Raw genomic sequence first — 144,179 nt, 5'->3', positions numbered from 1 at the left:
CTCAAAAACTTCCTAAAAATCAATACCCATTTTAGATAAATAAAAACACATAGATGAATAAAAAGTAAAAAAGTAAAGATCATTCATTATCCTTCTACCCAAAGATAACTACTGTTTCTATCTGGATATCTATAACTCCAGTTTTTAGTGTCCTTTTAAACATATGTTTTATTAGTCTTAAAAAATGGAATTATACTTCAAATACTTCTATCTACCCATTTTTTCTTTCTCACTTCACAATGCATAATGAATAGCTTTTCCTGGCAATATAGATTTCCATCAGCATACTTATCCTACTGTGTAAACATTCCTTACTTTATAACCAATCCAATGTGCTAGATACTTAAATTGTTTCCAATTTTTACTAGCTTAGACAGTGCTGGGATGAACAGCCTTGTACATATAATCTTTGGGCAATTATTCAATTACTTCCTCAGGACAAAAGGTTTACATAGTTTAAGGCTTATGATCTGTATTAACAAATGGCCACCACTAGGGTGTGAAAGGCTCCATTTTGCCACACCCTCACTGACACTATACAGTAACAGATAGAGACTTTCATATGGACCCCAATTATTTTCTAGTAAAAAAAGATTTAGTGGGTCTGGGTGTTCAGTGGGATAATATTCAAACAACTCTCCACAACTGGCTTCACCCAGCTTTCCAAAATTATCTACTCCCACTCTCCACACTATCCACTCTAAGCAGAAGGATCTCCTGACTGTCATAGGAAGAGGGTTCCTACTTCCATGCCTTTCTCACACCATGCCCCCCTCGTCTTGTCTCATGGAATTCCCTAACCACCCTACCCCATGCAGGACTCATTTTCAATTGCCACCTCCTCCATGAAGCTTTAGCTGACTAGCACATCCCACAGAAGCTTTTGCCTCCTTTGTGCTCTCAGAGGGAACATATGACAATGAGTACATGCTTCAGATATTCTGTTATCTTTTGGTTTGTACGTTTCTTATCTCTCCAACTTGATTATAAACTGAAGGACAGGGATGGTTTCTTTCTTTCTTCTTTTTTTTCTTTCCAGCATTAATATACAACTTTATTGATGATACACAAATTAAATCAATGAAAATGACAGAAGGGAGCTTACTTATGATGAATTGGTTCACTGTCACTTATGCAGAAGAAAAGCAAAATATTTCAATCTAGGCAGCGAGATAAAAAGCAACAAACATGTTTTCAGAACAAGTAGTGATATTCGTTCATCCATCTTAAACCTAAAGACCAACTCGGTTAAATATCAGCATTGATGATACAATATGATATTCATTATTCAAAACTGGTAGCTGAAAGGATTCCTTTACCATATAAACAAGGTGGAGAAAATGAATAGTTTACAATGTGTGTTGCTTCCAAATTACAAAATCAAGGTGTTATTCCTGGCTCTTTGGGAACATATGTTCAGCCAGTTTGGCCATGAATTTTCCAACTTTTACTTTCACCAAAAAATCATGGTGGCTTTCTATTCCCAGAACCTTATCAGCACACACTTGAAATTCTTTTAAAAAGAAAAAAAGTGAACCTTCACCGAATTGATTCTGAGTAGGTTCATTTTCTTCCCATTTGAAATTATCATTTATATTCTCAAATATGACCAGAAGTTTAAGAATAACTTCTTTGTTCTCCTTCTTATTAAAGAGGGAGCCCAGTGAAGATGGTACTTGGGCCCTGAGCAGTTCCCTAGTCATGGCTGGATTTTCAGCCAAATTCAAAAGGAGTTTCAGAACCTGAAGTTTGGTTTCTTCATTTCCCGCTGAAAATAAACGAAAAAAGTCAGAAATGGAATTAGCAAGCATGTGCTGATACTCATTAGTAACAGTCATATTTGTAAGCAATCTCAGTCCAGCAAGCTGCACAGATGAGTTCAATCGAGAAGTGATTGTGTCATCACACACTTGATTCATGTATACCTTAAGCCTGCGCTGATTTTCAGCATTCACACTCAAGTTATTCAGGACAATTAAAGCCTTTTCCTTAACTATGGGATCCCGCGTATTGAGAATCTTTGCGACAATTGGGAGACCACCGAGATCACGAATAATATCTCTGTTAAATGCATAAGCAGCATTGTTACCCAGAGCAATTAAAGCTGCTTCAAGAATATAAGGCTTTTCAGACATCTCAACCAAGCAAAGAACCTTTTGCAGCTCTTGAGGGGACAAAATGGTATCATCTGAATTGGGGGAAGCCCGTTTCTGGACAGCCCGACGTGCCCGGGTAGCCCTGGCCCTTGCCCTGGCCCTGGCTCTGGTTCCAGCTTCAGTCCCAATCCGGGCCCAAGGTGGGTACCATACTATACTCTTGCTCTCATTGCTGTCATCATCATCATCAGACCAGTCATTATACCTGGCCCCAGAACAGTCCCCAGCATCATCCACATCCCCAGATCCACCCTCAGCCATTTTTTCCTTGTTCTGTTTTCTTCCCCTAGTCAGTTTATAAATGCAATAGCAGGCGCCAGCCCCAATCACCAGGCCTGCAGTCACCCAGCCTACTTTCCTGGCGTAGCCCATGCAATCGTCCCTGACAATAGCAGGGACCAAGGAATAGAGTAGTCACTCAGGCTGGGGGAGGAAGGCTGTGGGACTGGGCTCAAGCCTGTGGAGGGTGATCGTCTTCAGCCACTTCAAGGCCACAATAGCTGATTCCGGAGGTTGACCTAGGAGTGGAAGAATAAAATCGGGTTTGAGTTTCTCTTCTGCTTGTGTTGTCCCATGCAGGGAGTTGTGCAGAGGGACAAGATAATAATAATTGAATGCTAGGTAGGAAATGTAGATTGTTGACAAAATCTCTATGCCTCTCATTTCAGCCTTTCCCTCCCCACCCCAGGTCACCCCGCCCAAAGCCTAGATAATGCCAGTGGAATCCACAGATTCTGCTGGGGTCTCAGTCACCACAACCTCAGATGTCCCCAGGGACCTGACTAGAACCCTTGCACTAACCTCCTCAAGACAAGCAGTTCGCCCCTTCTGTTTCCTGGTGGTGTGCCACGCCCAACAACCTTTCCAATCTGCAGAGAGACCAGAGCCAGTGAGAACGGAGCACTTGATGGATTGACTGTTGATTTGTTGCTTTCCTGATTCACCATTCCGGCTATCAGGTTTGTTTTTAACCTCTTTATGCCATCCCAAACATGCACAGGTCTGCCCCCTCCCTAGCCTGAAATGGGAGGGAGGTAAGGAAAATAAAGCAGGATTGGAAGAGCCTGTCCAAAGTGCGAGCGATTTCTAACCCCTCCCCCATTCCAGGCAGCCCCCACGCCCACACCGACCTCTACTGATCGGAGGAAACTTCCTCCCTCGCTTCAAGCGGAGCCACCTGCTATAGCAGACCTGCAGGATGACAGATCGAAAACATGGGGAGTAAGTGCTGTTGAGAGAGGAGGATTATGAACAAACTATCCGATAGGTTTCCCTGCTGTCATTTCCCCCACTTCCCCCCCACCACACACACACAAAGCACGCCATTTCGCCACAGTCCGGGGAGTGCAACAAACACATTCGGACTCAAACCTGTACCTAGATTATTACCTTCTCTGCCTTCTCCCCACCCCCGCGGCCAACCCCGTCCCTCCTAGAGTCCCCAGATGGTCTTACCCTCAAATCGACCTTCACCGATTAGGATTAATTTCCTTCCTCTTCTTTTGCCTGGCGTTGTGCCGCAACCTACAGAAAGACTGGCCACCCGGGAGAGGCTTGGACCCACTAGACACAGAGCCATGGTCAGGAAGACACAGCCACAGGCAGAAAGACGGGAAACTGCCGCCACTGCGTGCTTGGTGGACGGACTAGTCCCCAGAACACAAAACTCTTTTCTAATTCGGAGGCCTGGTTGTCAGAGGTTTCCCACCCTTATTACCTCTCTTGGGGTTCTGCTGACATATCACGTTGCATCTCACCACCCCCGCCCCCATATCCAGCCATTCCCCTCCGGCACTGTCCTGGTGGACTAGGGGCCAACACCCAGGCCACAGCTCCCTTTCCGGATTGCGGGCCTAGGCTCCCAGCAGATTCCCATCTCCCGATCTCTGAGCTTTTCCCCAAACACTCCCCAGCTCACCGTTTCGCAGCATCGAAATGGGGTGCAGGCGGGACATATGTCTTGGAAAGCGGGCGGCGAGTGGGAGAGACGACGGAGGCGCCTCAGTACCCGCGACGGTCTCGGCCCTACACCCTCTAGCACCCTGACTTTATGGAATCTCCCAGGCACTGACCTGCAGGGATCCGGGACAATTTTCTTCTCCTCTTCCTTTTTCCCTCCGCCGCAGGCCCGCCCGCCCTCAGGGCAATGGGGAGCTGGTACTCAGACGGGAACAACGACCAGGACAAGAAGGACTTCTGCACACGTCAGCTCTTGGTCACGTGAGAGCTACGTCATCCACCAACTCGGGTCCCCAATTTCCCCTCCCACCAGCAGTGCGGCAGAAGAGGGCCCGCCCCCCTCCTTTCCCTCCCCCACACCAGGCCTTGTTACTCTTTCTTCTTCGATAATCTCATCACCTTGTAGTTGTGTTTCCCTTCCACCGATTACCAGAAAGGGACGACATCTTCCCCTGGGGCTACGGGCCACTTGTACTTTTTATGAAAAATTGCCTCTTCCTTCCCTAGGCTCCTGGGACAGCAGCCTCTCCCTCCACCTTCCCTCCCCCGAGCTATTAAAGTCTACCATTTCCTCTGAAATCTAGTCCCAGATCTGAAAGGAACAAGCGATCGGAAAAGAAAATCTGGAATGAGAGTGTGGCTTTTACTTTCTTAATACTTTGTTATTTTTGTTCCGTCCTCCCCCGCCCCCAGCCTGCATTCTTTTTACGAGAAAAAAAAAATACTATAAAGCTATTTCCATTTTAGAAAAAAATGAGTGGAAGCTGGAGAATGATGTTGGGTGATGGCCTCCAAAAGTCCCACATTTTCTCACTTGGTGGAGAGTGTTACACACTTCACTCAAAGCAATCTTAATGTCTTCTGGGGCCTAGCACACAGCACAGCCCTGAATGAGCTAATCAGTGTGTCTGGCAATATGTAAATCCTCTGACTAGACCAGTCTTCTAAATAGGAGAGCTACAGACTTTCACCTGCACCCATTAGCAAGGTGGAGGCATTGAAGCCACAAAAGCCAGAACGCAGGAAAAAAAAAAAAAAAAAAAAAAAAACCTGAGGAGAAAACGTAAGTGCACAGTAGGTATCTGTGAGATAAAGCATGCACACTGAAAAAATGAGTGTGCATAAAAAGAACATTACAAAATATACTTGGTCAAAATAGATAGTATCATCTATAAACGAAATAAGTATTAGAGGAACACAGACCAAGACAAAATTGGCTGAAACCGGAAACTAGCAATTAGTATGAAACTATTTCACTCACTGGTTTGATAAGCTGAATAATTCACCCATCATCAATGATTTAACTTTTTTAAAGTAGGAAAAGGAATAAAATAATTACATCCCCTCATTATTTAAGTTAACCAGATTTGATTTCAGTGGCTTGCAACTAAACAATCTTAACTAAAGCACAATACAAAAACAGGTAACAATACAAAAAGTAATATAGCTTTTCAGAACATAGGGTCTTCAGTGAGATATTCCTTAATAGTTTGAATAAAAGGTTATTATTTGAGTATAACTTTTAAAATACCCAGACAATATGGGAGTAAATCAAGAGACTGAGGAGGTTGAGAACAGGCAAACCCCCAGGAAAATTCATATCTATGTAACTTCTGGGAGGCAGTACTAGAATGTGATTGAAATTTATTTAGTAAACAGGAACCAAATCAACTGTATGATCCTGTGTTTAGAGAAAGATCATGTGTAGCAAAGGGGCTCATTCAAGCATAGGAACATATGAAAGGGACAGTCAGAAGAAAGTGTTGGTATTTCCCACCCAAGCACTGTCTGGAGGAGAAAAAGTGTTGGCTAAGGAGAATGGAACATTTCACTTTCTCTGGCAGAGTCATGCCCATGATGTGTAATAGTACTTCATGCTTCCTCAGCTGAAACTCCCTTCTTAAGATGAACAAATACCCTCGCTTTGATTGCAGGCTCACCAAACAACCTTTGAAGGTTGTGTTTTCCGAAGTAGTAGCTTGTCTACAAGGAAAGAATGGGCAGGTAAGACTGACTGAAACCTCCAGTACCCCCTGACAGTTGTATTTCTCAGGGCAAATTATTCAGTTGTCACTCCTGTTGAAACAGCCTCCCTTGTGGTCTACTTATGGGGAGAGAATGCAGAGATCCCTAGGTTTGAGCATTCAGATCGATTTATATATAAGTCTCTATGAATGGGAGACTTTCCTTGAGGCATCCAGAGGCAACTCTTCTCAGCATACAAACAAAATCAGGATTTGGTCATGCAATACTGAGGAAGAGACCCTGAACTACAGACGCAACCTTGTGGGAATCCTGTGGGAGAAGCCAAGTGGCCTTGGCTCAAAGGACAACCTTGTGCATCACCATTTCATAACCATACCTTTCTAATGTTTAGTTAATGGTGGAAATTACAACTAAGATACTCTGTGGCATATTATGCCCCCAGCACTTCCGTTATAGATAAACAAAGGGTTAATTTCCAAAGTGGTTAAAGGGCTCCTGCAAATCAACAACAACATCTGAAACAGTTTAAATTTCTCCCTGGGAAAAGAAAGGAAGTGCATTTTACATTTTACATACCCTATTGTTTTCCTCAGCCAAAGGGTGGGTATTGTGCCCAAAACAGACCAACCAAAAGCTGTCTTACTAAAATTTCAATCTTCATCAGAGAAATAAAAACCTGAAAACCGGTGGACTTGTGACATCCTGAAAAGACATCTATCAATTTCTCCTACCTAAACCCCTCGGAAATGAGCCTGGTCTTCAACATTTCCTCCTTAAGCTAACCAGGCTTGTTCTATGTCGCTTGCAACCACACAACCTTAAGTAAGACACAATACCAAAATTACACAATACAAAAAGTAGTATCTTTTCAAGATAACATCCTTCTATAATTTATTTTTTTCACCCTCCACAATTCCATTAGTGTCACCATTTGCTGATCGTTTTTTTGTTTCTGGGTACTTTATAAGTTACATATCACACGTGAACTGATTTAAGCCAAAAGTTTTGTTTTGGCAGTGGTTTCACAGTAGTTTTTTGCGGGCTGAGGAACTTTTAACTGTCCTGTCTGAGGACTTCTTTAAGCATTTTCCTTTCTCACTTTTGAACGGTATGTGAGCCTTATAACATGTCCTTAAGTAAATATTTGTTGGTAGATGTATAATGGAGAGCAAAGTAGTTTTTTCTTTCTTTCTTTCTTTCTTTGTTTTTAATGCTAGTCTCCAGGTAGGAATTGGTAGAATCATGGATCAGAAGAACAAAGAGGTAAGAGAATCGAAAGGGTTTTTATAACCATGGGATTTTAGGAAGTTTTAGACAGGGAGTGGATTCAAACCAGGAAAGGTCTGGCATACTGGGAGAATGGTAGTGAGAAGTTATACATTGGACTAACTGGAGAATATACCAAAAGGGTGGAGATAGGTTATACTAGTGAGGAGAGGGTAGGAGTAAAGTTTTTGTCCTTGAAGCCTGACTAAGTGTTGTGAAAGTAAGTTCTTATTGTAAATCCATGTCTGTGACACCAAGTCATCTGTCTTTATTAAGCTTTACATACTCCTTAGTTTTTTTAATGTATATATTCAAAACAAACAAAAGCCACTTATACAACTACCTAGCAGCCAAACACTGAATGATGGACTGTTGAATCTGAGAATTCTGTTAGTAAGCCTTCATAAGTATAATTCACTTGTCTAGGGGAAGTAAATAAAGGGTCATAAAAAAAAAATGAGGTAAAGATTTAGAGAGATTAAGATGTGATATTGGTGAGTTTGGACTATAAAAGGGGAAGACCAGAAAGTTGTGACATATTGACTTCTGAATATTCACCAGCAAGGCACTAGGACTCCCTGGCTTGCCTCCTGAAAGGGCCTCCTCCACACAGGGGCCCCTCACTGGGGAGCCCCTCCCTCTGAGGTGTCATATTTCAGTGTTCTAAGAGGTTGCCTGGAGTGTCTATATTTAGAGTGTGACTCCTCAGCAGGGACAGGTGGATGCTTGAGAACTAACTTCTGCATACTTGGTCCCTGAATTTTGGGATTATTCTGAGGGGCTTGTACTGGTGGCTTGGTGAAATTGTAACAGAAGGCAGGAAGCGTAAAGCCCTCTTTTTTCTGGCAACTGCTTGAGATCCTGTGCATTGCCCTTCCACTTGTGAGGGAAAAAAATGACACAGACATGAGGGGTGTTGCAGTGATTCCCAGTCACCCACAGACCCTCACCACCATCTCCACTGGAAAATGCCGAACACTCACCACTGCTAGGGTAGCATACAATACATGAATGGCAGACAGCAGCAAGATCACCAACAGTGTCATGATGGAAAGAAAATTACCTCAAGTCTCATTTTCATCAATAGGATAACAAGAAATTATCTAATTTCTGGATGATTTATGGGTTGCACCACAAACTTCAGAATAGATTTTAAATAAAACCCTGTGAATTAAAGGCAGGCTTATCTGTGGAGTCACTAATCTGTAAAGTTCATCTGAAGATGTAAGATTCCTCTGAAGTTGGGGTTTGCAAAAAAATCTGTCTTTTGAAGCCAGAGTGAAAGTCACCCAGCAATCTTCTATGAAGATGTCAGTCATATTACACCTAATACTATGAGTTCAGCCAGGAGAAGGAAAGGGACAATAGTTCACATACTTAAAATGGTCAAAATTAGAACACTGACCTTCTCAGTATAGATTCATTTGTCCATCAATTTATAAATCATGTTGAAAGCACAACTGGTTTTGTTTGTAAGGGTATGTTTTTCATTTTAATATGTTGTTTGAAAGCTGCTATTTCCTGTGCAGTCAGAAGAAAATATTTTCAACTTAACACAAACTAACTTCACCAAATCAATGAGGCCTCCCTCTTAACTGGGAAATCTTGCTTATGTTATATAAATTTTTGTAAAAAAAAAAAAAAAAAAAAAGGTTTGAATTATTTCTTCTCCAAGTGGGAAAAGCTTTATTTTTTTTTCCGATTACAAAATAGTGTAGTTCAAGTCAATAAAAAAGAAAGGACAAAATATAACTTAAATGTTATTAAAATACTAATTAAAATCTCACCACTGCCTGGACTTCCGTTTCTGCCCCTTCCCCCAATGTTGATGCAGACAGAGACTGAACATGGAAAAGGGTAGAAATTTAAGAAAGGGGCTGCAGGAGTTCCAGAGCCAAGGAAAGGATGAGACAATTCCCCAAGAAGTGTAAGTGAAGGGCAGACCCAGGAAAAGATGCTGCCCCTTCCTGGAATTAGAGAAACACAAATTGAAACACCAGAAAGACAGGGCCATTTCTGGTTTCTGGTATTGTTACAGAGGAAAAAAGTGACAGGGCCCACTGTGGGAGTTGAGGGGGAGATACAAGGCAGGCTGGCGCCTGCCGCACTGCTTGTGGGAGTGGAAATTGGGGGCCAGAACGCACCGGTGACGTGGCTGTCACGTGACCAAGAGCCGCCTAGAGCACAAGTCCTGCTAGTCGCCTCCGTCTGGGTACCAGCCCCCTATTACTCTGCAGGCGTGTGAAGAAAGAAGGAAACTAGCTCGGACTGTGCAGGTCGGTGCGAGGATGGGCGCTGCTTCAGAGGAGGTATGGGTGGAAGAGGGCCAAGAACGCCACAGATCCGAGTTCAGGCCGATCACAGCTGGGTCCTTTCTCGCCTACTTTCTAAATACTGCCACCAACCCCCACCCCACCCCGTGCTCATTTTAGTAGAGAGAAGTGGCGGGTTTCGGGTGGGGGTGAGGGGAGTGAAAGGCGTTTCCAGAGATTCCGAGAAAAGAAAGGTTCCAGTGTCCCGGGTGCTGGTCCGTCCACCAAGCACTCCGTCCCCTCGGTCCCTTGTCTGTTTGCAGGTTTGTAGGTCTGTTGGCCTGTAGGTTTCGGCACAAGTCTCAGCAAGAGAAGGAGAAAACTGCCTTGGTTGGAACCTTGCAGGTCAGTGTGAAGGTGGGATTAGCCCAGGACCACGGGTGGGGGTGGCGGAGGAGAGGGGCTGGGATATGAGAGGGCCGGGTCCGAGTCGCCCTCTCCTGGCCCCTTCTTTCTCCACACCCCCTCCCATTTCAGTGCAGGGAAAGGGGTGTGGCGGCCTTTGCTGGGGAAATGGCGGACGACAAGTGGGGCGGGGGAGGCCTGCGTCGGGAAAGTCAGTAGAGTATGAGAAATCTTTTAAACTCAAGTGCCTAAAATTCACAAAAGCAGAAATTGGGACATGTGTCCTCAGTCCATCCACTACACTTTCATTTCTCCATTTCCGCCTACCTGTCTTTGCATTTACCCTTCTGCCAGACTCTATCCTCTATCACTGTGGAGGGACCACTGACAACAGAAGACAAGGGAAAACCAAGGAATTTACCTGACTTTGGTAGAGGTTAGTGAGAGAAACTGCCTTAATCTTTGGAAGTGGAGGTCTGGTGAAGGAGACTACCTGAGAGGTACTCACACTGTCACCCTCCTAGCTATCATAGCACAGACCCGTCTACTGCCCTTCCCTGTGGACCCAGAAAGAGAAATGGGGGCTCCTGAGGTCCATAGAGGAAGACAGAAAAGAACAAAGAAATTATATCCTGTTAATCTGCCTTTCTCACCAACTCAAAATCCACCTGTCTGTGAGGCACAAAGCCAAACATAGTCCCGAGCCCTAATATTCTGTTTCACCCATAGATTCATCACAAGAGAGCTACAAGAGCCTAGAAGAAGCTAAAGACTGCTACCCTCCATCCTTACTCACCCTGGACCTGAGAGACCTCTTCAATCAGGTGGAGCAAGGCCCTCTCCTGTCCTGCCCCAAGGCTGGCACGGACTTGAGCATGGGCCGGGCTCGGGAAGTGGGTTGGATGGCGGCAGGACTGATGATTGGGGCTGGTGCCTGCTACTGCGTTTACAAACTGACCATAGGAAGAGATGACAGTGAGAAGCTGGAGGAGGAGGAGGAAGAGGAGTGGGACGATGACCAGGAGCTGGATGAGGAGGAGCCTGATATTTGGTTTGATATTGAAACTATGGCTCGGCCCTGGAGTGAGGATGGGGATTGGACTGAACCTGGGGCACCAGGTGGCACTGAAGACAGGCCCTCAGGGGGAGGCAAGGCCAACCGAGCACACCCAATAAAACAGCGGCCATTCCCCTATGAACATAAAAATACTTGGAGTGCTCAAAATTGTAAAAATGGCAGTTGTGTTCTGGACCTCTCCAAGTGTCTTTTCATTCAGGGAAAACTGTTGTTTGCTGAGCCCAAGGATGCGGGCTTTCCATTTAGCCAGGATATCAATAGCCATTTGGCCAGTCTCTCAATGGTTAGAAACACGGGCCCCACACCAGACCCCACTGTTAGAGAGGCTTTGTGCGCCACGGATAACTTAAATGCCAGCATTGAAAGTGAGGGCCAGATTAAGATGTACATCAATGAAGTGTGTCAGGAGACTGTGTCACATTGCTGCAACTCATTTCTGCAGCAGGCCGGATTAAATTTGTTAATAAGCATGACAGTTATTAATAACATGCTTGCCAAGTCCGTTTCAGACTTGAAGTTTCCTTTGATATCAGAGGGAAGTGGATGTGCTAAGGTTCAGGTTTTGAAACCACTGATGGGTTTGTCTGAAAAGCCAGTCTTGGCGGGGGAGTTAGTCGGTGCCCAGATGCTCTTCTCATTCATGTCCCTCTTTATCAGAAAAGGAAACAGAGAGATTCTCCTGGAAACCCCTGCCCCATAAACGGCCCTCTGGAACACAATGGGACGGAATCCACCCACAACGCGCTTGGTTTGCAGATGTCAAAGAATCTGCAGAGGGTGCTACTGAAGATCCAGCCTTAGCCAATCACCACCTCATTGGGTGAAAGTTCCAGGGCTCAATCCAGGACCACACTCTTATTGGCCAGGCAGGGGCTCCCACAGAGCTTTGAGTAACTTGTTGGTTGTGCAGTCTGCAGGCAATGTTGGCACTGTAAATTCCTCCCTTGCAGCCTCCTTCATGTGGTGAGGGGATCACTTCAGCTGCCTGCTGTGGACAAAGAACATCAAATTACAGCTATTGTTGCCTGTGGTGGTCTCCCTGTCCAAGCAGAACCGCTTTGCAGAGACCAGACGCATATCGCAGCTTGAGCTGAAAATGCATTTGTTGCAGCTTAGGTTGAATTATTTTTCGTTTACTCTTTCTTCTACACGCGCCTGATGGATAGTGAACCTATTCATCAAAAAAGTGCACTGCTCTTCTGTCTATTGTACCGACTTAACCTCTTCCACCCAAGTCCGCATCTGTGTGTATCATCAATAAAGTTGTGTGCTTTGATTGGCAGAAAAGAGTCATGGTCCTTGTCCTTGAGTTTACAGTCTGCACTGAGAGAAGGACAAAAAAAGCACGATAAACGCCAGCTGACTGGGACTTCTGTTCCCTGACAAATGCCGGCTTATCGGTGCTCACAGGAGGCAGGGATAGAGAGGGGCTGCAGTGCTCAGAATAAACTTCAAGAAGGGGCTGGGGGCGGGGGTGGGAGGAAGGGAGGGGCACAGCGGGGGAGTTCGTGGAATTAGGATGGAATGTTGAGAGGACTGAAAGAGACAACACCCGTGGAGCAGGCAGCACCGTGCCCGGCACAGAGAAATCCCTTCTTAATGTCTTTTCCTTGACTGCCAGCCTGGAAAGAAAGGTCAGTAACCCTGGCCTTTTCGTTTGTCTGCGCATCCCGACGTGGGGATGGGGACCGGGGTGGAGCAGGTGGGGGAGCTCTACCACGCATCGGGGCGCATTTATTGCACAAAGGTTGCCGCTTGCCCAGCACCTACCCTGTGTAGTTCTGTCCCTCCTGCGAAGCCACGGGGAAATCTGCTTCCAGCCCTCCTTCTCTCTTCCTTGGGATCCCCGGCGCTACTTCCTGACAGAGTGAGAGGGTTGGCCGCTGCTCCCTTTGGAGCAACCTCCTTTCTTCCATATCCCCACTACCTTTGGTGGGACCCTGGAAGGGGACAGTGGAGCCTTCCATCAACTACCCGCGGGGGTGATAGGGCAAATGCTGAGGGCACTTGGCACGACCGAGGTCACTCCATCCATCCGGAGACACCTCCACACTCTCCATCTGAGGTCCCTGCACTTTGCCAGGAAAGGAAGAGCCCGTGGGCACAGAAGCACTCCATGGGTCAGGGCAGCTCGTTCTGCCCCTGACCCGCCCCCATCTCCAACATTACCAGATCCTGCCCAGCAGGTTTAGCCCCTGAATCAGCAAAGCCAGGTTCCCTGTATGTTTGTGTTGTGTGTGTCAAGAAGTGGTCCCCTTCCCTAAAGCCATGGCAAACCCAGTAAACACATCTGCTTCCTTTGGGCAAGGCTGCTGCCGTGCCGGTACCCTCTCGGTCTCCCAGGGCTGCTGCTGTGGGTCACTGTGTCCTGGGCGGCCGCCATCTCTGTGGTGCTGGGCATTCGGCTTGTTCTCTTCCACACAGAACAAAGCTTTCTTTTCTTGTCTTATTCTCCCTTCCCCGCGCAGCTTGGGTTCCAGGTGGGTTACAACTTTCCTGCTTGTACCATCTGCCCCACAGTCCATGCTGGCCAGAGGGCCTGAGTGCCTGCCAGGTCCCCTGACCAACTCTGGGAAACCCTCCCACCTGGAATGGGGACCAGGCCTCTTCCCAGGCCCTGGTGTCTGGGATGGCCAACAAACGACTTGCAGTTATTGTGACACCACACCCCCCATCAAGGCTCACACTGCTGGGGCTTCCTTGGCTGGCTCTGGGAGCCCTGTCTCAGTTCCTAAGGGTTCCTAAGAGCTGTCAGAAGGACCACCCTTTCTCCCAAGCCAACCACAGTTTGGCTGGGCAATCTGATTTCAAAGGGGATTTCCCTGCAGACAGCTCCGCAACCACTTTTCCCAGTGGAGCCTGCTTCACCAACACTGTCTTCAGTGGCACCTCATTGCTCAGTCTCTTTGAGCACAAAGGCATCCTCCTAGCCTGTGGTCCGGAATTACCATGCACGTCCCTACTTCCCTGCATGCTACCAAATTTCCCTTTGCGTACACTTGTCCACCATCTCTGAGGCACTTGACACAGTGAGGCCGCAGCTGAGTCCTAACTCAGGGAGCGCCCCAGAGGCTTTCTGCCCATCTCCTGAGCAAACTCTGTTACAGAAAAGCCCATCAGCGTCCAAGCGTCTCCACGGCATTGTCTTGGCCCAAGTCAAAACCCTCCTGTCCATTTGCTGGCACTGCCCTCCCAAAAGCACTCACGCACAGCCCTTCTGTCCTGCCCCCTCATCCCCTGACTGGTTGCAGTGCCTGGGTACGAGCCCAGTTCCCGTGGATTCTGCCTCCCTGGGATGCGTAGGGGAGTCGGGAGCATGCCTGCCTCCCAGGGCCTGATCAAGACACTGAGAGGTTCTCAGCACTGGCAAGAGCACCGGTGCCCCCATTCCATATGTAACGCAAACATAAAAACAGCCCCGAGCCATCAATCACAATACATACCTGCCTGCTGCAACCAAAAGACAGTCTTTCTGGGCTTCCCCGTGGCAAAAATTGGGAAAGGTCATCAATCCTGAGCTTGCCACATTCTGTGGGGAGTGCTCTGCCTTGATGGTGCCACCCCAGCCTGAGCCTGTCTCTTGTGTCAATCTGGAACTGCTGCCACAGGCTGTCTTCCATCTCCAGAAAGGGCCCCCTGGGTTTTGCTTCTCATCTATCTCATGAGCTCGTTTCCATTTGGTGTCTGTAGGCACTGACTGACTTCCAGACCAACTTCAGGTGCCCTCCCCAGCCTGCGGCCTCTCCTAGGGATTTTGTGGTTTGCCACCCCCACCCCGCCCCCCTCCAGGTGAGTGCACACAAGGTTGCAGACATCCAGCTTCCCGGCAGGCGCGTCCTGTCTCAGACACTGGATCCTCACCGGGGTACTGTGCCACTCTCAAAGCAGTGTCCACCACAATCCCCTTACTTTTAAGTGCCACCCTGAACCAACATAGCCCTCACCCAGTCTGTCCCTCTGACGATGCACCACTTGGCAAAGAGTTGGGTAGCTGTGGCGAGGGGTTGCTCTTGCCTCTCTTCTGAGGGACACTGGCTGCTCTATGATGCAGATGGGCACTACACCAGAGTCCAGCAGAGTGCTGCAGAGGGCCGGCCTTTGCCCCATCTGTTACAAATGCCAGATGTGTCTTCTCACTGGCTGCCACTTCCCTACTCTCTGTGATCATGGCCTCCTTTCCATCCTGGAGGTCCATTTTCCCTTACTGCCTCTTGTTTTGGTGTGAAGTTTAGGACAGGCTTTCCCACTTTCCCATGAACACAGTCTCCTTGGCAGTTTTCTCGTTCTTTCACACCTTTCTATTCAGAGTTTTGTCTCATCGATCTGTCTGGAATTTACTTTTGTGCAAGGTGAGAGACAGTGATGTGACTTGACTTCTTTTCCCTCATGATTAGCCGATGAGCCCAGCACCACTGGTTGAGCACTCCGTTCTAGTGCTGTCTGTGGCACGTTCTGGGATCCTCATGTGCCCAGCTGCGCACCCACTCTGTGGTTTCCAAGCATTAAAGTTTCTCCTGAGGCACATCCCTTTCCCTCAGGAACCTCTTATTGACTTGGAGTCCCTCAGCTCACTAGGTGGCCTAAGGCAGGTGGGGTGTGTGTGTGTGTGTGTGTGTGTGTTGGTGGGGAGAGCTGTGTTGGTGCTTGTGAGCAGGCCTCTGCTCCAGGTATGTTCTCAGGACATATTCTGGCCCACAGGAAGCTTAGGAACTCTCATCCTGCCGACCTTTGCACCATGGCAAACTGGGCACTGGTCTCTCTCCTCTCCCAAATTACTATATCTGTACAAGAAAAGTTTCAGAACAGTGTACTGTGTATATAATTGTAAATATTGTATATCCTGTAACACTATATACTGTTTTATGTAATTATGCTTTTCCTAAATATAGTGTGGAGTATCTCTGGAATGATGCACAAAGAAATGATTGCTGTGTTTTTTGTTTTTTTGTTTTTTTTGGCTCCTAGCATGTATTATATATTAGATCTGCAAGGAGAAGATCCATAACTCATTTAATTGTCTTTTTCTGTCCTTTGTGCCTCTTGAATTTTGTACTTATTTATCCATGTCCCATTGGTAAATAAATTTACTAAAAGACAATTATTGCAGGTTTCTGTAAAAGCTGTTGATGTAGCATTATCATTCTACAGTCAGACTCTTTTGGTGAACTCTCTTATTAATTTTATTACATTGTCTGTTTTTTTTCTTTCTGACTTCTTAAGTAGATAAATGCACTGTACAAATTATGACAGTTTTATCTCTTCCTATTCAATAGTTTTTAGTTCATTTCTTTTACTTATCTCATTGCATTGTCAGGGACCTCCAGAAAAACAGTATTGATGATACAGCACATATTTGTCTTGTTTCTGATTTTAATGGTCGATGTTTCAGTGTAAGGTTGGTGTTTGCTGGAGGTTTCTGAATAAATAGTATGTCATGTATTTATATAATAGGATTTATAAAGCATTAAAAATGAGTGAACGGCTGGGCGTGGTTGCTCACGCCTGTAATCCCAGCACTTTGGGAGGCCTAGGTGGGCGGATCACCTGAGGTCGGGAGATTGAGACCAGCCAACCAACATGGAGAAAATCCCATCTCTACTAAAAATATAGAATTAGCCGGGTGTGGTGGTGCATGCCTGTAATCTCATCTACTCAGGAGGCTGAGGCAGGAGAGTCACTTGAATCCAGGAAGCAGAGGTTGCAGTGAGCCAAGATCGTGCCACTGCACTGCAGCCTGGGCAACAAGAGCAAAACTCCGTCTCAAAAAAAAAAGAAAAGAAAGAGTGAACTAGATCTCTATGTATCAGGCTTGACAATTTTCACAAACCTAATGTTGAATGAAATAATCAATTTGCAGAAAGACTTCGTATAATGCCATTTATATAATTTTAAACATATGAAACTATGTGTTATATTGATACATATATTTATAGCAGTATTTAAAATGGACACTGACAGATATACATCAGTTTTGCAATATCAATTGCCTCTGGGAATGGCTGGAGGAAAATGTGACTCCAACAATATATATAATTTAATTTTATCTATTAAGAAAAAGATTATAAACAAATATAAACATTAACATTGCTAATTATGGATGATGTATACATAGATCCTCATTGTTTTTTCTCTATATATCTTTTTTTTAAATTAAAACTAAAGATGTATTGTGTACCCAATACAATTAATTTTAAAAATTCCATCACCTAGACATATTCTCAAGAAATTTTAGGATAATAAGGACTGAAAGGAGACCTAAAAGCTTCCCAGGATAAGGGGAATGCCACCTACAAATCAAACTGGCATCAGACTTCCTAGTCATAATACTTGATGATAAATGTTGATGTATAAATGCCTTGAAATCCTTAGAGAATATACTTTTCTCTAGTATTCTATTCCTAAACATACTATCAAGCAGGTATATAGTGACAGTAAAGATGTCTTCAGGACTGTAATTACTTAGAAAGTTTACCTCCTGTAGAGTTTTCCTTAGAAAATTGTTTGAACATGACTCCCACAAAATGAGGTAGTAATCAATTGAAAAGTACACATGGAATCCAGGAAATAGTGATCCCAACTTGGAAAAGTAATAAATGTTACTTTTAAGGTGATGGTCAAATAACAGGTCCTGATTAGGCCAAAGTGGAGCAATATGATAGAAGATTTAGGGTAGTGGATGAACTAATGAATAAAAGGAGACTTGGTAAAAGGAATTGAGAGGTTAGAAAATGAGAGGTTAGAAAAACTAGAGGGTGTGATAAAAGCAAGTAAGGGAAGAAAAACAATTAGATGATCATCTAAGAAAATATTACAGTAATGACCCTCAATAAACCATGCCTCCCTGTATCCATGCCATTGTATAGTCCCCTCCCACATTGACTCTGGGCCTGGGCACGTGATTTGCTTTGACCAGTTTAAATGTTAGGAAACATGACAAAAGAGTAGGCCTGGACAGAGCATTTTCAGTGAGGCTTGCACTCTTTCTGCTCTGAAACCACCATGTGTGGAGCTGCCCAGGCTAACCTGTGTAGGGTGAGACTACATAGAACAGAGATGAAATGTTTCAACTGAGGAATCCTAGAAAGAATTGTCAGATAAAATATAGGAATACCAGTTAAATGTGAATTTCAGCTGAACATCTAATAAATTTTTTGTGTATGTGTTTTCCAAATATTGTATGAGACATACTTTAAAAATATTAATTGTTCATCTTGAATTCAAATTAATCTGGGCATACTGTATTTTAATTTTCTGGATATAGCAGTCCTAGCTACAGGACTGCTAATCTGCCAGGTGACTCCAGCAACACGAATAACCTCAGGCAAGACTAGCAGAAGAACCAACCAGATATGCCCAATAGGAACTACCAATCCACAAAATAACCAGCAAATAAGATGGCTATTTAAAGTCACTGAGTTTTGGAGTGTTTTTTTTTTAATGCAACAATAGACAACAGATGAACAAAACAAAACAAAAATGTGTATTTGCTCCAAAAGTGCAGCAAATTAAGATACAGAATGAATTCAGCATTTTGATGGAATATAAGGAAAAATAATCTATTACGTCTCGAATGTAAGAATAGTCCCCCTTACGTGACTCAAGGGCCTTGAGGTGGAATATTTCTAAACTATAGTGGCCTCGATTAAATCATAACCTAATCCCAGGTGTCTGTTGAGTCTGACCTGGGCACATAAGATGGGGCAGGCTTGAACTAGCTCCCAAGTTACTAAGAGTGATGCAGGTAAATATTCCTGGGGTAAGATGCATTCATAATGTGATATAGTTTTTTTCTACCTTGCACCTAGCTGTACTACCCCAGAAGATAGTACATAAGTAGACGATGGTTACATGGCTCCCAGAGAAGTCTGAAGTGACCAAATAGATATAAAGGCAACCCTTCTACATCCCAAGAAAGGCTTAGGTTGAACTTGTGAAAGTATCTGAGATATCTGAACACTAGTCACGTGATATTATCCTCAAAAAGGTACCTTCATGGGATCATAAAATCAAAGGGAGCTTGCCTTTCTAATGGAGAGAATGCAGTTGAGCTTCTGGCTTTATATAACCATCTGCATGCAGCTAAGTTCCAGTTTACTTTTATATTCTATTCTGTAACAACCAGGTGTTTCTCCCATTAAAACTTTCTGCTTTCAACTCTAGACATTGAGAACAATGAAGTGTGTTTAGATTATTATGACTACGTAAATGCTGCTCATTGCTGAGCCAAGTAGTGTCCTAGCACTTGAACCCATCTTCTATAGTTTTAGAAACTGATTCACATATCACCTGTGGGGATGAGATTATAAGTAGACATGAGATTCAGTGTAGCTAACAGAATGTGTCATAGAAGGTGATAAAAGGCAGAAGAAAGAATAGTGGAATGGATATCCTCATTTTACAAAGTGCAAAGTAAAGAAATACTAGCGGAAGTTTATGAAATAAAATAAAGTTTTATGTATATTATTTAAAGTTAAATTTAGCTACTTTATATGTTTTATTTTTATTGCCTACTTCTTTCACAGAAAAGCAAGCTTAATAAAGGCTACCTCTGCTCACTACCAAATTTCAAATGTTTTGAATAGTGCATGGCACACAATGGTGCTCAAGAAGTATCTATGGACTGCATGATTAAACTAAAATAATAATAATGCTATAAAAAATGGGAATAAGAGGGGGGAGAAAGTATGATAATATAAATGAGCTAAAGTGTCTTATTTTCATATCAAAAATTTGTTAGGAATACAAGTGTATTTTAAGAGTCTTGAAGATAACCACAAGAACAGGGTTTCCCAGGCACTATTAACATTTTAAGCCAGGGACTGTCCTGTGCATTGTAGGATCCCTGGTCTCTGCTTTCAAGACACCAGTAGCACTCTTTCCCCCAGTTGTGACAACAAAAAATGTCTTTGAACAGTGACAAATGTCCCCTAGGGAGCAATATCACTCCTATTGAGAACCACTGCATCATAAGGAGTTAAAAATCAGAAAAGTTGAGAAAAGTTTGGCATTCTAGAAAGTGATACTGAGTCTAGGCAAATACAAAAGGAAAAACCGTTTTTATTATAAATTCTGTACTATAGAGTTTTTGTCAAGTGTATGTATTGTTTTGATACATATTAATATTTATTCAAAAACATTAATGAGGTAGAATCAACAGGGCTTTGTGACAAGCTGGCAATATAGAGTGAAAAAGATGGAAGAGTCAACAATGATTAGGGTTCTGGCATGTGCAACTGGGTGGATGATGGTTGTTTTCATGGAGACAGGGAATACGGGTGGGGGAATAGTTTTGTTGTACGAGCAGGGAATAATGGCTCCAATTTCAAATATGTTGAGCATGAAATATCTGTGAGATATGTAATCTGTAGGCATCAAATAAATTAATCCTGAACTCAAGATATATAGACTTGTGAGTCATTAATATATAGATGATAATTGAAACGATGGCAGTGGATGAGATTCCTGGAAGGAGAAGAGACTTGAGAACAGGACCCAAAGGAACAGCAATATACTGAGTGTGTAATATTTTAGTCTTTTTTATGCATCTTAATGCTTAAATTAGTTAGGACCATACAGTAAATATGGTTTTAGATTTTTTAAAAACAAATTGTATCTTTGCAAAAATAATGCACATTTATTGAAGCCATTTGAAAAACATGTAGATAAGCACAAACTACTCTCCAGAACCAGAACTGCAGCTTCAGGCCTCGATGATCAAATAGAGTAGGCATTGAGCACTAATTATGTGCCAGGCAGATGGAGATTCAATAGTAAACAAAACAGACACCATTCTTGTGTTAATACAGCTTATTATCTAGTAGAAAATATAGTCAAAGAAAACAGGAATTTACAATGGAGTTTGATGAATGGTATAAAAATTAATAATGGAAATCTACTTCACCTACAGATGCAGTGGGATGTGATTAAAGTATCTTCAATGTCCTCCATTTTCCTCTTATTTGGCATGAGCTTAGTTGCAAGAACAGGAAGAAACTGTTTTGAGTTCCTTTGCTCCCTGTACTGTGTAGTAAGAACGTTCAGGAAGGATGGCAGAGAACATGGAGTTGTTTGCCATTGTGGGCCTTACTAGAGGCTCTGTCCAAACCAAGCTTCTCAGTATACTGGGTTCTGATTCCTTCACAGAGAGTGTCTCCTTGGATTTGTAAATTGGTTTTATACTTTATAATCTGTTCAGTTAATTTTCCAGAAACTCCCTAGCTGCACTCTCGAGTCAGTCACTCGGCAACACCAAATTCCAAAAAGAGAGAGACTGTATATTTCTCAAAAATAAGAAGCATGCACAAGTTGACAGCACCTCAATGGGCCCTATGGGTTATAAGAAGCAGAAAGAGATTGAGATGAAGAAATCACAGAGACAGGTCATGTTTGCAGGAAGCAACCTGTTCGCTTGGTAACATTATAGTTGACCCTGCCCCTGAGTAGCAGGAGAGAGCCCCAACTGTCTTGCAAAGCCCCAGCTACCTCTTTGTAATGGCTTGGGCCACAAGGAAAATTGTTGACATTACGGAAGACAACGCTGGCCCTAATCTTAGAAGAACTATCTGCAAATAACTGATTTGAGAAAACCTGATATTTCCTAAATATGGTGAATTAAAATGAAACTGGCATACAAGGTAAACACAAATTATACATGAAAAAGAGAGAAAAGGGACATGAAAACTAAATGGCAGATGATGAAAACTCATCTGAAAAATGTTACCATAAAGTAGATGAAAATTTTCACCAAATATTTCATATGAATTTGAAAGTTTTAATAAAGCAAGTAAGCAAGACCTCAATAAAGGAATGGGGAAATAAGAATGAGAAGAAATGTGATCTGTGAGGCTTCTGTGAAGAATGTGAAAAAAGAAATTTAACAGTCACAGAGATGAAAGCAAAAATGGCAGAAGCACAAGGAAGAGAGAAACTATGGCAAAAGCATAGTAATTAGTGTCAAATCTATGTACATTTAGGACTAAGACCAAAACAAATGTGGTGATTATGTTTACAGAATGAATGTAATGGTGATACACTCAGATGGAGAAGCAATTATACAATGAACAACAATTGGAAGAGGAAAGAAAAACAAGGTGGGAGGTAATGTAAATATGTTGATTTTCTTATCCTTAATGACTGAGGTCAAAAGATACCACCTAAACCAGACAAATATGGTGATACAGGTATAAGTACATTGAATAGTATAAACACTAAGAAATATAATCTAATCAACTAAAAGTGCATGAAAAGAGGAAAGGGAGCAGGGCAGAGGACTAAATGTGTATAAAGTTAATCCTTAAAGCATTATTCATAATAGCAAGAAAAATGAAAAACACACAAAATATTCACGACTAAGTAATTATGACACATTAATGCAATAAAATACTATTCAGTTATAAAGTGAAAAGCGAATTTTTAATCCAGTGATAACCAATGATTGACAAGGTCATTTACATATTGCTCTGTGTGTGTGTGTGTGTTTATTTGTATGTTTATGTGTGTCTGTATAATATCTCTAGAATAATGCATTAGAAACTGCTTCTGGTGGGAGAGAAGCAAGTAGTTGGTAAGAGAGGGGGTTAAAGATTTTTAAATGTATACCCTTTGTTATCTTTTGAATTTTGAACCACTAGGATGTGTTACCAGTTTTTAAAAACAAATTAAGTTTAAAAATAAGATAAAATGCAGGCAGGCACGGTGGCTCATGCCTGTAATCCTAGCACTTTGCAAGGCCGAGGTGGGCGGATCACCTGAGGTCAGGAGTTTGAGACCAGCCTGGCCAACATGGCGAAACCCCATGTCTACTAAAAATAGAAAAATTAGCTGGATGTGGTGGCATGCGCCTGTAATCCCAGCTACTCAGGAGGCTGAGGTAGGAGAACACTTGAACCCTGGAGGCGAAGGTTGCAGTGAGCCGAGATTGCGCCACTGCACTCCGGCCTGGGAGACAGAGCGAGGCTCTGTCTCAATAATAATACTAATAATAATGTAAAATATAAAGAGTTGGCTGACTGATCTTTGCCCAGCCTTGTAGATATCATGTGAGATCCCTAATATATGTTTTGTAGAGTTTCCTCATTCCATGTACATCTGTCTTTGTTCTATCCTCCTGAAAACTGAGGCAAAGGGTACAGGGCAATGTCCTCATTGCCAACTTGGCCCCTGTGTCCCTGTCCATTTTCATTATTCACCATCAAGAGTAAGTACTTAGAATATTTCTCTGTTTGTATATTTCTCAAAAATAAGAAGCATGTGCAAGTTGACAGCACCTCAATGGACCCTATGGTTTATAAGCAGAAAGGTACTGCTAGTACCTTGTTCAAGAAACTTTGAGTTCTCAAAGCTAATTTTAAAAATTCATAGCCATCAATTTCAAGTTTTCCTAAATTCCAAAAGCTGCCATTACATATTGGTAACCAGGCCTGGGAGATTCTGACCAAAGATCTTTAATAGAAACCAAAAGTAGTGAGAACTCAGGACCTAAAGGAAATGTTTATCAGAAAGAAACTTTGTGGAAAGGAGAGAGGAGACATGAAGGAAAAACAGCTAATCTCTTGTGTCCTGGTCCAAATCAGTTCCCAAATTGAAACCCTAGAGAGTGGTGGGTATCAGGTATGACCAGATAAGTTACTGGGAAATTTAAGAGTATTGGGGTTAGTTTCTTCACTTCCATAGGAACAAGCTGAAAAAATGCTGAGTCTAACATGGGACAGCTCAAGTGGAAGGCTAGAAAAGGCTGTGAGAGAAGGCTGGTGATAACATCTCCCAAGACTTCCCTTACCTCCATGCCCCATCCCCAGCTGAGAGGGGAGGTTGCCAACTTCATCTATGACCCAATTCAAAGGACTGGATAATTAAAAATACAGAACTCTGGATATAGATCTATGCATTGACAATTGGTCTTTGTGAGATGCAAATATTTATTCAGAAGAGGGTTGTGTAACACGGTTATCTGGAGTCTTAATTGTGGTGATAGCTTGAGCCATCAAATTGCCTTTCCTTCCTTCAAAATTATCCCATATCCAGCTAGTTGAAAACAAAGAACAATAGAATACTGATGGCTAGACTTAATAAAGACCTTGCCAGGGTCGAAAGAAACATGATTGAATAAACCAGAAGAACTAGTTTGGACTACTCCACTGCCAGGGGAGTGGGGGAGAAAGAAAACATAAAAATAAAATGAAGGCAGGGAAAGGGTCTTTAGAAAGATTTCTGGGAAAAGAACATTTGTAGAACACTAGGTCCAAATGCTTTGTTTATTCCTCCTTCCCTCCTCTTTGAGAGTAGCAATGGTGAGGCACTTGACCGTCCAATTTTTTCATTGCTATTCTCAAAGCAGTAGAAGCCAAAGACACGGCCTGTGTGCTGGCACGTAGGATGAGGACAGCAGAGTCAAAAGAGCATAGTATTATAGGACAAGGTAAAGATCGTGTTCACATAGATAAACAGATAAATCCTTAGGAATAACCCCAAAAAGAAATGTGAATGATCTTTATAAAGAAAATATCACAAGTGACAACAAGGTCTAAATAGTTGTACATAGATAAAATTCTAAGATGCCAATCCTTGCCAATTTGATCCATAAAGTTAATATAATTTCAATCAAAACATAAACCGTGTGTTCTACAATAAATGACATTAGCATAATTAATAATATAGAGAAAATTAAGATAGAAAATCTACCTCAAACTGTCTGTACAGACAGACAGACACACACACACTACTAGTAGGTTAACAGTGAAGCTAACTGTAAAAAAGATATTGTGTTTGTATTCCTTCTAAGGAAATAGGCAAAGGCTTTTCTTATAACTTTGAGAAGGAAAGGCTGTCATGGAAAAGAAAAAGAAGAAGGAAGGGAGGAAGGAAGGAAGGAAGGAAGGAAAGAAGGAAGGAAAGAAGAAGCAAGAAAACAGTACATATAGAAGTCCTAAAAGAAAAATATTGACAGAAGCAGAAAATTCAATTTCCTGAGTGATGAAATAAATCACACATACACAAAGATATCAAGAGATGGGGTGAGTGAAAACATTGGCAATGGTTGCAACATGTCATAAGGATCTCATTTCAAGTGTAGCTAATGACTACCATACAGGTCAGTACAGCAAGTCTATACTCAGAAAAGGAGATTGCTTTTGTCTTACACAGATATAGTAATTTGGGAGAGGAGAGAGACCAGTGCCCAGTTTGCCATGGTGCAAAGGTCGGCAGGATGAGAGTTCCTAAGCTTCCTGTGGGCCAGAATATGTCCTGAGAACATACCTGGAGCAGAGGCCTGCTCACAAGCACCAACACAGCTCTCCCCACCAACACACACACACACACACACACACACACCCCACCTGCCTTAGGCCACCTAGTGAGCTGAGGGACTCCAAGTCAATAAGAGGTTCCTGAGGGAAAGGGATGTGCCTCAGGAGAAACTTTAATGCTTGGAAACCACAGAGTGGGTGCGCAGCTGGGCACATGAGGATCCCAGAACGTGCCACAGACAGCACTAGAACGGAGTGCTCAACCAGTGGTGCTGGGCTCATCGGCTAATCATGAGGGAAAAGAAGTCAAGTCACATCACTGTCTCTCACCTTGCACAAAAGTAAATTCCAGACAGATCGATGAGACAAAACTCTGAATAGAAAGGTGTGAAAGAACGAGAAAACTGCCAAGGAGACTGTGTTCATGGGAAAGTGGGAAAGCCTGTCCTAAACTTCACACCAAAACAAGAGGCAGTAAGGGAAAATGGACCTCCAGGATGGAAAGGAGGCCATGATCACAGAGAGTAGGGAAGTGGCAGCCAGTGAGAAGACACATCTGGCATTTGTAACAGATGGGGCAAAGGCCGGCCCTCTGCAGCACTCTGCTGGACTCTGGTGTAGTGCCCATCTGCATCATAGAGCAGCCAGTGTCCCTCAGAAGAGAGGCAAGAGCAACCCCTCGCCACAGCTACCCAACTCTTTGCCAAGTGGTGCATCGTCAGAGGGACAGACTGGGTGAGGGCTATGTTGGTTCAGGGTGGCACTTAAAAGTAAGGGGATTGTGGTGGACACTGCTTTGAGAGTGGCACAGTACCCCGGTGAGGATCCAGTGTCTGAGACAGGACGCGCCTGCCGGGAAGCTGGATGTCTGCAACCTTGTGTGCACTCACCTGGAGGGGGGCGGGGTGGGGGTGGCAAACCACAAAATCCCTAGGAGAGGCCGCAGGCTGGGGAGGGCACCTGAAGTTGGTCTGGAAGTCAGTCAGTGCCTACAGACACCAAATGGAAACGAGCTCATGAGATAGATGAGAAGCAAAACCCAGGGGGCCCTTTCTGGAGATGGAAGACAGCCTGTGGCAGCAGTTCCAGATTGACACAAGAGACAGGCTCAGGCTGGGGTGGCACCATCAAGGCAGAGCACTCCCCACAGAATGTGGCAAGCTCAGGATTGATGACCTTTCCCAATTTTTGCCACGGGGAAGCCCAGAAAGACTGTCTTTTGGTTGCAGCAGGCAGGTATGTATTGTGATTGATGGCTCGGGGCTGTTTTTATGTTTGCGTTACATATGGAATGGGGGCACCGGTGCTCTTGCCAGTGCTGAGAACCTCTCAGTGTCTTGATCAGGCCCTGGGAGGCAGGCATGCTCCCGACTCCCCTACGCATCCCAGGGAGGCAGAATCCACGGGAACTGGGCTCGTACCCAGGCACTGCAACCAGTCAGGGGATGAGGGGGCAGGACAGAAGGGCTGTGCGTGAGTGCTTTTGGGAGGGCAGTGCCAGCAAATGGACAGGAGGGTTTTGACTTGGGCCAAGACAATGCCGTGGAGACGCTTGGACGCTGATGGGCTTTTCTGTAACAGAGTTTGCTCAGGAGATGGGCAGAAAGCCTCTGGGGCGCTCCCTGAGTTAGGACTCAGCTGCGGCCTCACTGTGTCAAGTGCCTCAGAGATGGTGGACAAGTGTACGCAAAGGGAAATTTGGTAGCATGCAGGGAAGTAGGGACGTGCATGGTAATTCCGGACCACAGGCTAGGAGGATGCCTTTGTGCTCAAAGAGACTGAGCAATGAGGTGCCACTGAAGACAGTGTTGGTGAAGCAGGCTCCACTGGGAAAAGTGGTTGCGGAGCTGTCTGCAGGGAAATCCCCTTTGAAATCAGATTGCCCAGCCAAACTGTGGTTGGCTTGGGAGAAAGGGTGGTCCTTCTGACAGCTCTTAGGAACCCTTAGGAACTGAGACAGGGCTCCCAGAGCCAGCCAAGGAAGCCCCAGCAGTGTGAGCCTTGATGGGGGGTGTGGTGTCACAATAACTGCAAGTCGTTTGTTGGCCATCCCAGACACCAGGGCCTGGGAAGAGGCCTGGTCCCCATTCCAGGTGGGAGGGTTTCCCAGAGTTGGTCAGGGGACCTGGCAGGCACTCAGGCCCTCTGGCCAGCATGGACTGTGGGGCAGATGGTACAAGCAGGAAAGTTGTAACCCACCTGGAACCCAAGCTGCGCGGGGAAGGGAGAATAAGACAAGAAAAGAAAGCTTTGTTCTGTGTGGAAGAGAACAAGCCGAATGCCCAGCACCACAGAGATGGCGGCCGCCCAGGACACAGTGACCCACAGCAGCAGCCCTGGGAGACCGAGAGGGTACCGGCACGGCAGCAGCCTTGCCCAAAGGAAGCAGATGTGTTTACTGGGTTTGCCATGGCTTTAGGGAAGGGGACCACTTCTTGACACACACAACACAAACATACAGGGAACCTGGCTTTGCTGATTCAGGGGCTAAACCTGCTGGGCAGGATCTGGTAATGTTGGAGATGGGGGCGGGTCAGGGGCAGAACGAGCTGCCCTGACCCATGGAGTGCTTCTGTGCCCACGGGCTCTTCCTTTCCTGGCAAAGTGCAGGGACCTCAGATGGAGAGTGTGGAGGTGTCTCCGGATGGATGGAGTGACCTCGGTCGTGCCAAGTGCCCTCAGCATTTGCCCTATCACCCCCGCGGGTAGTTGATGGAAGGCTCCACTGTCCCCTTCCAGGGTCCCACCAAAGGTAGTGGGGATATGGAAGAAAGGAGGTTGCTCCAAAGGGAGCAGCGGCCAACCCTCTCACTCTGTCAGGAAGTAGCGCCGGGGATCCCAAGGAAGAGAGAAGGAGGGCTGGAAGCAGATTTCCCCGTGGCTTCGCAGGAGGGACAGAACTACACAGGGTAGGTGCTGGGCAAGCGGCAACCTTTGTGCAATAAATGCGCCCCGATGCGTGGTAGAGCTCCCCCACCTGCTCCACCCCGGTCCCCATCCCCACGTCGGGATGCGCAGACAAACGAAAAGGCCAGGGTTACTGACCTTTCTTTCCAGGCTGGCAGTCAAGGAAAAGACATTAAGAAGGGATTTCTCTGTGCCGGGCACGGTGCTGCCTGCTCCACGGGTGTTGTCTCTTTCAGTCCTCTCAACATTCCATCCTAATTCCACGAACTCCCCCGCTGTGCCCCTCCCTTCCTCCCACCCCCGCCCCCAGCCCCTTCTTGAAGTTTATTCTGAGCACTGCAGCCCCTCTCTATCCCTGCCTCCTGTGAGCACCGATAAGCCGGCATTTGTCAGGGAACAGAAGTCCCAGTCAGCTGGCGTTTATCGTGCTTTTTTTGTCCTTCTCTCAGTGCAGACTGTAAACTCAAGGACAAGGACCATGACTCTTTTCTGCCAATCAAAGCACACAACTTTATTGATGATACACACAGATGCGGACTTGGGTGGAAGAGGTTAAGTCGGTACAATAGACAGAAGAGCAGTGCACTTTTTTGATGAATAGGTTCACTATCCATCAGGCGCGTGTAGAAGAAAGAGTAAACGAAAAATAATTCAACCTAAGCTGCAACAAATGCATTTTCAGCTCAAGCTGCGATATGCGTCTGGTCTCTGCAAAGCGGTTCTGCTTGGACAGGGAGACCACCACAGGCAACAATAGCTGTAATTTGATGTTCTTTGTCCACAGCAGGCAGCTGAAGTGATCCCCTCACCACATGAAGGAGGCTGCAAGGGAGGAATTTACAGTGCCAACATTGCCTGCAGACTGCACAACCAACAAGTTACTCAAAGCTCTGTGGGAGCCCCTGCCTGGCCAATAAGAGTGTGGTCCTGGATTGAGCCCTGGAACTTTCACCCAATGAGGTGGTGATTGGCTAAGGCTGGATCTTCAGTAGCACCCTCTGCAGATTCTTTGACATCTGCAAACCAAGCGCGTTGTGGGTGGATTCCGTCCCATTGTGTTCCAGAGGGCCGTTTATGGGGCAGGGGTTTCCAGGAGAATCTCTCTGTTTCCTTTTCTGATAAAGAGGGACATGAATGAGAAGAGCATCTGGGCACCGACTAACTCCCCCGCCAAGACTGGCTTTTCAGACAAACCCATCAGTGGTTTCAAAACCTGAACCTTAGCACATCCACTTCCCTCTGATATCAAAGGAAACTTCAAGTCTGAAACGGACTTGGCAAGCATGTTATTAATAACTGTCATGCTTATTAACAAATTTAATCCGGCCTGCTGCAGAAATGAGTTGCAGCAATGTGACACAGTCTCCTGACACACTTCATTGATGTACATCTTAATCTGGCCCTCACTTTCAATGCTGGCATTTAAGTTATCCGTGGCGCACAAAGCCTCTCTAACAGTGGGGTCTGGTGTGGGGCCCGTGTTTCTAACCATTGAGAGACTGGCCAAATGGCTATTGATATCCTGGCTAAATGGAAAGCCCGCATCCTTGGGCTCAGCAAACAACAGTTTTCCCTGAATGAAAAGACACTTGGAGAGGTCCAGAACACAACTACCTTTTTTAAAGTTTTGAGCATATCCAGCATTTTAAAAATTTTCATTGGGGAATAGGTGATTCATTTTTATTTGTATGGTTTGCTTTTGGAGAGGCTGTGAGTTCTTACTGCCCATGATTTTGTCAGACTAATCCCCAGGGCTTGGCTCATCCTCAACTCTTGACTGCAGATCATGGACCTTACCTTTCTTCCCCACTGTCTGCAGCTCCCCCGCAATTTTCATCTTTTCTTGTTTGGATGTGCCTTCTTCTGATAAGTGGATGAACAGTGTGTCAACTTCTAGACCAGATTTCCATATCATCTTTCACATATTCGTCAGTCAGTGTATATCCCACATCTAATGCAAGTCACAGATGGGCCTCACTCTTTAAAAGGTGATCTAGTTGTGGCATTTTAGGAAGGAGATTGTTACACAATCTTTTCCTGGACACACTCAATCTAATTGCCATCCAACATGGACCTAGCAGCCATGCAAACACATGGAGCTTTTAGATGAGTCTCCCCAAAGAGACATGTCAATGCACAGGTTACAAGGATATCAGTATCTCTATTTCCGGATTTAAGGTCTTAATTTTCAAATATTCCTCCTCTGGGGTTTTACCTCCCTCAAGCTCAGAGGTGCAGCATTTATCTTTTTCCAGCACCAATGTAAGAGGAGAAAAGAACAAAGGCTGTGAGAGGGAGAAGCTAAATTGCCTCTGGACTCTGTAGTCTGCCTCAGACACCTCGTTTCTACCCCTTATCTCCAGCATATCACACTGTGTGGGGCAATTTCTTTCCTCCCTTACTTAGATTATTGTCTACAGCTAGACAGAGAAAAGAGAATAGAGATTGGCAAATGCACTCACATGTAAGTTTCAGGTGCATCCACTCCAGAGTGAGGAATGTAACCTTCCAAAGTCTCCCATTTAGGTCTCAGGCACACCCATCTTCCCCACCCTGGCTTCCTGCCACTTTATCCCTTGCCCTTCTCCCATGAATGCCCACTTTCCTGCTCTACCTCACCTCACTCCCCTTTCTGCCCTATAGATTTTGACACTGCTTTCCCAGAGCCATAAAGGATTGGGATTAAGGGTTTTCTGAAAACAAGACAGGAGTAGAAGGGCAAGTTCCAGTTTAGCACTTGTGTGTACCACCCTCTTGTGACTGGTTCTGGCTCCACATTTCCTTGAAGGAATACACTCTTGCTTCAGTCTCTACCAAATAACCTGTAATTTTCTTCTTCCTTTTTCTTGGGTTGCACTGCCCCCTACAGACAGACAAACAAACCAGTATCTATCAGTAGGGTCGGCGAACACAGCACTGGGTGATAGGCCACAGTTCCTACCTTTTACTGATTCTGGACTCTATCTGTCAAACATTTCTCATCTCTCACTCTCAGGTCCCCAACACCAACTCTCCCCCGGATCCTATGCACCATTTAGAGAACTAAAATAAGCTGGTGGGTGGGGCGAGAGTATAGGGGAAGATGACTCTGTCCCAATCCTGACCCTAAGACTTCCTAGGCAATCCTCATTCTCACACCAACCTGCACATAACCAGAGCAGTTTCTTCTTTCTTCACTCATCTACAAAGATGCCTCTCTGAGGTCAACAGCAGAGAGCTGATGGCTGGATCAAAAAGACTTGACTTTACCACAGATCTTGGTCACCTGAGATATATGTCACTAATGAGCCATGGTTGTCACCAGTAGTGATGCAAGAGTGTGCCTCCCTCTCTCTCTTCCCCCCAGCACACCAGACCTGTCACTCATTTTTTTCTTCGCCAATCCTGGAATCCAAAAGAAAATGCATTACCTTTTTGTGGGAATTTGTTTTTCTCTGATTTCCAGAGACAAAACTTATTCTGATACTTTCTTATCTTCTCCTGGAGCAACTGTCTCTTTGTATTTATACTTCTTTATCTTCATCCTAGAATACTGGGCAATAGCCCATCTCTTTACTTCCCCTCCCCTCAGCAACTAATATCTATCATCTTGCTTAGATCCATGAAAAAGCAGATTTCATAAAACAAGAATGGAGAACTAAATATTTTTAATTATATTTTTCTTGCCTCTGCTCACTCTTCTTGGAAATAATGACCTTTTAAAAATACTTTTACACCTTTTTATGTATAAGGAGTTTTCTGGAGTGATACTTGCTAGAATGACACCACTGGTTATTTCAGAGAATAGTATTTAAGGCAATACCCACTCTAGCTGAAATGTCAAGTGTTAAGGTCAGTGGGACATGGAAATTAACAGAGCTGTCTCTTGGACAAGACCACCTAGTTTTCCCAACAGAGCCCCATAAGATAGCATTTGCCTTGCTGAGTTCACTATACTCCAGGCTCTACCCCCTAATTTTGTTTTCAGAGTAAAAATATGCACAATTTATGACATTACACCCAAGAGAAATGCATGCATATATTTACCAAACGACATGTATAAGAATGCTCATAGCAGCACTATTCATAATAGTCCCAAGTTGGAAACAATCTAAATATCTATCATCAACAGAATGGATGCATAAAATACAGTACATACATAAATGGCAATGAATACTCTACATGCAACAGTATGGATTATTCTCACAGACAATGTTAGCAAAAAAATAGACACAAAATAATATATACTGTATGATTCTGCTTACCTAAAGTTTTTTTAAAATTCAAAACGATCTATATTTTTACAAGTCAGAATAGTGGTTACCCTTGGGATGCATTAGTGAGTAGATGGGGGCTTAGAGCGAGCTTCCAGTGTGTGGTTCATGTTTATTTCTTGCTCCCTTTGTGATAATGTACTGAGCTGATCACTTGTGCGCTTTTCTGTATATACAGTATACTTCAACAAAAGTTTACTTAAAGATCTCAATAGTGAGTTAGACAAATGAAAGGTGGAGTGGCCAAGATGGCCAATTAGAAGCAGCTAGGGTGGATGGTTCTCATCGAGAGGAATGGAAGGGGTGAGTAAACATAGCACCTTCAACTGAAATATCCAGGTACTTGCATTGAGACTAATCAAGGAAACAACTTGACCCACAAAGGTCAAGAAAAGCAAAGTGGGATGATGGCCCACCCAGGAGCGACACGAAGCCAAGGGAAGCTCCCCCTCCTAGGAAAGCAGTGAGTAAATGTACAGCCCCGGAAACCCATGCCTCTCCCACTGATCTTTGCAACCCTTGGGTCAGAAGATCCCCTCATGAACCCACTCCACCAAGGCCTTCAGTCTGACACACAGAGCTATGCAGAGTCTTGAAAGAGCAGCCATTCAGACACATGTGGAGACCAGGGAGCTTTAAATACTCTGGCTCTGGGCTTCCCAGCAAAAGTAACTGCAACTCCAGCAAAGTAGGAGATTAGAACTCCTACTACCCCTAGGAAAGAGGCTGAAACCAGGGGGCTGAGCAGGGAAGGTCTGCAGGTTCCATGTCCATGGCACTTCACAGGATAAAACCCACTGGCTTGGAATTCCAGCCAGTCACCAGTAGCAGTGTGGCGCCTACCTGGGATGGAGCACCCACGGGGAAGGGCATGCCTCCATCTTTGTTGTTTGGGTGACTTAGCCATTCCAGCCTGTGGGCTTTGGAGAGTCCAAACTGACCAGGGGCAGAAGGGATCCCCCAGCACAGCACAGCTGCTCTACCAAAACATGGCCAGACTGTTTCCTTCCCCCAATCCGTTCCTCCTCAATGGTGGGGGACCTCCCAACTGGGCCTTCAGCAACCCCTGCTGGTGTTCTCTGGCCAACAAAGATTTGAAAACTCCCTGGGACAAAACTCCCAAAGGGAGGAGTGGGCCACCATCTTTGTTGTTGGACATCTCAGCAGTTCTAGTCTTCAAGCTTTGGTGTGTCTGAGGCTACCAGGGGCAGAAGTGGTACACCAGCACAGCACAGCAGCCTCCGAAAACATGGCCAGACTGCTTTCTTAAGTCAGTCCCCAAACTTGCTCTTTATCACCAGGTAGAGCCACCCAACCAGGGTCTTCAGCTACCCCCACCAGTGTTCTCTGACAGAGGTTTCAGGCCTCCCTGGGACAGAGCTTCCAGGACAAAAGGAAGGCCACCATCTTTGCTGTTCAGGTGACTCAGCCATTCCAGCCTTCAGCCTTCAGAGATGACCAGGGGCTAAAGTGTGCCCCTAGCCCAGCACAGCTACTCAACAAAAACATGGCCAGACTACATTTTTAAGCAGGTCCCCAATCCTGTTCCTCCTGAATGGAAGGGACCTCCCATCCAGGGTCACCAGTCACCTCCCACAGGTGCATTTGGGCCAGCAACAGGTCTGTACCTCCCTAGGATGGAGCTCTCTGATATAGGAGCAGGCTTCCACTTTTGCTGTTTCACAACCTTCACTGGTGACAGCTTCAGGTACTGGAAAATCTGAGGTGAATAGGGACTGGAGTGGGCCCCCAGCATACTGCAGCAGGCCTACAGAAAAGTGGCCAGACTGTTAAAAGAAAAAAATCCAAAAGTCAGAAATCTAAAAGACTGAAGGCAGATAAGCCCACAAAGACAAGAAGTAATCAATGCAAGAAGGCCGAAAACTCAAAAAGCTAGCATGCCTTCTTTCCTCCAAATGACCACATCACCTATCCAGCAAGGGTGAGGAAACAGGTTGAGGCTGAGATGGCTGAAATGACAGAAGTAGAATTCAGAATATGGATAGGAATGAAGTTCGCTGAGCTAAAAGTGTGTGTCATAACCCAATGCAAGGAAGCTAAAAATCATGGTAGAACATTGCAGGAGATGACTGGGTGCAGTGGCTCATGCCTGTGATCTCAGCACTTTGGGAGGCCAAGACAGGTGGATGACTTGAGGTCAGGAGTTAAGACCAGCCTGGCCAACATAGCAAAACCCTGTCTCTACTAAAAACACAAAAATTAGCTGGGCATGGTGGTGTGCACCTGTAGTCCCAGCTATTCAAGAGGCTGAGGCAGGAGAATTGCTTGAATCCAGGAGGTGGAGGTTGCAGTGAGCTGAGACCATGCCACTGCACTCCAGCCTTGGCAACAGAGCAAGACACTGTCTCAAAAAATAAAAAATGGGCCAGACACTGTGGCTCACGCCTGTAATCCCAGCACTTTGGCAGGCAGAGGCAGGTGGATCACCTGAGGTCAGGAGTTCGTAACTAGCCTGACCAACATGGTGAAACCCTGTCTCTACTAAATACCAAAAATTAGCTGGGCATGGTGGCACATGCCTGTAATTCCAGCTACTTGGGAGGCTGAGGCAGGAGAATCTCTTGAACCTGGGAGGTGGAGGTTGCAATGAGCTGAGATTTCACCATTGCCCTCCAGCCTGGGCAACAAGAGTGAAACTTCATCAAAAAACAAAACAAAACAAAAAAAAAAACCAGAACTTGACAGAATAAAAAAACATATATAGGCAATATAGGAAAGAACATAATCAACTTGGTAGTGCTGAAAAACATACTACAAGAATTTCATAATCCAATCACAAGTATTAACAGCAGAATAGATCAAGCAGAGGAAAGAATCTCAGAGCTTGAAGACTGCCTTGCAGAAATAAGACAGGCAGACAAGAATAGAGGGAAAAAAAGAATGAAAACAAATTAACAAAACCTCTGAGAAATGTGGGATTATGTAAAGAGACTGAATCTGCAACTGATTGGTGTGCCTGAAAGAGATAGGGAGAATAGAACCAACTTGGAAAAGACATTTCAGGATATCATCCATGAGAACATCCTCAACCTAGCTAGAAAGGCCAAAATTCAAATTCAGGAAATGCACAGAACCCCAGTAAGATACTCCATGAGAAGATCATCTGCAAGACACATAATCATCTGATTCTCCAAGGTTGAAATGAAAGAAAAAAAGTTAAAGGCAACAAGTGAGAAAGGCCAGGTCACCTACAAAGAGAAGCACATCATATTAACAGCAGACCTCTCAGCCAAAACTCTACAAGCCAGAAGAGATTGGGGGCCAATAATTAGCATTCTTAAAGAAAAGAAATTCCAACCCAAAATTTAACATCCATCCAAACTAAGCTTCATAAGCAAAGGAGAAATAAGATCCTTTTCAGACAAGCAAATGCTGAGGAAATTTGTTACAACCAGACCTGCCTTACAAGAGCTCCTGAAGGAAGTATTAAATATGGAAAGGAAAGACTGTTACTAGTGACTACAAAAACACAATGAAGCACACAGACTAGTGACACTATAAAGCAACCACATAAATAAGTCTGCAAAATAACCATATAATAGCACAATGACAGGATCAAATCCATACATATCACTACTAACTTTGAATGGAAATGGGCTGAATGCCCCACTTGAAAGGCACAGAGTGGCGAGCTGGATAAAAAAGCAAGACCCAACGGTATGCTGTCTTCAAGAGTCCCATCTCACATGTAATGGCACTCATAAGCTCAAAATAAAGGAATGGAGGAAAATATACTAAGCAAATGGAAAACAGAAAAAGGCAGGGGTTTCAATTCTAGTTTCTGACAAAACAGATTTTAAACCAACAAAGGTTAAAAAAAAAGACAAAGAAGGGCAATACATAATGGTACAAGGTTGAAGTCAACAAGAGGATCTAACTAACATAAATATATATGCATCCAACACTGGAGCACTCAGATTCATAAAGCAAGTTCTTAGAGAACTTCAAAGAGACTTAGACTCCCACACAATAATAATGGGAGATTCTAACACCCCACTGACAATATTAGATCATTGGGACAGAAAATTAACAAAGAGGAAGGGGGCGGAGCAAGATGGCCGAATAGGAGCAGCTCCAGTCTCCAACTCCCAGCGCCAGCGACACAGAAGACCGGTGATTTCTGCATTTTCAACTGAGGTACTGGGTTCATCTCACTGGGGAGTGCCAGACGATCGGAGCTGGTCAGCTGCTGCAGCCCGACCAGCGAGAGCTGAAGCAGGGCGAGGCATTGCCTCACCTGGGAAGCGCAAGGGGGAAGGGAGTCCCTTTTCCTAGCCAGGGGAACTGAGACACACAACACCTGGAAAATCGGGTAACTCCCACCCCAATACTGCGCTTTAGGAAACAGGCACACCAGGAGATCATATCCCACACCTGGCCGGGAGGGTCCCACACCCACGGAGCCTCCCTCGTTGCTAGCGCAGCAGTCTGTGATCTACCGGCAAGGCAGCAGCGAGGCTGGGGGAGGGGCGCCCGCCATTGCTGAGGCTTAAGTAGGTAAACAAAGCTGCTGGGAAGCTCGAACTGGGTGGAGCTCACAGCAGCTCAAGGAAACCTGCCGGTCTCTGTAGACTCCACCTCTGGGGACAGGGCACAGTAAACTAAGACACACAGACACCTCTGTACAGACGCAAACGACTCTGTCTGACAGCTTTGAAGAGAGCAGTGGATCTCCCAACACGGAGGTTGAGATCTGAGAAGGGACAGACTCCCTGCTCAAGCGGGTCCCTGACCCCTGAGTAGCCTAACTGGGAGACATCCCCCACTAGGGGCAGTCTGACACCCCACACCTCACAGGGAGGAGTACACCCCTGAGAGGAAGCTTCCAAAGCAAGAATCAGACAGGTACACTCGCTGTTCAGAAATATTCTATCTTCTGCAGCCTCTGCTGCTGATACCCAGGCAAACAGGGTCTGGAGTGGACCTCAAGCAATCTCCAACAGACCTACAGCTGAGGGTCCTGACTGTTAGAAGGAAAACTATCAAACAGGAAGGACACCTACACCAAAACCCCATCAGTACATCACCATCATCAAAGACCAGAGGCAGATAAAACCACAAAGATGGGGAAAAAGCAGGGCAGAAAAGCTGGAAATTCAAAAAATAAGAGCGCATCTCCCCCGGCAAAGGAGCGCAGCTCATCGCCAGCAACGGATCAAAGCTGGACAGAGAATGACTTTGACGAGATGAGAGAAGAAGGCTTCAGTCCATCAAATTTCTCAGAGCTAAAGGAGGAATTACGTACCCAGCGCAAAGAAACTAAAAATCTTGAAAAAAAAGTGGAAGAATTGATGGCTAGAGTAATTAATGCAGAGAAGGTCCTAAACGAAATGAAAGAGATGAAAACCATGACACGAGAAATACGTGACAAATGCACAAGCTTCAGTAACCGACTCGATCAACTGGAAGAAAGAGTATCAGCGATTGAGGATCAAATGAATGAAATGAAGCGAGAAGAGAAACCAAAAGAAAAAAGAAGAAAAAGAAACGAACAAAGCCTGCAAGAAGTATGGGATTATGTAAAAAGACCAAATCTACGTCTGATTGGGGTGCCTGAAAGTGAGGGGGAAAATGGAACCAAGTTGGAAAACACTCTTCAGGATATCATCCAGGAGAACTTCCCCAACCTAGTAGGGCAGGCCAACATTCAAATCCAGGAAATACAGAGAACGCCACAAAGATACTCCTCGAGAAGAGCAACTCCAAGACATATAATTGCCAGATTCACCAAAGTTGAAATGAAGGAAAAAATCTTAAGGGCAGCCAGAGAGAAAGGTCGGGTTACCCACAAAGGGAAGCCCATCAGACTAACAGCAGATCTCTCAGCAGAAACTCTACAAGCCAGAAGAGAGTGGGGGCCAATATTCAACATTCTTAAAGAAAAGAATTTTAAACCCAGAATTTCATATCCAGCCAAACTAAGTTTCATAAGTGAAGGAGAAATAAAATCCTTTACAGATAAGCAAATGCTTAGAGATTTTGTCACCACTAGGCCTGCCTTACAAGAGATCCTGAAGGAAGCACTAAACATGGAAAGGAACAACCGGTACCAGCCATTGCAAAAACATGCCAAAATGTAAAGACCATCGAGGCTAGGAAGAAACTGCATCAACTAATGAGCAAAATAACCAGTTAATATCATAATGGCAGGATCAAGTTCACACATAACAATCTTAACCTTAAATGTAAATGGACTAAATGCTCCAATTAAAAGACACAGACTGGCAAACTGGATAAAGAGTCAAGACCCATCAGTCTGCTGTATTCAGGAGACCCATCTCACACGCAGAGACATACATAGGCTCAAAATAAAGGGATGGAGGAAGATTTACCAAGCAAATGGAGAACAAAAAAAAGCAGGGGTTGCAATACTAGTCTCTGATAAAACAGACTTTCAACCATCAAAGATCAAAAGAGACAAAGAAGGCCATTACATAATGGTAAAGGGATCAATTCAACAGGAAGAGCTAACTATCCTAAATATATATGCACCCAATACAGGAGCACCCAGATTCATAAAGCAAGTCCTTAGAGACTTACAAAGAGACTTAGACTCCCATACAATAATAATGGGAGACTTCAACACTCCACTGTCAACATTAGACAGATCAACGAGACAGAAAGTTAACAAGGATATCCAGGAATTGAACTCATCTCTGCAGCAAGCAGACCTAATAGACATCTATAGAACTCTCCACCCCAAATCAACAGAATATACATTCTTCTCAGCACCACATCATACTTACTCCAAAATTGACCACATAATTGGAAGTAAAGCACTCCTCAGCAAATGTACAAGAACAGAAATTATAACAAACTGTCTCTCAGACCACAGTGCAATCAAACTAGAACTCAGGACTAAGAAACTCAATCAAAACCGCTCAACTACATGGAAACTGAACAACCTGCTCCTGAATGACTACTGGGTACATAACGAAATGAAGGCAGAAATAAAGATGTTCTTTGAAACCAATGAGAACAAAGATACAACATACCAGAATCTCTGGGACACATTTAAAGCAGTGTGTAGAGGGAAATTTATAGCACTAAATGCCCACAAGAGAAAGCTGGAAAGATGTAAAATTGACACTCTAACATCGCAATTAAAAGAACTAGAGAAGCAAGAGCAAACACATTCGAAAGCTAGCAGAAGGCAAGAAATAACTAAGATCAGAGCAGAACTGAAGGAGATAGAAACACAAAAAACTCTCCAAAAAATCAATGAATCCAGGAGTTGGTTTTTTGAAAAGATCAACAAAATTGACAGACCACTAGCCAGACTAATAAAGAAGAAAAGAGAGAAGAATCAAATCGATGCAATTAAAAATGATCAAGGGGATATCACCACCGACCCCACAGAAATACAAACTACCATCAGAGAATACTATAAACACCTCTACGCAAATAAACTGGAAAATCTAGAAGAAATGGATAATTTCCTGGACACTTACACTCTTCCAAGACTAAACCAGGAAGAAGTTGAATCCCTGAATAGACCAATAGCAGGCTCTGAAATTGAGGCAACAATTAATAGCCTACCAACCAAAAAAAGTCCAGGACCAGATGGATTCACAGCTGAATTCTACCAGAGGTACAAAGAGGAGTTGGTACCATTCCTTCTGAAACTATTCCAATCAATAGAAAAAGAGGGAATCCTCCCTAACTCATTTTATGAGGCCAACATCATCCTGATACCAAAGCCTGGCAGAGACACAACAAAAAAAGAGAATTTTAGACCAATATCCCTGATGAACATCGATGCAAAAATCCTCAATAAAATACTGGCAAACCGGATTCAGCAACACATCAAAAAGCTTATCCACCATGATCAAGTGGGCTTCATCCCTGGGATGCAAGGCTGGTTCAACATTCGCAAATCAATAAACATAATCCAGCATATAAACAGAACCAAAGACAAGAACCACATGATTATCTCAATTGATGCAGAAAAGGCTTTTGACAAAATTCAACAGCCCTTCATGCTAAAAACGCTCAATAAATTCGGTATTGATGGAACGTACCTCAAAATAATAAGAGCTATTTATGACAAACCCACAGCCAATATCATACTGAATGGGCAAAAACTGGAAAAATTCCCTTTGAAAACTGGCACAAGACAGGGATGCCCTCTCTCACCACTCCTATTCAACATAGTGTTGGAAGTTCTGGCTAGGGCAATCAGGCAAGAGAAAGAAATCAAGGGTATTCAGTTAGGAAAAGAAGAAGTCAAATTGTCCCTGTTTGCAGATGACATGATTGTATATTTAGAAAACCCCATTGTCTCAGCCCAAAATCTCCTTAAGCTGATAAGCAACTTCAGCAAAGTCTCAGGATACAAAATTAATGTGCAAAAATCACAAGCATTCTTATACACCAGTAACAGACAAACAGAGAGCCAAATCAGGAATGAACTTCCATTCACAATTGCTTCAAAGAGAATCAAATACCTAGGAATCCAACTTACAAGGGATGTAAAGGACCTCTTCAAGGAGAACTACAAACCACTGCTCAGTGAAATAAAAGAGGACACAAACAAATGGAAGAACATACCATGCTCATGGATAGGAAGAATCAATATTGTGAAAATGGCCATACTGCCCAAGGTAATTTATAGATTCAATGCCATCCCCATCAAGCTACCAATGAGTTTCTTCACAGAATTGGAAAAAACTGCTTTAAAGTTCATATGGAACCAAAAAAGAGCCCGCATCTCCAAGACAATCCTAAGTCAAAAGAACAAAGCTGGAGGCATCACGCTACCTGACTTCAAACTATACTACAAGGCTACAGTAACCAAAACAGCATGGTACTGGTACCAAAACAGAGATATAGACCAATGGAACAGAACAGAGTCCTCAGAAATAATACCACACATCTACAGCCATTTGATCTTTGACAAACCTGAGAGAAACAAGAAATGGGGAAAGGATTCCCTATTTAATAAATGGTGCTGGGAAAATTGGCTAGCCATAAGTAGAAAGCTGAAACTGGATCCTTTCCTTACTCCTTATACGAAAATTAATTCAAGATGGATTAGAGACTTAAATGTTAGACCTAATACCATAAAAATCCTAGAGGAAAACCTAGGTAGTACCATTCAGGACATAGGCATGGGCAAAGATTTCATGTCTAAAACACCAAAAGCAATGGCAGCAAAAGCCAAAATTGACAAATGGGATCTCATTAAACTAAAGAGCTTCTGCACAGCAAAAGACACTACCATCAGAGTGAACAGGCAACCTACAGAATGGGAGAAAATTTTTGCAATCTACTCATCTGACAAAGGGCTAATATCCAGAACCTACAAAGAACTCAAACAAATTTACAAGAAAAAAACAAACAACCCCATCAAAAAGTGGGCAAAGGACATGAACAGACATTTCTCAAAAGAAGACATTCATACAGCCAACAGACACATGAAAAAATGCTCATCATCACTGGCCATCAGAGAAATGCAAATCAAAACCACCATGAGATACCATCTCACACCAGTTAGAATGGCAATCATTAAAAAGTCAGGAAACAACAGGTGCTGGAGAGGATGTGGAGAAATAGGAACACTTTTACACTGTTGGTGGGATTGTAAACTAGTCCAACCATTATGGAAAACAGTATGGCGATTCCTCAAGGATCTAGAACTAGATGTACCATATGACCCAGCCATCCCATTACTGGGTATATACCCAAAGGATTATAAATTATGCTGCTATAAAGACACATGCACACGTATGTTTATTGCAGCACTATTCACAATAGCAAAGACTTGGAATCAACCCAAATGTCCATCAGTGACAGATTGGATTAAGAAAATGTGGCACATATACACCATGGAATACTATGCAGCCATAAAAAAGGATGAGTTTGAGTCCTTTGTAGGGACTTGGATGCAGCTGGAATCCATCATTCTTAGCAAACTATCACAAGAACAGAAAACCAAACACCGCATGTTCTCACTCATAGGTGGGAACTGAACAATGAGATCATTCGGACTCAGGAAGGGGAACATCACACACCGGGGCCTATCATGGGGAGGGGGGAGGGGGGAGGGATTGCATTGGGAGTTATACCTGATGTAAATGACGAGTTGATGGGTGCAGCACAGCAACATGGCACAAGTATACATATGTAACAAACCTGCACGTTATGCACATGTACCCTACAACTTAAAGTATAATAATAATAAATAAATTAAAAAAAAAAAAAAAAAAAAAAAAAAAAAAAAAAAAGAAAATTAACAAAGATATTCAGCACCTGAACTCAGCACCAGATCAAATGGACCTGATAGATATCTACAGAATGCTCTACCCAGAAACAATAAAATATACATTTTTCTCATCACCACATGGCACTTACTCTAAGATTGATCACATAGTTTTAAGTAAAACACTCCTCAACAAATGCAAAAGAACTGAAATTGTAACAAACAGCCTCTTGGACCACAGCACAATCAAATTAGAAATCAAGACTAAGAAATTCATTCAAAACTATATGATTACATGGAAATTGAATAACCTGCTCTTGAGTGACTTTTGGGTAAATCATGAAATTAAGGCAGAAATCAAGAAGTTCTTTGAAACTAATGAGAACAAAAAGACAATGTGCCAGAATCTCTGGGACACAGCTAAGGCAGTGTTAAGAAGGAAATTTATAGCACTAAATGCCCACATCAAAAAGATAGGAAGATCTCAAATTAACAACCTAACTTAACAACTAAAAGAACTAGAGAACCAAGAGCAAACAAATCCCAAACCCAGCAAAAGACAAGAAATAACCAAAATCAGAGCTGAACTGAAGGACATAGAGACACACACACACACACACACACACACACACACACAAACACACACACACAAAACATTCAAAAGATCAACAAATCCAGGAGCTGTTTTTTTTAAAAAAAAAAAACATAATAAAATACATAGACTGCTAGCTAGACTAATAAAGAAGAAAAGAGAGACGATTCAAATAAACATAATCAGAAACAACAAAGAAGATATTACCATTGACCCCACAGAAATACAAATAATTGTCAGAGAATATTATGAACACCTCTATGCACATAAACTAGAAAATATGGAAGAAATGGAAACATTTCTGACACATACACCTTTCCAAGACTGAACCAGGAAGAAATTGAATCCCTAAACAGATCAGTAATGAGTCTACCACACCAAAAAATCCAGGACCAGATGGATTCACAGCTGAATTCTACAGTAGGTACAAAGAAGAGCTAGTGCCATTCCTACTAAAACTATTCCAAAAATTAAGGAGGAGAGACTTCTCCCTAATTCATTCTGGGAGGCCACCATCATCCTGATGCTGAAACCTGGCAGACACACACACACACACACAAAAACACACTTTTGCATTTTTTTCTTTTTGGATATTCCCGCCGATATCCTTGATAAACATTGAATCAAAACTCCTCAACAAAATACTGGCAAACTGAATCCAGCAGCACATCAAAAAGCTTACCCACCACAATCAAGTACGCTTTATTCCTGGGATGTAATGTGGGTTCAATATACACAAATTAATAAATGTGATGTATCACATAAATAGAACTAAAGACAAGAAACAAATGATTATCTCAATACAAGCAGAAAAGCCTTTCTATAAAATCCAACATCCATTCATGTTAAAAACTCTCAATAAACTAGGTATTGAAGGAACATACCTCAAAATAATTAGAGCCATCTATGACAAACCTATAGCCAACATCATACTTAATGGACAAAAGCTGGAAGCGTTCCCCTTGAAAACTGGCACAAGACCAGGATGCCCTCTCTCGCCACTCCTATTCAACATAGTATTGAAAGCCCCGGCCAGAGCAACCAGGCAAGGGAAAGAAATAAAGGACACACAAATAGGAAGAGAGGAAGTCAAACTATCCCTGTTTGTGGATGACATGATTCTATATCTAGAAAACCCTATAGCTTCAGCCCAAAATCTCCTTGATCTGATAAACAACTTCAGCAAAATTTTAGGATAGAAAATCAATGTGCAAAAATCAATAGCATTCGTATACACCAACAGCAGTCAAACCAACAGCCAAATCACGAATGAACTCCCATTCACAATTGCCATGAAAAGAATAAAATACCCAGGAATACAACTAACTAGGAAGGTAAAAGATCTCTACAAGGAGAATGGAGAACTACAAACCACTGCTCAAAGAAATCAGAGATGACACAAACAAGTGGAAAACATTCCATGCTCATGAATAGGAAAAATCAATATTGTTAAAATGGCCACACTGCCCAAAGCAATTTATAGATTCAATGCTATTCCTGTTAAACTACCATTGACATTCTTCACAGAACTAGAGAAAACTATTTAAAAATTCATACGGAACCAAAAACCTGAATAGTCAAGGCAATCCTAAGCAAAAAGAACAAAGCTACAGGCATCACGCTACCTGACTTCAAACTATACTACAAGGCTATAGTAACCAAAACAGCATGGTGCTGGTACAAAAACAGACACATAGACCAATGGAATAGAGTAGAGAACCCATAAATAAGACTACACACCTACAACCATCTGATCTTGACAAACCTGACAAGCAATGAAGAAAGGATTCCCTATCTGATAAGTGATGTTGGAATAACTGGCTAGCCATATGCAGAAGATTGAAATTGGATCCCTTCTTTACACCATATACAAAAGTTAATGCAGGATGCATTAAAGACTTAAATGTAAGACTCAAAACTACTAAAAATCCTGAAATACAACCTAGGCAATACCATTCAGGACATAGGCACGGGCAGAGATTTCATGACAAAGACGCCAAAAGCAATGACAACAAAAGCAAAAATTGACAAATGGGATCTAATTAAACTAAAGAGCTTCTGCACAGGAAAAGAAACTATCAACAGAGTAAACAGACAACCTACAGGATGGGAGAAAATTTTTGTAATCTATCCATCTGACAAAGTTCTAATAAACAGAGGCTACGAGGAACTTAAACAAATTTACAACAACAACAACAACAACAAAATAACCCTGTAAAAAGTGGGCAAAGGGCATGAACAGACACTTCTTAAAAGAAGACATACATGAAGACAACAAGCATATGAAAAAAACCTCAACATCACTGATCATTAGAGAAATGCAAATTAAAACCACAATGAGATGCCATCTCACACCAGTCAGAATGGCTGTTATTAAAAAGTCAAAAAATAACAGATACTGGCAATGTTGTGGAGAAAAACGAACACTTATACACTGTTGGTGGGAGTGTAAATTAGTTCAGCCATTGTGGAAAACAGTGTGGTGATTTCTCAAAGACCTGAAGACAAAAATACCAGCAATTCTGTTACTGGATATTTACCCAAAGGAATATAAATCAATCTACTATAAAGACACATGCATGCAATAGTTTATTGCTGCACTATTCACAATAGCAAAGACATGGAGTCAACCTAAATGCCTATCAATGGTAGACTGAATAAAGAAAACGTGGTATAACCAAATACTGCATGTTCTCACTTATAAGTGGGAGCTAAATGATGAGAACCCATGGACACATGGAGGAACAACATACTGGGGCCATTCGGAAGGTGGAGGGTCAGAGGAAGGAGAGGATCAGGAAAAATAACTAACTGGTTTTGGGATTAATACCTGGGTGATGAAGTAATCTATACAACAAACCCCCATAGCACAAGTTTACCTATGTAACAAATCTGCACTTGCACACGTAAACTTAAAATAAAATTTACAAAAAACAAGATGAATGAAAGATGAGTTAATGAAACCAATCCTCCTGATCATCTAGGGAAGCTAGACAAAACATATTTTTTAAAGTTTTTCTGAAGGCATTGGAGGACTAACAAGATAGTGAAGAATAACTGGTTCAGAATAGGAGTGAGTGGGGCAAGTTGAGCCTAATGTCAGGGCCACCTTTTCCAATGGAGCATATGCAGTTGTTAAGGGAACTGTTGAGAGGCTATGCAGAAGTTTAGATAGCCTCTAGAGGCTAGGGAAGCAGAGATTGGAACTGAAATCTTGCCAAGAATTGTGCCTGGTGAACGTGAATGTCCCTGGGTTGTGACACTGAAAGAGCTGCGCCTCAGAGTCAGGGTAAACTAAAGGTAGACACTCTCACAAGTACTTCAGTTCAACTTTGAATAATTTCAATCATGGAACATACTTCCAAAGTGCTAATGCTCCCAGGTGCCTAGCAGACACAAATACAAATCCTCTTTAGAGAGAGATAATATCAGCCTCAAATTATTTCCGAAGTTTTGCAACTTACAATATTGCAAAATACAATTTTGCAAAATACAATATCTAGCACACAACCAAGTAAAAAAGAAGATAAGACAAAATTAACAAAAGTCATCAGAAATGACAGACTATAGAAAAAGACCCACTGGGGCCTCAGATATTAGACTTATCCAACATAGAGTTAAAATAAATATACTTACTTTGCCTAAGGAAATAAAAATATCGAGAATTTCTGCAGATAATGAAAACTATAAAAAACATAAAACGAAAATGCTAAAACTGAAAAAATAGAATAATCTAAATTAATAACTAAATGAATGGATTTAACAGCAGAGTACACATAGATGAAGAGAAAATTATTGAACAGAAAGGTAGATTAGAAGAAACTATCCAGAATTAATCACAGAATTACAAAAGGATGAAAATTTAAAAGTGAGTAAGAGAATACAGAGAGAAGGTTTAACAAATATGTGTTTTTGAAACTTAGGAAGACTTGAGAGAATGAATCAGGCAGATGTAATACTTAAAGAAATAATGGTTGAGAATTTTCTGAACTGTCTAAAACGTAAAGTCACAGATTCAAGAAACCCTTCAAACCTCAATCAAGATGCATTTTTAAAATCACACTCACGCACATTGTAGAAAAACTGCTAAAAACCAAAAACAAAGAGTGTACGTTAAAATCAGCCATAAAACAAAAAAATTCAGATTACCTTCCGAAGAGCAACAATTGGACTTCTCTTCTTTGAGAGATGACTTCTCAAACAGGAAAAAATGGAATCCATACAATGGAAGGATATATTTAAAGAGGTGAAAGAAAATTACTGCCAACTTAGATTTATATGCCCATAGGCAATATCAACAATGAATATGAAATAAAGACATTCTAAGGTAAAAAACAAAAAGAAAAAATTATCGCTAGCAAACTCATGCAAGAAGAAATCCTAAAGGTTGTTCTTCAGGCTGAATAAAAATTTATCTTCCTAGAAAATAGGAAGAAAAGAAGTGCAAAGGAAAAATAAATATTTATGCAGATGTAAACAATTATTGATGATACAAAACAATAATAAAATTAGATAAAACAGACATTAAATCAACAGCAGTCAAAAAGGACCAAAAAGGGCATTACATAATGATAAAGGGTTCAATTCAACAAGAAGACTTAACTATCCCGAATCTATGTGCATCCAACATTGACACACCCAGATTCGTAAAACAAATAATTCCAGACCAACAAAAATACAGGCTGTCACACAATAATGGGGAGGACTTCAATACCCCACTGGCAGTGTTAGGCAGATCAAGCCAGAAAACTAACAATGAAATCCTGGACTGAAATTCGACACTTGACCAAGTATATTTGATAGACATCCACAGAATACTCCACCCAACAATCACCAGATATACATTCTTCTCATCTGCACACAAAACATACTTTACGATCGACCACCTGCTCCACCATAAAGCAAGTCTTAATAAATTCAAAAAAATAAAAATCATACATTGAAATAAAAATAGAAATCAATACTAGAAGATGTCTCGAAACCACATAATTACATGGAAAGTAAACAACTTGCTCTTGAATGACTTTTGGGTAAACAAGAAAATTAAGGCAAAAATCTAAAGTTTATTTAAAATTAATAAAAACAGAGACACAACATACCAAAATATTGGGAATATGGCAAAAGCAGTGTTAAGAGAAAAGCTTATAACACTAAATATCTACATCAAAAAGCCAGAAACAATATCAAATTAACATTCTAACATCCCTCCTAGAGGAACTAGAAAAACAAGAACAAACCAACCCCAGAGCTAGCAGAAGAAAAGAAATAACTAAAATCCAAGCAGAACTGAATGAAATTGAGATCCAAAAATCCATACAAAATATCAATGAAATCAAAAGTTTTTTGAAAGGATTAAACAAGATTGATAGACTGCTAGCTACATTAACAGAGAAAAAAGAGAAGAACTAAATAAACATAATCAGAAATGACATTAAAACCAATCCCGCCAAAAAAACAAAAAATCCTCAAAGACTATTATGAAAACCTCTATGTGCAGAAACTAGAAAATCTAGGGGAAATGGATACATTCCTGGAAACACAGCCTATTAAATTTGAACCAGGAAGAAATTGAAACCTTGAACACATCAATAATGAGTTCTGAAATTGAATCAGTCATTAAAAAAAAAAAAAAAAACTACAGCCAAAAAAGTCCTGGACCACATGGATTCACAGCCATATTCTATCAGATGTACAAGGAAGAACTAGTACAAATCCTGCTAAAACTATTCCTGAAAATCAAGGAGGGGCCGGGCGCGGTGGCTCAAGCCTGTAATCCCAGCACTTTGGGAGGCCGAGACGGGCGGATCACGAGGTCGGGAGATCAAGACCATCCTGGTTAACACGGTGAAACCCCGTCTCTACTAAAAAAAAAATACAAAAAACTAGCCGGGCGAGGTGGCGGGCGCCTGTAGTCCCAGCTACTCGGGAGGCTGAGGCAGGAGAATGGCGTGAACCTGGGAGGCGGAGCTTGCAGTGAGCTGAGATCCGGCCACTGCACTCCAGCCTGGGTGACAGCGCGAGACTCGGTCTCAAAAAAAAAAAAAAAAAAAAAAAGAAAATCAAGGAGGAAGGATTCCTCCATAACTCATTATACAAAGCCAGTATCATCCTGGTACCAAAAGCTGGCAAAGACAGAATGGAAAAAGAAAACAACAGGCCAATATCCCTGATGAACATAGATGCAAAAATCCTCAGCAAAATACTAGAAAACTGAATCTAGCAACACATCAAAAAGAAAATTAATCAGGATTAAGTAGGCTCAATTCCTGGGGTATAAGGTTTGTTCAACATACACAAATCAATAAATGTGATTCACCACATAAAGATAATTAAAAACAAAAACCATATGATCATCTTAATAAATGTGGGAAAAGTTTTCAGTAAAATCCAACATCATTTTATGATACAAGCCCTCAACAAACTAGGCATCAAAGGAACATACCTCAAAATAATAAAGGCCATTTATGACAAACCCACAGCCAACATCATATTGAGTGGGCAAAAGTTGAAAGCACTCACCTTGAGAACTCAAACAAGACAAGGATGTCCACTCTCACCATTCCTATTTAACATAGTACTAGAAGTTCTAGAAGAACAATCAGGCAAGGAAAATAAATAAAAGACATCCAAATAGGGAAAAAAAAAAGAAGTGAAACTCTTCACTAATGATATGATCATATACCTAGAACACCCTAAAGACTCTGCCAAAAAACTCCTAGAACTGAAAAAATGACTTCAGTAAAGTTTCAGGATACAAAATCAATGTTTAAAACTCAGTAACTTTTCTATGCAACAACAACATTCGAGCTAAGAACCAAAGCAAGAATGCATTACAATTTTCAATAACCACAAAAAAGAAAATACCTAGGGATACATCTAATCAAGGAGATGAAAGATCTCTACAAGGAGAACTACAAAAGACTGCCAAAAGAAATCAGAAATGACACAAACAAATGAGGAAACATTCCACATTCATGAATTGGAACAATAAATATCGTTAAAATGGTCATACTGCCTAAAACAATCTATAAATTCAATGGTATTCCTATGAAACTAAGTCATTTTTTCACAGAATTTTAAAAAAACTATTCTAAATTTCATATAGAACCAGAAAAGAGCCCAAATAGCCAAAAACAATTCTAAGCAAAAAGAATAAAGCCAAAGGTATCACATTACCTAACTTCAAACTATACTACGATGCTCCAGTAAGCAAACAGCATAGTATTGGTACACAAATAGACACATAGACTAATGGGACAGAATAGAGAACCCAGAAACAAAGCTGCACACCTACAGCCATCCGATCTTTGACAAAGTCAACAAAAGTAAGCAATGGAGAAAGGACTCCCTTTTCAATAAATAATGTTGAGATAGCTGGCTAGCCATATGCAGAAGAATGAAATTTGATCACTACCTACCGCCATATAAAAAATTAACTCAAGATGAATTACGGACTTAAATGTAAGGCCTCCAACTATAAAAATCCTAGGAGAAAATCTAAGAAATGCCCTTCTTGACATCAACCTTGGCAAAGAATTCATGGCTAAGTCCTCAAAAGCAATTACAACAAAAACAAAAATTGACAAGGAGGACCTAATTAAACTAAGGAGCTTCTGTAGAGTGAGAAAAACTATCAACAGAATAAACAATCTTCAGATTGGGAGAAAATATTTGCAAACTATGCTTCTGACAAAGGTCTAATATCCATAATCTATAAGGAATTTAAATCATTAAGAAAAAAAAAATTAAAAAGCGGACCAAGGACATGAACAGACACTTCTCAAAAGAAGACATACAAGTAGCCAGTAAACATATGAAAAATGCTCATCATCACTAATCATCAAAGAAACGCAAATTAAAACTACAATGAGATACCATCTCACACCCACCAATCAGAATGGCTATCATTGAAAAGTCAAAAAATAACAGATGTTGGCACGGCTGTGGAGAAAAGAGAGTGCTTATATGATGTTGATGGGATTGTAAATTAGTTCAGCCATTCTAGAAAGCAGTTTGGAGATTTCTCAAAGAGCTAAAAATAGAACTACCATTCAACCCAGCAATCCCAATCCTTTGGGTATATACCCAAAAGAAAATAAATCATCTTACCAAAAAGACACATGCATTTATATGTTCATCACAGCACTATTCGCAACAACAAAGACATGGAATCAACCCAGGTGCCCATCAACAGTGAAATGGATAAATAAAATGTGGCATGTAAATACCATAGAATACCAAACAGCCATGAAAAATAATGAAATAATATTCTTTGCAGTAACATGGTTGCAGCTGGAGGCCATTATCCTAAGCAAACTAACACAGAACCAGAAAACCAAATGCCACATGTTTTTACTTATAAGTGGTAGCTAATCTTTGGATACACATGGACATAAAGATGGGAACAATAAACTCCACAGACTGAAAGAGGGGAGAAGTAGGGAGAGGAGAAGGGTTGAAAAACTATCTATTGGGTATTATACTCACTACCTGGGTGATAGGTTCAATCATATCCCAAACCTGAGCATCACACAATATACCTTTATAACAAACCTGCACATGTACCCTAAAATCTAAATTAAAACTTGAAAAAGAAGTTTTATATAGATTTTTTTGCTTACTATGCAGCCTAATAACATGTTCTTTTTTCTTTTCTTTTTTTTTTCTTTTTTGAGATGGAGTCTCGCTCTGTCGCCCAGGCTGGAGTGCAGTGGCACGATCTCGGCTCACTGCAACCTCCGCCTACAGGGTTCCAGCGATTCTCCTGCCTCAGCCTCCCGAGTAGCTGAGACCACAGGCATGTGCCACGATGCTGGGCCAATTTTTGTATTTTTCAGTAGAGACGGAGTTTCACCATATTGGCCAGGCTTGTCTCAAACTCCTGACCTCGTGATCCGCCCACCTCGGCCTCCAAAGTGCTGGGATTACAGGCATGAGCCACCATGCCCAGCAACATTTTCTTTTTAGCTTCTGAATTTTGTGTTTTGCCTGTAAAGACTCCTCCCAATCCAAGGTTATTTTTTTAAATATGTTTTCTTCTTAAGCAGCAAAGCTAAAATAAATAAATAAATAAATAACGACAAAAAGGAAAATCTACTTTTTATAGAAAATAGGCCTATAACAAAAAAACAGATTTAATCAGTAATAGTATTTTTTAAAAAGACACCCTAATAAATGTCATCAGGATGGCAGAATAAGCTTTTTCTATCCAACTACCCAAATGTGAAAATACTTTCACAAGCAATAAGGAAACCAGGTGAGAGATTATAGCACCTTGGTATAGCACTGAAATAAAAAATGCACTAAAGTGGGTAGCAATGATAGTTTTCAATTATTCATGCCACCTGTTTCCTAACCCCCAGGTAGCACAGCATGGAGACAGATACTCTTCATTTGGGCCTCAACACTGGGCCTTCTCTAGTAAAACTCAGCACCAGGCAGGCACCCACAGCCCATCTCCAGGCCTGCCTGACAGATTTGGTCTTTAGGCTGCCCCACCACCAGGCCAAACGCAGTAGCCCTAAACTTTGGACTAGCCCCAGCTCCAGTTCAGCCTCAGAAGCCCTGGGCTTTGGGGTTGGCCCCGCTCAAGGCCAGCCCCCACAGACTCAATCTCCATTCCTTCCCCAGGGCCATACCAGCCCAAGTGGCCCTGTGTCCCAGGCCACCCCCAGCACTGGGCTGGCCCCTACAGTTCCAGGCTTCAGGTCCACCCAGCCATCAGGCCAGCCCCTGCAGTCTTAGTCATCAAGCCAAACTTTCTGTCCTTCAGGATCTAGGGCAGCCCAGAACCAGATTGGCCCACATAGCCCAAGGCTTCAGGCCTGCCCCAAGACCAAGTCAGCACCCCTGGCCTCAGACAGTAGGCTGACACTGGGAGACACAGGCTCCAGATCTGCCCAATGCCAGGCCCTGTGACTATACCCCAGTAGACCCTGGTGCCAGTTAGGTCCCATCAGACTAATAATCCAAGACCACTCCTGAAGACCAGTCCCAGTGGACCCAGAACTTAGGCTCACCTCTGCAGAAACAAGCTCCAGAACTGCCAGAGCATGAGGTGAGCCTCTCTGAACCCAAGCTTCAGGCTGCATGGATACAGGTTTCATGCCCACTCCAAAGGACACGATAAACAGGTCCAAGCCAGTGGATCTAGGCTCCAGACCCAACCCCATGGGTTCATGCAGGCCAGCCTGCCTAGTGACTCCACCAGCAAGTCTGCTTAGAATCTCTGAACAGGCAGACTGGTGAAGAGCTTTACCAGACAAAGCCAGTCTCCAAAGACTGGAATGACTCCCTATTTCTTTAAATGCACAGACACCAACACATAGTCACAAGGATCAAGAGTAATCTTGACACCAAGAAAAAGCACTAGTAACTGAACTTAAAGAAATAGGAGTTTATGCACCAAAAGCAACGGCAACAAAAGCCAAAATTGACAAATGGGATCTAATTAAACTAAAGAGCTTCTGCACAGCAAAAAAAAAAAAAAAAACTACCATCAGAGTGAACAGGCAACCTACAGAATGGGAGAAAATTTTTGACATCTACTCATCTGACAAAGGGCTATACAGAACCTACAAAGAACTCAAACAAATTTACAAGAAAAAAACAAATAACCCCATCAAAAAGTGGGCAAGGGATATGAACAGACATTTCTCAAAAGAAGACATGCATACAGCCAACAGACATGTGAAAAAATGCTCATCATCACTGGCCATCAGAGAAATGCAAATCAAAACCACAATGAGATACCATCTCACACCAGTTAGAATGGCGATCATTAAAAAGTCAGGAAACAACAGGTGCTGGAGAGGATGTGGAGAAATAGGAACACTTTTACACTGTTGGTGGGATTGTAAACTAGTTCAACCATTATGGAAAACAGTATGGCGATTCCTCAAGGATCTAGAACTAGATGTACCATATGACCCAGCCATCCCATTACTGGGTATATACCCAAAGGATTATAAATCATGCTGCTATAAAGACACATGCACACATATGTTTATTGCGGCACTATTCACAATAGCAAAGACTTGGAATCAACCCAAATGTCCATCAGTGACAGACTGGATTAAGAAAATGTGGCACATATACACCATGGAATACTATGCAGCCATAAAAAAGGATGAGTTCGTGTCCTTTGTAGGGACATGGATGCAGCTGGAAACCATCATTCTCAACAAACCATCGCAAGAACAGAAAACCAAACACCACATGTTATCACTCATAGGTGGGAAATGAACAATGAGATCACTTGGACTCGGGAAGGGGAACATTACACACCGGGGCCTATCATGGGGAGGGGGAAGTGGGGAGGGATTGCATTGGGAGTTATACCTTATGTAAAGGACGAGTTGATGGGTGCTGACGAGTTGATGGGTGCAGCACACCAACATGGCACAAGTATATATATGTAACAAATCTGCACATTATGCACATGTACCCTAGAACTTAAAGTATAATAATAATAATAAAATAAAAATTTTAAAAAAAGAAATAGGAGTTTATGAACTGCCTGACAAAGAATTCAAAATAATTGTTTTAAGGAAGCTCAGTATTTCAAGAAATTACAAAGAAACAATTCAACAAATTCAGGAAAACACTAAACAACCAAAACAATAAATTTAACAAAAATAATGAAATTATTAAAAAAAAAAAACAAACAGATTCCAGAGCTGGAAAAATACAATGAATGAAATGAAAAATGCAATGGTGAGCATTAACACTGGAATTGATTAAGGAAAAGAATAAATCTGTGAACTTGAAGACAAGTTATTTGAAAATATACAGTCATAAGAGAAATAATCTCTTTAAATGATAAGAAATGAAGAAACCTTACAGGATTTATGAAAGAGCATTGAAAAGATCATTCATCATGACCAAATGAGATTTATCCCAAGGTTGCAAAGATGATTTAACATACACAAATCAATCAATGTAATACACCACATTAACAAAATGAAAGACAGAAACCACATATCATCTCAATAGGTGCAGAAAAAGCATTTGACAAAATTTTGCATTCTTCAATGATAAAAGCTCTCAACAAATCAGGTATAGAAGGAATTACTTCAATATAACAAAGGTCACATATGACAATCCTACACCTAACATACTCAAGGATAAAAGTTGAAAGTTTGTCCTCTAAGATCATGAACAACTCAAGCATGCTCACCCCAATATCTTTTTGACATAGTACTGGAAATCCTAACCAGAGCAATTAGGCTAGAGAAAGAAAGTTGATGTTGTAGTCTGGAGGCAGAACTCACTCTTCCTTGGAGGACCTCCGTTTATTTCCTCTTAAGGCCTTCAATTGATTGAATGATGTCCAGTCACATTATGGAGAATTTCCTTTACTCAACGTCTACTGATTTAAATTATAATCTCATCTAAAATTTAACTTCAAAGCCAGGCACAGTGACTCACACCTGTAATCCTAGCACTTTGGGAGGCCGAGACAGGTGGATCACTTGAGGTCAGGAGTTCAAGACCAGCCTGGCCAACATGACGAAATCTCGTTTCTAATAAAACTACACAAATTAGCCAGGCGTGGTGGCACACACCTGTAGTTCCAGCTACTCTGGAGGCTGAGGCAGGAGAATCATTTGAATCTGGGAGACAGAGTTGCAGTGAGCCGAGATCACACTACTGTGCTCCAGCCTGGGCGACAGTGAGACTCCATCTCAAAAAAAAATTTAAATAAAAAAATACAATGCAATACAACTTCACAGCAATATTCAGACAGGTATTTGACCAACTATATGGGACCATGGACTAGCCAGATTGACACGTAAAAGGAAACATCACACCACCTACCTTGTTTTATGACCCCAGCATAAATATGATAATCAAAACCTGAAAAGGATATTATAAGAAAATAAAATTGCAGGCCAATCTCTCTTATGACTATAGATACAAAAATTTCAAACAAAATAAGAGCAAATAAAATCTATGATATACATCATAGATAATATATGATGATCCAGTTGAGTTTTTGTATAAAGGCAAGGTTGGATTAACATTTGAAAATCAATCAGTGTAATTTGCCACATTAGCATAATAGAGGAAAAAACAAATATAATCATAACAAATGCAGAAAAGGTATGTGATAAAACTCAATCTCCATTATGGTTTAAAATTCCTAGCAAACCAGGAATAAAAGAGAGCTTCCTTAATTTGATAAGCAATGTAAAAACACATATCATAGTTAATGTTGAAATATTGGGAGCTTTCCAGTTAAGATCAGTAATAAGGAAAGGATGGCCACTGTCATCACTTTTGTTCATCACAATACTGAAGATGCTAAACTGTGCAATAAGAGAAGAAAAATAAATGAAAGGTATATGAATTGGGAAGGGAAGAAAATCATAATTCATGCACAAAATGATTGCATATGTAGAAAGTTCAAATGAATATGTAAACTATTAAAATTAACAAATTACTTAAATGAGGTCATTTAATGCAATGTCAATATATTTTTTAATTTAATTTTTAATTTTTATTTATTATGATTATTTGTTTTGTAGAGACAAAGTCTTGTTATGTTGCCCAGGTTGATCTCGATCTCCTGGGCTAAAGCGATCCTCTAGCCTTGGCTTCCTAAAGTGCTGGGAGGATGAGGCACTGGTGTGATCCACTCTGCCATGCCTGTTGTTTATTTATTTATTATTTATATATATATATATATATATATACTTTAAGTTCTGGGGTACATGTGCAGACCGTGTAGTTTTCTTACATAGGTATACAAGTGCCATAGTGCTGGCTGCACCCATCAACCTGTGACCTACATTAGGCATTTCTCCTAATGCCATCCCTCCCCTAGCTCCCCAACCTCCAACAGGCCTCAGTATGTAATGTTCCCCTCCCTATGTCCATGTGTTCTAATTGTTCAACTCTCACTTATGAGTGAGAACATGCGGTGTTTGGTTTTTGTTTCTTGTGTTAGTTTACTGAGAATGACGGTCCTTAACTTCATCCATGTCCCTGCAAAGGACAAGAACTCATACTTTTTTATGGCTGCATAGTATTCCATGGTGTATATGTGTCACATTTTCATTATCCAGTCTATCATTGATGGACGTTTGGGTCAGTTCCAAGTCTTTGCTATCTATTGTGAATAGTGCCACAGTAAACATATGTGTGCATGTGTCTTTATAGTAGAATGACTTAAACCCTTTGGGTATATACCCAGTAATGGGATTGCTGGGTCAAATCGTATTTCTGGTTCTAGATCCTTCAGGAATCACCACACTGTCTTCCACAACGGTTGAACTAATTTACACTCCCACCAACAGTGTAAAAGCATTCCTATTTCTCCACATCCTCTCCAGCATCTGTTGTTTCCTGACTTTTTAATTATCACCATTCTAACTGGTGTGAGATGGTATCTCACTGTGGTTTTGATTTGCATTTCTCTAATGACCAGTGATGATGAGCATTTTTTCATATGTTTGTTGGCCACATAAATGTCTCCTTTTGAGAAGTGTCTGTTCATATACTTTGCCCACTTTTTGATGGAGTTGTTTTTTTTTTTCTTGTAAATTTTTTTAAGTTCTTTGTAGATTCTGGATATTAGCCTTTTTTCAGATGGATAGATTGCAAAAAATTTTCTCCCATTCTTTAGGTTGCCTGTTCACTCTGATGATAGTTTCGCTTGCTGTGCAGAAGCTCTTTAGTTTAATTAGATCCCATTTGTCAGTTTTGGCTTGTGTTGCCATTGCTTTTGGTGTTTTAGTCATGAAGGCCTTGTCCATGCCTATGTCCTGAATGGTATTGCCTAGGTTTTCTTCTAGGATTTTTGTGGTTTTAGGTTTTACGTTTAAGTCTTTAATCCATCTTGAGTTAATTTTTGTATAATTTTGTGTCAGGTGTAAGGAACGGGTCTAGCTTCAGTTTTCTTCATATGGCTAGCCACTTTTCCCAACATCATTTATTAAATACAGAATCCTTTCCCCATTGCTTGTTTGTATCGTATTTGTCAAAGATCAGATGGTTGTAGACGTGTGGTGTTATCTCTGAGGCCTCTGTTCTGTTCCATTGGTCTATATATCTGTTTTGTTTACTGTAGCCTTGTAGTATAGTTCGAAGTCAGGTAGCATGATGTCTCCAGCTTTGTTCTTTTTGCTTAGGATTGACTTGGCTATGTGGGCTCTTTTTTGATTCCATATGAAATTTAAAGTAGTCTTTTCCAATTCTGTGAAGAAAGTCAATGGTAGCTTGATGGGGATAGCATTGAATCTATAAATTACTTTGGGTAGTATGGCCATTTTCATGATATTGATTTTTCCCATAAGCATGGAATGTTTTTCCATTTGTTTGTGTCCTCTCTTATTTCCTTGAGCAGTGGTTTGTAGTTCTCCTTGAAGAGGTCCTTCACATCCCTTGTAAGTTGTATTCCTAGGTATTTACTCTCTTTGCAGAAATTGTGAATGGGAGTTCACTCATTATTTGGCTCTCTTTTTGTCTATTATTGGTGTATAGGAATGTTTGTGATTTTTGCACATTGATTTTGTATCCTGAGACTTTGCTGAAGTTGCTTATCAGCTTAAGGAGATGTGGGGCTGAGACTATGGGGTTTTCTAAATACACAATCATGTCATCTGCAAACAGAGACAATTTAACTTCCTCTTTTCCTATCTGAATACGCTTTATTTCTTTCTCTTGCCTGATTACCCTGGCCAGTACTTCCAAAACTAAGTTGAATAGGAGTGGTAAGAGAGGGCATCCTTGTCTTGTGCCAGTTTTCAAAGGGAATGCTTTCAGTTTCTGCCCATTCAGTATGACATTGGCTGTGGGTTTGTCATAAATAGCTCTTATTATTTTGAGATAAGTTCCATCAATATCTAGTCTATTGGTAGTTTTTAGCACAAAGGGGTATTGAATTTTGTCAAAGGTCTTTTCTGCATCTATTGAGATAATCATGTGGTTTTTGTCATTGGCTCCATTTATGTGATGGATTACACTTTTTGATTTGCGTATGTTGAACCAGCCTTGCATCCCAGGTATGAAGCCAACTTGATCATGGTGGATAAGCTTTTTGATGTGCTGTGGATTCGATTTGCCAGTATTTTGTTGAGGATTTTTGCATCAATATTCATCAGGGACATTGGTCTGAAATTTTCTTTTTTTGTTGTGTCTCTGTCAGGTTTTGGTATCAGCATGATGCTGGCCTCATAAAATGAGTTAGGGAGGATTCCCTCTTTTTCTATTGATTGGAATAGTTTCAGAAGGAATGGTACCAGCTCCTCTTTGTACCTCTGGTAGAATTTGGGTGTAAATCCGTCTGGTCCTGGACTTTTTTTCATTGGTAGGCTATTAATTACTGCCGCAATTTCAGAACTTGTTATTGATCTATTCAGCGAATTGACTTCTTCCTGGTTTAGTCTTGGGAGGGTGTATGTGTCCAGGAATTTATCCACTTCTTCTGGATTTTCTAGTTTATTTGCATAGAGGTGTTTATAGTATTCTCTGATGGTAGTTTGTATTTCTGTGGGATCGGTGGTGATATCTCCTTTATCATTTTTTATTGCATCTGTTTGATTCTTCTCTCTTTTCTTCTTTATTAGTCTGGCTAGTGGTCTATTTTGTTGATCTTTTCAAAAATCCAGCTCCTGGATTCATTGATTTTTTGAAGGGTTTTTCGTGTCTCTGTTTCCTTCGGTTCTACTCTGATCTTAGTTATTTCTTGCCTTCTGCTAGCTTTTGAATGTGTTTGCTCTTACTTCTCTAGTTCTTTTAACTGTGATGTTAGGGTGTCAATTTTAGATCTCTCCTGCTTTCTCTTGTGGGCATTTAGTGCTATAAATTCCCCTCTACACACTGCTTTAAATGTGTCCCAGAGATTGTGGTATGTTGTGTCTTTGTTCTCATTGGTTTCAAAGAACATCTTTCATCTTTATTTCTACTTTCATTTTGTTGTTTACCCAGTATTCATTCAGGACCAGGTTGTTCAGTTTCCATGTAGTTGTGCAGTTTTGAGTGAGTTTCTTTTTTCTTTTTTTTTTTTTACACCACAAATATATACAATTTTATTTGTCTGTTGTAACTCATAAAAATAAAGATTCTAGAACTAACATATGGGGCTAGGAAGGTTGCAGGATTTAAGATTAAAAATCAATATTTCTACATACTAGCAACAAACAATCAGACATTGAAACTTTAAAATACACCATTTACATTTTATCAAAAATGTGAAATACTTTGAGGTAAAGATGTGAAAGACTTGCTATTGAGAACCGCATAACATTGCCAAAACAAATTAAAGAAGACCTAACTAAATGGGGAGATATACCATGTTTATGGATTGAAAGACTCAATACTGTTGGGATGATAATTATTTCCAAATTAATCTATGGTTTCAATGCAATTTTAATAAAAATTGCAGCAGGCTTTTTTTTGGGGGGGGGGTAAAAATTGATAAACTGTGTTAAAATCCATATGGAAATGCAAAGTTCCAGAATAACAACTTTGAAAAATAAGAACAAAGTTGGAGGACTTACACCACCTGACTTCAAACTTATTATAAAATTATAGTAACCAAGACACAGTGCAATATTAGCACAGAGACAAATAGATAAACGGAATACACTGGAAAGTTCAGAAATAGTCCACATGTATATAGACAAAAAATTTTGACAAAGGTACAAAGGCAATTCAGTCGAGAAAGGATAGTCTTTTCAACATATGATGTTGGAATAATTGAATATACACCTGCAAAAAGTTAACTTCAACCAATACCTCAAATCATGTACAAAAATAACTCAAAGTGGGTCATAGACCTGAATATAAAGTGTAAAATTATAAAAATTTTAGACTAAAACATAAGAGAAAATCTTTGTGACATTGAGTAGAGTAAAAATTTGTTAGATACAAACCAAAAGTATAATCCATGAAAGAAAAAAATTGTTAAATTGGACTGCATCAAAATTAAGAACTTTTGCTCTTCATAAGTCCCTGTAAGAGAATTTAAAAAAACCCAAAGACAGAGAAAAACTATTATTTTCCAATCACATATCTGATAGTGGACTTGTGTATAGAATATATAAAGAATGCTCAAACTTCAATAATAAGAAAATAAACAATCCTAATTTTTATTTTGATTTTTACAATTTATTTATTTATTTATTTTGAGACAGAATCTCACTCTGTTGCCCAGACTGGAGTGCAGTGGCGTGTTTTCACTGCAACCTCCGCCTCCTGAGTTCAAGCAATTCTCCTGCCTCAGCCTCCCAAGTAGCTGGGATTACAGGCACCCGCCATCATGCCTGGTTAATTTTTGTATTTTTGTAGAGATGGAATTTCACCATGTTGGCCAGGCTGGTCTTGAACTTCTGACCTCAGGTGATCTGCCCGCCTCAGCCTCCCAAAGTGCTGGGATTACAGGTGTGAGCCACTGCGCCAGCCACAATCCTAATTTTCAAATGGGCAAAAGATTTGAACTGACAATTCACCAAAAAGATATACGGATTATGGATAAGCACATGAGAAGATGCTCCACATCTTTAGTCATTAAGGAAATGCAAATTAAAACCACCATGAGGTGCCATTACACACTTACTACAATGGCTAAAATTAAAAAGGCCTGCACACGTATGTTTATTGCGGCACTATTCACAATAGCAAAGACTTGGAATCAACCCAAATGTCCATCAGTGACAGACTGGATTAAGAAAATGTGGCACATATACACCATGGAATACTATGCAGCCATAAAAAAGGTTGAGTGAGTTTCTTAATCCTGAGTTCTAATTTGCTGGCACTGTGGTCTGAGAGACTGTTTGTTTTGATTTCTGTTCCTTTGCATTTGCTGAGGAGTGTTTTACTTCCAATTATGTGGTCAATTTTAGGATAAGTGTGATGGGGTGCTGAGAAGAATGTATAGTCTGTTGATTTGGGGTGGAGAGTTTTGTAGATGTCTATTAGGTCTGCTTGGTCCAGAACTGAGTTCAAGTCCTGAATATCCTAGTTAATTTTCTGTCTCATTGATCTGTCTAATATGGAGAGTGGGGTGTTAAAGTCTCCTACTATTATTGTGTGAGAGTCTAAGTCTCTTTGTAGGTCTCTAAGAACTTGCTTTATGAATCTGGATACTCCTGTATTGGGTGCATATATATTTAGGATAGTTAACTCTTCTTGTTGAATTGATCCCTTCAGTATCATGTATTGCCCTTCTTTGTCTCTTTTGATCTTTGTTGGTTTAAAGTCTGTTTTATCAGAGATTAGGATTGCAACTCCTGCTTTTTTTTTTCTTTCTGTTTGCTAGGTAAATATTCCTCCATCCCTTTATTTTGAGCCAATGTGTGTCTTTGCACATGAGATGGGTCTGCTGAATACAGCACACTGATGGGTCTTGACTCCTTATCCAGTTTGCCAGTCTGTGTCTTTTAATTGGGGCATTTGGCCCATTTACATTTAAGGTTAATATTGTTATGTGTGAATTTGATCCTATCATTATGATGCTAGCTGGTTATTTTGCCCGTTAGTTGCAATTTCTTCATAATGTAAATGGTCTTTACAATTTGGTATGGTTTTGCAGTGGCTGGTACCAGTTGTTCCTTTCCATGTTTAGTGTTTCCTTCAGGAACTCTTGTAAGGCAGGCTTGGTGGTGACAAAATCTCTCCGCATTTGCTTGTCTGTAATGAATTTTATTTCTCTTTTGCTTATGAAGCTTAGTTTGACTGGATATCAACTTCTGGGTTTAAAATTCTTTTCTTTAAGAATGTTGAATATTAGCCCTTATTCTCTTCTGGCTTGTAGGGTTTCTGCAGAGAGATCCACTGTTAGTCTGATGGGCTTCCCTTTATAGGTAACCTGGCCTTTCTTTCTGGCTGCCCTTAACATTTTTTCCTTCATTTCCGCCTTGGTGAATCCGATGATTATGTGTCTTCAGGTTGCTCTTCTCGAGGAGTATCTTTGTGGTGTTCTCTTATTTCTTGAATTTGAATGTTGGCCTGTCTTGCTAGGTTGGGGAAGTTCCCCCGGATAACATCCTGAAGAGTGTTTTCCAACTTGGTTCCATTCTCCCCGTCACTTTCAGGTACACCAATCAAACATAGATTTGGTCTTTTCACACAGTCCTATTTTTCTTGGAGGTTTTGTTCGTTCCTTTTTATTCTCTTTTCTCTAATCTTGTCTTCTCACTTTATTTCATTAAGTTGATCTTCAATCTCTGATATCCTTTCTTTCGCTTGATTGATTTGGTTATTGGTACTTGTGTATGCTTCATGAAGTTCTCATGCTGTGTTTTTCAGCTCCATCAAGTCATTTATGTTCTTCTCTAAACTGTTTATTCTAGTTAGCAATTCATCTAACATTTTTTCAAGGTTCTTAGCTTCCTTGCATTGAGTTAGAACATGCTCCTTTAGCTCAGACGAGTTTCTTATTATCCACATTCTGAAGCCTGCTGCTGTCAATTCGTCAAACTCATTCTCTGTCCAGTTTTGTTCCCTTGCTGGCAAGGAGTTGTGATCCTTTGGAGGAGAAGAGGCATTCTTGTTTTTGGAATTTTTCAGCCTTTTTGCACAGGTTTCTCCCCATTTTTGTGAATTTATCCCCCTTTGGTCTTTGATGTTTGTGACCTATGGATGGGGTCTCTGAGTGGATGTGCTATTCCTTTCTGTTTGTTAGTTTTCCTTCTAACAGTCAGGTTCCTCTGCTGCAGGTCAGCTTAAATTTGCTGGAGGTCCACTCCAGACCCTGTTTGCCTAGGTATCACCAGCAGAAGCTGCAGAACAGCAAAGATTGCTGCCTGTTCTTTCCTCTGGAAGCTTCATCCCAGAGGGGCACCTGCCAGATGTCAGCCAGAGCTCTCTTGAATGAGGTGTCTGTCGGTCCCTACTGGGAGGTGTCTCCCAGTCAGGATACACGGGGGTCAGGGACCCACTTGAGGAAGCTGTCTGACCCTTAGCAGAGCTCGAATGCTGTGCTGGGAGGTCCACTGCTCTCTTCAGAGCTGTCAGGCAGGGACATTTAAGTCTGCTGAAGCTGAGCCCACAGCTGCCCCTTCCCCCAGGTGCTCTGTCCCAGGGAGATGGGTTTTTCATCTGTAAGTCCCTGACTGGGGCTGCTGCCTTTTATTTCAGAGATGCCCTGCCCAAAGAGGAGAAATCTGGCAGTCTGGCCACAGCGGCCTTGCTGAGCTGCAGTGGGCTCCGCCCAGTTTGAACTTCCTGGCAGCTTTGTTTACACTTTGAGGGTAAAATCGCCTACTCAAGCCTCAGCAATGGCAGACTCCCCTCCCCCCACCAAGCTCAAGTATCCCAGGTCAATCTCAGACTGCTGCTGTGCTGGCAGCAAGAATTTCAAGCCAGCGGATCTTAGCTTGCTGGGCTCTATGGGGGTGGGACCCACCGAGCCAGACCACTTGGCTCCCTGACTTCAGCCCCCTTTCCAGGAGAGTGAACAGTTCTGACTTGCTGGTGTTCCAGGTGCCACTGGGGTATGAAAAAAAAAAAAACTCTGCAGCTAGTTTGGTGTCTGCCCAAACGGCCACCCAGTTTTGTGCTTGAAACCCAGGGCCCTGGTGGGGTAGGCACTGGAGGAAATCTCCTGGTCTGTGGGTTGCCAAGACCATGAGAAAGGTGCGGTATCTGGGCCAGAGTGCACGGTTCCTCAGGCACAGTCCCTCACAGCTTCCCTTGGGTAGAGGAGAAAATTCCCTGACACCTTGTGCTTCCCATGTGAGGCAATGCCCCACCCTGCTTCAGCTCACCCTCCATGGGCTGCATCCACTGTCCAACCAGTCCCAGTGAGATGAACCAGGTACCTCAGTTGGAAATACAGAAATCACCTGCCTTCTGCATTGACCTTGCTGGGAGCTGCAGACCAGAACTGTTCCTATTCTGCCATCTTGCCAGCAATCCCTCATGTCAATCTATTTTTTAAAATCAGTTGTAGTCCTATATACCAGTAGCAAACAATAGGAAAATGAACTTTTAAAATCCAGGCCATTTAGAATAGCATTGAGAAGCCACAAAATCTTAATAATTATCCTAACAAAGTATGTGCAAGTCTGAATCTGAATGCTACCTTATTGAAAGAAATTAAAGAACAAAAGAATGAGTAGTAAACCATATTAATGGAATGAGTAACTCAATATTGTAAATGTGAAATGTGTTAATTCTCACCAAATTGGTCTGTAGATTCAGTGCAGTTCCAAACAAAATTCCAAGAGTGTGTGGGTGTGTGTGTGTGTGTGTAATTTGGCAAACTTATTTTTTAAATCTATATGTAAATGTAGAAATATCAAGAATAACCAAAATAATGTTGAAAAAGAACAATAAAGAGGATTTATATTAGCAAATATCAAGTTTTACAATAAAGCTGCAGTAATTGTGACAAGGTACAAGAACACAGGTGCAAGGATAAAAAATAGACGAATTGAAAGAATAGAAAGTCCCAAGATAGATTCATACATATATAGCAACATAACTATTACAAAGGTGACACTGTAGTGTAGTGGAGGAAAGAATGGCCTTCTCGAGAAATGGTGCTGGGTCAATTGGATATCCATATGTGAGGAAATTGAATCTTGATCCTTACCTACATCACATACAAAAAATAAATTCTAGGTGAATTATAAATCTAAATGTGAAAGGCAAAATTATAAAGCTTCTAGAAGATAATGTAGATAATCTTCATGACGTTATAGTAGGATAACGTTTCTTTAAAAGAATAAAGTAAAATGAAGGAAAATATTGATAAATTTTCCTCTATCAAAAGACACCATTACATAGTGAAAAATGAAGCCATACAACCTTAATATCAAAACTTCATGATGAGAAAGATACTTGATGATGATACATTAATCCCACCAATGAATGTACATGCAAAATTTTAAATATATAACAAATATAATCCGTAAGGCAAAAAATACAAATTAATCAATTGCTACAATGAGAATTAAATCATCGAACTCCAATGTCCTTCTTACACTTGTTTAATTTTTTTTGTTTTTGTTTTTGAGATGAGGTCTCACTCTGTTGCCCAGGCTGAAGTGCAGTGGCGCCATCACAGCTGCCTTGACCTCCCGAGTCTCAGGTGATCCTCCCACCTCAGTTTTTTTTGGGGGGGGGGATTTTGGTAGAGATGAGATTTCACTATATTCCCCAGGCTGGTCTCAAACTCCTGGGCTCAAGCAATTTACCTGCCTCATCTTCCCAAAGTACTGGGATTACAGGCTTGAGCCACCGTGCCCAGCCTCACTTATTTCATTTTATCCCTTGTGTTATTTTCTCTATTTGTACTCAATATCTTTTTTAAAGTTATATTTATATCTTACCCACTTTGTCAGATAGAATGTCACTTTCTCTTGCAAGTGCCTGCAAAGATGTCTTGATTAGTATTGCTCATGTCTCTAAGATCTAATAGCATGTTTTGTGTTTCTGGGATGTCTCATCCTTTGGTTGCAAGGCACAGATAATATGTAACTTGAAGAACAAGATTAGCCAGCAGACTGAAAAATGCTCAAACACACTGATTAGCTCATTCATTGTCATGTATCCAGAGACAGAAGATATTATGAGTACTTTAATTGCTGACTCAGAATTTTTTTTGTCCAGACCACCTTTTATAAATTGTAAAATTGAAGAATTTTAATAGCCCAAAGTATATTGTAGCCTGCTCAATGGTGTTTTAGGGTCTTTCATAATGGACTTGTGACACAATTAGTATCACAACCTTTCCTAAGTTATGTGTCATCCTAGACTCACTTGGCCCCACTATGTATCCTGAGCCCTGATCAACTTCCTTACTTCCTGACCAGAGGAAGCAGCAATGATCTATGCTGTTTCTACATTCTTAGAGCCTAGGCCACTGCCACTGCCATTGCCATTGGTGTTCCAGCCACAGCTTGAAGTCACCTAACATAGTGTCACCTAACAAGGACAGAATATTACAGTTGCAAACTAGACAGACTAGATGCATAGATGTACAGAGGAATTAATGTCCCATGGAGCTAACTTTGATCAATGGAAATCTGGCTACTCAAAAGAGCTGACAGAAAAAATCTTTTTTATTTCTGCCACTTAGATAGACTGTTCTTAGATGCAGTAATTTTAGATGTACTTACTGAAGACATCACATGAGATAAAATAATCAGCTGTGTTTTTGTTGACAAGTTATGTCCAGATGGGTAACTCACCGCCTCATATTTGCTTTCTGTCTTTCCTTGCCTCACTTGCCTTTTCTCCTCACTTGTATTGCACATCCCAGCAGCATCACCAGGTAAACCTTTGCCCCAGGTTCTGTTTTCTAGACCTGAGCTAAGAAACCACCCAAACCATTAATTCTATTTTTAATAAAACAAGCTCTGCAGTATAGGACTTCACCAATAGTAGGTAGTAGCTCAGTGCGCCATGCCTCCAAAGTAGCAACCATAAAAATAAAGATCCTATTTATGGAAAAGAATAATACTCTGTAAATAACCAAAGACTAGGCCGGGCGCGGTGGCTCAAGCCTGTAATCCCAGCACTTTGGGAGGCCGAGACGGGCGGATCACAAGGTCAGGAGATCGAGACCATCCTGGCTAACACGGCGAAACCCCGTCTCTACTAAAAACACAAAAAATTAGCCGGGCGAGGTGGCGGCGCCTGTGGTCCCAGCTACTCGGGAGGCTGAGGCAGGAGAATGGCGGGAACCCGGGAGGCGGAGCTTGCAGTGAGCTGAGATCTGGCCACTGCACTCCAGCCTGGGCAACAGAGCCAGACTCCGTCTCAAAAAAAAAAGAATAAAAAAAAAAAAAAAAAAAAAATAACCAAAGACTAATAGAATATAATATGTCTTCCAAGAAGTATGCTATCTGGGAAAAGTGTTGAGAATAGATGTCTACTTGTAATATACATGATTGTGTATAATAGAAAAAAAATTAAACAAAATGTTAAAATGTGTATATAAAATGCTTGAAGGGAATATGAGTCTATTTTTATAACCTAGAGCTTCCTCAGCATGACCAAAAACCTAGAAGCCACAAAGGGAAAATATGTAAGATTTGATCACAAGTAGGTAATCACCTATAAAGGAAAAAACATGAACAAAGCTAAATGAATTAGAGAATCACAAGACCCTCCAACTTTGATGGCACCAACCTCTCGTTAAGTTGGTTAAGTTTCCTGAGCATTAAATAAATAAATAAATGATAATGTGGTTTCCGATGTAGATTGATCTTAGGGAGAGAATGTTCTGAGCAGCAAACACTAAGGATCTGGTCTGCTTGATAATTATATTTTTTTACAGTAACGTAAATTATCATTTTGAATTTTTTTTATTTTCAAAAGGGAATTCCACCCCATTTGACAGTATGTCATGTCCTCTGCAAACTTAAAAATGCTCAATAAACGAAGAGGCTTTATGCCAAAACGAAGATGCTAGTATCACACCTACTCTTTCACTTTTTAAAATGTTGATGATCAACAGGGCCAGAGACTGACACTTAGCCCATTCTTAATGGTGAAGTGAATTACATTTTCAAGACCCTATCAGGATAAAAGTACCCCCTCCGATAAGGCTTTCTTCACTCCATCCTCCCTTCTCCCTCCTCTCCTGCCTATCCCCAAACACAAACATTGCCCAAGCCCTTAGTACAATGCCTGAGAGGGCCCCAATGGAGAGGGTCAAGCAAGAAGCTATGCTACTCTGATAAGTAAATACCCCCTTTCCTGCTAATACCACACCCTTAGGGCAGAGCAGACCAGAGCCCCCAGGATGGTGGTGAGACAGCTCTGGCTTAAAGGCAAGGAATGAAACCCCCTTTGCAAAAATTATAACTGAGAAAATTATGACAGTGAAAGAGATCTGACCTAATCAACTCCATCTTGCTTCTAACCTCCAAGCTGTCCTTGTTCATTCCTGGGTATAAGCTGAACTAACTTTGGGAGGAACTTAATTTATAGCTTAACTTTGAAATAAAGATAATAACAGTCCTTTCCAAAAACAAACCCCCTTTCTTTATTTCAGGAAAGGGCTATTTGAGAACCAGACTGCCTTTGTAGGACTAAGAAATTAGACATAAGATTAGAAATTATGACTTAGGGCCAGGTGCGGTGGCTCACGCATGTAATCCCAGCACTTTGGGAGGCTAAGGCAGGTGATCACCTGAGGTCAACAGTTCGAGACCAGCCTGGCCAACATGGCGAAACCCATCTGTACTAAAAATACAAAACTTAGCTGGGCATGGTGGCACGCGCCTGTAGTCGCAGATACTTGGGAAACTGAGGAAGGAGAATTGCTTGAACTTGGGAAGCGGTGGTAACAGTGAGCCGAGATCACGCCATTGCACTCCAGCCTGGGTAACAGAGCAAGATTCCATATATATATATATATATATATATATATATATGACTTAGGAGTCACGCAGCTAGAGGCCACAGGATTCTAAACCTCCCCAGTTGTTCCTACGGATAACATCACTATTATAAAACCTAGGATTGGTGCTCCAGATATTTTTCAGACCCTGTACTCAATGGATCAGCTGGCACCACCCAGATCAATAAACTGGCTCATCTGGTCTTGTGGCCCCCACCCAGGAACTGACTCAGCACAAGAGAACAGCTTTGACTCCCTATGATTGCAATCTCCAACCCGACCAGTCAACACTCCCCACTCCTTGACCTCTTATCCACCAACTTATCCTTTAAAAACCCCAGTCTCCGAATTTGGGGGGAGATTGATTTAAGTAATAACTCTGTCTCCGGCGTGGCATGGCTGGCCTCATGTCAATTAAACTCTCTTTACTGCAATGCCATGGATTGATTTTATTTGTGCAGCCAGCAGGAAGAACTCATCAGGTAGTTGCAGGAAGAGCCATGGCTTAAAGAGAGAAACCAGAGAAAACCTTCATCCTAGGATGTGATGCAAAATTAATGTAAAAAGTTAGGCTTGAAAATAGTATGAATCATTATTTTAAAAACCATTTTCAAGGGAACTTAGCAGAGAAATTAATGACAAGAGCCGTAAACATAAATTTTGCCCGAACCACATCAATTTGCTAAACATACACTTGGAATGTCTTCTGAAACAAGACAGGTAAAATGTGAATTTAAAAAAAAAAAGATTTCCTGAGCTTTGAAATATTATATATATTGGTTGACAATTTATGACAAGACAAATCTTGAAATATTATGTATACTGGTTGACAATTTACAACAGGACAAATACCTACCTTTTTTTTTTTTTTGAGACAGAGTCTCACTCTGTTGCCCAGGCTGGCATGCAGTGGCATGATCACAGTTCAATGCAGCCTCAACCTTCCCAGGCACAAGTGATCCTCCCACCTCAGTCTCCCAGGGTGCTGGGACTACAGGCACATGCTAACATGTCCAGCTAATTTTTGTATTTTTTTTAAGAGAGGGGGCTTTCACCATGTTCCCCAGACTGGTCTCAAACTCCTGGGCTCAAGTGATCTTCCCATCTCAGACTCCCAAGGTGCTGGGATTACAGGCGTGAGCCACCAAGCCCTGCTAAAAACATGACTTTTGTAAAATCACCTTTGATCACATTTCAACTGGGATAGACTCACTTACAGTCCTAAAACTGTTAAATGAGAACAAAATAGCAGGACATCCTCTGAGTTTCTAGTTTCCTTGGTTTCCCAGGAGCTGCCATCCTCTCTAAAGTAGAGGACACTGCCTCCTCCCTGCCACCATTAGCCACTATCCTAGAACTCTGCCCTTCCCAAAAGGATTGGGAGTGACAGCATCCCATGTGAAAACATTGGGACATCAACGTGTGACCTGGCTGCCTGGACCCGGCAGTCACACATCTATCTCATACCACCTTTCCCAGGCTCCGGGTTATTCAGTCTAAATAAGACCAGATGCAGGACATCAAAAATTCATGCAGTGCACATGTGGCCATGCCAAGCTAAGACTAGTTCCTTCTCAGTCTCTGTTCTGTTCAGCAAAGTTTCCAAAAATTCTTGGCATCCAGTCACACCCAGGGTCACCTTACGACTAGAGCAACGACAGTTGTTATTCTGTATTGAATGCCCACTGGTACATGGCATGGTGTCATGGAAATTGAAGGGTCAGAAAAGCCCAGGGAGGCTACCACCAATGACGTCCCAGAAGGAGGAAATAAAGATAAGTAGGAGGGAGGAAGTGGAAAAAAGAATGAGAAGGGACAAGGGAAAGGGGAAAGGAGCAGATGGATGCTATTCAGACCTGCCTCACTGGGACTTTTCACTGCTCAAATTAGCCTCATTTTTACTCCAGGTGTAAAATTCACTCTGCATCTCAAGTTCAATGTATCAATACAGAAATTATTATTTGCCCCATACCCAAACTGCTCATCCTGTCACACAGAAGCAGCAATATAAATAGTAGTTTATCTGTTCCTCATCCGAGTCTCACCTATTGGCAATTCCTGAGATTTTGCTCTTTCCTCTACATGTTGCTGTGTGGGTATCTATAAAGTTATGGGCTCAACAAGAAGAATCTCACATCCTTCTTCATCTTCATCAAGAGGTGGTTTTGTGTTGAGTAACTAAAGAGGCGTTATACAGGTGTTTGTCTCCATATGAAGTGATTTTAAAGCAACCAATTACTCACGTTTGGAAGGCCATTAGCCCTGCTTTTTAGTAACTGAGTGATCTTGGAAATTTTACCTAACTTCTCCAAGTCTTATTTCTTCTGCAATAAAGGTGTAATAGTGCTTACTTGACAGGACTGTTGAAGAAATTGAGTGGAGAAAAAAAATATGTGAAGCGCCAAACAGTGTCTGATAAATATTAGGTGCGACCCACCTCTTTTCTTCTATAATATACATGTCTTTGACATAAGTGGATTGCTTATAAAATTTGAGTAATATTATTCTAAAAAGGAGAAAACTCCTCAAAGGCCCCTATCATTGTTTGAAATTATTTTTATTATGATGTTACTTAAAAATTTACATACCTAAAACCAAAAACAAATGCTTCAAGAATTTTATACACACATTTTAATGTTTTATTTTAAAATGTTTCTATTATACACAATCATGTATATTACAAGTAGACATCTATTCTCAACACTTATCTTTTTCAGACAGATGGCATACTTTTTAGAAGAAATTTTATATTATATTAGTCTTTGTTCATTTACAGCTTTCACAGAAAGTATAAAACAAAGCGACTTCACAAATTAAAAATAAGCCAAGCTATAAAGCCAAAGAAATGTAAATAACATATAATTTCACGAGATTGATAATGTTGCTTTGGCAGCCCTAAATCACAATCTGTAACATGAACATGGTATTGATGACAACACGAACTCTCTTAATTTAAACATTCCTTCATTAAGGAGAGCCTGATGATACAATCTCATCCTTCTGCCAGTGTCCTTACTCAAACTCCTGCAAAATCTCTGCAAGTACAAACTTATGTATTATAGAGGAAATACATCTGCTGCATATTGAGTACATCTTTACATTTTTGTCATTGACTAGAAAAAGAATTTCATTAATCTATGATGCCTCTGATTATTAAATACATAATTATTTTATTTTTATTTTATTTATTTATTTATTTATTTTATTTATTTTTTTAGATGGAGTCTTGCTCTGTCACCCAGGCTGGAGTGCAGTAGCGCGATCTCGGCTCACTGCAACCTCTGTCTCCCAGGTTGAAGCAATTATCCTGCCTCAACCCCCTGAGTAGCTGGGATTACAGGCTTGTGCCACCACACCCGGCTAATTTTCGTATTTTTAGTAGAGACGGGATTTCGCCACGTTGGCCAGGCTGGTCTCAAACTCCTGACCTCAGGTTCTGCCCACCTCGTCCCCCCAAAGTGCTGGGATTACAGGTGTGAGCCACCACACTCAGCCTACATAATTATTTTGTATACCACTAAGAAGGAAAAGTTGGCCGAGCGCAGTGGCTCACGCCTGTAATCCCAACAGCTTGGGAGGCCGAGGTGGGTGGATCACCTGAGGTCAGGAGTTCAATACCAGTCTGGCCAACATGATGAAACCCCGTCTCTACTAAAAATACAAAAAATTAGCTGGGCGTGGTGGCGGGCACCTGTAATTCCAGCTACTCAGGAGGCTGAGGCAGGAGAATCGCTAGAACCTGGGAGGCAGAGGTTGCAGTGAGCCGAGATTGTGCCATTGCACTCCAGCCTGGGCAACAAGAGCAAAACTCCGTCTCAAAAATAAATAAATTAATTAAGTTAAATTAAATTAAAAATAAAGAAAAATACTTCTAATTAAACTATGACACAATGCTAAGGTATCATCAGTTGTAAGTGCATCATAATTTTGGAGATACTAAACAAGTCTATCTTATGATGAATGAATACAATAGTGCTGCTTAGTACCATGACAATATTTAATATAAACCCAAAATTTGGCTCCAAAATCACTGGGTAACACGTTAAAATACAAAATATATTTATAACGAATTTATTTAAATTATCAGTGACCTGAAAACAACATTTAAAAGACATTTCTAGGGAACTTGTGAAACCTAAAAACATATACATGCATTCCTGGTATTCCACCAACACTACTTTGAGAAACACTGACTTAGGCTTCATGTCTAAACCACAGTAACATCACTGAGACATCAGAAATGTCGTAGAAATTGACAAGATCACAGCAAGGAAGCATTCTCAATTCTTAAAAGAGAACAAAGACCCTACACCTAAGAGAAATTATTTTAACATTTTGTTTACCAAATGCCACTTATGTATGGTAGAATGACACCTTAGAAAAAAAGGAAACCAAAAATTTTCGACTCTGCCATTTTGAAAACTAAGGGTGTTCACTTTCAATAATTAACTGCTATATTCCAACACTATTTTAGCATTTTATGTACATTACCCCAATGTGATATTATCCACATCTTCACAATACATCTATAATTTTAATGCATCTCCCTTTTTGTTGTAAATATTTTCCACTCAGTATGTGTTCCAAAAATATCCATGTAAACTCTGCCATTCTATCATCTCCTTAACTTCCAACCTTACCTGAATTCGACATTTTTCTTTCCCAACAATTACACAACTCAACATCTATTATAGATAGGAAAACATACATGAGAATAAAAGAATAAATATTAAATTCATACATTATCATTTTACCAATAAATAACTACTCTTCTCATTTGGGTATATAGCCTTTGAGAAGTTTTAATGCATATAAAGCCTGATACTTCTCAAAAATGGGATATACTGTGTATATAGTCATGTAACCACCTTTCCTATTTAAAATTATATGCTGCATTTTTTCCATGTAAATAAATGTAGATGTCAATCAATATTTTCAATGGCTGCAGAATATTTAAATATGCAGATATATCTTAATTTTATGGGTAAAAAGTCGATAAAATCATCCATAGAGAACTAATAACATTCTCGGAGTATGCAGCAGAGTTTATGCAGAGATAATTTAGATATGTTTTCTTCATAAAAAGTGTGGCATGTGATTTTACAGCCTACTTTTCCCACTTAAGATTATATGCTGCCGTTCTCTCTTATTTGTGGAAGATAAAAATTCAAACAATTGAACTCATAAGAGAGTAGAATGACGGTTACCAAAGACTGAGGGGAAGTGGGAAGTGGGAATGCTTAATGGGTACAAAAAATGGATAGACTACAGAATGGGAGAAAATTTTTGAAGTCTACTCATCTGACAATGGTCTAATATCCAAAATCTACAAGGAACTTAAATAAATTTACAAGTAAAAAACAAACAACCCCATCAAAAAGTGAGCAAAGTATATGAACAGTCACTTCTCAAAAGAAGACATTTATGTGGCCAAGAAACATGAAAAAAGGCTCAACACCACTGATCATTAGAGAAATGCAAATCAAAACCGCAGTGAGATACCACCTCACACTAGTCAGAATGGCTACTATTAAAAAGTCAAGAAACAACAGATTCTGGCAAGGCTGTGGAGAAATAGGAACACTTTTACACTGTTGGTGAGAATGTAAATTAGTTCAACCATTGTGGAAGACAGTGTGGTGATTCCTCAAGGATCTAGAACCAGAAATACCTTTTGACCCAGCAATCCCATTACTGGGTATATACCCAAACGATTATAAATCATTCTACTATAAGGACACATGCATGTGTATGTTTATTGCAACACTATTTACAATAGCAAAGACATGGAACCAACCCAAATGCACATCAATGATAGACTGGATAAAGAAAATGTGGTACATATACACCATGGAATACTATGCAGCCCTAAAAAGTAATGAGATCATGTCATTTGCAGGGACATGGATGAAGTTGGAAGCCATTATCCTCAGCAAACTAACACAGGAACAAAAAACCGAACACCGCATGTTCTCACTCAGAAGTGGGAGCTGAACAATGAGAACACATGGACACAGGGAGGGGAACAACACATGCCAGAGCCTGTTGGGGGGTAGGGGACAAGAAGAAAGAACTTAGATGACAGGTTAATAGGTGCAGCAAATCACCATGGCACACGTACACCTATGTAACAAACCTGCACGTTCTGCACATGTATCCCGGAACTTAAAGTAAAATAAAAATTAAAAATAAATAAATAAAACTAAATGGTTAGAAATAATGAATAAGATCTAGTATTCGATAGCTCAACAGGGTGACTATAGTCAATAATAATTTAATTGTACATTGTAAAATAGCTAAAAGAGTATAACTGGATTGTTTGTAACACAAAGGATAAATGCTTGAGATGATCGATACCCCATTAACCCTGATGTGATTATTATACATTGCATGCCTGTATCAAAATATCTCATGTAACCCATAAATATATATACCTATTATATACCCACAAAAATTAAAAATTATTTTTTTAAAAAAAACTATATGCTGAATTTCTGATGTAGGTAAATGTAGATGTCCATCAATATTTTCTTTTTTTTTTTTTTTTTTCTTTCAGAAATTTTATTTTTTTTTTTATTTTATTTTTTAATTTATTTATTATTATTATACTTTAAGTTGTAGGGTACATGTGCATAACGTGCAGGTTTGTTACATATGTATACTTGTGCCTTGTTGCTGTGCTGCACCCATCAACTCGTCATTTACATCAGGTATAACTCCCAATGCAATCCCTCCCCCCTCCCCCCTCCCCCTTCCCCCCTCCCCCCTCCCCATGATAGGCCCCGGTGTGTGATGTTCCCCTTCCTGAGTCCGAGTGATCTCATTGTTCAGTTCCCACCTATGAGTGAGAACATGAGGTGTTTGGTTTTCTGTTCTTGTGATAGTTTGCTAAGAATGATGGTTTCCAGCTGCATCCATGTCCCTACAAAGGACACAAACTCATCCTTTTTTATGGCTGCATAGTATTCCATGGTGTATATGTGCCACATTTTCTTAATCCAATCTGTCACTGATGGACATTTGGGTTGATTCCAAGTCTTTGCTATTGTGAATAGTGCCGCAATAAACATACGTGTGCATGTGTCTTTATAGCAGCATAATTTATAATCCTTTGGGTATATACCCAGTAATGGGATGGCTGGGTCATATGGTACATCTAGTTCTAGATCCTTGAGGAATCGCCATACTGTTTTCCATAATGGTTGAACTAGTTTACAATCCCACCAACAGTGTAAAAGTGTTCCTATTTCTCCACATCCTCTCCAGCACCTGTTGTTTCCTGACTTTTTAATGATCGCCATTCTAACTGGTGTGAGATGGTATCTCATTGTGGTTTTGATTTGCATTTCTCTGATGGCCAGTGATGATGAGCATTTTTTCATGTGTCTGTTGGCTGTATGAATGTCTTCTTTTGAGAAATGTCTGTTCATATCCTTTGCCCACTTTTTGATGGGGTTGTTTGTTTTTTTCTTGTCAATTTGTTTGAGTTCTTTGTAGGTTCTGGATATTAGCCCTTTGTCAGATGAGTAGATTGCAAAAATTTTCTCCCATTCTGCAATAGCTGCATAATATTTAAATGTGTAGACATACATTAATTTATTTAGCTAACTGCCTATCTTGAGATCCTTGAGTCATTTACAACTTTACACCTTTCAAAACAGTTTGAAGATGCACAGCTTCCTACAAGCTAATTATGTGATTATTTCCTAAAGATACATTTCTACAAGTGGAATTACAGGGTCAAAGGATGTGCATATATTCCAATGGACCTTGTACCAGTGTATACTCCCACCAGCAGTTTGAGAGTGCTCCTCCCCTGACACCCTCACCCTCACTAAGGCGTGGGAGTGAGGTAGATTTTCTATGTGTATCCCAACAACACTCTCTATGGTTCCATAAAGGCCCCACCTTAACCAACCTTATAAAGGAAATCTGATACAAGCACTAAAACTTATTCTTTCTTATTATTCCAAAGTTGTAACTGTTTACTTACATGAATACCAGAACTGGCCAAGAGGACATTTTTCTGTCAAATACCCCAAGGACCCTAAAATAAAATTGGTCCTCTTTGTATGTCTCCAGAATACATCTCAGCACTTTTTGGTTCAAAAGGTCTCTCATTTCCATCCTCTCCTTACCATTCCCATGGCCACTAGTAAAACTTCACAACTTTATTATCTCATGCCTGGACTAACTTGTGGTAGCTTCCTGTTTTTTCCAATCTCCAGTCACCACTCCTATCCCCACCCCAGCTTGGACTCCTGTTGCACATAAATCTACCATATCGTTTTCCTTTCATCTTGTCATTCCTCTGATCACAAAAGGCCTTGATGTCTCCCAGGGGTGGATGCAGTAATATTCACACACCCCAGTTTAGCAGTTAGGGGTGCTCCATGAATAGGACTCACCTTTACCGCCTGACTCTCTCTGTCATCACTACCCTCCCTACACTTACCATTCCAGCAGGTCAGCACTTCTCTCTGGAGAAGGATTCCCATCTCCATGCCTTTCTTTTCATCCCTCCTCCTGTCTTGAGTGCCCTTCTGACTTTTTGTATCCTGTCCTTCAAACCCAGCTTACTTAAGAGTTCTCCTTTGTAAAACTTTCCTTGCGCACTGTTGCCTGCAGCTGTTTCTGCTGCCTCTAAGCATTGATGGTCTCCTGGGTTTGTTAATATCTCTTTGTTTTAGTTTCCATATATCTTACCTTTCCAAACAGATCATAAACTGAAGGACAAGGACAATGTCTTTTTTTTCTGCTGCTTAAAACACAACTTTATTGATGGAACACAAGTCTTAGATTAACAAATATAAACTAATATAAAAGTGTAGCTTATTCATGATGTATAACTAATTCATTGTCAGTTTAGGTAGAGGAAAGAGTAAAAATATCTCAATCTAGGTAATAAGATCAAATCAATAAATTCTTTCTGTGTACAAGTACTAATATTCCATTTGGCATCATTAAAATGGTTCATCCTCAACCCAACCATTAAAACCAACATCAGTCACTGTTATGATATATGATAGTCATTATTCCAAAATAGCAGCTGAAAAGATCTCTTTACCATATATTCACAATGAAAAACAAAGAATTTACAAAACACATCGTACCAAGTGCAAATACCTCAATACTCTTTGGGACAGACTCCAAATTAGAGTTTGGTTAATACTTTCAGGACTTTTACTTTCACCACCAGATCATTGTGATTTGCTAGTGCTTTGATTTTCTTAACACAAACTCCAGACTCTTTGAATAAGAAAAAAAGTGAACTTCTGCTGAATTCTTTCCTGGATGATGCAAGCCCTTCATTTTTTATGTTGTCATTTATATTCTCAAATAGGGTAAGGATATTAAGAAGAATCTCTCTATCCCATTCTTTATTAAAAAGGGAAATCAATTCTGATGGTACTTTACAACTGACCAGCTCTCTTGTCATGGCTGGATTTTCAGTAAAGTTTATAATTAGTTTCATAGTCTGTATCTTGGTGAAGTGATTTCCCAGGAATAACAAAGCAAAAAAGTCTGGAAAAGAATAGGAAAGCAAATGTTGGTAATGATTAGTCACAGTCATGTTGGTTAACAGTCTTAACCCAGCCATCTGCACAGCTGAGTCCAAGCGACAGACCATGGTGTCATCACACACTTGACTGATGTACGTCTTAATCTTACCCTGATTTTCTGCATTCACACTCAAGTTATTAAGGGCATTGTAAGTCTTTTCTCTAATTATGGGGTCTTTCGTTTTTATCAGTTTTGCAATAATTGGGACACCACCCAATTCACGTATGGCATTCTGGTTAAATGAATATGCTGCATTGTTACCCAGAGTGACCAAGGCTACTTCTTGAATAAAAGGATCATTTGTTCGCTCCAGTATGTTGAGGACCTTTTGAAGATCGGGAGCACTCAGAATATCATCAATTTTATAAGGAAAGTTGAACTTGCCTCGGCGGACAGGCCATGTTGTAGCTGGAGCCCTGGTGCTCTTACTTCGGGCCTTTCCCTTGGATTTTCCACTTGCCCTGCTCCCAGCCCTAGATCCACTCCTGGTAGGGTGGCAGCCTCCACCCCTGCCTCCTGGGCAGGGTAAACTCGGTGCAAGGGTCCTGTTCCCAGAGATGGTACCCACCCTAGCCCCTTTGCCTGCCTTTGCACTTGCCTGTTCCTTCAGCGTGTTGAAAAGGGCCTTGGCCTTGGCCTCTAGGCCACCTCCACTGTGGGATCCTGAATGGGCCTTCTCTTTTACACCTGGACAATCCTCGAGTCCCAAACTCACCTCAGGCTTGACCTTTGAATCACCCTGAAGTTTGGCCCCAGACCCTGCCCCAACGTTAGTTTTAGCTCCTTTCACAGTCTCAACCCCAGTCTCTGAGGTGTCCGTAGACTCCTCGTCTTCATCCCAGATTTTCTCGTTCTCGTCTCTTCCCCAGGCCAGTCTGTATACACAGTAGCAGGCACCAGCCCCGATAACCACACCAGCGGCCACGCAGCCAGCTTCCCGAGTGCGGCCCATGGTATAGCCGGGACAAATCTCTTAACCGGAGCACAGAACAGGCTCGCTCTGGCCCAGAGAAGCGCGAACACGTCGCGGGCGGAGTCTGCAGCTACTGCTGGCCGGCTCTGAGGCAGCTTGACCTAGGAAAAAAGGATGCAGTTCAGATTTCAGGCTCCTCCTCCTTTTGTGTCTTTGCCACGCAAACAGACTGAAACAACGGCAAGACAAACAAACGTACAAAAATACAGATATATTGGCAAACTCGGGGCTTAATATCTAGATCACTGATTCCTTTCTTCCATCCGGAAGCTAAGTTTGGAAATTTTCCCCACTTCAAGACTCTCCAACCTCACGTTCCACCACGTCGCCCCAGAATGTTAAAGTTCCCTGCCATCCTGCCCTTCAGATGTCCTGGGAACAGTGGCGCCCCCACATGCACCCACAGAGGTCCAGGCAGTTTTTTCCTTCTCTTTCTTGCTTCCAAGGGCACTGCTTCGTGCAAACCTGCAGACAAGGACGCGAGGAGGGGGTGCCGAGAGCTAGGGGGACATACAGATATCACCCAGGACGGGACATACATCCCTCTTCTGAATTCCTAGCCCTTTACAACTGCCTTGCCCGATGTTTCCCGCCTTCGGTTGCCCTCCACTCCTCACCGAGGTGCGGCTTTGGAATTCATTGTCTCCCTCCCTCTTCCTCCTTCGATGATTCCTCTAACCCTCCATTCCACCTCCACCCCTACTCTTATCATTGGCATCCTCCGAAGATGTCGCCACACATTTTCATTGTTAACATTTTCCTTGTAACAAAATGAAGTGAGAATATCTAAAAGCCGGACTGGCGTGAAATGCGTAAAGGTCTCCAACTCTGTCCTTGCCTCCGCCAACTCCTCCATCTCAAAGGTACCAGGACACCCCCACTCACCTCCCACCCCCGCCGTGTCGTTATACCAACTACCTCTGCTCGGGAGCAATTTCTTACCTCCCTTACCTCAGTTTCTGCTTCCACTAAACCTTCAAGACTAACAAACTTCAGAAGTGAGTGCTTGGTCGACGGACCAACACCAAGGACACTGTACCTCAAACAGTAATTTGGAGTAACGTCCTCCCAACCCCTGGACTCTCTTGACGCCCACCCCTTCTCAGCTATTTGCTTCCCTGTCTTGTACCTGCAGAGCAATTTATTTTGCAAGATCCGAAATTGTGTAGGGAAGAAGGGAAGAAGGGAGATGTGGAGGGGGTCCACGGGCCCACTCGAGTTGCAGTCGCCACCATGCTCCACCCCCAAATAATGCCATCACCCTTATTATGACCTACTTGGTTCTTGACAACTTTGCGTTTCTTCCTGCTCCAAGGGTTGGACTGGCCTCTGGCCCCAAGATCTGCAGACACAAGCAACAAGGCAGAAACTGATGGCTCAGCGGACAGAAAAGCACTTCGGAGAGTCCCAACATCCGCTTTTCCTAATTCAGGGTCCTGGCTGTCAACGGAGTTTACCTTTTTGTCTGTCACCCTACCCTCACTTCTCTGGACTCGGCTGACACCAGCCCTCCCGCTACGTAGTGTTCCCCCACCCCCGGTCCCCGCCTCCGGCCCTCCCTCCCGCAGCCCCAGCGGTCGGCCATTTTCCCAGCAAAAACCACACCCCTTTCAAACCACTGGAAGCGGGGCGGGGCGGGGCGAGGGGGGAATATGGAAAACACGAGGAGGAAAACAAAACCAACCGATCTCTTCTATCCCTCTCCCCAATGCACCCTACCCGCAATGACAAGCACTTTTCCTGCAGGCACTGTTACATCCTTTTTTCCTAAAGGAAAAAAAATGGCAGGAAGATTGCTTGAGAGTCGGTAAAGGGCCCAAGTTAAGGCAAGGACCTCAGTCATCCCAGTCCTTCCGGGGGCCGCGGGACAGCCCCAGCTTTACACTGACCTGCAGGGATTCCAGGCAGACTATTCCTTTGTTCCCAAATGGCACAGCGCCCTACTGAAAGAAAAGGGGAATGACTGTCAGACAGACGCACAGCCCCAAGATTCTGGCTTGGTAGATGGACCAGCACACAGGATACGAATCCGAATATCTGCCCTCCCTGATTCAAGGCCCTGGATGTTAAAGGTCCCACCACGCCCGAGTCTGGGGTCGCCCCTGGAATCCGGCCCCAAGGTCCACCATTTTTGTTCTAGAAAGGGACAGGAATACTGCAAGGGTTTGGAGAAAGCGAACTGCTCCCCCTTCGGCCTCCACCCTTCACTGCCCGCGCCGCAGGGATCCCCTGGCAACGCCCATCCACACACAAACCTGCTGGGATCCAGGCAGTAACCTCGTCCTCCTTCCCCCAGGCCACAGGCCCTCTCGCCCTCTGGGCAATAGGGAGAGTGCAACCGGACCAAACGAAGACTAAGATTAGAAGGACGTCTGCACGCGTCGGCTCCAGCTCACGTGAGGGCCACGTCAACCGTGAGATCAGGACCCCAATTACCACTCCCATCAGCAGTGCCGCAGAAGCCGGCCCTCCCCTTCCTTCCCTGACACATCAGGTCCTGCCACTCATTTTCCTCTTTGCCAATCCCGGAGACCAGAAGTAGCTTCCGTTTGTGGTTGGAATTTGCCTTTCTTTGGCTTACAGGGAGAGGCTGTATCTGCTCCCGTGTCCGTTGGCCTTTTCTTCCTCTTCGAGGAATAATTTTTTATCTTCTCTCGTCTCAGTCCAACTGTCTCTCTCTATACCTCCCCCCACCACCAGTCATGAATGTCCAATATTTCTTCTGCACCACTGTAAAATGTGGAGCAAGGTGTTGGAAAAGGAGACAGATCGTGGGAGTGTCTTATTTAAACTTTTCTGCTCATTTGTTTTTAAATCAGTAATGCATTACTTTTATATTGAGGAAATAAAATGATGCTATCTTCCTTTGAGTGGAGAGTTTAAACGGGAGAGAAAACCCAAAAGGCCTCATTAATTTCGTTATTTTATTTGTAACAGAAGGAAAATATTTCTACTGGTTACAGCCAAATAGTAGCTTTTAAAACAAAATAACTCATTTTTAAAATTGAAAAGCGGGCTGAGGTGGGTGGATTGCTGGAGCCCAGGAGTTTAAGGCTGCAGTGAGCTATGATCTCACCACTGCACTCCAGCCTGGGTGACAGAGAGCAAGCCTCTATCTCTTAAGAAAAAAAAAAAAATGGCCGGGCGCGGTGGCTCAAGCCTGTAATCCCAGCACTTTGGGAGGCCGAGATGGGCGGATCACAAGGTCAGGAGATCGAGACCATCCTGGCTAACATGGTGAAACCCCGTCTCTACTAAAAATACAAAAAACTAGCCGGGCGAGGTGGCGGGCGCCTGTAGTCCCAGCTACTCCGGAGGCTGAGGCAGGAGAATGGCGTGAACCCGGGAGGCGGAGCTTGCAGTGAGCTGAGACCCGGCCACTGCACTCCAGCCTGGGCGACAGAGCGAGACTCCGTCTCAAAAAAAAAAAAAAAAAAAAAAAAAAAAAAAAAAAAAAAGAAAAAAAAAAAATGGATTTTTTACATGATCTATGAATTAGTCCACAAAGAGACAACCAGTTGTCTAATCTTGGCCGTTTTACACAAATGATTCCTTACTTTTTCAATTTTTGAATCAACTTGCAATTTGATAAGATAAAAGCAACACAACCCTGTCTTATTTAATTAAAGCATGTATTTAACATCCCAAAGTCTTGACCAACTGTTATATGAACCTATGGTGATTTGATGGCTACTCTGATCACCTGCCTTTGAATTGAATTCCAGTCTACCAAGGCTGAGGCACCTGAGGGTGTGAGGGATGCAGAGATGTTCTAATCCTCCCTGCCCTGTCAACAGCGGAAGAAGGTGCTACCCTCCCACCCTTCCACATTCCATAGCCTCTCATCCCCTGTATTCAGGCACTGGTCTGTTGTTCACTCCAAAAATATATATAGATGAGTGACCAAGGTGGTAAATGCCACGTTTACTCAGGTGACCAATCAGAGTAAAGACCTCTGGCTCCTTCCCTTCCTTCCTCAAATTCCCACAGAGGTAACTCAGCAATGCATCGAAGGGCTTACTGTTCCTACCTACGCCTCTTGCCATTATTCATGGTGCCTGAGTAGTTGCTCCTAGTACTGTGTGCTGCCACCACCTGACCAGAGAGGTGCAGCCCACTGGGCTTCTTGGCCTCTGGCTTCCTTAAAAAGAGAACCTAATCTTGTTGCAGAGTTACTGCCTGCCAGTTCATATCCACCTTGGTGCCCACTCAGCCAAATGTATGCCCAAGGAACAATCCCCACGGATTAACCCAGAGTAGGCATTCTCACACGGACAACCTTGTGGACCACCTGCGATTGTGTGCATAGGTATATTCATTTTCGTGGAGAAAGGAGCCATAGCTTTCATCGGATTCTCACAGGCGTGTATGACTTTTAAAAAGTAAGAACTACTAATACTTTCCTGAAAAAAAAAGCTATATATCCCCTCAACAGAAAATCTACTCCTGCCCAGCACTGTGGGATGCTGAAGCTGGCGGATCACTTGAGGTCAGGAGTTCGAGGCCTGGCCAACATGGTAAAACTTTGTCTTTACTAAAAATACAAAAATTAGCTGGGGGTGGTGGCGCGCACCTGTAGTCCCAGCTACTTGAGAGACCGAGGCAGGAGAATTGCTTGAACCCAGGAAGCAGAGGTTGCAGTGAGTTGAAATTGTGTCACTGCACTCCAGCCTGGGCAACAGAGCAAGACTCCATCTCAAAAAAAAAAAGAAAAAGAAAAAGAAAGAAAGTCTATTCCTCTCCCCTCTTCTCTGTCTCTAGTTATATACTTATATTTTTTAAGTGCAGAAATCTGTAAAGTAGAATGCAAAACTGCCCTGCAATGCCTATTCTACTGCCAAGCTCTTTCAGTGATATCCACCTTTCTTCCTGCAAATATACAGTATATGTATGTGGATGTGTCAAGTTCCAAGTCGAACAATATACAAAACAAAACAATTGGCATTTACTGCAGTACTTGCAATAAATCTGCACTTTAATTAGAGAATTTATATCTTTAAAAACGGAGTCTTTCTATCCATGCCAACTTTTGAGATTTTCAATAAATGTTATGTTTCTTTATACTCATTTCTTATTATGTTTGTGTTTTGTTTATATGAATGACATTCCCATTATGATTGCATGCTCTACCTGGTTATTGTTTGTCTCAGGTAAAGTAATTAATTATGATATATTTATCTTTAGTGACCATTCTTATTATTTCTAATAGTTTTTTCATTGATACTTTTGGTTTTTCTAGGTATGCATGCATAATATCTGCAAATGATGATTTTTCATTTCTTCTTCATGAGTATTTATATTCCGTATTCTTTCATTTTCTGCATGTATTCCATTGACCAGAACCTCCAGAATTAGCTTGAATGATAATGGTGATTGAGGGCCTCCGGATCTTATTCTTGAAGTAAATGGGAGTGCCCTTAATATTTCATTGTTTAGTGTAACCTGACATTTGCTGTTTGTTTTTCATGTGTTCTTCATCTGTGTATGGATGATTTGGGGGGATGCCTAAAGCTGCACTTTTATAACCCTTTATATAAGACTGAGGAAAATTAAATTGTCCACATCATAATACTGGGAAGGAAAGGAAGTAGGGAGAGTGGCCACAAGTGCTGAGCTTATTGGGAATGTATTGGTAAGCAAAAACAACACAGACTCTTCTCTCATGGTGGAAATAAGACCTTAATAAAATAAGCGTGCGCGCGCACACACACACACAGAGAGAGAGAGAGAGAGAGAGAAATACTGTAAAGGAAAAAACCTCTGTTAATGTAGTTTTTAAAAAAGTGGTATAGTCTGAGAATCAGGGAAAGTTTCCTTACTGGGGCAGAGAGAATGAAGTTTTCAGCTGAGATGAAGGAAAGCAGGTGGTAACTAGGAAAAGAGGGGAAGAGAAAATAAAAAATCTCAATTTCCCCCACCCTTCTGATAACTACTGTGATAACCAATCTACTTCAATCCTAGGATAAATCCTATGAAAACCACTGTTAATTTTTCAGGTGACTCTTTCCAGGTTTTGTTGTTGTTTCATATATATTACCAAACAATATATGTAGATACATTATGTGTGTGTGTACACATATATCTTTCTAAAATAATTTGGGATTATAGTATGCATATTATCCTGCATAACTATTTTTTTCACCTGATATGTCATGTAAATCTTTTAGCAGACACACTAATATTCTGTAGCGTGGATTTACCAGAATTTAACCGATCTCTTACTGATTGATATTTAGCCTCTTCCTAATCTTTATCTACTATAAAAATGTTGCAGTGAAGACTTTTGTATACATATATTTTGGCAACTATGATATTATTTCCTCAAGATAAATTCCTAGAAGTAAAATACTTGTGTCAAAATGGGTGTTCATTTTAAATTTTACCCATGCTGCCAACTTTCGTCTCTTAAATTTATAAATATATACATCGACAGATAGATACATACATACATACATATATATATGTGCATTCTATGTTGTACTCCAAATAATTTATTTAATTATAAGTGAGATTAAACATCTTCTCAGAGGTTTGTTAAGCATCTGTATTTATCTTTCTGTGTACTGTCTTTCCTCATTTTTTAACTAGGTTGTTCATCTTTTTCTTACTAATACATAAGAACTTTCTGCAAATTAAGCAAATGAGTCTTTTGACTTTCATAAGTGTTATAAATATTTTCCTGATTTATAATTTTTTTGGACTTCTACTATATAGAATTTTTCATCTTTACAGTACAAAATTTACCAACTTTTTTCTTTACATTTTTGAGGTTTGTATCCTGCTTAGGGAGATCTGTGTTGTCTCCTAATTTTTATGTTTCCTTTTATATTTATTTTTGGTCCATATGGAATTATTTTCTTCCAAATGGCTAGTAAATTGTCCTAATGCTAATTATCAGATAATCCCCTCTTGAGCTCACTGATTTAAAGTGCCATCTTTACCATAATTATCATAATCTACACATCCACATATGTTTGTATCTAGTTCTTTATTCTTTATTATATTCTTTTAATCTGTTATCTTTTCTTTCTTCTTAAATAACAAACTGTTTTAACTATAGTGTCTTCATAATATGTTTCAATATCTGAAGGGTAAGGTCTCTCATAACTCATCTTTTTTATCATTACCTGCCTATTCACATGTATTTACTTACTGACTAAAATTTGTTATTTTGTTACAGTCCCCTAAAAACTACCGTTTTTAATTTCAATTTGTGTTGCATATAATTTATAAGTTAACTGAGGGATAATTGGCATCTTCACAGGAATATCTTTCTATCCAACAACCCAGTTTTTCTACTTATTTGTCTTTATTTTTCTCAGCAGGATTTTTAAAGTTTTTTAATAAAAATAACTCCTAGAACATTGCCTGGCACACTGTAGGTTATCGATCAATATTTACTGAATGAATGGATATGTCTTACAAATTTTTTGTTAAGTTTGTTCAAAAGTAGCTTATCTTTTCCCGTGCCTATTGTCATTTGGATTTTTTCTTTTTTTACATTTTTGTTTGTTGTTTTTATATATGAAAGTGATCAGTTTTTAATCTATTGATTTCATAACCAGCCTTTTTATGGAGTTCCAAAGGTTTCAAGTAGTCTTTAGTTGATTCTGTTAGATTTGCTTCATTTGTAGTAATGATAATCTTGCCTGCCCCCTCCTTTCCAATATTAATATTACATTTATTTCTCTTGGTTAATTGCATTAACTAGTACTTCTAGAACAATGTTAAATAATTATGGAAATAACTGGTATTCTTGTCTTTTTCCTAATTTTAATGGAAATGCTTCTAGTGTTTATCCCTTAAACATGAAAGGCTTCTTGTTAGAAATGTATATATTTTGTCATATTTAAGAAATATTCACCTATTCTTACTTCAGTAAGTTGCATCCAGAAGTTATCCGACTTTAAGTACAATTTGACTAAGATTCTGCTTCATTCCTTACATATAAGCTTTATCCTTGACTGTGCATTGTAATGGTATAAAAATAGCTGCAGTAATTCTAGGCCTCATACCAGCACCTCAGTCAGAGTCCTAGCTAGAAAAAACAATCTAAATCAGATGGTTCAAGGGACTTTAATGTAGAGACTACTTACAGAGGGAAATGCAAGATTATGAGACCCAACAAGCAATTTTGTGGCACCCAGAGGTTAGCAATAGCAGGTAGCTATTATCCTAGGCCTAAAAGGGCAAGAGGAAGAAATAGTATTTCTGGAGCCTAGTGAGAGCTAGAGTCATGGAGGAGGGGACTTCTGGAAGAAGCTAAAATCTTGAAGGGATGTAGTCACTGCCAATAAAAAATAGTCCAAATCAGAGTGGGAGCAGTGAAGAAATACATTGTCTTCTCTCTTCTTCCCGCCAAAGCTGTGCCAGTGCATTCCATTGACCAATCCCAAGCAGAAGTCAATTACAAATGGAGCCAGGGGGATGTAGTCCCTAAGGATCAGCCTCCCAGGGCTGAGAAGGACAGGAAATTAATAAGGATGTGTGGGAAAATAAAGACTAACCACCATGGCCTACTCCTTTCACATTCAGCATCTATTCTTTCTATTCTATTCTCCCAACAGGGAGGCAGGGACAAAAAAAAATCCCATCAGCCATTGTACTGTTACAGGATAATGCTAATGCAACCATATTCGCCCACCTGAAACCTGATTTATAACAATTGTCTCAAGTGTTTTTCATATAAACAGAGGAAAGGAAGAAAAAATTAAATTAACAAAGATGTGCATAGCTGTTACAGTTTCTCTCTGAAGCTGATCATGAGGCCAAAGTTAATAATCAACCTCATTCTTCTACCACCCATTTCATATTCCCCTTACAGCAACCTGGTCAAAATTATTTCCCTGACGCAGTCACCCTAATCTTCAATCCTGTGTTTATTGAATTTCTGCACTTTCCCACTTACCAGGACTATTAGGCAAAGCAGTACTAGGAGGTGCCCCAGTAAGTATCCGTGGGCTCTGAGCATAGCTCTCCCTGTTTGTATAGCAGCAACCTTATTTCCCCTTAGTAATTGGGTTCAATCCCTCTAGCCACTATAGCAGCCCCTTTCCCTGCCTGTCAGTTCAGTGGCAGGAGAGGACAAAAATGGTCAGAATGTAGTCTCAGCTTTTAATGTAATGGAATCATAGCTTTATTCCCTGGTGAAAGCATTCATCCCTGCTGTACCTAAGAGTCCAAGGTTATGAAGACAGAAAACAAGAATCACATATTTCTTCAGTAGGTTAACTGGTGTAATAGTGAAAAGGGCCACTCCTTTCATGACTGCTTTATTCCTAGTCCTGTGTAACCTCACTATGGGGGGAAAAAGCACAATATATGGGTGGTTCTGTTAAAGCACCTATTGCAATCTTCTCATACAGTACTCCCAGGAACAGCTGATCCCATAACTAAGCTTCCAGTAAGTTATTTATTTTTGTGTAAGGCAAGCTGCTTCTGCATGGTAAAGTAAGCAGTAAAGACTAGTGAATCTTTGGATGTGCACTTCACTTGTCATTAAATGAGTTCCTTGGTCAGAGACAACTTTGTGTAGGATACCCTGATGATGATTAAGGCATTCTGGAAGTCCATGGAGATGGTGATGACAGAATCATTGTCAGCAAAGAAGGTAAATGTGTGTCTGAAATACATGTTCATTTCCATGAGGAAAAGTTTCTGTTTTTGTCATGATGAAAGGTGTCCCATGTAATAATCCTACGACCATGGGACTGACTGATACCCCTAAGGAATGGTGTCTTATAGAAGCTCATCATCTTCTCTGTTGTCAGGTTGAGCACTTAGTATTAGTACAAGATCAGCCTTGGTGAGTAGAAGTCCGTATTGTTGAGTCCAGGCATAGCCTCCATAATGTTGATGCTAAAATCTAGCAAAGATAACACAGACATAAAAATATGACTATTTGCACTGTTCTATTATTTTGCCACAGTACTAGCTTGAATTTACTACTATTTTATTTTGGATATTTTCGTCTGTAGTTCTAAGTTAGACTGACCTCTCACGTTTACTTTTTTACTTCTATTCTTCTTTGTTTGGATGTAAGTATTATGTTAGCCTTAGAGAACGAATTGGGTACATTTCTACATTTTCCTATGCTCTAGAACACTTTAAATTGTATAAGAATTATTGAATCCTTGACAATTGTTGTGGTGGGAAGAATAATGGCTCCTCAAAGATGTCTACATATTGGAACCTGTGAATATGTTACCTCATATAGCAAAAGGGACTTTGCAGATGTGATTATGTTAAGAATATTGAGATAGAAAGATTATCTAGTACTATCTGGATGGGCCCAGTGTAATCACAGGGTTCTTGTAAAGGAAGGAAGGAGGCAGATGAGTCAGGAAAAGATGTGACAATAGAATCAGGCAATGAAACAGTGGAATTCAGGCAGCCTGTGGAAGCTGGAAAATGCAAGGAAATAGATTCTCCACTAGAGCATCCAGTGGTAACACAGCCCTTTCAAAAATAGGTTCTCCACTAGAGCATCCAGTGGTAACACAGCCCTTTCAACCCGTTTTAGTCTTCTGACCTGCAGAACTGTGTGATAATATATTTGTCTTGTTTTGAGCAATCGAGTGTGTGGTAACTTTTTATACAATTTGTTACAGCAATAAGAAACTAGTGTAACAGTTACTTTTAAAGAACAAAAGAGGAAAAAGTATTTTCTATTTACCCAGATATTTGTAATTTCTATTGCTTCTCCATTCCCGAGGTTCAAGTTTCCCTCTGGTATCATTTTCCTTTAGTCTGAAGAGATTCTTTTAACATTTCTGGTCCAGCATGTCTACTGGCAACAAATTGTGTTAGCTATCCTTCATCTGAGAATATTTTCATGTTGTCTTCATTTTTGAAGGATATTTTTGCTGGATGTAGATTTATGGGTTGGCAATTCTTTTCTTTCAATGCTTTAAAGATGTTCCACTCTTTTCTAGCCTTCATTGTGATAAGAAAACCAGTCATTCAAATTATTGTTCCCCTAGAAGTAATGAGTTATTTTCCTATAACTACATTAAGATTGTTTTCTTTTTTATATATACCACTTTTTTATTTTTATTTTTATTTTTTATTATACTTTAAGTTCTAGGGTACATGTGCACAACGTGCAGGTTTGCTACATATGTATACATGAGCCATGTTGGTTTGGTGCACCCATTAACTCGTCATTTACATTAGGTATTTCTCCTAATGCTATCCCTTCCACATCCCCCGACTCCATGACAGGCCCCAGTGTGTGATGTTCCCTGCCCTGTGTCCAAGAGTTCTCATTGTTCAATTCCCACCTATGAGTGAGAACATGTAGTGTTTGGTTTTCTGTCCTTGCGATACTTTGCTGAGAATGATGATTTCCAGCTTCATCCATGTCCCTACAAAGGACATGAACTCATCCCTTTTATGGCTGCATACTATTCCATGGTGTATATGTGTCACATTTTCTTTATCCAGTCTATCATTGATGGACATTTGGGTTGGTTCCAAGTCTTTGCTATTGTGAAGAGTGCCACAATAACAATACTTATACATATATCTTTAAAGTACCATGATTCATAATCCTGTGGGTATATACCCAGTAATGGGATGACTGGGTCAAATGGTATTTCTAATTCTAGACCCTTGGGGAATTGCCACACTGTCTTCCACAATGGTTGAACTAGTTTACAGTCCCACCAACAGTGTAAAAGTGTTCCTATTTCTCCACATCCTCTCCAGCACCTGTTTTTTCCTGACTTTTTAATGATCACCATTCTAACTGATGTGAGATGGTATCTCATTGTGCTTTTGATTTGCATTTCTCTGATGACCGGTAATGATGAGCAGTCTTTCATTTGTCTGTTGGCTGCATAAATGTCTTCTTTTGAGAAGTGTCTGTTCATATACTTTGCCCACTTTTTTTTTTATTATTATACTTTAAGTTCTAGGGTACATGTGCACAACATGCAGGTTTGTTACATATGTATACATGTGCCATGTTGGTGTGCTGCACCCATTAACTCGTCATTCACATTAGGTATATCTCCTAATGCTATCCCTCCCTCCACCCCCTCCCCAAAATAGGACCCGGTGTGTGATGCTCTCCTTCCTGTGTCCAAGTGATCTCATTGTTCAATTCCCACCTATGAGTGAGAACATGCGGTATTTGGTTTTCTGTTCTTGCGATAATTTGCTGAGAATGATGGTTTCCAGCTGCATCCATGTCCCTACAAAGGACACAAACTCATCCTTTTTTATGGCTGCATAGTATTCCACGGTGTATATGTGCCACATTTTCTTAATCCAGTCTGTCACTGATGGACATTTGGGTTGATTCCAAGTCTTTGCTATTGTGAATAGTGCCGCAATAAACATATGTGTGCATGTGTCTTTATAGCAGCATAACTTAAAATCCTTTGGGTATATACCCAGTAATGGGATGGCTGGGTCATATGGTATTTCTAGTTCTAGATCCTTGAGGAATCGCCACACTGTTTTCCACAATGGTTGTGGAAGTGAAGTAGTTTACAATCCCACCAACAGTGTAAAAGTGTTCCTATTTCTCCACATCCTCTCCAGCACCTGTTGTTTCCTGACTTTTTAATGATTGCCATTCTAATTGGTGTGAGATGGCATCTCATTGTGGTTTTGATTTGCATTTCTCTAATGGCGAGTGATGATGAGCATTTTTTCATGTGTCTGTTGGCTGTATGAATGTCTTCTTTTGAGAAGTGTCTGTTCATATCCTTTGCCCACTTTTTGATGGGGTTGTTTGTTTTTTTCTTGTAAATTTGATCGAGTTCTTTATAGGTTTTGGATATTAGCCCTTTGTCAGATGAGTAGATTGCAAAAATTTTCTGCATTCTGTAGGTTGCCTGTTGGCTCTGATGGTAGTTTCTTTTGCTGTGCAGAAGCTCTTTAGTTTAATAAGATCCCATTTGTCAATTTTGGCTTTTGTTGCCGTTGCTTTTGGTGTTTTAGACATGAAGTCCTTGCCAATGCCTATGTCCTAAATGGTATTACCTAGGTTTTCTTCTAGGTTTTTATGGTTTTAGGTCTAACATTTAAGTCTTTAATCCATCTTGAATTAATTTTTGTACAAGGTGTAAGGAAGGGATCCAGTTTCAGCTTTCTACATATGGCTAGCCAGTTTTCCCAGCACCATTTATTAAATAGGGAATCCTTTCCCCATCTCTTGTTTGTGTCAGGTTTGTCAAAGATCAGATGGTTGTAGATGTGTGATATTATTTCTGAGGGCTCTGTTCTGTTCCATTGGTCTATATCTCTGTTTTGGTACCAGTACCATGCTGTTTTGGTTACTATAGCCTTGTAGTATAGTTTGAAGTCAGGTAGCGTGATGCCTCCAGCTTTGTTCTTTTTGTTTAGGATTGTCTTGGCAATGTGGACTCTTTTTTGGTTCCACATTAACTTTAAAGTAGTTTTTTCCAGTTCTGTGAAGAAAGTCATTGGTAGCTTGATGGGGATGGTATTGAATCTATAAGTTACCTTGGGCAGTATGGCCATTTTCACAATATTGATTCTTCCTATCCATAAGCTTGGCATGTTCTTCCATTTGTTTGTGTCCTCTTTTATTTCACTGAGCAGTGCTTTGTAGTTCTCCTTGAAGAGGTCCTTTACATCCCTTGTCAGTTGGATTCCTAGGTATTTTATTCTCTTTGAAGCAATTGTGAATGGGAGTTCACTCATGATTTGGCTCTCTGTTTGTCTGTTATTTGTGTATAGGAATGCTTGTGATTTTTGCACATTGATTTTGTATCCTGAGACTTTGCTGAAATTGCTTATCAGCTTAAGGAGATTTTGGGCTGAGATGATGGGGTTTTCTAAATATACAATCATGTCATATGCAAACAGGGACAATTTGACTTTCTCTTTTCCTAATTGAATACCCTTTATTTTTTTCTCCTGCCTGGTTGCCCTGGCCTTAACTTCCAACACTATGTTGAATAGGAGTGGTGAGAGAGGGCACCCCTGTCTTGTCCCCGTTTTCAAATGGAATGCTTCCAGTTTTTGCCAATTCAGTATGACATTGGCTGTGGGTTTATCATAAATAGCTCTTATTATTTTGAGAAACATCCCATCAATACCTAGTTTACTGAGAGTTTTTAGCATGAAAAGCTGTTGAATTTTATCGAAGGCCTTTTCTGCATCTATTGAAATAATCATGTGGTTTTTGTCTTTGGTTCTGTTTATGTGATGGATTACATTTATTGATTTGCATATGTTGAACCAGGCTTGCATCCCAAGGATGAAGCCCACTTGATCGTGGTGGATAAGCTTTTTGATGTGCTGCTGGATTTGGTTTGCCAGTATTTTATTGAGGATTTTTGCAATGATGTTCATCAAGGATATTGCTCTAAAATTCTCTTTTTTTTGTCTCTGCCAGGCTTTGGTATCAGGATGATGCCGGCCTCATAAAGCCAATTAGGGAGGATTCCCTCTTTTTCTGTTGATTGGAATAGTTTCAGAAGGAATGGTACCAGCTCCTCTTTGTACCTCTTGTAGAATTCTGCTGTGTATCCATCTGGTCCTGGACTTTTTTCAGTTGGTAAACTATTAATTATTGCCTCAGTTTTACAGCCTGTTATTGGTCTATTCAGGGATTCAACTTCTTCCTGGTTTAGTCTTGGGAGGGTGTATGTGTCCAGGAATTTATTCATTTCTTCTAGATTTTCTAGTTTATTTGCATAGAGGTGTTTATAGCATTCTCTGATGGTAGTTTGTATTTCTGTGGGATTGGTGGTGATATCTCCTTTATCATTTTTTATTGCATCTGTTTGATTCTTCTCTCTTTTCTTCTTTATTAGTCTTGCTAGCAGTCTATCAATTTTGTAGATCTTTTCAAAAAACCAACTCCTGGATTCATTGATTTTTTGGAGGGTTTTTTGTGTCTCGATCTCCTTCAGTTCTGCTCTGATCTTAGTTATTTCTTGCCTTCTGCTAGCTTTTGAATGTGTTTGCTTTTGCTTCTCTAGTTCTTTTAATTGTGATGTTAGGGTGTCGATTTTAGACCTTTCCTGCTTTCTCTTGTGGGCATTTAGTGCTATAAATTTCCCTCTACACACTGCTTTAAATGTGTCCCAGAGATTCTGGTGTGTTGCATCTTTGTTCTCACTGGTTTCAAAGAACATCTTTATTTCTGCCTTCGTTTCGTTATGTACCCAGTAGTCATTCAGGAGTAGGTTTTTCAGTTTCCATGTAGTTGAGCAGTTTTGATTGAGTTTCTTAGTCCTGAGTTCTAATTTGATTGCACTGTGGTCTGAGACAGTTTGTTGTGATTTCTGTTCTTTTACATTTGCTGAGGAGTGCTTTACTTCCAACTATGTGGTCAATTTTGGAATAAGTGTGATGTGGTGCTGAGAAGAATGTATATTCTGTTGACTTGGGGTGGAGAGTTCTGTAGATGTCTATTAGGTCCACTTGGTGCAGAGCTGAGTTCAAGTCCTGGATATCCTTGTTAACCTTCTGTCTGGTTGATCTATCTAATGTTGACAGTGGGGTGTTAAAATCTCCCATTATTATTGTGTGGGAGTCTAAATCTCTTTGTAGGTCTCTAAGGACTTGCTTCATGAATCTGGGTGCTCCTGTATTAGGTGCATATATATTTAGGATAGTTAGCTCTTCTTGTTGAATTGATCCCTTTACCATTACGTAATGGCCTTCTTTGTCTCTTTTGATTTTTGTTGGTTGAAAGTCTGTTTTATCAGAAACTACAATTGCAACCCCTGCTTTTTTCTGCTTTCCATTTGCTTGGTAGATCTTCCTCCATCCCTTTATTTTGAGCCTATGTGTGTCTCTGCACATGAGATGGGTATCCTGAATACAGCACACTGTTGGGTCTTGACTATCCAATTTGCCAGTCTGTGTCTTTTAACTGGGGTTTTAGCCCATTTACATTTAAGGTTAATATTGTTATGTGTGAATTTGATCCTGTCATTAAGATGTTAGCTGGTTATTTTGCTCTTTAGTTGATGCAGTTTCTTCCTAGCATTGACGGTCTTTACAATTTGGCATGTTTTTGCAGTGGCTGGTGCCAGTTGTTCCTTTCCATGTTTAGTGCTTCCTTCAGGAGCTCTTGTAAGGCAGGCCTGGTGGTGGCAAAATCTCTCAGCATTTGTTTGTCTGTAAAGAATTTTATTTCTCCTTCACTTACAAAGCTTAGTTTGGCTGGATATGAAATTTTGGGTTGAAAATTCTTTTCTTTAAGAATGTTGACTATTGGCCCCCATTCTCTTCTGGCTTGTAGAGTTCCTGCTGAGAGATCCGCTGTTAGTCTGATGAGCTTCCCTTTGTGGGTAACCCAACCTTTCTCTCTAGCTTCCCTTAACATTTTTCCTTCATTTCAACCTTGGTGAATCTGACAATTGTGTGTCTTGGGGTTGCTCTTCTTGAGGAGTATCTTTGTGGTGTTCTCTGTATTTCCTGAATTTGAATGTTGGCCTGCCTTGCTAGGTTGAGGAAATTCTGCTAGATGATATCCTAAAGAGTGTTTTCCAACCTGGTTCCATTCTCCCCGTCACTTTCAGGTATACCAATCAAACGTAGATTTAGTCTTTTCACATAGACCCATATTTCTTGGAGGCTTTGTTCATTTCTATTTACTCTTTTTTATCTGAACTTCTCTTCTCACTTCATTTCATTCATTTGATCTTCAATCACTGATACCCTTTCTTCCACTTGATTGAATCGACTATTGAAGCTTGTGCACACGTCATGTAGTTTTCATGATATGGTTTTCAGCTCCATTAGGTCACTTAAAGTCTTCTCTATGCTGTTTATTCTAGTTAGCCATTCATCTAATCTTTTTTCAAGGTTTTTAGCTTAGTTGCAATGGGTTTGAACATTCTCCTTTAGCTCGGAGAATTTTGTTATTACTGACCTTCTGAAGCCTACTTTTGTCAACTCATCAAATTCATTCTCCATCCTGCTTCATTCTGTTGCTGACAAGGAGCTATGATCCTTTGGAGGAGAAGAGGTGCTCTGGTTTTTAGAATTTTCAGCTTTTCTGCTCTGGTTTCTCCCCATCTTTGTGATTTTATCTACTTTGGTCTTTGATGACAGTGAGCTACATTTGGGGTTTTGGTGTGGATGTCCTTTTTGTTGATGTTGATGCTATTCCTTTCTGTTTGTTAGTTTTCCTTCTAACAGTCAGGACCCTTTGCTGCAGGTCTGTTGGAGTTTGCTGAGCTCCACTCCAGACCCTGTTTGCCTGGGAATCACCAGCAGAGGCTGCAGAATGGCAAATATTGCAGAACAGCAAATGTTGTTGCCTGATCCTTCCTCTGGAAGTTTTGTCTCAGATGGGCACCTGGCTGTATGAGGTGTCAGTCGACCCCTACTGGGAGATGTCTCCCTGTTAGGCTACACAAGAGCCAAGGACCCACTTGAGGAGGCAGTCTGTCCATTCTCAGAGCTCAAACTGCATGCTGGGAGACCCACTGCTCTCTTCAGAGCTGTCACACAGGGACGTTTAAGTCTGCAGAAGTTTCTGCTGCCTTTTGTTCAGCTGTGCCCTGCCCCCAGAGGTGGAGTCTACAGAAGCAGGCAGGCCACATTGAGCTGTGGTGGGTTCCACCCAGTTCAAGCTTCCTGACTGCTTCGTTTACCTACTCAAGCCTCAGCAATGGCAGACGCCCCTGCCCCAGTGTAGTCAATCTCGGACTGCTGTGCTAGCAGTGAGCAAGGCTCCGTGGGCGTGGGACTCACCGAGCCAGGCATGGGATATAATCTCCTGGTGTGCTGTTTGCTAAGACCATTGGAAAAGAGCAGTATTAGGGCAAGAGTGTCCCGAGTTTCCAGGTACCATCTGTCATGGCTTCCCTTGGCTAGGAAAGGGAAATCCCCCAACCCCTTGCACTTCCTGGGTGAGGCGATGCCCCGCCCTACTTTGGCTCACCCTCCATAGCCTGCACCCACTGTCCAACCAGTCCCAGTGAGATAAACCAGGTACCTCAGTTGGAAATGCAGAAATCACTCGTCTTCTGTGTTGATCACACTGGGAGCTGTAGACCAGAGCTGTTCCTATTCAGCCATCTTGGAACGATCACTCCAAATTTTTTTTCTTTACTTTTCATTTTCAGCAGTTTAATAAGATGTGCCTAGAGGATGTGGAGAAACTGGAACCCTTGCACACTGCTGATGGGAATGTAAAGTGGTGCAGCCATTATGAAAATCAGTATGGAGCTTCCTCAAAAAACTAAAATAGAACTACTATATGACCCAGCAATTCTACTTCTGTATATATATCTAGAAGTATTGAAATCAGAATTTTAGAGCGATATCTGCAGTCTCATGTTTATTGCAGCATTATTCACAGTAGTCAAGATAGAAAACAACCTAAATGTCCACTAAAAGATGAATGGAGAAAGAAAATGTGGAATATAAAAACAATGGAGTGCTACTTGGTCTTTAAAAACAAAGAAATTCTGCCTATGTGCCTATGTGACAACATGGATGAAAGTGGAAGACATGCTAAACGAAATAAGCCAGTCACAGAAGGGCAAATACTGTGGGATTCCACTTATATGAAGTATCTAAAATAGTTAAACTCAGAAACAGAGAGTAGAATGGTGGTTGCCAGGAGCTGGGTGTAGGGGGAAATGGGGAGTTGCTGTTCAATGGATATAAAATTTTAGTGATACAAGACAAGCAAGTTTTGGAGATTTGCTATAAAACATTGTACTTATAGTTAACAAAGCTGAAAATTATAGTTGATACATCATGGATGTGGCTTATACAAGGAAAATGATGTGAAACTCTAACCAGAAGATTTATACTCAAAGTTAAGTTGTTGGTTCTATATCAAAGGCAGCCAAGTGAAAGAGAATCTGTATATTTTAAGTTAAAATGCCTAATATATATTTTATTATTTTCTCCAATATCTCAATTACTTTTCAATTAACTGATGAGCTACCAGTCCAAATTTCATTGGATAATAGGGCTTCTGCTATATTTCTAATAATTTTAATTTATATATTTCAATGATATGCTGTTTGATAAACAATTTCTTGTATATTCTTGGTGGATCACACCATTTATAAATATAAAATAAAATATATAGATATAAAATAAAATAGTTATTTTAAGCTCTGATAAACTCTGATATTCAAAGTTTACCAGAATATACATTCTTCTCAGCACCACATAGCACTTTATTCCAAAATTGACCACATAATTGGAAGTAAAGCACTCCTCAGCAAATGTACAAGAACAGAAATTATAACAAACTGTCTCTCAGACCACAGTGCAATCAAACTAGAACTCAGGACTAAGAAACTCAATCAAAACCGCTCAACTACATGGAAACTGAACAACCTGCTCCTGAATGACTACTGGGTACATAACGAAATGAAGGCAGAAATAAAGATGTTCTTTGAAACCAATGAGAACAAAGATACAACATACCAGAATCTCTGGGACACATTTAAAGCAGTGTGTAGAGGGAAATTTATAGCACTAAATGCCCACAAGAGAAAGCACGAAAGATCTAAAATTGACACTCTAACATCACAATTAAAAGAACTAGAGAAGCAAGAGCAAACACATTCAAAAGCTAGCAGAAGGCAAGGAATAACTAAGATCAGAGCAGAACTGAAGGAGATAGAGACACAAAAAACCCTCCAAAAAATCAATGAATCCAGGAGTTGGTTTTTTGAAAAGATCAACAAAATTGACAGACCACTAGCAAGACTAATAAAGAAGAAAAGAGAGAAGAATCAAATCGACGCAATTAAAAATGATAAAGGGGATATCACCACCGACTCCACAGAAATACAAACTACCATCAGAGAATACTATAAACACCTCTATGCAAATAAACTAGAAAATATAGAAGAAATGGATAATTTCCTGGACACTTACACTCTTCCAAGACTAAACCGGGAAGAAGTTGAATCCCTGAATAGACCAATAACAGGCTCTGAAACTGAGGCAATAATTAATAGCCTACCAACCAAAAAAAGTCCAGGACCAGATGGATTCACAGCTGAATTCTACCAGAGGTACAAGGAGGAGCTGGTACCATTCCTTCTGAAACTATTCCAATCAATAGAAAAAGAGGGAATCCTCCCTAACTCATTTTACGAGGCCAACATCATCCTGATACCAAAGCCTGGCAGAGACACAACAAAAAAAGAGAATTTTAGACCAATATCCCTGATGAACATCGATGCAAAAATCCTCAATAAAATACTGGCAAACCGGATTCAGCGGCACATCAAAAAGCTTATCCACCATGATCAAGTGGGCTTCATCCCTGGGATGCAAGGCTGGTTCAACATTCACAAATCAAAAAACATAATCCATCACATAAACAGAACCAAAGACAAGAACCACATGATTATCTCAATAGATGCAGAAAAGGCTTTTGACAAAATTCAAAAGCCCTTCATAATAAAAACGCTCAATAAATTCGGTATTGATGGAACATACCTCAAAATAATAAGAGCTATTTATGACAAACCCACAGCCAATGTCATACTGAATGGGCAAAAACTGGAAAAATTCCCTTTGAAAACTGGCACAAGACAGGGATGGCCTCTCTCACCACTCCTATTCAACATAGTGTTGGAAGTTCTGGCTAGGGCAATCAGGCAAGAGAAAGAAATCAAGGGTATTCCGTTAGGAAAAGAAGAAGTCAAATTGTCCCTCTTTGCAGATGACATGATTGTATATTTAGAAACCCCCACTGTCTCAGCCCAAAATCTCCTTAAGCTGATAAGCAATTTCAGCAAAGTCTCAGGATACAAAATTAATGTGCAAAAATCACAAGCATTCTTATACACCAGTAACAGACAAACAGAGAGCCAAATCAGGAATGAACTTCCATTCACAATTGCTTCAAAGAGAATAAAATACCTAGGAATCCAACTGACAAGGGATGTAAAGGACCTCTTCAAGGAGAACTACAAACCACTGCTCAGTGAAATAAAAGAGGACACAAACAAATGGAAGAACATACCATGCTCTTGGATAGGAAGAATCAATATCGTTAAAATGGCCATACTGCCCAAGGTTATTTACAGATTCAATGCCATCCCCATCAAGCTACCAATGAGTTTCTTCACAAATTGGAAAAAACTGCTTTAAAGTTCATATGGAACCAAAAAAGAGCCCGCATCTCCAAGACAATCCTAATTCAAAAAAGTAAAGCTGGAGGCATCACGCTACCTGACTTCAAACTATACTACAAGGCTACAGTAACCAAAACAGCATGGTACTGGTACCAAAACAGAGATATAGATCAATGGAACAGAACAGAGTCCTCAGAAATAATACCACACATCTACAGCCATCTGATCTTTGACAAACCTGAGAGAAACAAGAAATGGGGAAAGGATTCCCTATTTAATAAATGGTGCTGTGAAAATTGGCTAGCCATAAGTAGAAAGCTGAAACTGGATCCTTTCCTTACTCCTTATACGAAAATTAATTCAAGATGGATTAGAGACTTAAATGTTAGACCTAATACCATAAAATTCCTAGAAGAAAACCTAGGTAGTACCATTCAGGACATAGGCATGGGCAAAGATTTCATGTCTAAAACACCAAAAGCAACGGCAGCAAAAGCCAAAATTGACAAATGGGATCTAATGAAACTAAAGAGCTTCTGCACAGCAAAAGAAACTACCATCAGAGTGAACAGGCAACCTACAGAATGGGAGAAAATTTTTGACATCTACTCATCTGACAAAGGGCTAATATCCAGAACCTACAAAGAACTCAAACAAATTGACAAGAAAAAAACAAACAACCCCATCAAAAAGTGGGCAAAGGATATGAACAGACATTTCTCAAAAGAAGACATTCATACAGCCAACAGACACATGAAAAAATGCTCATCATCACTGGCCATCAGAGAAATGCAAATCAAAACCACAATGAGATACCATCTCACACCAGTTAGAATGGCGATCATTAAAAAGTCAGGAAACAACAGGTGCTGGAGAGGATGTGGAGAAATAGGAACACTTTTACACTGTTGGTGGGATTGTAAACTAGTTCAACCATTATGGAAAACAGTATGGCGATTCCTCAAGGATCTAGAACTAGATGTACCATATGACCCAGCCATCCCATTACTGGGTATATACCCAAAGGATTATAAATCATGCTGCTATAAAGACACATGCACACGTATGTTTATTGCGGCACTATTCACAATAGCAAAGACTTGGAATCAACCCAAATGTCCATCAGTGACAGACTGGATTAAGAAAATGTGGCACATATACACCATGGAATACTATGCAGCCATAAAAAAGAATGAGTGCGTGTCCTTTGTAGGGACATGGATGCAACTGGAAACCATCATTCTTAGCAAACTATCACAAGAACAGAAAACCAAACACCGCATGTTCTCACTCACAGGTGGGAACTGAACAATGAGATCACTTGGACTCGGGAAGGGGAACATCACACACCCGGGCCTATCATGGGGAGGGGTGAGGGAGGAGGGATTGCACTGGGAGTTATACCTGATGTAAATGACGAGTTGATGGGTGCTGACGAGTTGATGGGTGCAGCACACCAACATGGCACAAGTATACATATGTAACAAACCTGCACGTTATGCACATGTACCCTAGAACTTAAAGTATAATAATATTAATTAATAAATAAATAAATAAATAAAATTAAGTGAAGAAATAATTTTTTATGTGACGCCTTGACCAAAACCAATTAGTCAAATACAAGATTACTGCCACGGGTATCAACTATCCAGGCCGGTGGCATGAGCAGTAAAAAGATTTTATCAAGACAGTTGTAGGTAAATAAAGTTAAATTTATTAGAGAAAGTATGAAAATATGCTGCAAGAAAGCAACAAGCAAATCATGAAGAGAGGAGCTGACTGCAAGGACACAAAGGCTTGCTGGCAATTTTTTAGGATGGTGCTTGTACTGGAGAGGGCTGCATGCAGTACTGATAATGCCAAGGTTGCAGTGAGCTAACTTGCGTTTTTCTGTCAGACGAGGGTTTGATAATAGCTGAGGACAGGAAGATTGTGAGTTATCTGCGCAGGAGGGGTATGTGTCCTGGACCATGAAGAAAGACAGACTTATAGATTATCTACTTTCTCTTCTTGTTTTCTCCTGCTCCCGCCAGCCTGACTCCTTTTCCTTTATTAGGACTCCACAATTAACGTATTATAATACAACTCAAACTCTAATAACACAACACATTTGTTAGAGATTTGGATGCAGATATAACTACAGTTGAGGAACTGAATGTTCTTTAGCTAGGGGGTAATCAGAGAAAAAGATATTTTGTGGATCAGGCCCCAATTTTTATTATTTTATTGATAACAATGCCTTACTTTGTTTATTGAAGAATGTTTCTTCCAATTAAGATACACTTACAATTTTATAATGTTAGTGAGGTGAAAAGAGGGGCCCACTTTTCAGAAATCCACTGTTTATAAAGTTATTATTTAGACATGGAATGTCTAATTAGACATTTTCTGCTCTGATGACAACCACATTTTTTTCCAAGTATTGACTTGCCAATTTATCCTCGACAAGTGATTCAGAAAGATAAATGAGCTTTCTGACTTTGCAAATAAGAATGTGGATAGATTTTTTTCTGAGAAACTGTGTCCCATCATCTGGCCCATACTTCTAATTTAAAATATAACTGTTATCTCAACAAACAGCATTAATTTTAAATTTTAAACTTAAATCATCCTTACTGCATTGTTCTCATTCTCTGTACTTCTTATTTTTATATTATTTCTATAAAGAATCTTAAGTGCGAATTCTGTGGCTTTAGAATTAGTTCTCTATTCTGATTAGATTTAAAGAGACTAATAACTCTGTTTCCAGTGGTAAAGAGAACACGGATAGTCAATGTCATGATGAGGCAGTAGAAATACACAAAACATGGCTGTGCACGGTGGCTCACGCCTGTAATCCCAACACTCCGGGAGACTAAGGCAGGAGAATCACTTGAGGCCAGGAGTTCAAGACCAAATTGGCCAACAAAGCAAAACCCCATCTCTACTAAAACTACAAAATAATTAGCTGGATGTGGGGGCAGCTGGCTGTAATCCCAGCTGCTCAGGAAGCTGAGGCACGAGAATCACTTGAACCCAGGAGGCGGAGGTTGCACTGAGCCAAGATTGCACCACTACACTCCACCCTGGGCAACAGAGTGAGACTTTGTCAAAAAAAGAAAGAAAGAAGGAAAGAAGAAAGAAAGAAAGAAGGAAGGAAGGAAGGAAGGAAGGAAGGAAGGAAGGAAGGAAGGAAGGAAGGAAGGAAGGAAGGAAGGAAGGAAAGAGAGAGAGAGAGAGAGAGAAAGAAAGAAAGAAAGAAAGAAAGAAAGAAAGAAAGAAAGAAAGAAAGAAAGAAAGAAGAGAAGAGAAGAGAAAAGAAAGAGAGGAAGGAGGGAAAAAAAGAAAAGAAAAAGAACACAAAATATCATCACTGGATACTCCTAATCACATACTTGGAAGAGTCAAGGTTCTGAGTGATCAAACATGAATTTTATACCTGAGAACATTTTATGTCAAACTAACAAGTAAGATGAGATTAGTTGGTTGCTGTTAATCACGCTGGATAAAGTTGCAGAAGAAAGGGATGAGCTCAGGGCTTCAGATTCCCAACACAAGTACTGTATAAATGACCTGGAAGTTTCTATGTCTGCAAGTGGCTGAATTACAATGTAAATTGAATTCCCAATTCTCAGGGTGTCTGATGTTAAAGTGAGAGCATTGATTAGGAGGGAATTGGATTCTGAAAGTTTAAATGAGGACATATGGGTAGATCCTGATGAAGCTGGGGACCTTCGTTAAGGAATTTAAACCCCCAAATTCAACTAAGTCTTCTTTGCCAGTAAAGACAGCCCTTCCATCCCTTTCTAAGGAGATTAACCCTGCCAGCATTAAAGACCAAAACTGAGTCCTCCATATGGAAACCTTCCCCAGGGAAATTAACTAGCTACCTGGAGGCAGGTTGATTATGTTGGACCACCACCATCATGGAAGGGGCATCATTTTTTTCTTACTGGAACAGACACTCTGGATATGGATTTACCTTCCCTGGTTGCAATGCTTCTGCCAAAACTGTCATCCATGGATGTACAGAATACTTTATTCACCATTGTGGTATTCCACTCAGCATTGCTTCTAGTAAGAAACTTACTTCACAGCAAATGAAGTACAACAGTAGGCGCATGGTCATGGAATTACTGGTATTAAACCATGTTCCCTATTATCCTGAAGCAGCTGGCTTAAGAGAATGGCTTTTTGAAGACTCAGTTACAGCATGAGGTAGGTAGCAATTTCTTACAGGCAACTCTATATATAGCAGTAATGTTCTCCAGGAAGTTGTATGTGATCTACATCAGCAACCCAATATATGGTGCTATTTTTTTCATAGCCAGGTTTCATGGGCCCAGGAATCAAGGGGTGGAAACGAGAGTGGCATCACTCTCTATCACCCCTAGTGTTCCAATACCAAAATTTTTGCTTCCTGCCTCCATGATCTTATGCTCTGCTGGTCTGAAGATCTTAGTTCCAAAGGGAGAAATGTTTCCAGTAGGAAATTCAACAATTATTCCATTGAAGTTAAGACTGCCACCAGGCCACTTTGGGCTTCTCGTGCCTGTGAATAAACAGGCAATGAACAGACTTGCTGTACTAGCTGGGGTTATTGGTCTTGATTAACAAGGGGGAAATGTGAGTTTATTCCACAATGGAAGTAAGGAAGAACTTGTCTGGAATATAAGCTATCCCTTAGGGCTTAGTACTACCATGCACTAGTATCCCTTAGTACTAATACTAGTACTAATATCCACTAGTACTAGTACTAGTACTAGTTCTAGTATTCCTTAGTGTTTCTGTGCCCTGTGATTAAAGTCAATGGAAATCTACAATAACTCAATTCAAGCAGGACTAATAAAGACCCAAATTCTTCAGGAATGAAGGTGTAGTTCACCTGACCTAGCAAAGAACCATGACCAGCTGAAGTACTTGCTGAGGGCAGAGGGAATATGGAATGGATAGTGAAAGAAACTAGTTATAAAAACCAGCTATGACCACATAACCAGTTGCAGAAATGAGGACTGTAATTATCATGTGTATTTTTTCCTCATTTCGCTATGATTAAGTTTGTGTGTGTATATAGCAAATATCTTTGGGTCATTCCCTCTCTATTCCCTTATCGTATAACAAAATATGTATTAGCTTTACATCATAGAATTTAAGTTACAGGATATCAAGCGGAAGTGTAAACATTACCCAAGGACTTTGCATCCTCTTCTGGGGAAAAGGCTGGTGCATTTTCAGTTGAACACAGGATATCTGTATCATGATAAGTGGAAGTATCGCTTTGTTATTGTCTATATTTGGAGATTATGTATGGTTTAAGGAGATGTGTATGGGTGCCAAGGTGACAAGGGGTAGACTGTGATGGTTAATATTATGTGTAAAGTTGGCTAGGTTGTGATGTCCAGTTGTTTGTTTAAAAACTAGTCTAGATGTTGCTGTGAAGGCATTTTGTAGATGTGATTAACATTTATAATCTATTGACACAATGGATTGTTTTTCATTGTCTGGATGGGCCTCACCAAATCAGTTGAAGACCTTAAGAGCAAAACTTGAGGCTTCCTGGAGAAGAAAGAATTCTGCCTCAAGACATAGAAATCCTACTTGACTTTCTAGCCTGCAACATGCCCTGTGGATTTCAGAATCAGGATCACAACATCAACTCTTACCTAACTTTCCAGCCTGCCAGCTTTCCCTAAAAATTTCAGGCTTGTCAGTTCCCATCATGTGAGCCGACTCCTCAAAAATGAATCTCTCTCTCTCTCTCTCTCTCTCTCTCTCTCTCTCTATATATATATATATATATATATATATATATATATGTTTAGATAGATAGATATAGATATTCTCCTATTGGTTCTATTTTCTCTAGAGAGTCCTAATACAGAATACGACATATGCATTTTATCTCAAATCCATATTGAAATCCCATTAAAATAATCAGAAATATAAACAGAAATGGAGAAGAAATAATAGTTCATGGAATATATTAACAAAATTTTGGAAGATCAGTGGATAAACATTGAAAGACCTAGAAAAACAGGAAAAGCTGAAACTCCAATCTCCCATTAATGATGATGATGAGCTAGGAGTATGTGATTCACTCCACAGAGCAATACAGAGGCTCAGGAATTTGAGGCACCAGTTAACTGCTGAAGTGTCCTCACTGGACTAAGAACAAAAGGATTAGTTGAAATTTTTGTTTTCTTCTTTTCTTGAGATAGAGTCTTGCTCTGTTGCCCAGGCTGGAGTGCAGTGGTGCAATCACAGCTCACTACAACCTCTGCCTCCCAGGTTCAAGTCATTGTCCTGCCTCAGCCTGGGATTACAGGCGCCTGCCACCACACCAGGCTAATTTTTGTATTTTTAGTAGAGACAAGGTTTCGCCATGCTGGCCAGGCTGGTCTCGAACTCCTGACCTCAAGTGATCCATCCACCTCAGCCTCCCAAAGTGCTGGGATTACAGGCGTGAGCCACCGCTCCCAGCCCATTAGTTGAAATTTTTAATCAGGGGCAGTTAGACCCCAAGATCGTCTCCTCCAGCCCCTATACTAGGTGAGTTCTCTCAGAAAACAGATGGTTTATTTTCTGGAGAAGTTAAACAAGAGAAGGTCTGAACTTACAAGTGCAGCTGAGGGTGGGTATAATAAGATGTACTAAAAAAAAAAAAAAGGAATAATTAAGTGAGAGTTTGCATATTGAAAGGTGAGACATTCTCCCCACTCAAGGTCCTTTCCCTTGCTCAGCGTCCTGAGCACTGTCAACTGTGCTTATATGCCCAAGGAAAGAGACTAGAGGATTCCTCTCCATGTAAACTAATTAGCCTAATAAAAAGTACCTACAGAGGTTGAGGTGGGAGGTTAACTTGAGCCAAAGATTTTGAAGTTACAGCAAACTATGATCATACCATTACACTCCAGTGTGGGCAACAGAATGCTCAGAAAAAAAAAAAAAAAGTGTATATGAAAAATGGCATTTGTGTGTGCTGCAATGATATAACTGGATCCCTTCTAACCCTATGGAGAGGCCCATTCTTAAAGATAAATAGATGTTTGTTGGAGGACTAACATTGTTTTGGTGAGACCAAGACAAACAGCCATAAAAAGGAAGCTGAAAGTAAAATAGACAATACATGAAACAGAAGAAAGCCATACAAATCTATAATATCCATAAATAGATAAGAATATATAATATCCATGAGACAAGTGCAGAATTCTATTTTAAAAGAAACAATCAGAGGTCAGGAAAAGCTCCATGTATCAATAGAAGGTCAAAAGAGTAGGGAAAAAAATCCCCAAATGTAGAACACAATAAGAAAGAGATTTTTAAAACAGGAAAAAGATAATAAAATTATCATATGAGAGGTAAAATATAGAAATAGTACAATTTCCATAATGAAAGAACAGAAAAATGGTAAGAAGAAACAATCAAAGTGCTAATACAAGAAATCAATGGAACCAAAAAAGACTCCACATTGCCAAGACAATCCTAAACAAAAAGAACAAAGCTGGAGGCATCACGCTACCTGACTTCAAACTATACTACAAGGCTACAGTAACTAAAACAGCATGGTACTGGTACCAAAACAGAGATATAGATCAATGGAACAGAACAAAGCCCTCAGAAATAATTCCACACATCTACAGCCATCTGATTTTTGACAAACCTGGCAAAAACAAGAAATGGGGAAAGGATTCCCTATTTAATAAATGGTACTGGGAAAACTGGCTAGCCATAAGTAGAAAGATGAAACTGGATCCTATCCTTACTCCTTATATGAAAATTAATTCAAGATGGGTTAGAGACTTAAATATTACACCTAAAACTATAAGAACCCTAGAAGAAAACCTAGGAAATACCATTCAGGACATAGACATGGGTAAACGGACTTCATGTCTAAAACACCAAAAGCAACGGCAACAAAAGCCAAAATTGACAAATGGGATCTAATGAAACTAAAGAGCTTCTGCACAGCAAAAGAAACTGCCATCAGAGTGAACAGGCAACCTACAGAATGGGAGAAAAATTTTGACATCTACTCATCTGACAAAGGGCTAATATCCAGAACCTACAAAGAACTCAATCAAATTTACAAGAAAAAAACAAACAACCCCATCAAAAAGTGGGCAAAGGATATGAACAGACACTTCTCAAAAGAAGACATTCATACAGCCAACAGACACATGAAAAAATGCTCATCATCACTGGCCATCAGAGAAATGCAAATCAAAACCACAATGAGATACCATCTCACACCAATTAGAATGGCAATCATTAAAAAGTCAGGAAACAACAGGTGCTGCAGAGGATGTGGAGAAATAGGAACACTTTTACACTGTTGGTGGGACTATAAACTAGTTCAACCATTGTGGAAAACAGTGTGGCAATTACTCAAGGATCTAGAACTAGAAATACCATATGACCCAGCCATCCCATTACTGGTTATATACCCAAAGGATTATAAATCATGCTGCTATAAAGACACATACACACATATGTTTATTGCAGCATTATTCACAATAGCAAAGACTTGGAATCAACCCAAATGTCCATCAGTGACAGACTGGATTAAGAAAATGTGGCACATATACACCGTGGAATACTATGCAGCCATAAAAAAGGATGAGTTTGTGTCCTTTGTAGGGACATGGATGCAGCTGGAAACCATCATTCTTAGCAAACTATCGCAAGAACAGAAAACCAAATACCGCATGTTCTCACTCATAGGTGGGGAATTGAACAATGAGATCACTTGGACACAGGAAGGGGAACATCACACACTGGGTCCTATTTTGGGGAGGGGGGAGGGGGGAGGGATGGCATTAGGAGATATACATAATGTAAATGATGAGTTAATGGATGTAGCACACCAACATGGTACATGTATACATATGTAACAAACCTGCACATTGTGCACATGTACCCTAGAACTTAAAGTATAATAAAAGAAAAATATATTGAAAGGTACAATAGTAAAAAGAAAAGGATAGGAGACAACAGTAACACAAGTTTAGAAGCTGGAGTACAGATGGGCACATTGCAATCAACTTACTAGATTTGAGATAGCTGCATCCTATCCCTAAAGTAGAAAAAGGTGAGAAGTAATCTAATTTACCTCACAGAACCCCCAAGCTCAGAGAATAGTATTCTCTAATAAGCAAGGGTGAAAATAAGACCAAAAATAGGAGGCTTGGTTAAATGTTTCAAAAACAGTTAGACCCTCACTCTTCCACTCCAAGTACCTCAGTGACTATCCCTCCTCGATCCTGGCAGAAGACTGGAGATTAGTTATTGAAGCAATGTTTGTCATTGGAGTGACTGGAAATAATCAAAATATTCATTGGAAGAGAGCTTTCTAAATAAAATTGGTACATTCACACAAAGGGAGATTATGCAGCTGTAAAATGTGAGTAAATTATGTACTCATGTGGAAAGACTTCCGAGATATACTGTTAAGTAAAACAAGCAAATAAACAACCTAAAAAAAGCAAAGTGCAGGACAGCAAGTGTGTGAATGTATATGTGTATATATACTATATTTTATCTTTTATAAAAGGGGTAAAATAAGAATATTTACATTTATGTTTCCTTACATATGCAAGAAGAAATCCTGGAAGTATGAAAGAAACTAATAACAATAGTTATCTGTTTTGGGAAAAGGGGAACTGAGTGGAAGAAGAATGTTGGTTGGAGGGAGGTTTTTCGCTGCATTTTTTTATTATTAATTTGAACCATGTGAATGTATTACCTAGTGAAAAAGCAAATATATAAAAAAGAACTGGAGTAACATCTGACTTCTCAACAGCAACACTGGAAGCTAAAATACAATGAAACAATGTCCTCAAAATTCTTAGAGAATTTCCAATTCAAAATTCCATCTCCAGCCAAGCTATCAATCAAGTGTTGGAGTAGAAAAATGACATTTTCAAACCTGAAAGATCTCAAAAGTGTGCTTTGCATATACACTTTCTCAGGAATCTACTGGAAGATGTGCTCTGCCAAAAGAGAGCATAAACCAAGAAAGAGGGAGATATGAGATCCAGGAAACAGTGAGTCTAACACAATAGTGAGCAAAGAAAGTCACTAAGATTATTGTGAAAAGAGATCCCAAAATAAAAGTTGTGTTGCATGCCTAGAGTGCAACCAGTCTAGTTTAAAGCAGTTCAGAAGATTCCAAAGAGAAACTTTGTCCAGAAAATGAAATTGGTAGAATACCTAATTTATATAAACATAATGGAAGAATATTTACATAATTGGGAGTATATTTTGGAAATAAATTGGTGATAAATACATAGGAAAAGAGAGGGGGAAAGAAATTAAATCTAGAGAAAATAAAAAGTTGTGCAGGACAGGAAAAAATAATCCTAATGTACTATGTAACTCAACTTTCAATAACAAGTACATAGTCAACATAATACTGTCAATATAACTAAAATAAGAATAAAGTAATTGGGAGGGCAGGGTATAAGAAATGTAGAAATGTATGATTACAGTAAGCAGTGGTGAGTATAAAAGAAGAGTTAAACTCATCCTCCATAGTGGGAAGTCAGTGACTTAAAACTCAAAAATCAAGAAACAATATAAGTATGTTATTTTGACATAGACAGATAATCCCAAAATAATACATTAAAAGAGTTGAAATTTATTGCTTCTGGGTGTGGGAAATAGTGTTGAGATACAGGATATTGCTGTTTTTCATAGTAAGCTGTTATGTACTGAATCGTGTCCCCCAGAATGTATATATTGAAGCCCTAAACCCTTAACATGACTGTATTCAGAGATAGAGCCTTTAAGGAGGTAATTATGGTTAAATTGGGTACTAAGAGTAGAGCCCTAATCTGACAGGATTGGTGTCCTTATAAGAAGAGACAAGAAAGATCTCTCTCTATCTCCATGCACACACAGAGAAAAGACCATGTGAGGACACAGCAAGAAGGTGGCCATATACAAGCCAGGAAGAGAGGCTACACCAGAAACTAACCTTGATTGCATCTTGATCTTGGAATTCTAGCCTGCATAACTATGAGAAAATAAATTTCTGTTGTTTAATCCACCCAACCTGTGGAATTTTGTTATGGAAGCTCAAGCAGACTAATACATTAGCCTTGTATGATTATACTCATGCATTGCTTAACAATGAAGATACGTTCTGAGAAATGCATTGTTAGGTGATACAGTCATTGTGTGAACATTGTAGAGTGTATTTACACAAACCTAGATGATATAGCCTACTACATACCTGGGCTATATAGTATAAACTATTGCTCCTAGGCTATAGACCTGAACAGCGTGTTACTGTACTGAATAGTGTTGGCAATTGTTACACAATGGTATTTACATATCTAAACATTTAAACATAGAAAAGGTAATGTGCTGTGCTGCAACATTACAATGGCTACTACATCACTAGCTGATAGGAATTTTTCAGCTTCATTATAATCTTATGGGACCACCATCGTATATGCTGTCCATCATTGATGTTGTTATGCAGTGCATGACTGTATTGGATTTTTTAAACTATATGCATATACAGCTTTGATTTGAAAAGTAAATTTTTAAAATTCTGAAGGAAATGACCTAAATTTAGAATTTTATATCCAATAATTATCAGTCAAGGGTAAGGGTAGAATACAGGCATTTTCAGACAGGCAAAATCTCAAAGTATTTATATACTATACACTCTTTCTCATAAACATAGATTTATTTTGTCAAAATGAGGTCATAAATCAAGAAAGATGAAGCCACGGAATGTGGGGAAAGCAAAATCCAACATGAAAAAGAGACTAAGAAAATTCCTCTATGATGACAAGGGAGTTTCTAGGACAATAGCTATACCTTAGGCCTGAAGAGTAATCTTCCAAAACGGAGCAGGAATACAGAAGGATCCATGAACTCTAGGGGAAAAATGTATACAATGAACAACAATAATATATAATAGATGCCAATTACTATGTACCAAGTATGACTCTGAGTGCTTAATCTTTTAATCCTCATAGAAATCATATGAGATATGCCATTTCCCATTTTAAACATGGTGAAAGTGAGACAGAGAGTGAAAGAGATTTGTTCAAGATCATGTAGCTATTAAATGACAAATTCAGGATTTGAAGCCAGGCTGTCTAGTGGCAGAGTCTATGCACTTATCTGCCTCTCCTTCTAATGTCTCAATTGTGAAAAATCCTTACATAGACATAATGTAAACACTGAATGTTGATTTAACATAATATAGTGATACAACAATATATTGGGAGAATATGGGAGAAGTGTGGTTATGTATAGGATGGGAGGTATAAGACAACTGAATCCTTCCACTGTAGGAAGTCCTAGCTGATACATAAAATTTAGAAATCAAGAAATAAAATGGTTGATAAAAATATAAAGGCAATATCAGAAGAAAGAGTTAAGACAATTGTAAGTAATCTGGAATTAAAAGTAATTTTAAAAAGAAATTGAAATTAATTTGGAAGCAGAAATCTGGGGAAGGGAAGGATGAAGGAAGGTTCTGCTGGATTTCTGTAATTGTTATGGCACCCTATAACTGTGAAAAATACATTTTAAAAACCAGATTCTGAGATTGAACATAGAGTAGGACTCCAATTCTGTGTAAAGAACTGGAAACTTGAGAACCATTACGGACTGAATGGTTGTGTCCCCGCAAAATTCACATGTTAAAGCCCTAACTTCCAATGTGGCTGTGTTTGGAAATAGGACCTCTAAGGAAGTAATTAAGGTTAAATGAAATCATAAGGGTGGGGTTCTGATTTTGTAGGATTCGTACTCTTATAAGAGACATCAGAAAGTGCCTCTCTCTCTCTCTCTCTCTCTCTCTCTTTCTCTCAACGCACCAAGGAAAGGCCACATGAGGACACAGTGAGAAAGCAGCCATTGACAAGCCATGAAAAAAGGCCTTACCAGAAATTTTTGGCATTTTGATCTTGGACTTCTTAGCCTCCAGCAAATAAGTTTCTGCTGTTTGTGAGCCACCCAGTCTGTGGTATTTTGTTATAGCGGCCCAAGTAGACTAATAGAAGAATATTATGCTAAGTCACAAAAGGACAAATCATATATGGTTCCACTAAAATGAGGCACCTTCAGTAGTTACATTCATAGAAATAGAAAGTAGAATAGTGCTTTGCAGGGGCTGGGGGAGCAGTGAGGGGAGTTACTGTTTAACAGGTAAACATTTCAGTTTGGGAGATGAAAACAGTTCTGGGCGGGACGTGGTGGCTCTCGCCTATAATCCCAGCACTTTGGGAGGCCAAGGTGGATGGATCACCTGAGGTCAGGAGTTCGAGACCTGCCTGGCCAATATGGTGAAACCCCATCTCTATGAAAAATACAAAAAATTAGCCGGGAGTGATGGCAGGTGCCTGTAATCCCAGCTACTTGGGAGGCTGAGGCAGGAGAATCGCTTGAACCCGGGAGGCGGGAGTTGCAGTGAGCCATGATCGTGCCATGGCACTTCAGCCTGGGCAATGAGTGAAAATCCATCTCAAAAAATAAAAGAAAAGGAAACAGTTCTGGAGATGAATGGTGGTAATGGTTGCACAACAATGTTAATATATTTAATGTCACTGAACTGTACACCTAAAAATGGTGAAGATGGTAAATGTTACGTATATTTTACTACAATTTTTAAAGAAAAAAGAAGGATGTACAAGGGTATGCATAATAATACTCATGGAAGGCTGTATTCTCGGTTTCAATTCTGCACTATTTTCTTCCAAAGCCCCACATGTACTAGGTTTCCTCAGTGTTCTGTCCTCAGTTTTTCCATCTGTACTCCTCACTGAGGCTACCTGACTTACTCTTCTGTTATCATCCATAATATGTATCTTCATCCCAGACATTTATTCTGAGCTCTAGATACATACCTCTCAAATAAGTACTGAGCTTCTCCACTTGTAAGTCCCATAGTGTCTTAGTTTGTTGTGTGTTGCTGTAAGAGAATGCCTAAGACGACATTTATAAAGAAATGTTTTATTTAACTCACAGTTTTGAGGGCTGGGAAGTTCAAGACTGGGCAGTCACATCTGACAACTTCTTTTGAGGGCATCAAAACATGGCAAAGAAACAAAAGGGGAAACAGGTACATGCAAAAGACACCGAGCACAAGAGGCAGACTCACTTTATAACAACCAACCTTCTCACAGTAACTAATCCAGTCCCATGAGCACAAGAACTCTCTCACTCCAAAGAGACTGCATTAAAACCCTCATCAGGACAGATTCCTCATGACACAAACACCTCTTAAGGTTACCACCTCTCAACACTGTCACATTGGGAACTCATCCTCAACATGAGTTTGGATGGTGATAAACCATATTCAAATCATAGTACATAAGCACTTCAAATCCAAAGAGTTCAAATCAGGATTAATCCTCTTCCTCTCCCAAATCTTCTCCTTTATGTCCGAAAAATAAAAGGGGAAGAGAACTGTTAATATCCCTCTCCATTCATTCCTCACTCCAGATTATACACTTTCCCCTACACTAAACTGCCTCAAGGACCAATCAGTTCATGTGATTTTCAGAAATGGACATTTTTGCCCAAGAAGAAAGATTGCATTTTCACCTTTGGAAAGTGGTCTTATATGACTCCTTATATGTGCATGACCCAGCAAAGCCACTGTACTCAAAATCTTAAACCAACCTCTGAGCCCTGAGTCTACTACTACAACAACACTAGAGTAAGAATCTGGAAACCTGAGCAGAGTCAGACCCCAAACTGACTATAAGACCACCTATCTCTCCAAAACATTTAGAAATGTTGTCCACTGCTACCCTAGCCCCATAAGTAGGCATGAGGACTCTTAGAACTGAGCAGAAGGCCCCCCTAAGTCCCAAGTTTTGAATGGTCTTGGGTCTAGAATCTCTCTCTCCTTGTCTTTCTCTCTCTCTCTCTCTCTCTCTCTCTCAGACACACACACACACACACACACACACTTATTAAAGAACACTTGAATGCCTGTGTCACATGGGATCTGGTGTAAGGCCATAGCTGTAGATAAGGAAAGGTACTAGTGCAACAGTGGTGGATATCATAGAGGATCTACTCTACCTGATCGTGCAACTGCTTATGCCCTCCAGTCCTGCTTGTGCTTGATCCCATATATAAAACTTCCATCTTGGCTGGACACAGTGGCTCATGCCTCTAATCCAAGCACTTTGGGAGGCCAAGGTAGGAGAGGCCCTCGAGCCCAGTAGTTCGAGACCAGCCTGAGCAACATAGTGGAGCCCAAGTTCTACAAAAAAATTAAAAGATTAGTGAGGTATGGTGGTGTGTGCCTATATTCCTACTACTCAGGAGGCTGAGGTGGGAGGCTCACTTAAGCCAGGAGGTCAAGGCTGTAGTGAGCCATGATCATGCCACTGCACTCCAGCCTGGGTGACAGAGCGAGATGCTGTCTCAAAAAAAAAGAAACAAAAAAGAAACTTCCATCTCATTGCTGGGGCTACTCAACCTTATACCTCGGTGGATCTGACAGAACTCAGCTCATAAAGCAATTCTGGCTGCATGGCCACTGGATGTCCTATAGTCAGGCATTTCATCTCTACCAGGATGTAGTAGCATGTCAGGAGCTGTTCTTAAAAGGTATATAATTTTCCATTCATATGACATGGCTTTGCTCCACAACCCTAGCTATGTTGTGATTTCCCCATAGGGGCTTCCCATAGGGCCTTTCCCATAGGGGCTTCCAAATACTCCACATGGCATCTTTTTCCAACACAGATACCTCTAATACTGAGATAGGAGATCAGCAGGACTTGTTTTCCGAGCACTGGTAATGGCTCTATCAAAAACAGGCTGATCAAAAACAGGATGCAGTAAAGACACCAAGAGATGATGAAAAAAGCAACCTCTGGTTGTCCTCACTGCTCATTATTAATACTCCAACCAGTGCCATGACAGTTTACAAATGCCATGGCAATGTGCCATGGCAATGACCCAGAAGTTGCCTTATATGGTTCCAGGAACTTCCCACTTCTTTTCTAGAAAATTCCAAAACCCCATTCCTTCATTAGCATATAATTATGAGTGGGTATAAATATAGCTAGCCAGCAGAACTGCTGTCCTGCTCCCTCTGCTGCTCCAGAATGCTACTGTTGCTATATACTGCTGCTGCTGCTGCTGCTGCTGCTGCTGCTCCAGGCTGCTTTGCCTGTGGAGGAGCAACTTTGCTGTACACTGCTACTCAGGGCTCCTCTGCCTATGAGACAGCCTTGGTCTGTCTATGGAGCAGCCATTTCGCTATACACTATTGCTCTAATAAACTTGCCTTCTTTTACCGTCAGCTCGCTCTTGAATTCTTTCCTGAGTGAAGGCAAGAACTCCCCTGGGCTAAGCCCCAGTTTTGGAGTTCACCTGAATCAGTACCATAAGGACTGTCCCTTGTATGCATCAAGTGGCAGAACTGCTTAAAACTGCATCCTGGACCTGCTATAGGGGCTTGTTCTGCTATAGTTCTCAAAGCTGGCACCTTTTGTGTCACCCAGTATATGGGGTGAAACAGTAATTCCAGGTGTGAAATGTGGTATTTCCAGAACCCAAAGAGGCCTACCAGGCAGTGCACTTCCAGAAAATTCTCTGTGAAGAAGGTAAAAAAATACCTTAATTTGTCCTTCCCTTTGAGAGGATATTGTGGCATTCCCCAGGCCATTCAACTCCTAAAAATTATACTTAATGTGGTCAACCCCCTAGGTCTTTGTAGGGTTCATCTCCTGTACTCCATAGTGCATGTGCCTTCCTAAGGCCTCCAATGTGCTAGCCCCTTCCTACTCATTTTGGTCCAATTAGCATGACATCACTGACATTGTGGACTAGTACTATATTCTGAAGGATGTTTGAGTGGTCCAGATCTCTTCAGACTGTATTGTGACAGAGGACATGAAAGTTAGTAGAGCACTGAGGAAAAACTGTGTATACATACTGTTATCCATTCTGTGTGAATATGGACTTTCCATTATGATACAGATAGGAAAAAAAAACACATTTTCTAAATCAATAGCTGAAAACTAGGTACTTAAGGCCATGCTTTCTGCTGTAGCAAAGATATCATATCTGGTATGCCACTGCAATTGTCTTACTACTTGGCTGAGTTTTCAGTAGTCTAGTGTCATCTAGGCTCTGTCCACATTTTGCAGGTTAAACTGGTGAATTAAATGAAGATATGATGGAGACCACACCTCTTCATTCTCTAGGTCTTCAAAGGCGGCAATAGTTTCTGCCATCCTCCACTACACAGATGCCATATGTTTTCATTTACTATCTTGGCCAGGGAAGGTGAGGACAGTTTCAGAAGCTTCCACTTGGCCTTCTCATATACAAATAGCTCTGACTCCACAGGCCAAAGAACTACTATAGGGCTTGTACCAACTAACCAACTATGTCTATTCCAATTATACATTCAGAGATCAAAAACATAACCACTGAGTGGGTCTGTGAACTCAGTGGGCCCACTGTGAACCCTACCTAGGCCAGGATCCCCTTTAATACTTGGCTCCCATGTGCCTCCATTCTAATAAGGGGGCCAATTAAGACACTTTAGGTCTCTGCGTATCAATATCAAGTCAGAACCAGTGTCCATCTGTTCTCAAAATGTTTGAGTATTTCTCTTTCCTTGGTACACAGTTACCTGAGTAAATGGAAGGACTAGAAAAATCATTACTACACATGCGTTGTAGGGTCCTTCTTCCTGGGCACTCAGCCTTTCCTTCAAATCATGTGTTGTGGATCAAAACCTGACTTGAGACTAGAAGCTGGATAAGTAATTATGACTTTTTATTGAGGCAACCTCCCTCAAACCTGTGACCACCTTTCATTTCTTGTGTTTGTATAGAGTGCAAATTGTTGGCTGCCTATTTCCCCCCAGGATATTATGTTGTATTGACTGTCCATGTCCTATTAACTGTCTCTTAACCATCTACCCACTAGGGGTACTGTGTTCTATTAACCATCTTCATAGCTCTCTGCAAGTCAGGCCTCCCCACCTGCCACTCTGACCCTGTAGTGCATTGTGGTATTTACATCCACTTGACTTCTGACAGTTAAGTGCAGCCATCTTGCCTCTATTGTTTCAGAGGCATCATCATTTCTATCAGTGATCCTTGTTCCATAAGATGCTCTCCTACTCTGAGCCCTGGCATGCAGAAGAGATCCACTACTGAACTTCACATGTCCCTCTCACCAGAATATTCCTTATAGCTGTGGTAAATGGTTTGTCCTTTGGATCCTCCTGCAGAATATAATCTTCTAGAGGGTTTTCTGGCCTTACATAATAGGTTTATTATATAATTCTCACCTCTCTGAGTCTTTGATCCCTTTTTCCACCATCTTCTATGGCAACTCTGGCATTTACACCTCACTTAATGTAGGCCATGGCTTTTTCCATACTTTGAGGAGCCATCGTAGTAATGAGTTCATGTCATTTCCTGTGTTTTTTTTTTCTAGGGTATTAAATCCTGTATTCTGGGAGAGCACTTTCAAATTGATTAATTCTCTTATATTCAAGTTTATATTCCAGCCCTCCTGATCGAGCTCCTCAGAATTTGGTGCCATACTTATTCCCTCAGCACCTTCTGGTACATGCTGGCTAGGTTACATCCTGAAACTCTTTGTTGGTGTATTCTCTTTCTTTCCTTACTACACCCAGCACATCGCCAGCTAGATTATGCTGTGGCTTAATCCTAGTTATAGGCCCAGTGGCCAGGATAGGAGGTGAGGGCAGATTCTGAGGGAAACCCAGGTTATCTTACAGGGGAAAGGATTCCATATATTGAAGCAAGATGGAGTGCCAGCCCTTAATAGGGAGGAATAGGACACTTCTCAAGGGGCTCAGGGGAATCTGGGAATATAAGAATTTTTAGGGACATCAATCCAGATGTCCCCATCCCAAGTGTCAGAGTCCCATTCCTTCTTAACCATGGCACTGAACTTGGCATAGAAGACTTGTCTTGGTTAGAATTTTAACTTTCTTTGAAGCTTTCTTTTAACAAATCCTGAGTCTACTCCTCAGATTTCTCCACCATTTACCTGGAAAAGATGAGAACCTCTTTATATGTTATGAATAAAGCCCTCTGGCTTTCAAACATAGCTTTCAATTGTTGATTAATTTAATTCAGCTTTTTGTTATTCTTTTCTAGAGCTCAATCCACTTAGCAACAGCCACCCAATTTTCTGGCCTTCCTTATATTTAATATTTCCCATATTTCTCAAAGGTCTGATACATGGCACCAGTTAATGTGTCCCCTTTTACCTGTATGCCACCCCAGTTAACCACATTGAAAGTTTTAACAATTCCTCTGCTACCTTGTTCCAGAGGCCTGTCTACTCCACCTACCACCAATGACGGGTCTTCATTGACAGCTGAGTAGCAGGTGATTCATCTCCAAAATTTCATCACAGTGTTTGCTTTCTCGAACCACTTCTTGAACGAACTATTGCAGGTTGGCTTCCCAGGAAGCAGACCCAGAGACAGAGTTCAGCAGGAAGGGTTTTTACTAGGGAATGCTGTTGGGATCAACACCTGTGGAAGGGAAAAGAAGGAAGCAGGATTGGACAGAGGGAGGAGTGAAGCTGTCCCAATTTGGGGCAAGAAAGCCATATCCATCAGTAATTGGATGTGAAATACCCCCAGGTAGGGGGTGTAACCTTGGGGGAGGTGGCTTTCTTCAGCTGAGGAAATTCCTGAAGAGGCCTGACAGCTGAGGACTGTGTACTTGCCACACTCCTGGCAATTAAAATAATAAGCTTTTCATTCCTGAAGGGGGATCAGGGCATCAGATGGCAGAATCCACTACAAGCGTGACACCATTTTTTTTACAGTAGAGTAAGTTGGTGGCCATCGAATGCTAGTATTGAGAATGGTTTCATTTTTAAAATACCTAATAAGATTTAAATTTTAAAACACTTATTGCTTTACAAATAATATTTATTTAAAATTTTAAGTTATATTTTCCAAATATGTAGACATAAATACGTGAGCCTCCATTTATGCTTTTGCTCCAGGTCCCTCAAATACTACTGGCCAGGCCTGCCTAGCATGAATCCATCCTTTTCCTTGTTGGTAAATTATGCATAAAATTTCATTTATTATATAAATATCATAAATAGAGTTAAATAAAAAACAAATGAGCCCGGGCGTGGTGGCTCACGCCTGTAATCCCAGCACTTTGGGAAGCCGAGGCAGGCAGATCACCTGAGGTCAGGAGTTCAAGACTAGTCTGGCCAACGTGGTGAAAGCCCGTCTCTACTAAAAGTACAAAAAAAATAGCCAGGTGTGGTGGCAGGCGCCTGTAATCCCAGCTACTCGGGAGGCTGAGGCAGGAGAATCGCTTGAACCCAGGAGGCAGAGGTTGCAGTGAGTCCAGACCGTGCCATTGCACTCCAGCCTGGGAGACAGAGCGAGACTCCGTCTCAAAAGAAAGGAAAAAAAAAATGAAATCACCCATCAGTCTAACACCCACAGAAAACTATTAACATTCTCAGAGTATGTAGCAAGATAATTTAGATATATACTTTTTCTTCATTAAAAGTATGGCATGTGCTTTTGCAGCCTATTTTTCCCACTTAAGATTATATGCTGAATTTCTAATGTAGGCACATATAGATGTCCATCAACCTTTTCAATAGCTGCATAATATTTAAATGTGTAGACACACATCAATTTGCTTAGCCAACTGCCTATCTTGAGATACTTGGGTCATTTACAATTTTTCACCCTTCCAAACAGTTTGAAGATGCACAGCTTTCCACAAGCCAATTATGTGATTATTTCCTAAAGATACATTTCTACAAGTAGAATTACAGGGTCAATGGATGTGCATATATTCCAATGGACCTTGTACTAGTGTATACTCCCACCAGCAGTTTGAGAGTGCTCCTCCCCTGACACCCTCACCCTCACTAAGGCGTGGGAGCGAGGTAGATCTTTTATGTGTACCCCAACAACACTCTCTATGGTTCCACAAAGGCCCCACCTTAACCAACCTCATAAAGGAAATCTGATACAAGCACTAAAACTTATTCTTTCTTCTAGTACACTTTCTTATTACTTCAAAGTTGTAACTGTTCACTTACATGGATATCAGAATTGGCCAAGAGGACATTTTTCTGTCAAATACCCCAAGGACCCTAAAATAAAATTGGTCCTCTCTGTATGTCTCCAGAATACATCTCAGCACTTTTTGGTTCAAAGGGCCTCTCACATCCATACTCTCCTTACCATTCCCATGGCCACCAGTAAAACTTCACACCTTTATTATCTCATGCCTGGACTAACTTGTGGTAGCTTCCTGTTTTTCCAATCTCCAGTCACCACTCCTATCCCCACCCCAGCTTGGACTCCTGTCGCACATAAATCTACCGTATCGTTTTCCTTTCATCTTGTCATTCCTCTGGTCACAAAAGGCCTTGATGTCTCCCAGGGGTGGATGCAGTAATATTCAGACACCCCAGTTTAGCAGTTAGGGGTGCTCCACGAACAGGACTCACCTTTACCGCCTGACTCTCTCTCTCAACACTACCCTCCCTACACTTTCCATTCCGGCAGGCCAGCACTTCTCTCTGGAGAAGGATTCCCATCTCCATGCCCTTTTTCCCATCACTCCTTCCATCTTGAGTGCCCTTCTGATCGTTTTGTATCCTTGAATCCCAGCTTACCTAAGGGTCCCCCTCCTTTGTAAAACTTTCCTTGAGCACTGTTGCCTGAAGCAGTTTTTGCCACCTCTAAACACTGATAGGAGGCATCTGGCCATGATTGGAAGCTCCCAGTTTTATTACTATCTTTTTGTTTCCATATATCTTGCCTTTCCAAACAGATCATAAACTCAAGGACAAGGACAATAACTTTTTTCTGCTGCTTAAAACACACAACTTTATTGATGACATAAAAATAAAGTCTTAAATGTATAAACATAAGTCCACACAAAGGACCAAAGATTACCTTACTTATGAAGAATCCGTTCAGTTTCTGCTCATGAAGCATACTAAAAATATCTCAATCCAGACAAGATAAAAATCAACACATGTATTTTTAGTACAAGCTTGAATTCATTTGGTGTTCATAAAATGGTCTGGCTATAGACCATCATAGGTAACATCAGTTTCGAAGTTATAATGCAATTTACAATGTGCATTACTTCCAGAGTGCAAAACCAAAATGTTACTCAAATTTGTTTGGGAACATACAGCAAATCAGAGTTTACTTATTAATAGTTCAACTCTCTCTTTCACCTCAGGGTCATTGCATTCTGCTGCTAAGGCTCGAAGTTTCTTGGCACATGCTTTAGGTCGTTGGAATAGGAAATAAAGGGAATTTTTACTGAATTTGTCCTGGGTAAATGCTTTTGCTCTTCTTTTAAAATGGTAATTTATATTTTCAAATAGTGAAAGAGCATTAAGAATATTCTCCTTTGTCTCTTTCTTGCTAAAAATGTTAATCAGTGATGTCGGTGCATTGGCAATGAGCAAGTCTTTTGTCATAGATGGATTTTTAGAGAAATTCAAAAGCATTCCCAAAACATGATCTTTAGTTTCTCCACTTCCCACTGTTAACAAACGAAGAAATTCTGAAATATAATTTGTAACCATATGCTGATATTCACTGGTAATAGTCAGATGCCTTATCAATCTTAGTCCAGCCAACTGCACATTTGAATTCAAGGGATAGGTGACGGTGTCTTCACATACTTGGTTTAAGTAAGTTTTAACCTTCCTATGGTTTTCAGCAGCCACTGAGATATTATTCAGTGCATTTAAAGCCTTCTGCCTAACACTGGGGTAGGGATTATTGAGCAAGCTTTCAATAACTGAAATTCCACCTACATTACGAACAGCTTCGTGAGAATAAGGATAATCAGCACTGTTATATAAAGCATTATTGGCTATTTCATGAACAGAAGGATCTTCAGTCATCTCAATCATGCAAATGAGTTTTTCAAGATCTCGTGGATCCATATTAGCTTCGCGTTTACAGCGGCAAGACCAGGGCCGAGGTTTTTCCCCAGTCCTGGTTTGTTTTCTGGACTCATCTTCAACTGGGAAACTGGCCTCACTTTGGTGTGGAAACTTAGTTTCCGACCAGATCATGGCTCCATCCCATGACCCCATTCCTGCCCCAGGGACCATGGACGGATATGTGCCTCTTGACTCAGATGACTTTTTGGCTCTAGCCTTAGATGCAGATTTGTCCTCATTTGTATTTTCATTACCATCACAGAACCAAGACCCTATATCAACTCCACCAGCAGCCTCAAACTTATCCTCGATGCTGGTGTTATCCCCAGCTCCAGAATCAAAATTGGCATCTTTCCCACTCTTAGATCTGAACGTATTACTGTTCTCACTCTCAGCCCAAAACAAAGACCTTAAACTGATCTCCTCAATATCGGGGCTGGACTCTCTACTTAGCTCATCCTCTCCCACATCCCTAGCCAAGGTCCAGGACTCTACACCAGCCTCTTCCCCAGCCCCAAGCCTAGACTCTACAGTGGTTGCATCTCCATCCCAGGACCAAACCCCAGCCCCAGCCTCAGCCCCAGCCCCAGCCCCAGCCTCAGCCTCAGCCCTAGTCCCAGCCTCAGCCTCAGCCTCAGCCTCAGCCTCAGCCTCAGCTCCAGCTCTAGCCTCAGCCTCAGCCTCAGCCTCAGCCCCAGCCCTAGCCTCAGCCTCAGCCCCAGCCCCAGCCTCAGCCTCAGCCCTAGCCTCAGCCTCAGCCCCAGTCCCAGCCTCAGCCTCTGCCCCAGCCCCAGCCTCAGCCCCAGCCCGAGCCCCAGCCTCAGCCTCAGCCTCAGCCACAGCCTCAGCCCCAGCCCCAGCCTCAGCCCCAGCCTCAGCCCCAGCCTCAGCCTCAGCCTCAGCCTCAGCCCCTACACAGGAGCCCATATAAGCCACCTCCTCAGATCTAATCCAGGAGCCACTACTAGCCTTGTTCTCAGCCTCAGTCCTAGAACAAATGATGGCCTCTTCCCCAGCCTCCGATCTGGATGCAGTAGTGGCCTCATCTTTATCATCAGGCTTGGACACAATATCAGCTTTCGCCTCTGTCCAGCACCAAGACCCTATAACGGCCTCAGCCCCAGGCCCAAACCAGAATCCTTCGTTGGCCTCCACCTCAACACTGACCTGGAACCTTCCACTGGCCTGGTCCTCAGATCTAGCCCAGGATCCTCCAGTGGCCTGGTCCTCAGATCCCATCCTAGACCCTCCAGTGGCCTCATTCCCAGGCGTAGATCCAGCCCAGGATTCTCCACTGGCTTGGCTCCCAGCACCAGCCCAGGAGCTTCCTCCACAAGCCTGATCCTCAAATTCAGGCTTGGAACAGTCACCAGCCTGATTCCCAGGCCCAATCCAGGACCTTCCACTGACCTGATTCCCAGTGCCAGCCCAGGACCCACCACTGGACTGGTCTGCAGGCCTAGCTCCCCCAAGGACCTGGCCACCAGCCACACCCCAGGAACCTATTCCACTGGACTGATCCTCAGACCCTGGCCTGGAGCCTCCACCAGTCTGGTCCCCAGGTCCAGGCCAGAACCCCCCTCCAATGGCCTGATCCTCAAATCCAGGTTTGGAACAACCACCAACCTGATCCACAGCCCCAGCCCCAGTCCAGGAGCTTCCACTGACCTGACTCCCAGGGCTATCCCAGGACCCAGCACTGGACTGGTTCGTGGGCCCTGGCCTAGATCCTCCAACATCCTGGCCACTAGCCCCACCCCAAGACCCTCCATTCGTCTGACTCCCAGGGCAAACACAGAACCATCCACTGGCCTGGTCCCCAGTGCCAGCCCAGGAATCTCCACTAGACTGGTCCCTAAGCCCCAGCCTAGAGTCTCCAACAACCTGGTCCCCAGCATCAGCCCAGGACCCTCTGCCACTGGCCTGATCCTCAAATATAGGCTTTGGCCCACCACTAGCAGGATGCCCAGCCCCAGTCCAGGATCCTCCATTGGCCTGGTCCACAACCCCAACTAAGAATCCTCCACTGATTTGGTCCCCAGAGTTAGCCCATGACCTTCCACTGGACTGGTCTTCAGACCCCACCTTGGACCCTCCACCAGCCTGGCCACCAGCCCCAGCCCAAGACCCTTCTTCAGTGGTCTGATTTTCAAATATGGGCTTGGACCCACCACCAGACTGATCAAGTGTCCGAGCCCAGGACCCACCACTGGACTGATCTACATGGCCCAGCCTAGACCCTCCACTGGCTTGGTCTGCAGTGTCAGCCCAAGACCTTCCACTGGACTGGTCCTCAGGCCCCAACCTTGACCCTCCACTAGCCTGGTCACCAGCCCCAGCCCAGGACCCTTCTCCACTGGCTTGATCCTCAAATCTAGGCTTGGACCCACCACCAGATTGATCACTAGTCCCAGCCCAGGACCCTCCACTGGCCTGATCCACGACGCCAGCCCAGTATGAAACACTACTCATATTCCCAGCCCCAGCTCCAGCCCAAGACCCTCCACTGGCTTGGTTCTCAGCCCCAGTCCAGGACCCTCCAATGGCCTCTGCCCCAACCCAGGACACCCCACTGGCCTGTCCTCCAGGCCAGGACCCATTACTGGCCTGACCCACAGCCCAAAGCTCTCCAATGGCCTGATTCCCAGCGAGAACCCAAGACCCCCCACTGGCCTGGTTCTCAGCCCCAGTCCAGGCCCCTCCACTGGCCTTGTCCCCAGCCCAGGTCCCCTCACTAGGCTGACCCCCAGCCCAGAGCCCTCCACTGGCCTGCTCCCCAGCTCTAGCCCAAGTCCCAATACCAACCTCATTCTCAGCCCTGGCCCCAGCCCAGGACTTAACACTGGCCTCATCACAAGCCACAGCCCAAGACCTAATAATCCCAGCCTTATCACTAGCCCCACTCCAGGACCCAATACTGGCTTCATTCTCATCATCAGCCCAGGACACGCTATTTTCCCAGTCTCCATCCATGGTCTGAAATCTAAATTTGATCCACCGCTCAGCAGCAATCCAATCTTCAACACCAATCCCATTCCAGTAGTAGTCATGGATGTTAAGCTGAGTCTTTCTGCAGGCTTGAGTGCCTGACCCACCCTCACTCTCAGAAATGGGCATGGCCTGAGCCTCAGGCTTTGCATAGACCTCATCTTCTGCTGTGGTTTCTGCCTCAGAGCTGGGCATAGCCTTGTCCCTTGCCCCAGGCAAGGTCTCACCCTGGGAACCGGCCACAATCTGAGGCTGGGCAGAGTGCCTTGTGCCTGCCCCAGTCCCTGCTTTAGACACAGTATTGGTACTGCCCTTGACCTTATTCCTGGCACCAAGCAAGGTCTCACTCTGGGAATTAGCGACAGCTTGGGGCTGGGCAGAGCCCACTGTATCTGCCCCAGCCTCTGCCTTAGGCACAGCATTGGAATTGCCCCTGACCTTATTTTTGGCCGCAGGCAAGACCTCACCCTGAGAACTGGCCACAACCTGTACCTGGACAGAGCCCATTATGCCTGCCCCAGCCTCTGCCTTTGAAATAGCATTGGAATTGCCCTTGGCCTTATTCCTGGCACCAGGCAAGGTCTCACGCTGGGAGTTAGCCACAACCTGAGGCTGGGCAGAGCCCATTGTATCTTCTTTGGCCCCTGCCTTAGACACAACATTGGGATTGCCCTTGACCTTATTCCTGGCACCAGGCAAGGTCTCACGCTGGGAGTTAGCCACAACCTGAGGCTGGGCAGAGCCCATTGTATCTTCTTTGGCCCCTGCCTTAGACACAACATTGGGATTGCCCTTGACCTTATTCCTGGCACCAGGCAAGACTTCACCCTGGGAATTGGCCACAGCCTGGGTCTGGGCAGAGCCCCTTGTATCCATCCCAGCCCCTGCCTTAGACACAGCATTCCAATTTCCCCTGACCTTATTCTTGGCACCAGGCAAGGTCTCACAATGGGCATTAGCCACAGCCTGGGACTGAACAGAGCCTGTTGCACCCATCCCAGCTTCTGCCTTAGACAGAGCATTAAGATTGGCCTTGACCTTATTTTTGGCACCAGGCAAGACCTCACCCTGAGAATTGGCCACAGCCTGGGGCGGGGCAGAGTCTGTTGTATACGGCCCAACCCCTGAATTAGGCACAGTAGTGGAATTGCCTCTGAACTTATTCTTGGCACCAGGCAAGACCTCACCCTGGGAATTGGCCACAATCTGGGGCTGGACAGAGCCTGTTGTATCTGTCCCAGCCCCTGCCTTAGACACAGCATTGGAATTACCCTTGACCGTATTCTTAGAATCAAGCAAAGCCTCACCCTTGGAACTGGCCTCAATCTGAAGCTGGGCAGTGCCCATTGCACCTGCTCCAACTTCTGCCTTAAGCACAACATTGGGATTACCCTTAACTTTATTCTTGGTACCAAGCAAGGCCTCACCCTGGAAACTGACCACTGCCTGAGGCTGGGCAGAATCTGCTGTACCTTCTCCAGCCCCCACCTTAAGCACAGCATGGGGATTGCCTTTGACTTTATTCTTGGCACCAGGCAAGGCCTCACCCTGGGGATTGGCCACAACCAGGGGCTGACCACAGGCCCTCTGGTCTGCCTTAGTCCCAGCTTTAGAAGTGGCATTAGGATTGCCCCTACCATCAACCCTGGAATCAAGCAAGGCCTCAGCTGGGGTCTTGACCCCAGTCTGAGGTTGAGTACAGGTTTTCATGTCCATCCCAGACCCTGTCTTACACTTGGCTTTGGCTTTGCCCCTAGCCTTACCTCTAGTATTAGGTAAGGCTTCACCCTGGCTCTGGGCCATACCTTGAGCCTTCATATCCACCCCAGCTCCTTCCTTAGGCATGGTATTGACATTGCCCTTGACCTTAATTCTGCCATCAGACAAGGTATTAGCCTGAACACTGGCCACAAGCTGAGGCTGTGTACAGGACAACATGTCTGTCCCATCCCCCGCCTTAGCGATAACATTGGGATTGCCTCTGCTCTTATCCCTGGCATCAGGCAAGGCCTCAACCTGGGAGTTGGCCCTCAGGTTTGCCCTGGCCCCTGCTTTAGTCATGGCATTGGGATTGCCTCTGTCCTTAACCTTGGCATCAGACATGGCCTCAGCCTGAGCGCTTGCAACAGCTTGAGGCTGAGCAGCAGCTCTCATGTCAGCTCCAGTTATTGCCTTAGATATGTCATTGGTATTTCCCCTACCATCAACCCCGGCACCAGACGTCACCTCAGCCTGTTTCTTGACCACAGTCTGAGGTTGTACACAAGCTCTCACATCTGCCCCTGCCCCCACCTTACACATGGCATTGGCGTTATTCCCGGCATCAACCTTTGCCCCAGGAATGGCCTCAGTCTGGGTTTTGGCAACAATTTGAGGCTGAGCAGAAGCCCTCGTGTCTTCCCCAGACTCTGCCCTAGACATGGTTTTACAATTCCCCATGTCCTCAATCCCAGCACCAGGCATGTCATCACCCTTGATCTTGGTGACAGCCTGAGACTGTGCACAGGACTTCACGTCCACTCCAGCCACCTCCCTGGACATGCCATTGGGATTTCCCCTAGCATCAACTGTGGCACCAGGCCAGGCCTCAGACTGAGTCTTAGCCACACTCACAGTCTCTTCCAGAGCTCTTGTCTTGGTTTCATCCACAATTCCAGTCTTGTTCGTGGCCCCCATCTTGACCACTTCCTTGGGTACTGCCAAGGTCTCACTCTGTGTAACCATTACTCTGTTAATCTCTGTCTCTTTTTCAGCCAATATATGAGTTTCAGCTTTGGTCTGGGTCATTGCTTCTCTCTTGGCCTCTGTCTTGGCAATCAGTGCCCAAGCTTTAGCCTTGGTCTGCGTCACTGCTTCTTTCTTAACTATTTTGCCAGCCTCAGCATCAGTTTGGGTCACTGCTTCTTTCATGGCCACTTCTCTGGCTTTGGCCTTGACCTCAGTCAGAGTCACTGCCTCTGTCATGACCAGTGTTCCAGCCACCACTTTGGACTCAGATTGAGTCTCTGCCTCTGCCTCAACCATTGTTTTGGCCTGAGAGTTGGCTCTGTGTCTGGCTATAGCAGTGCCCTTGGTCTCTACTTCAGCCCCAGGCCCACCTCTTGTTCCAGTTTCTGCTCCAATCTCAGCCTGGGGTTTAGTCTTAATCTCTGCTTCACTTTTGGCCAAGGTCTGGCTCTGTACCCCAACCACAGTCTCCATCTTAACTGTGGATCCATTTCTGGCAAGTGTCCTCACACTCTGGGCTCTTCCCTTGGTAAATTTGTAAATGTAGTAGCAGGTGCCAGCCCAGATCACCAGTCCTGCAGTCACCCAGCCCACTTCCTGAGTGCGGCCCATGTAATCACCCCTGCTGAAAGCACGAACAAGGTATGGTAGAGCGCACTTGGGCTGGGGTAAAAAGAGTGGTAGTTGTGGGTGTAGGCCTGTGAGGGTGCTGGTCTTCAGCCACTCAAAGGCCACTACAGCTGCCACTGGAGGTGGACCTAGAAGTGGAGGAAGGAAATGGACTAAAATTTCTCTTCTGATTTTGTTGCATCATACAGATAGATACATATAGGAACAGAAAAGGGTAGAACCATGTGCTTGGTGGAAGAGAGGATGATTAGCAGCCTCTCCATTCCTCTTATTTCATCCTCTCTCCACCTTCCCCAACGCCCAATAATTTTCTTCCAAGGTACTTCTATACACATTTCCATACACCAAATGAACAGTGGAAAGGATGGTAGGAAGTCTGACAATAAATGGGAGCAACCGAGAAGTCCCAGACTTTGATTTCTACTGGACCTACTCTGGTCACCTGTCTACAGGGCCGCACCCTCATACCAACCTGTAATGATCCGAGGCAGTTCCCTCCTCTCCTCTTGCTTATCTTGGCAATACACCCTAAAGTAGATACATAAATTCATGAGATCTCTGGACCTAGAGAGAGACAGACAGACAGATGGAGGGACAGATGGGAGTAGAGAGTTTGTTCTTGATGGGACAGGCATATTATTAGCAAACTACCTTTCTTCAGTCCACCCCAAGACGCTGTCACACTCTTTTCCCTGTACCAGAATTAAGGTGAGGGTATGGAGTAAGTGACAGGGATGGTGGGAAAGGTGGCTGGAAAAGGAGAGGCTGAGGATCCTCATCCTCCAGACTGGTCACTGGTCCTTACTGGATGCACACTGGTCTCCACCAACCCACTCTAGAGGTCTACCCAGGCAGTCCCCACACTCTTACCAGTCTATACTGATCAGGAGCAATCTCCTCTTTGTTTCTTTGCTTCCAGTGATCTTACGCCCTGTAGCAGATATGCAGGCAGATCTATGGACAAGTAAACAAAGAGTAGGTAATGGAAACCGAGTCTCTGGTAGAACAGACAAGCACCCTGATCCCTGACCCCAATGTCTGCCTCGCCAGAGCCCAGGCTCAATATACTAATGTGTACCATTTCATGGTCCCCTCATCAAGTCTTCCCCCAGTCATACTCCAGCCCACCCTTACCCCCATATTCCTATCATTTCCTGCACTGAAATCCACAGGAGGCATGGCAGCACTGTGGCAATCCAGCACTCCACTGAGATCCTGTTAAATCTCAGCCACCTCCTATGCCCACCCTTTCTTGTCATCCCCAGAGACTATCCCCGCTTCACACCAACCTCCATCCTTCTAGATTGGTCTCCTCCTCTTTCCCTTGCTTCCAACGGTAAACAGCCCTACTGCAGGCCTATGGGAAGACCTTGGAACAGATGGAGAAAAAGAAGAGAGTGGATGTTAAGTACTTGTGACACTTTACCATCTAAGACATAGGTCCCTGTACCTGCCTGTCTGGATTTAGAGACCCATTTGCTGGCAGAAAAAAAAAAAAAAGCCTGGGGCTTCCCCAGCACTGAAATGGGAAGGATGGAAAAGCGAGGCAGGAAAAGTAAAAGGCAACAGACAGAGGCACATTATTTTATTTTATTTTATTTTATTTTATTTTTTATTTATTTTGAGACAGGGCCTCACTCTGTCACCCAGGCTGGAGTGCAGTGGCACGATCATGGCTCACCGCAGTCTTGACCTCCCAGGCTCAAAAGATGTCCCACCTCCGCCTCCCGAATAGCAGGAACTACAGCCTGTGCCACCATGCCAAGCTAATTTTTAAATTATATGTAGAGACAAAGTCTCGCTATGTTGCCCAAGCTGGTCTTGAACACCTGAGCTCAAGCAATCCTCTTGCTTGGGCCTCTCAAAGTGCTGGGATTACAGGCAAAAACCACTGGGCCCGACAAGGCAAATTATTTTAAAACCACCTGTAGGGTTCTAGGGATTTCCCCAAAAGCCCACCATTTCCTTCACCAAGATGGTGAGGTAGGTAGAGGGATCTGGAAAACTGGAGGATGGCAGGAAAGATGGGAGCCCCCAGATCCCATACTCTAGAACCACAGCCTACCGTTGTCTACGTCCCTTTCAACTTATCTCTAGGAGTCTCCAGCAGAAGAGAAAAGCTATAGGGGAAGCCTTTTGCTTCTACAAAATCACTATCCTTCCCCGCCAAAGGTCATCTCAAAAAAAAAAAAAGTAACATTATTTAATACAATTTATCTTTTCTCGATATTATCTGAAATGCAAATAAAAGCATCTGTAGAAAAGTTTGCTGTCTTTATTGATCTTCAACATACAATTTAAAAGTCCTAAGCTTGGTAAGTAAAATGCAGTTTAGGGAAAGTCCCCAAGCTAGCACCACCCCACATCCCAATCAGACAACCGCACCTAAGTTCCTGTCGTAGAATTCATATAGAACTCCAAAGGTTCAGATAGTGCCTGTACGCCCACTAACCTCCGTGATCCAGTGCAGTTTTCTCCTCTCCTTCCTTTCTCCTCGCCGCAAACAGTTCCACACCGAACTACCGTCCGACAGACAGGAGAGAGTAAAACCACTTAGTGTTGGTCTAGAGCCCAGGACATAGATCCCAATACTCGCCTTTCCGGGTTCAGGAACCTGGTTATCAAACGTCCCTCCCCACATTCTGAGACACCACCCTTACCAACCCCACCGTCCAGTCTCTAAGGCCCACCATTTTCTCTGCAAACGCCACCGTGGCGCATCCCTTCCACTAAATTGAGCAGGAAGCGAGCGGACATGTGTGGCCAGCGATTTGAGTGATGGGCATCTCAATCTCTGTATTTTCCTCTGGCGGAGACAATCTCCCCACAAATCAAAGCCCACAGTTCGCCTGCACAGATGTAGGCGGAGGCAGGGGGGCTAGGGAGAATCAGAGGCAAAGGCTCCTCGAACTTGAGGCAGCATAGACCACCGTCCCCTCAAGCCCCGAAACCGCTGCCCGGTTCAGTGAGCTTCTGCCGGCCTGGCCAGGACGCGTGGGCCCCGGGGCCCTTACCTGCTCCGCTATCCCCGGGCCCGATGCCAGCCCGCCGAGCGCAGGGCAGCGGGGAGCTGGTAGCCAGACGCTAGTGACGACTGCACCGAAGGCTGCGTAGCTCTGCAGCTCCGGGTCACGTGAGGACCGCGCGTCACCGCCGAGCTCGTCCTCCTCCCCACCACCCCCTACCACCCACCAAGGGCTGGCGGCCAGTCACCAGGAACTACCCCCTCCTCCACTCCGCACGCACAGACATCCCCCTTCTGCGGTCTGTGCTCGGTGCCCCAGTGCGCACGCCCTTGTCACTCATCTCAGTCCTCTCCAATCTGAGGGCCCACAAGTGGCATCATCGCTTTGCGGTTGGAGTTTACCCATCTTCAGTTACAGGGGAGGGTCTGCATCCCCCTACCCACTCCTGGACCTTGACTGTGGCCTTTTCCGCTTCTTCTTTGAGTAATCCTTTCTTTCTCTCTTAGGCTGTAAGACCAGCACTCCCCACCCGCCCCCTACACGACATGCCCTCTCTAAGTACAATGCCTGCACCAAATGGGCTGTGGAAGGGGGTATCAGGAAGGAAAGCAGAAGGTGCAAGTAGAGCTTTAACTTTCTTTTTTGTGTTCCTTTTTTTTTCTTTTAATATGACATTCTTTTATAATTTTGTAATCAGAAAATACAGTATAGCCATTTTCATTTGACACAAAAAATATTCAGGGCATAAAAATAACAAAAGACTCATTCTTTTGTTTACATTATTTTGTGCCACATTTTAAAATGTTTTCTAGTTACTGTAAACTATTTCACAGTTTTTAAAACAGACTAGTAATTCTTGACATTTTAAATACAAAATTGTCCTAAACAAAACCAGCACGTTTTCAATATAATCTATAAATTAATCTTTGGAAAGACATTTCGTTTTCTAATCTTGACAATTTTACACAAGTGATTTGTAACCTTTGAGGTTCTGGCTGAACTCAGCGTCTTTTTTCAGGTGTCTAAGACCTTCTTCAGAGAAGACTCCTAGAGGATATATATAAGACCCAACTCCTGATGAGCCTACTGCTTTACTAGTGACTTACCAAATTAACCTGCTTTACTAGTGACTTCCCAAATTAACCTGTTTTCCATTCGAGGGGCTTTATTTGGATTTTACATAAGCATGTAATCAGATCAGCCTCACCGCACCCATGGAACAACCAACTGCAAGAGCTTGGATGTAAAGGAGGCTTAACAGGTGGAATTTTCATCCATCATAACACTTAAGATCTCGCCGGTGTCTGCCATTCATGTACTACACATTACCCTAGCAGTGGCGAGTGTTCAATATTTTCAAATGGAGATGGTGGTGAGGGTCTGTGGGTGACTGTGAATCACTGCAACACACCTAATGTCTGTGTCATTTTTTTTTCCCTCACAAGTGGAAGGGCAATGTACAGGATCTCAAGCAGTTGCCAAGAAAAAGAAGTTTTTTCATGTCCTGCCTTGTGTTACAACTTCACTGCAGCTTCCATACAAGTCCCTCAGAATAATCCCAAAACTCAAGGACCAAATATGCAGAAGTTAGTCCCCACGCATGCACCTGTCCCTACTGCAGAGTAATACTCCAAATATAGACCCTCCAGGCAGCCTCTTTCTTAGAACATTGAAAAATGACACCCCAGAGGGAGGGGCTCCACTGTGAGGGGCCCTGTGTGGAGGAGGCCCTTTCAAGAGCCAAGGAAGGAAGTCCTAGTGCCTTACAATCTTACTAATGACTTTTCAGAACTCAGTTGCCAGTGACGAACTCACTTTCTCCACCAAAGAAAAATATTGATAAATTAATTGAATAAAAATTTTAAGCTTTGGTAAAGTAAAAAAAAAAAAAAAAAAAAAAAACCCATAAACATTGACTGTCAAAAGCTAACTTGTAATAATCTAAAAGCTCTTACATATCATTAGTAACATGATAAACAACCCAATAGAAAAATGTGCCAAAAGACATGAACAGATTTGTTCACAGAAAAGAAATACAGATTACTAATAAACATATGAAAAGATGCTCAAACACAGAAATGCAAATCAAAACAACTATGCCTTACCATGTTTCAAGTATGATTTTCTCAAAGTTTAGAAACTTGATAATGTTGTTGACTGGTTTGTCAGAAAGTGGGCACTCATCTACTCTGTTGGAGGCAGATATTGATGCAACCTTTTTATATAGGACAATTTGGCAAACTCTATTAAATGATAACTATAATATTTCACAAATTCTTTGACCAATAATTCAATTCCTTGGAATTTAGCCAACCTATATACCTACACAGTTTCACAAAGATATATATACCAGAATTTTGTTTTTTTGTTTTTTTGTGGTTTTTTTTGCAGTGCTTGTAAGGTTTTAAAAAACTGACACAGTCGGGCACGGTGGCTCACACCTGTAATCCCAGCACTTTGGGAGGCCAAAGCAGGTGGATCACGAGGTCAGGAGTTCAAGACCAGCCTGGCCAAGACGGTGAAACCCTGTCTCTACTAAAAATACGAAAATTAGCCAGGCGCACTGGCAGGCGCCTATAACCCCAGCTACTCGGGAAGCTGAGTCAGGAGAATTGCTTGAACCCAGGGGATGGAGGTTGCAGTGAGCCGAGATCGCACCACTGCACCCCAGCCTGGGTGACAGAATGAGACTCTGTCAAAACAAAAACAAAAACAAAAAAACCTGACGCAACAAAAAATGGCTATTGATAGGGGAGAGATGAAATAAATCATGTTATATTTATACAATGTGGCTGGTGGAGTTAGGTCTGTGTATCCCGGTGGAAAGATAATTGGGGTGTTTTATTATTTGCTGTTTATTTTACATACAAATTCCACAAGAGTACAATTCTAGTATAAAATTCAAACCCAAGGCCAAGTGTGGTGGTTCACGCCTATAATCCCAATACTTTGGGAGGCTGAGGCAAGAGCATTACTTGAGGCCAAGAGTTTGAGACCAGCCTACATAGGTTTCCCAACATAGGGAAACCCTGTCTATTAAAAAAAAAAAATAGCTGGGCTTGGTGGTGCACGCCTGTGGTCCTAGCTACTTGGGAGGTTACTTGGCAAGAGGATTGTTTGAGCTCAGGAATTCAAGGTTACCGTGAACTGTGATTGCACCACTGTTCTCCAGACCAGCAATGGAGTGAAACCCTGTCTCAAAAAGAAAAGAAAAGAAAATTCAAACCCAGAAAAAGCACTAGTACCACTTTAACTCCCCTATCCTTACCCAAATCACAGTTACCTCTCCATTTTAAGTTTGGTGTGTTAACCTTTTGTATACATAATATACACATACATGTCTTACTAAAATATATAAATGAGATTTTTTTTATATGGAGTCTTGCTCTTTCACTCAGGCTGGAGTACAGTGGCACGATCTCGGCTCACTTCAACCTCCGCCTCTCGGATTCAAGCGATTCTCATGCCTCAGCCTCCCTAGTAGCTGGGATTACAGGTGTGCACCACCATGCCCAGCTAATGTTTGTATTTTTAGTAGAGACTGAGTTTCACCATGTTGGCCAGGCTGATCTTGAACTCCTGGCTTCAAGAGATCCAACCACCTGGGCCTCTCAAAGTGCTGGGATTACAGGCACGAGCCACCACGCCTGGCCAGGATCATAAGTAACATACTGCTTTGCAACTAGATTTTTTTTCACTTAAAGTTATGTCTCAAAGAGCTCTACATACCAGTACATTTAAAGCTGCTTCATTCTTTTTAACTGCTTCATATTATAAGTTCTGGATCTGGAGCTAATAAAGCAAGTTTACAATGAACAATCTGGCACATACAGCTTTGCCAACAGGTAGAAGAATTTCTTTAGGATATTCTACTGTAAATATAATTATTTGATTAAATGTATGAGATTTTAAACATTTGATATTGCCAAAAGAAGGATATGAGATTTTATATCATTAATGGATGTACCACCAAACTGTCCTCCAAAAAGGCTGGGCCAATTTATACCCCCATCAAACATAAGACAGGATCTATTTCCCCACACCCTCATGCACACTGTGTACAAATGTTTCTCAGCTTATAATGGGGTCATGTCCAAATAAATTCATAGGTTGAAAATACCATAAATCTAAAATGCATTTAATACATCCAAACTAGCAAACATCATAGCCTAGCCTACCTTAGAAATGCTCGGAACACTCACATTAGCTGACAGTTCAGCAAAATCATCTAATGCAAAGCCTATTTTATAATAAAGTGTTGAATATCTCACGTAATTTACTGAATACTATATTGAAAGAAAAACAGAATGGTTGTATGAGTACTTGAAGTACAGATTTTACTGAATGTGTATTGCTTTTGCACCATCAATTAAAGTAAAAAAATCATAGGTTGAATCGTCATAAATTGGGGACCGTCTGTATTAGTAATTATTGCCAGCATAAGACTCAACAAAAGATTGTCCTTTTTTTGTTTTGTTTTGAGATAGGTTCTCACTCTGTTGCCCAGGCTGGAGTGCAGTGGTGTAATCACAGCTCACTGCAGCCTCGACCTCCCTGAGTTCAGGTGATCCTCCCACCTCAGCTTCCCCAGTAGCTGGGACTACAGGCGCATGCCACCACGCCCAGCTAATTTTTGTACTTTTGGTATAGACGGATTTTTGCCACGTTGCCCAGATTGGTTTTGAACTCCTGAGCTCAAGCAATCCACCCACCTCGGCCTCCCAAAATGCTGGGATCATACAGGTGTGAGCTACTGCACCTGGCCCAGATTGTCCTTTTAATTCACATTTTCCTAAATATCTATTATCTTGAGCATAATTTCACATGCTTAACATCCATTTGCATTTCTTCTCTGAGTATTAGTTAATATCCTTTGAGTATTTTCCTATTCAGCTGTATTTTTCTCACTGGTTTGCAGGTCTTTACAATTTCTGTAATTGTTATTTTTCTATTACAAAGGTTGTACATATACTTTCTCAATCCATCTCTAACATCTTAATTTTATGGTATTTTTGATATGCAGAATTTTTACTTTTTTAGACAAGGTTTTGCCGTGTCGCCCAGGCTGGACTGCAGTAGCGTGATCATAGCTCACTGCAGCCTTGAACCCCTGGGCTTAAGCGATCTTCCTGCCTCAGTCTCCTGAGTAGCTAGGACTACAAATGTGTGGCACCACACCAAGCTAATTTTTATTTTTTGTAGAGACAGGGTCTCACTATATTCCCCAGGCTGAGATCCTCCCACCCAGACCTCCCAATGTGCTGGGATTACAGGCATGAGCCAGCACTTTGGATTCTGGAGCCATGGCACCTAACTCCAGAATTTTTACATTATGATGTGGTCAAAAACATTAACTTTTTCTTGTACGGCTTCTGGGTCATTGCATATATATGTGTGTGTGTGTGTGTGTGTGTGTGTGTGTGTGTGTGTGTGTGTGTCTCCAAATCCCAGCACCATTCATATAATAGTCCATTATTCCTCAATAAATTTAAAAGAGCTAACTTAACCATATGTTAAACTCTCATTTATACTCATATCTGTTTCATCAATTGACTGTTCTGTTTCACTGATAATATATAGATATATAGTTATAGTTATAAACTGCCTCAATATCACACTTTTACATAGTGTTGCTTTGTAGCAAGTTTTGGTGTCTGGGAAGACAAATCCTTCATTGCTCTGCTTTTTCCAACTATTTTTGGATATCCTTGGGCATTTCAAGTGAAGTTCCAAGTTTCATTTTTAAAAAATCTTGTTGGACTTTTCATTAAGATTGCATCTAATTTATAGATTAAGCTGGGTGTGGTGGGTCGTGCCTATAATCCCAGCACTTTAGGTGGATCACTTGAGGTCAGGAGTTCGAGACCAGCCTGGCCAACATGGTGAAACCTCGTCTCTACTAAAAATATAAAAATTAGCCAGGAGTAGTGGCGCACACCTGTAGTCCCAGCTACTCGGGAGGATGAGGCATGAGAATGGCTTGAACCCTGGAGGTGGAGGTTGCAGTGGGCCCAGACTATGCCAGTGCACTCCAGCCTGGGCAACAGAGTAAGACTATCTCAAAAAAAAAAAAAAAAAGAATTTATAGATCAACTTAAGGAATAATTAAAATCTTAGTAATAAAGTATTTTCACCCAGGATCATGTAGTATTTTTAAATTTTATTCTCATCCTCTTTTGGGCTCTTCAGGAAAATTGTTTCATTTTTCGTGTATGTGTGGTTTTCTTTATAGATTTTATACATTTCGTATTAGCTGTATTCCCCAATATTTCATAGTTTTTGTTAATATTGTGAATGTGGCTTTTTGTATATTATATTCTCTCTACTTTTTTAGAAAATCTACTATTTTTATAAAAATGATGCATGCTGATTATAAAGAAGCAGTGCAATGTAATACAATAAAGTACAGAGAATAAGATAAAATATCATCTCAGGTTCTAGCACTCTGAAATAACAAACTTTCAAATGACAATCAAACTTCCCAGGACATGTTATGCTCTTTAGATCTAAACATTTTATTCTCTCTTAAGAATATATATGTGTGTGTGTATGTATAAACATATATATGTACATATAGTTAGTTCCTTTAATTTCTTCTTTTTCATTTCCCATCAATGTAATTATGTGAAGCCCTTCATCTGTCTATAATTCAATTTTTAGCCACGTGTTTTTATTTCACTCTATTTATAATTTATTCTATAATGCTGTTTTGTCCTAATGGGTTCTTTACTTTGCAATCTTCCTTTTACCTAATACTGCTGTTTTCACATCTCATCTTTGCATTCTGGTTTTATTAAGTTCATATTCTTATTAAGTTGTTCTATAGCTTAAAGTACTTGGAAATTGCCTTCTGTTCTTTGTGGTATGCTTTCTTCTTGTTTAGATTCTTTGTCTTGTGCTTGCTGTATCTTATATGGCTTCTGAGGAACGGAAGAGCCTGGTTACACTGCACCACAATGCCCAGTTCTGGAATCTCCTGTTTCTTTACTCGGCTGAGATATTTTGAAGTTTACGTCATTGGAATGTGCCCCTTTCTTTGGTTGCTGATGATCATCTCCACTCTTCTGCTGTTTTGTTTATTCTGCATTTTGTTAAATATTAGGAGAGATCCGGTGAAGTGGTAACTTCCTCTATTCTAACATAGAAGCTTCTTCTTATCCATTTTCCAATTGTGTATTGATGGTGCAAAGCAAAACTACAATTTCTGAATGTTGACCTTGCATCAGGCCACCCTAATGAATTTGTATTATTAGTTATAAAAGTTTGTCAGTTGATTTTCTCTGATTTTATCAAAATACATTTATATTGTCTGTAAATGACAGTTTAATATTTTTCCTTTCTGATATTTTATACTATTCATGTTATCTTTTCATCTTATTATATGTAACAAGAAGTCCAGAGTGATGTTGAATAGTAAAGGTGATAATAGACATCCTTATAGCCAGAGTTTAGCTCCTGAAAATAACGGGAATGCTTTTCATGTTTCATCATTAAGTACAATATTTTTATGCATCTCCTACACAAATCCTTTGCCAAGATAAGGAAACTTCTATTCGTAGAATTCCAGGAGTTGTTATCAGGAATTGATGTTTAATTTCAACAAAAATTTTATGGTACCTATTGAGATTATCATACTTTAATATGATTTTAATATAGTAGATTACAATAAAAATGTTTAAATATTGGACCACCTTTGAATTCTTGAAATAAACCTCACACGGTAGTGACAATTTTTTTGATAAACTGTTGGATTTCAATTTGCTAATATCTGGTTTTACATTTTTGTAGATGAGATCAGTTTATAGTTTTCTTTTTCTGTGTACCATCCTTTTTCAGTTTTTGGTATTATAATAGAATTATACTAGCCATATGAAATGAATTAGGAAGTTTTCTGTGTTCTGGAATTGTTTACATAACAAGAGAATTTTCCATTCCTTAAAGGCTTGGGGAATAACTTTTCTAAAAATAAAAGTCTGAGCATAGTAATTGTCTTTTTTTTTTTAATTATACTTTAAGTTCTAGGGTACATGTGCACCACGTGCAGGTTTGTTACATATGTATACTTGTGCCATGTTGGTGTGCTGCACCCATCAACTCGTCAGCACCCATCAACTCATCATTTACATCAGGTATAACTCCCAATGCCATCCCTCCTCCCTCCCCCCTCCCCATAATAGGCCCTGGTGTGTGATGTTCCCCTTCCAGAGTCCAAGTGATCTCATCGTTCAATTCCCACCTATGCGTGAGAACATGTGGTGTTTGGTTTTCTGTTCTTGCAATAGTTGCTGAGAATGATGGTTTCCAGCTGCATCCATGTCCCTACAAAGGACACAAACTCATCCTTTTTTATGGCTGCATAGTATTCCATGGTGTATATGTGCCACATTTTCTTAATCCAGTCTGTCGCTGATGGACATTTGGGTTGATTCCATGTCTTCGCTATTGTGAATAGTGCCGCAATAAACATATGTGTGCATGTGTCTTTATAGCAGCATGATTTATAATCCTTTGGGTATATAACCAGTAATGGGATGGCTGGGTCATATGGTATTTCTAGTTCTAGATCCTTGAGGAATCGCCATACTGTTTTACACAATGGTTGAACCAGTTTACAATCCCACCAACAGTGTAAAAGTGTTCCTATTTCTCCACATCCTCTCCAGCACCTGTTGTTTCCTGACTTTTTAATGATTACCATTCTAACTGGTGTGAGATGGTATCTCATTGTGGTTTTGATTTGCATTTCTCTGATGGCCAGTGATGATGAGCATTTTTTCATGTGTCTGTTGGCTGTATGCATGTCTTCTTTTGAGAAATGACTGTTCATATCCTTTGCCCACTTTTTGATGGGGTTGTTTGTTTTTTTCTTGTAAATTTGTTTGAGTTCTTTGTAGGTTCTGGATATTAGCCCTTTGTCAGATGAGTAGATGTCAAAAGTTTTCTCCCATTCTGTAGGTTGCCTGTTCACTCTGATGGTAGTTTCTTTTGCTGTGCAGAAGCTCTTTATTTTAATGAGATCCCATTTGTCAATTTTGGCTTTTGTTGCCGTTGCTTTTGGTGTTTTAGACATAAAGTCCTTGCCCATGCCTATGTCCTGAATGGTATTACCTAGGTTTTTTTCTTGGGTTTTTATGGTATTAGGTGTAACATTTAAGTCTCTAATCCATCTTGAATTAATTTTCGTATAAGGAGTAAGGAAAGGATCTAGTTTCAGCTTTCTACTTATGGCTAGCCAATTTTCCCAGCACCATTTATTAAATAGGGAATCTTTTCCCCATTTCTTGTTGTTCTCATGTTTGTCAAAGATCAGATGGCTGTAGATGTGTGGTATTATTTCTGAGGACTCTGTTCTGTTCCATTGGTCTATATCTCTGTTTTGGTACCAGTACCATGCTGTTTTGGTTACTGTAGCCTTGTAGTATAGTTTGAAGTCAGGTAGCATGATGCCTCCAGCTTTGTTCTTTTGACTTAGGATTGTCTTGGCAATGCAGGCTCTTTTTTCATTGCATATGAACTTTAAAGTAGTTTTTTCCAATTCTGTGAGGAAAGTCATTGGTAGCTTGATGGGGATGGCATTGAATCTATAAATTACCTTGGGCAGTACGGCCATTTTCACGATATTGATTCTTCCTATCCATGAGCATGGTATGTTCTTCCATTTGTTTGTGTCCTCTTTTATTTCACTGAGCAGTGGTTTGTAGTTCTCCTTGAAGAGGTCCTTTACATCCCTTGTAAGTTGGATTCCTAGGTATTTTATTCTCTTTGAAGCAATTGTGAATGGAAGTTCATTCCTGATTTGGCTCTCTGTTTGTCTGTTACTGGTGTATAAGAATGCTTGTGATTTTTGCACATTAATTTTGTATCCTGAGACTTTGCTGAAGTTGCTTATCAGCTTAAGGAGATTTTGGGCTGAGACAATGGGGTTTTCTAAATATACAATCATGTCATCTGCAAACAGGGACAGTTTGACTTCTTCTTTTCCTAACTGAATACCCTTGATTTCTTTCTCTTGCCTAATTGCCCTAGCCAGAACTTCCAACACTATGTTGAATAGGAGTGGTGAGAGAGGGCATCCCTGTCTTGTGCCAGTTTTCAAAGTGATCCACCCGCCTCGGCCTCCCAAAGTGCTGGGATTACAGGCGTGAGCCACCATGCCCGGCCTGAGGTAAAATTTTTATCTCTATAGTTTTCTATTCAAGTTTTTTACTTCTTGAGTCAGTTTTGATTAGTTGTATTTTCTTCATATATGATCCATTTTGTCTGAAATTTCAATTTCAGTGTTATAAAATTCTGACTTGTATTTTCTTATATTTTTCCTATTGTCTTTTGTAGCTATAATTATAATTCCCAATGTTGTTTATTGTCTCTTCTTTTTTCTTCGATCAGAATTACCAAAAAAATTTTCTCAAATAACTTCAGTTTGTATCAGTCAATTGTATTGTGATTTTTTTCTTCTCGTCTTGTTTGCTTTCTTTTTTTCTTATCTGTATTTTTCCTTCCTTCTATTTTCTTAAGATTCAATTTACTGTTCTTTTTTTATATTCTTGAGTTAAATGTCTAGTTCATTTATCTTAAATCTTCCTTATTTTCGAATATGTATGTGAGCATATAAATGACCCTCTTTAATAACTTTAACCTCATCCCAGGTTTTACATCTGGTGGGTTTATTTCCATTCTCATCTACATAATTTGAAGTCATGATTTTTATTTCCTCTT

General features: G+C 41.5%; 5 protein-coding genes and 1 long non-coding RNA gene across 19 annotated transcripts in view; 1 reads left to right on the top strand and 5 right to left on the bottom strand.

Moving 5' to 3' along the window:
- ARMCX3 (armadillo repeat containing X-linked 3) overlaps positions 1-4,356 on the bottom strand; it is a 4,683-nt gene extending 327 nt beyond the window's left edge. Inside the window, exons 1-5 of one of the 6 annotated variants that reach the window (XM_074030168.1) lie at positions 4,075-4,356; positions 3,612-3,802; positions 3,287-3,347; positions 2,958-3,025; positions 1-2,674 (exon numbers count right to left, since the gene is read on the bottom strand). The exon at positions 1-2,674 is cut by the window's left edge and continues 327 nt beyond it. In XM_074030168.1, the coding sequence (XP_073886269.1) occupies positions 1,389-2,528 (1,140 nt within the window). In that variant the 5' untranslated portion in view covers positions 2,529-2,674; positions 2,958-3,025; positions 3,287-3,347; positions 3,612-3,802; positions 4,075-4,356 and the 3' untranslated portion in view covers positions 1-1,388. The remainder of the gene's footprint in view (positions 2,675-2,957; positions 3,026-3,286; positions 3,348-3,611; positions 3,803-4,074) is intronic. The other 5 variants (XM_005594158.4, XM_005594157.4, XM_045384439.2 and 2 more) reach the window with 5 other exon arrangements.
- A 5,171-nt stretch (positions 4,357-9,527) lies between these two features.
- Positions 9,528-12,389, top strand: LOC102127891 (protein ARMCX6). 5 transcript variants are annotated; one of them, XR_012430363.1, is made up of 5 exons: positions 9,528-9,643; positions 9,943-10,024; positions 10,379-10,460; positions 10,754-10,848; positions 11,760-12,389. XR_012430363.1 is itself a non-coding variant. In XM_005594151.4 (4 exons), the coding sequence occupies exon 4, from the start codon at positions 10,900-10,902 to the stop codon at positions 11,800-11,802; it is 903 nt and encodes a 300-aa protein (XP_005594208.1). In that variant the 5' UTR covers positions 9,528-9,643; positions 9,943-10,024; positions 10,379-10,460; positions 10,754-10,899; the 3' UTR covers positions 11,803-12,389. The 5 variants fall into 5 exon arrangements, 4 of the variants coding, with proteins under 4 accessions (XP_005594208.1, XP_005594210.1, XP_005594209.1 ...); XM_005594151.4 differs by having other exon boundaries at positions 10,754-12,389; XM_005594153.4 differs by having other exon boundaries at positions 9,528-9,676; positions 10,754-12,389.
- A 16,351-nt stretch (positions 12,390-28,740) lies between these two features.
- Positions 28,741-53,494, bottom strand: LOC102132402 (protein ARMCX6-like). The gene is made up of 4 exons (XM_065537912.2): positions 53,342-53,494; positions 34,137-34,295; positions 30,053-30,170; positions 28,741-29,893 (listed from the first exon to the last, which is right to left on the bottom strand). Exons 1-4 carry the CDS (start codon positions 53,492-53,494, stop codon positions 29,328-29,330), a joined length of 996 nt encoding a protein of 331 aa, XP_065393984.2. The 3' UTR covers positions 28,741-29,327.
- Positions 53,495-78,374: 24,880 nt separating this feature from the next.
- On the bottom strand, positions 78,375-82,648 carry ARMCX1 (armadillo repeat containing X-linked 1). 4 transcript variants are annotated; one of them, XM_015443752.4, is made up of 5 exons: positions 82,420-82,648; positions 82,054-82,104; positions 81,884-81,931; positions 81,442-81,506; positions 78,375-80,265 (listed from the first exon to the last, which is right to left on the bottom strand). In XM_015443752.4, exons 1-5 carry the CDS (start codon positions 82,607-82,609, stop codon positions 79,978-79,980), a joined length of 642 nt encoding a protein of 213 aa, XP_015299238.1. In that variant the 5' UTR covers positions 82,610-82,648; the 3' UTR covers positions 78,375-79,977. The 4 variants fall into 4 exon arrangements, with proteins under 4 accessions (XP_015299238.1, XP_015299237.3, XP_045239450.1 ...); XM_015443751.3 differs by having other exon boundaries at positions 82,054-82,107; positions 82,420-82,534; XM_045383515.1 differs by lacking the exon at positions 81,884-81,931 and having other exon boundaries at positions 82,054-82,107; positions 82,420-82,534.
- Positions 82,649-89,276: 6,628 nt separating this feature from the next.
- LOC141409466 (uncharacterized) lies at positions 89,277-120,228 on the bottom strand. Its single transcript, XR_012430362.1, has 6 exons — positions 119,498-120,228; positions 116,257-116,440; positions 115,190-115,239; positions 113,032-113,090; positions 90,840-91,099; positions 89,277-90,029 (listed from the first exon to the last, which is right to left on the bottom strand). It is a non-coding gene; the product is annotated as an uncharacterized lncRNA (long non-coding RNA).
- A 2,815-nt stretch (positions 120,229-123,043) lies between these two features.
- On the bottom strand, positions 123,044-133,586 carry ARMCX4 (armadillo repeat containing X-linked 4). Of its 2 annotated transcripts, none has more exons than XM_065538176.1 (6): positions 133,512-133,586; positions 132,950-133,016; positions 131,787-131,866; positions 131,368-131,451; positions 130,970-131,061; positions 123,044-130,625 (listed from the first exon to the last, which is right to left on the bottom strand). In XM_065538176.1, the coding sequence occupies exons 5-6, from the start codon at positions 131,046-131,048 to the stop codon at positions 123,391-123,393; spliced, it is 7,314 nt and encodes a 2,437-aa protein (XP_065394248.1). In that variant the 5' UTR covers positions 131,049-131,061; positions 131,368-131,451; positions 131,787-131,866; positions 132,950-133,016; positions 133,512-133,586; the 3' UTR covers positions 123,044-123,390. The 2 variants fall into 2 exon arrangements, with proteins under 2 accessions (XP_065394248.1, XP_065394250.1); XM_065538178.2 differs by having other exon boundaries at positions 130,970-131,025.
- Positions 133,587-144,179: the final 10,593 nt, after the last annotated feature.

The sequence above is a fragment of the Macaca fascicularis genome, chromosome X (genome assembly GCF_037993035.2).
Source record: "Macaca fascicularis isolate 582-1 chromosome X, T2T-MFA8v1.1".
In the NCBI taxonomy this organism is placed as follows: Eukaryota; Metazoa; Chordata; class Mammalia; order Primates; family Cercopithecidae; genus Macaca; species Macaca fascicularis.
The sequence above is the reverse complement of the archived record's forward strand: the minus strand, read 5'-3'. Positions and strand labels throughout refer to the sequence as shown.

What these genes read in the sequence shown, in the direction of transcription:
- LOC102127891 (XM_005594152.4), top strand. Translation starts at nt 10,900, where the DNA reads ATGGGCCGGGCTCGGGAAGTGGGTTGGATGGCGGCAGGACTGATGATT.
- ARMCX1 (XM_015443751.3), bottom strand. Translation starts at nt 80,143, where the DNA reads ATGGGCCGCACTCGGGAAGCTGGCTGCGTGGCCGCTGGTGTGGTTATC.
- LOC102132402 (XM_065537912.2), bottom strand. Translation starts at nt 53,494, where the DNA reads ATGGGGTTGGGTCTGGAGCCTAGATCCACTGGCTTGGACCTGTTTATC. An exon ending in GAGAGCTCCATCCTAGGGAG is followed by an intron (nt 30,171 to 34,136) that starts GTACAGACCTGT and finishes AATATGTGAAAG; the next exon opens with ATGATATGGAAATCTGGTCT. An exon ending in GCAGACAGTGGGGAAGAAAG is followed by an intron (nt 29,894 to 30,052) that starts GTAAGGTCCATG and finishes TTTAAAATGCTG; the next exon opens with GATATGCTCAAAACTTTAAA.
- ARMCX4 (XM_065538176.1), bottom strand. Translation starts at nt 131,048, where the DNA reads ATGAATTTATGTATCTACTTTAGGGTGTATTGCCAAGATAAGCAAGAG. An exon ending in ACTGCCTCGGATCATTACAG is followed by an intron (nt 130,626 to 130,969) that starts GTTGGTATGAGG and finishes CTCCACTTCTAG; the next exon opens with GTCCACCTCCAGTGGCAGCT.